The 144,179-nt window shown below is 42.0% G+C and overlaps 1 protein-coding gene across 4 annotated transcripts; it reads right to left on the bottom strand.

Annotated features, from left to right (window-relative positions):
• Positions 1-29,862: 29,862 nt before the first annotated feature.
• katnal2 (katanin p60 subunit A-like 2) lies at positions 29,863-121,041 on the bottom strand. 4 transcript variants are annotated; one of them, XM_069923828.1, is made up of 16 exons: positions 120,916-121,041; positions 102,009-102,079; positions 93,591-93,757; positions 86,876-86,918; positions 81,472-81,574; positions 56,776-56,862; positions 56,567-56,665; positions 56,124-56,201; positions 55,572-55,670; positions 55,178-55,241; positions 50,248-50,366; positions 49,501-49,592; positions 39,524-39,634; positions 36,757-36,919; positions 31,180-31,282; positions 29,863-30,694 (listed from the first exon to the last, which is right to left on the bottom strand). In XM_069923828.1, the coding sequence occupies exons 1-16, from the start codon at positions 120,970-120,972 to the stop codon at positions 30,555-30,557; spliced, it is 1,596 nt and encodes a 531-aa protein (XP_069779929.1). In that variant the 5' UTR covers positions 120,973-121,041; the 3' UTR covers positions 29,863-30,554. The 4 variants fall into 4 exon arrangements, with proteins under 4 accessions (XP_069779929.1, XP_069779930.1, XP_069779931.1 ...); XM_069923829.1 differs by having other exon boundaries at positions 36,874-36,919; XM_069923830.1 differs by lacking the exon at positions 120,916-121,041 and adding an exon at positions 95,240-95,344.
• Between the last annotated feature and the right edge of the window lie 23,138 nt (positions 121,042-144,179).

The following is a 144,179-nucleotide window of genomic DNA, read 5'->3' as shown; positions in this document are numbered from 1 at the left end:
GGGGTAGGGAGAGGTGGCGGGTGGGGGAGGGAGAGAGACATTCTACAGTCAGTGCAGCTGGGACTGGAACAGGACAAGCTGGAAAGCTTGTGGAAAAACCCAATTTGGAACATGGGTTGTGAGTGCTTATTTCAGCCTCGTCAAAGCCCTTGTGGCTCATGCAAGAGGAGAGGACTGGCTGTCTAATGTCTCACTTGAAATAAGAGAAACAAGAAGGAACTCTGTGGTGACCTGAAGAAGTTATCTGGAGATCCCAGAGGGGAAAAGTTTCATCAGCAAGACACTGAAATGTCTGATAAAAGGAATCAGTTATGCATGTCCTGGAACAACAAATCTCTCTCTGAGAACCGACAAGAACCTTCCTGAGTGGTAACCATTTACCTTTCAAGCACCAAAGCCTGGTGAACTTTCTAAATGTTAAATTTTGTTGCCAGTATAAGAATTACCTTCAACCAGTGAACTTGGAGGAGTGAGAAGTGAGAATGGACTGTGAACCAAATAACTTTTCTGAACTTATACACACATTACTTACATGTTCATTTAGAATTAAAGGGGGTTAAGTTAGATTAGTTAAGTCAATAGTGATGTTAAAGTGTGATTCTGTTTACCTGCTTAAAGGTAATGAAAAGCAACTTTTGTTTAAGTAATCATTTGTCTATTGCTGCTGGGTTTTGGGGTCCTCTGGGCTCGTAACAGAACATATATGCACCAAATGTGGACAAAGGCAAATTTATACAAAGGAGGAATATAATTATGGGAGGAGATTTTAATTTTACCTTTTATTCGAAGTTGGATAGATCAGGTGGTGTATGGCTAAAAATAATGTAATAAAATACATTAAAAAGTTTATGAATGAAATTTAGCTGGTTGATAGTTGGAGGAGGATACATCTGGTGTTAGGGACATTCATTTTATTCTTACAGGCACATGACATATTCCTATATAGAAATGTTCTTAATCTTTGGTCAATTGCAGGCAAGAGTTTATAATATTGAATATTAAGCGAGGATATTGTCTGATCATTCACCTTTAGTCATGTCAGTTTTACTGGAGGATGAACAAATTATAGGTTATAGATGGAGATTTAATGCAGCATTGCTAAAAAGGAAGGATTTTTGTGAATTTTCAGGCAACAGATAAAACTTTTTATGGACCTGAAGGAACATTCTGTAGCTAATAGGTTTGTGGTTTGGGATTCTTTGAAGGCTTATTTAATAGGACTAATAATAAGTTACATGGCTAAGGTTTAAAAAAATGTTTGAAGTTAATTATTTTGAAAATGAAATAATAAAAATGGAAATATAATTGCTAAAATCAAGTAAATGATGAGAACAGGAAAATATTGGATTAAGAAAATGAAACAATACAATACAGAGTAGAGAAGGATACAAGATGAACTAGACAAAAATATTATGAGTTGGGAGACAGAGTGCATAAAGTTTTAGCATGGCAATTGAAAACTGAACAATTACAGAGAACAATAGAAGTTATAAAAGAAAATATGTGTCATCGTACTTATAAAACACAAGGTATTAATGATGTTTTTATGAAATTTTATAAGAAATTTTATAAGAATCCAGAATGGAGGACCATCGCCTTCCCAAGATCGTGTTATATGACGAGCTCTCCACTGGCCACCGTGACAGAGGTGCACCAAAGAAAAGGTACGAGGACTGCCTAAAGAAATCTCTTGGTGCCTGCCACATTGACCACCGCCAGTGGGCTGATAATGCCTCAAACCGTGCATCTTGGCGCCTCACAGTTTGGCGGGCAGCAACCTCCTTTGAAGAAGACCGCAGAGCCCACCTCACTGACAAAAGGCAAAGGAGGAAAAACCCAACACCCAACCCCAACCAACCAATTTTCCCCTGCAGCCGCTGCAACCGTGTCTGCCTGTCCCGCATCGGACTTGTCAGCCACAAACGAGCCTGCAGCTGACGTGGACTTTTACCCCCTCCATAAATCTTTGTCCACGAAGCCAAGCCAAAGAAGAATAAGAAATTATAACAATCTTTGAAAGATGGGGATAAAATAGATGAACGTTTGTCAAAAATTACTTTATCACAGTTAAATATAGGAGAGAGGATAGAATTAACAAATCAATTTTCAGTTACAGAATTATTTGATATATTGATGTCTCTACCAAACAATAAGGCTCTAGGGGAGGATAGTTTCTGTCCAGAATTTTATAAAGAATTGAAAGAGTTATTAATCCTGATATTTATGGGATTGTTAGATCAAATGGAAGATCTTTGGGACTAACCAGAGTCATTTAAAACTGCATTAATAACAGTTATTCCAAAATAAAATGAAGGATCCTTTGCTTCCATCTTCATATAGGCCAATTTCATTATTGAATACAAATTATAAAGTGTCAAATTAATAACTAACAGATTAGATAAATGTTTACCTAAACTGATTAATATGGATCAACAGGCTTTATTAAAAATAGAAGATAAGCAGAAAATATTGTTAGATTTTTAAGTTTATTAAAAATGGCACAGAGAATAAAAATATCAGTCGCTTTAGCTTTAAATGCAGAAAAGGTGTTTGATGGGTGAGAGTGGGATTGTTGATGGGTGAGAGTGGGATTGTTGATGGGTGAGAGTGGGATTGTTGATGGGTGAGAGTGGGATTGTTGATGGGTGAGAGTGGGATTGTTGATGGGTGAGAGTGGGATTGTTGATGGGTGAGAGTGGGATTGTTGATGGGTGAGAGTGGGATTGTTGATGGGTGAGAGTGGGATTGTTGATGGGTGAGAGTGGGATTGTTGATGGGTGAGAGTGGGATTGTTGATGGGTGAGAGTGGGATTGTTGATGGGTGAGAGTGGGATTGTTGATGGGTGAGAGTGGGATTGTTGATGGGTGAGAGTGGGATTGTTGATGGGTGAGAGTGGGATTGTTGATGGGTGAGAGTGGGATTGTTGATGGGTGAGAGTGGGATTGTTGATGGGTGAGAGTGGGATTGTTGATGGGTGAGAGTGGGATTGTTGATGGGTGAGAGTGGGATTGTTGATGGGTGAGAGTGGGATTGTTGATGGGTGAGAGTGGGATTGTTGATGGGTGAGAGTGGGATTGTTGATGGGTGAGAGTGGGATTGTTGATGGGTGAGAGTGGGATTGTTGATTGTTGATGGGTGAGAGTGGGATTGTTGATTTAAAGTATTTAAGGTTTTGGGGATTCCAACAAATTTTATAAATTGGATAATTTATTACAGATAGAGAAATATCTTGATGGAAAGATCATCTAGACAAGGCTGTCCATTATCTCCTTTTTTTATTTGCATTGGCTGTAGAATCTTTAGCAGAGGTGATTAGAAGAGATAATGAGACTGAGGGCTTTAAGATAAATGATAGCACAAAATTAGTCTTTTTGCAGATGATGTAATGTTATATTTTACAAACCCAGAAAGTTCATTAAAAAAAAAAGTAAATGATCAATTGACAGAGTATGAGCTGGTATCAGGTTTATAAAGTAGATGTTGACAAAAGTGAAGTGATGCCCATGACTGAGATAGATTATGTTCATGTTAAGAAAAGGACAACATTTAAATGGAAAATGGGGCAATAAATATTTAGGAGTTAATGTTGATAGGAATTTAAATAATTCCTTTAAATTAAATTACATACCTTTATTGAAGAAAATTAAAGATTTAATAAAATGGAAGGATTTGCCAATTTCATTAATAGGAAGAATAAATTGTGTGAAGATTAATATTTTTCTTAGAATACAATATCTTTTTCAATCTTTACCAACAATGTTTTATCAAAATTTAAATAAAAGTGTAAGATTTATTTGGCGAGATAAAGTGCCTCAGATGACATTGGAAAAATTAACATGGAAATTTGATCAGGGAGGACTTAGACTGCCTAATTTTAAAAATTACTATAAAGTAGCACAACTTAGATTGTTATCTTATTACCAGACTGATGGAAAGACTGCATAGGTACAAATTGAAATGAACAAAATAGGAGAAAGTAATGCTGAGCATATTTTATATAAGTGGCATGAAGGATTATTAAAAGGATAATTAGATACACCAAATCTGAGACATAAGCTTAAGAGATGGAATGGAGTACATGTAGAAAGAGGCTAAAATTATATTAAACCAACATCCTTTAATTCCTTTTACCAAACCTTACCTCACAGGAGAGCTCTTCCTCAGCTCATCAAAGCCTTTCAAGCTGAAGTCCCACTCCTTGAGTGAGCTCTCCTTTTTATTGGTTCCTGCTCATTTTCTTAATTACCCAATTAATCCCTCACACAATAATCAATTACCAGAAGTCACCAGATTCATCTGGCTGAAGGCTCCACAGCAAGTGTACAGCAAGGTAAGCTGTCCTCTTTTTAAATTCTCCCACCCAACCAATGTCATGCACTTGGCCCCCACCCGACTTTCAAAATCGATCTATAAAAACAAAAATAGACAGACAGCAATAAATAAATTAATTGGCCCTTAATGCAGTAGTTATTGGGGACTCCATTGTCAGGGGTATGGACAGGAAGTTCTGTGAGCCAGATAAGTATACCCGCATGGTGTGCTGCCTCCCTGGTGCAAGGGTACGAGATATCACAAATCAGGTCCAAAATATTCTGAGAGGAGAGGGAGAGCAGCCTGATGTCTTGGTACATGTGGGTACAAATGACATTGACAAGTAAAGGGAGGAGATAATGAAAAGGGATTACAGTGAGTTGGGACAAAAGCTGAAAGACAGGAACGCTAGGGTTGTGATCTTGGGATTACTACCTGTTCCAAAAGCAAGTGATGAAAAGAATGTAAGGATAAGGAAAATGAACGTGTGGCTGAGGTGCTGGTGTACAAGGCAAGGATTTGGCTTCTTGGATCATTGGGATCTCTTTTGGGGAAGGCATGATCTTTACAAGAGGGATGGGTTGCACCTAAATCCAAAAGGTGTCAACATTTTGGCAAGTATGTTTGCTACAGGGGTTTGGCAAGTATGTTTGGCAGGGATATGGGAACCAGAGTGATAGGAAAAAGAGTAGGAAAGATAAAGTAATGGCCAGGAAAAGTAAAATAGGAAAAGTAATGTTGGGAGGAGAAAGTAAAAAATCAGATGGTGCAGTGAGTTTTCGGGTCAATGATAGTCTTAAGAAAATTACAAAGAAAAATAGTGGGCAGAAAAATCAAAAGAAAAGGTTACAGAAGTCACTAGATATTAAAAGGACAAAGAACATAATGGCACTTTATCTGAATGCTTGCAGTATTAGAAATAAGGTTAGTGAACTTGAGGCGCAAATCAGTACCCATGCCTATGATTTGGTAGCCATCACGGAAACATGGCTACAAGGTGACCCTAAATGGGAATTAAACTTTCAAGGGTATCAGGTGGTGGAAAGAGATAGACAGGATGGTAAGGGAGGTAGAATTGCACTCTTAATCAAAGATGAGCTCCAAGCAGTAGTGAGGAATTATATAAGATCGAAAGAGCATAATGTTGAGTCCATTTGGGTAGAGATAAAGAATAACAAAGGGAAAAAATTATTGGTGGGAGTTATCTATCGCCCACCATATAACAATAGTTTAGTGGCACAGGAAATAAATAGAGAGATAAGTGAGGCATGTAATAATGATATGGTAGTCGTCATGGGGACTTTAACTTCAACATAGATTGGGAAAATCAAGTTGGTTGTGGGAGTCTGGAAGAGGACTTCATAGAAGCATCCGTGATAGCTTTCTTGAGCAGCATGTTAAGGAACCCACAAGAGAAAATGCTCTCCTGGATCTAGTGTTGTGGAATGAGATCAGTAGAGTAAATGATGTAATAGACAGAGACCATCTGGGAAATAGCGATCATAGTATGATTGAATTTCTCATTCAGATGGAAGGGGAAATAGTTAGATCTAAAACTAATATATTATGCTTAAACAGGGGTGACTACCATACGATGAGGGAGGAATTGGGCAGAGTGGACTGGGAGCACAGGCTAATTGATTAAACAATTGAGGAACAGTGGAAGATTTTCAAATAAATATTTTGTAAAGCTCAACAAAAATATATTGCAGTCAGGAAAAAGGGCAGCAAGGGAGGAAAAAATCAACCATGGTTAACAAAGGAAATAAAGGAGAGTATAAAATTGAAGGCGCAGGTGTACAAAGCTGCAAAGAACAGTAAGAAACTGGAAGACTGTGAAAACTTTAAGGGACCACAAGGGGTTACAAAGCGGGTATAAGAAATGGGAAAAAGGATTATGAAAGTAAATTGGAACAAAATATAAAAATAGAAAGCAAAAAATTTTATAAATATATAAAATGGAAGAGGGTGGCCAGAGTTAACATAGGACCCTTGGAGGACGAGAAAGGAAAACTGGTAGCAAAAAATGAGGGAATGGCCGAGGCATTAAACAAATATTTTGTGTCAGTCTTCACGGTGGAAGACATGTCCACCATGCCCAAGTGCGGAGTTAAGGATGCGAATGTTGGGGAGGGCCTTGATAAAATAGTTGTTACAAAGGAAATAGTGATGGAGAAACTAATGGGACTTCTTTCTTTCTTCTTTGGCTTGGCTTCGCGGACGAAGATTTATGGAGGGGGTAAAAAGTCCACGTCAGCTGCAGGCTCGTTTGTGGCTGACCAGTCCGATGCGGGACAGGCAGACACGATTGCAGCGGTTGCAAGGGAAAATTGGTTGGTTGGGGTTGGGTGTTGGGTTTTTCCTCCTTTGCCTTTTGTCAGTGAGGTGGGCTCTGCGGTCTTCTTCAAAGGAGGCTGCTGCCCGCCAAACTGTGAGGCGCCAAGATGCACGGTTTGAGGCGTTATCAGCCCACTGGCGGTGGTCAATGTGGCAGGCACCAAGAGATTTCTTTAGGCAGTCCTTGTACCTTTTCTTTGGTGCACCTCTGTCACGGTGGCCAGTGGAGAGCTCGCCATATAATACGATCTTGGGAAGGCGATGGTCCTCCATTCTGGAGACGTGACCCATCCAGCGCAGCTGGATCTTCAGCAGCGTGGACTCGATGCTGTCGACCTCTGCCATCTCGAGTACCTCGACGTTAGGGGTGTGAGCGCTCCAATGGATGTTGAGGATGGAGCGGAGACAACGCTGGTGGAAGCGTTCTAGGAGCCGTAGGTGGTGCCGGCAGAGGACCCATGATTCGGAGCCGAACAGGAGTGTGGGTATGACAACAGCTAAAGCCAGACTAATCACCTGGTCCTGATGATGTGCATCCAAGGGTTCTGAAGGAAATGGCAGAAGTTATAGTTGATGCATTGGTGGTCATATACCAAAATTCCTTGGATTCTGGGCAGGTCACGGCAGACTGGAAGACAGCAAATGTCACGCCACTTTTTAAGAAGGGATGTAGGCAGAAGACTGGAAATTATCGGCCAATTAGCTTGACGTTTGTAGTTGGAAAAATGCTTGAAGCCGTCATTAAAGATGAAATAGTGAAACTTTTGGAACGTAAGGGTTCAATCAGGCAGACACAGCATGGTTTTAGAAAGGGAAGATCTTGTTTGACAAGCTTGTTAGGATTCTTTGAGGATATAATGGGTGTGGTGGATAGAGGAGAACAGGTTGATGTTGTATATTTGGATTTCCAGAAAGCGTTTGATAAAGTGCCGCACAAGAGACTTATCAGTAAGTTACAGGAAAGTGGAGTCTTATTGGCCTGGAGTGAAAATTGGTTGTCTGGCAGGAGGCAGAGAGTCGGGATAAATGGGAGTTTTTCAGGTTGGCAGAGAGTGGTAAGTGGGGTGCTGTAGGGGTCAGTGTTAGGCCCACAACTCTTCATCATTTACATTGATGACTTGGAGGAGGGGACAAAATGTGGTGTAGCCAAGTTTGCAGATGACACCAAATTGAGTGGAAGAGCAAATTGTAAATGAGGATGTGGAGAGTCTGCAGAGGGATATAGTTAAGCTGGGTGAGTGGGCAAAGGTCTAGCAGATGGAGTACAATGTTAGTAAGTGTGAGGTTATCCACTTTGGCAAGAAAAATAAAAGAACTGAATATTATTTAAAGCGTGAAAAACTACAGCATGCTGTTGTGCAGAGGGACTTGGGAGTGCTTGTGCATGAATCGCAAAAAGTTAGGTTGCAGGTGCAGCAGGTTATTAAGAAGGCAAATGGAATGTTGGCCTTCATCTCTAGAGGAATTGAATTCAGGAGTAGGGAGGTAATGTTGCAACTGTATAAGGTACTGGTGAGACCGCACCAGGAGTACTGTGTCCAGTTCTGGTCTCCATATTTGAGGAAGGATATACTGGCTTTGGAGATGGTCCAGAGGAGGTTTACTAGGTTGATCCCTGGGATGAAGGGGTTGACTTATGATGAAAGATTAAATCATCTAGGATTGTATTCGCTCGAGTTCAGAAGAATGAGAGGAGATCTTATAGAAACATATAGGATTATGATGGGTATGGATAGGATAGATGTAGAAAGGTTTTTTGAGCTGGCCGGGGAAACTAAAACAAGAGGACACAGTCTCAAGATTCGGGGGAGTAGATTTAGGACAGAGATGAGGAAAAATAGTTTTTCCCAGAGAGTAGTAAATGTTTGGAATTCTCTAACCAGGGAAGTGGTTGAGGCTGCCTCATTGAACATATTTAAAATTCGGTTAGATAATTTTTTACATGATAGAGGAATTAGGGGATATGGGGAGAAGGCAGGTAGGTGGAGTTAGGTCATAAATTAGATCAGCCATGATCTTATTGAATGACGGAGCAGGCTTGATGGGCCATTTTTGGCCTACTCCTGTTCCTACTTCCTATGTTCCTATGTTCCTTAGAATACACAATGGTACGAAAAAGCTTCTTCACTCTCTGCCATCAGATTTCTGAATGGACAATGAACCACAGACACTACCTCACTTTTTTCTCTTCTTTTGCACTAATTTTTTTTTAAGTACTCTATTTTAAAAGTGTGGAAAAAGTAAAAGCAAAAGTTAAAAAAGAGAAAAGTAAGAGTAGAGGAGATGAAAGTCAAGTGCAAAAAAGCAAAATTTACCAGATTTTAAAAGCACAGTTGGTATAAGGGCATTTATCTGAAAGCCCATAGTATTCAAAACAAGGTCAGTGAACTTATGACACAAATCAGTACAACGGGGCATAATTTAGTGGTCATTACAGAAACATGGTTGCAGAGTGGAGAGATTGGGAATTGAATATCCAAGGATATCAGGTAATAAGGAAGGTCAGGCAGGAAGGTAATGGTCTCAGTTAAGGACGAGATCAGAGATGATGTGAGATCCAAGGAGCAAAATATTGAGTCCATTTGGGTAGAGATTAGAACAGTTAAGGGAAAGAAATCACTAATGGGATTTGCCTATAGTGACACACCACCGTAGCAATTGGGCTGGCAACCAGGAGCCATCAGACTGCGCAGCAGCACTGGCCCCAGCAAGTGAACCGGCAGTTGTACAGCTAAGGTAACATAGGGGCCAGCATCCCCACTGCACAGCCAACAGCTTGGAGATAGCATGTGGGGAAGAAGGTATTGTAATGCAAGAAGGGGGCCATTACGCAGGACACCTGCTATTGTAATGTGGACGGTGACGTCAGTTGATGGGGCAAATGGCGGGAATGCCAACAGTATAAATGCCAGACTTCTGCCCCGATAAAACACAGAGCTGTACCTCACTACACCCGTGTGTGTCTTTCTTCAAGTAGCATGTGGCTACAATTGGTGACCCCGATAGTTTAGATGGCATCTCAACCCAATGATGAGTGAGCTGGCAACAGTCCACACAGTCACCATGAAGCTGCCGACCTTCTGGATGAATCAGCCCCGCGTCTGGTTCAACCAGATTGAGGCACAGTTTCAGATCTGGCAAATCAGAGCAGTACTACCACGTGGTGAGTGTCCTGGACCAGGAACAGCAAGCCAGGTGCTAACTTCATCCAGGAGACCCCATTGGAAGGTGCCTACACTGCCTTCAAAGAGCTGCTTATTGAGACTTTTGGGTTCTCACGGCAAGAGAGAGGGGCTCGTTTTCTCCACTTAGATGGGCTGTGGGACAGGCTGAAGAATGCTGCACAAATCTAGTGGTTGATGGATGCAGTAGGTGGAGACCTAGATGACACTTTTGTCTACCTTGACGACATCCTGGTGGCAACCAAAGACTGGCAAGAACACGGTGCACCTCCGCAACCTCTACAGCCGGCTGAGTGAGTTTGGATTGAAGATCAGCCCAGCCAAATGCCAGTTCAGGTTGGAGACCATTGATTTCCTGGGCCATAGGATATGGGGCCACACCACTACCCAGAAAGGTGGAAGTCATCCAGGTGTTTCCTAGGCCCAGCATAACCAAGGGACTGCAGGAGTTTGTAGGGATGATCAACTTTTATCACAGATTCATCTCCTCAGTGGCCAGAATCATGCAGCTCTTATTCATCCACTTGGAAGACAAAGCCAAGCACATAACCTTGGACACAGAGTCAGTGGAGGATTTCATAAAGGCCAAGGAGGCACTAGTGGGAATTCCTCTTTTGGCACACCCCAGGGCAGATGCTCCAGCAGCCCTGATGGTGGATTCCTCAGGAACGGCAATCGACAGAGGTCTGGAGCAGCAGATCAGAGGGAACTGGTGGCCGCTGAATTTCTTCAGTTGGCATCGGTGACCTCCAGAAATGAAGTACAATGCTTTTGACAGGGAGTTATTGGCACTATACCTAGCCATCCACCACTTCTGATACTTCCTTGAGGGCAGAACATTTACAGCCTTCACTGAGCACAAACCCCTGATCTTTGCCCTGGCCAAAATCTTGGACCCTTGGTCAGCTCACGCACAGTGCCATCGTCATATATCTCCAAGTACACCACGGATGCACAACACATCTTGGGCAAAGATAACATGGTGGGAAACGCACTGTCCAAGCAGAACATCCACACACTATCGAAGGAAATGGATTTCGTGGCACTGGCAAAGGCACAATATGATGACGAGAAGATGTCCCAGTACAGGAGAGCCATTTCAGAACTGCAACTCCAGGACATCCCACCCAGAGCAGGTAACACCACCCTCCTCTGCAACATGGCCACCGGATAGGTCAGAACTATCATCCCAACTATGTGGAGATAACAGGATTTTGATTCCATCCACAGGCTGCCTCACCCATCCATCAGGACCACAGTCCGGCTGGTGGCTAGCGTGTATGTGTGGCATGATCTCTGAAAGAAGTCAGCAGGTGGGTGAAGGCACACATGCAGTGCTAGGCAGCCAAGGTGCAGTGGCATACCAAGACCCAACCACAGCACTTCAAGCCCATAGAGCAAAGGTTTGACCACGTCCATGTGGACATTTTGGGATCCCTACCAGTATCCTAGGGGTTCTGCTACTTGTTCACGATGGTTGACCATTTCACCAGGTGGCCAGAAGAAGTCCCAATGGCAGACAACTCCACAACCTCTTTCACCAGAGTCCTCATCTCCTCCTGGATGGTACAGTTCAGCATACCATCCCACATCACATCAGACAGAGGGACCCAATTCACCTCCAGCCTCTGGTCTGACCTCATGAGTCTGTGGGGCACTCAGCTATACCACACTACAGCTTTTCACCCACATTCGAACGGCTTCCACAGAAACCTCATGTCCGCACTCATGGCCAGACTACAAGGACTCAACTGGGTGGATGAGCTACCATGGGCACTGTAGGGGATCTGCACTGCACCCAAGGAAGACCTCAACACCTCTTCTGCAGAACTTGTGCACGGAGCTCCACTGGTGGTCCCCAAGGAATTTGCAATGTCCCCAGACAAGCAACAGAAGGACACAGCAGTACTCTTCTGTAGGCTACGGGAATGAGTCGGCAACCTGGCCCCAATTCCACTGACCAGGCATGGGCAGGTGAGGACCAATGTATGCAAAGGCCTACAGGACTGTGAATATGTTTTCATCTGCAGGGGTCCAAACCATCTGCCACAACAGAGGCTGTACAGGGGTCCATTCCAGGTCATACGAAACAGCGGCAACACATTGGAATTGGAGGATGGAGGCAAGTCAGAGGTCTTCACGATGGACAGGTTGAAGCCAGCACACTTGGACCCGACATGCCCCGTCAAGACACCAGTACCACATAAATTAGGTAGACCAAAGACAACAGAGACACTGCCTTCAGGCATCAAAGACAAAACCACTGGTTCTGTGGGGGGGGGTCATGTAGTGACCTGTCGTTTTGGCAATCAGGCTGGCACACAGGCCGCGAGCATAACCAGGAGCTATCAGACCACACAGTGGCGCTGACCCCAGCAAATGAACTAACAGTCGTACGGCTAAGGCAATTTAAGGGCCAGCATCTCCAACATGGCACTGGCCCCCGCTGCACAGCCATCACCTTGGGGATAGCACATAAGGAAGAAAGCATTGTAATGCAAGAAGGGGACCTGCGTGCGGGAAACCCACTATTGTTATATGGGCGGTGACGTCAGTTGATGGGGCAATCAGCGGGAATGCCAATAGTATAAAAGCCAGGCTTCTGCCCCAATAAAACACAGAGCTATACCTCACTACACCCATGTGTGTCTTTCTTGGAGTAGCGCGCGGCTACAACCCAATAATATTACAATGATACAGTCAATAAACCAAGAAATATCAGAAGCATGTAAGGATGGAACAGCTGATATTATGGGGTACTTTAACATGCATATAGGTGCTACTAAACTTACAATGGCATTATGTTCCAGAAAAACCATCATAAGTCAAAAAAAGAATACCCACCTACCATTTTTTCATAATTAAATTTTGAATACCTTTATTCTACACCAAAAAAAAACATTTAACGTATATAGCTGAAAGTACCCTGAGCATGAAAAATGTTTGAAGTATGCTGTACTTGATTCTGCCATCGCCCAGCATCGCAAGAGATTAGGCATATCACAAGCACAGGAACAGAACGGAATTTGAAATTGAAAGTACGGATGTGAACCATTGTAACTTTCAAAAAATGGTAAAATGGATAGTAAAAGTTTTTATAATTATTATAATGTTATGAGCCCAGGGGACCCCAAATCCCAGTAGCAATAGACAAATGGTTACTTAAACAAAAGTTGCTTTTCATTATCTTTAAGCAGGTAAACAGAATCACACTTTAACATCACTATTGACTTAACTAATCTAACTTAACCCCCTTCTAATTCTAAGTGAACATGTATGTAATGTGTGTGTAAGTTCAGAAAAGTTATTTGGTTCACAGTCCATTCTCACTTCTCACTCCTCCAAGTTCACTGGTTGCAGGTAATTCTTATACTGGCAACAAAATTTAACATTTAGAAAGTTCACCAGGCTTTGGTGCTTGAAAGGTAAATGGTTACCACTCAGGAAGGTTCTTGTCGGTTCTCAGAGAGAGATTTGTTGTTCCAGGACATGCATAACTGATTCCTTTTATCAGACACTTCAGTGTCTTGCTGATGAAACTTTTCCCCTCTGGGATCTCCAGATAACTTCTTCAGGTCACCACAGAGTTCCTTCTTGTTTCTCTTATTTCAAGTGAACCATTAGGCAGCCAGTCCTCTCCTCTTGCATGAACCACAAGGACTTTGACCAGGCTGAACCAAGCACTCACAACCCATCTTCCAAATGGGGATTTCCACAAGCTTTCCAGCTTGTCCTGTTCCAGTCCCAGTTTCTGCTGCTGACTGTAACACTGTAGAACTGATCTCACTCTTTCTCTATCAGAGAAAATTCTATTTGACTCTCTCAGTTTGCAAAACCACATGACCCTCTGAGAACAGCAAGTTCCCCTCCAGACAATCTGCAGCACCGACAAGCTCTTTCATCTGTTGTAAATAACAATCCATTAGTGAAGTCTCTCGGGCACCCTCCAAAGCTTTTGCAAAGACTGTTGGTCCCAACATGTCTAGCATGAACAGAGCTCCAGTATTTTAATTGTATGTGAATTACATCAAAAGCCCCATCCCAATTTATCTCCCAGAAACATAGCTATATTCTGTCACAATAAAGCACAAAGTAGCTAAAGTGAAGGTTGGATCCTTGGAAGAGGAGAATGGAGAATTAAGATTGGATAATGAGGAAATGGCTGAGGCTTTGAATGACTACTTTGATTTGGGAGATAAATTGGGGCAGGGCTTTTGATGTACAAACACTTTAAAACAGATCTTATTTACGGTGGAGGATACTCCAAACATGCCAAGGACAGGTGTTATGGATGGGATGGGAGGTGAGGACCTGGATGTAATAGCTCTCACTAAAAAGGTTGAACTCAGAAAACCTGAGGGAAATTCTCTGGTCCTGATGGAAAGTATTGAAAGAAATGGCAGAAGTTAAAGTCTGAGCTTTGGTGATAATTTACCAAAATTCTCTACTCTTGGAAGGTCCCAGTGGATTGGAAGATGGTAAATCTTACACCACTATTCAAAAAATGAGCCAGGAAACTATAGGGCAGTTCGTTTAACATCAGTAGTTGTGAAAATGCTTGAAGCTATCATTAACGAAGAAATAGCGAGGCACCTGGAACAAAATGGTTTCATCTGGAAGATGCAGTATGGATTTAGCAAAGGCAGGTCCTGTTTGTCATTAACTGGAGTTGTTTCCTGGGCAGCATAGTTTACGTACAACGCTGTTACAATTCACAAGATCGGGGCCAGATTTCAAATCCCACGCTGTCTCTAAGGCGTTTGTATATTCTGTGTGGGTATCCTCCGGGGGCTCTGGTTTCCTCCCACAGTTCAAAACATACTGGGGGTTGTAGGTCAATTGGGTGTAATTGGGCAGCATGGGCTCATGTGCCGAAACGGCCTGTTACCGTGCTATATGTCTAACTTTAAATTTTAAAAAATTCTTTAAGGATTTAATGAGAATGGTAGATAGAGGGGTGACGGTGGATGTTGTTTACCTTGATTTTCAGACGGCCTTTGATAAGGTGCCATGTAAAAGACTTATAAAGAAGATAAAGATGCATGGAATTGGGGATGATGTTGCAGCGTGGATAGAGGATTGATTAATTAATAGAAAGCAAATAGTTGCGATACAGGGGTTTCTCTGGTTGACAATCAATGGTGAGCAGGGTATCACAGGGGTTGATTCATCCCCACAACTGTTCACAGTGTACCTAAATGATCTGGAAGAGGGGATAGAGTGGAATGATTTGAAGTTTGCTGATTATACTTGTAGAGCTCGTCGAAAGAATCAAAGACTTGTTGATCCAAACCAAGGCTTTTATTAGCAAAAGACAGGAGCTCTTCACAGGTGGCCGGAATGATCCGACCTGGCTAGGGACACAACCCTTTAAGGCCCAGACAGTAGGCGTGGCTAAGCTCTCAGCCAATCGCTCTAAGTACAGTCTAGATACTGTAACTATATACACTATATACATTGGTGATAGATCTGTACTATCACAATACTAAATTGAGTGGAAAAGCAAAATGTGCAGAGGAAATGGAGATGTTGCAGAGAGAATCTAGGTACGTTAGGGTTGGCATTAGGGTCAAGGTTATGGCAGATGGAGTACTTTGTTGGCAAATGTGAGATTATCCATTTTGCAAGGATGAATGGTATTTAGATAGCAAGAGACTGCAGCATGCTGATGTGCAGAAGGATTTGGGAGGGCTTGTGCATGAATCACAAAAGGCTGGTTTGCAGGTCCAGCAGGGGATCAAGAAGACAAATTGAATGTTGGCCTTCATTACTGGAGGGATTGAATTTAGGAGCAGGGAGGTTGTGCTGCAACTGGACAAGGTACTGGTGAGACCACTTCTGGCGTACTGCGTGCTGCTTACTTGAGGATGGATGTACTGGCTTTGAAAACGGTGTAGAGGAGATTCACCAGGTTCATTCCAGATATTAAGGGGTTGGCCTGTGAGGAGAGATTGAGTCGTCTGGGACTGTACTCACTGAATTTAGAAGAATGAGAGGGGATCTTATAGAGGTATGGAAAATTAGGATAGACATGGATAAGATGGAGTTGTTTCCATTGGTAAAGGTTCCATTATTGTCACATAATACTACATTTAGATGTAGCGTACATGACAGAAGCAACCCTCACAGAAATGAGGCCCCAGCGAAGAACAAACTCAAGACCCCAGGTTTACAAGTCCAATTCTGTAAAGGGGACACCAGAACTAAGGCCATAGCCTCAAGATTCAGTGTAGTGAATTTAGGACAGAAATGAGGAAGAAATGTTTTTCCCAGAGGGTGGTGAATGTGTGGAATTCGCTGACCATCGAAGCAATGTAAATATATTTAAACAAGGTCTGATAGATGTCTACATAATAGGGGAATTAAAAGATATCAGGAAAAGGCAGGTAGGGTATTTATAATAAACAGTAGGGCCATGGGAGGGTTGTTGAACAGAGATACAAAGATACAAATACATAGTTCCCTCAAAATTACAACACAGATAGACAGGGTGGTGAAGAAGACTGAGGGTATGCTTGGCTTCATATTGGCTGAGGCACTGAGTACGTATTGGGAAATCGTGTTACTGTTGTATAAAACGTTGATTAGTCTGCCCTTGGAATATTATGTGTCATTCTTGTCACAACACTACCGAAAAGATGTAATTAAGCTAAAGATGGCATAGGAAAGGTTCACAAGAAAGTTGCCTAATTAGAGGTGGATAAAGACCAGAACTACAGATGCTAGAATCTTGAGCAAACATTGAGAGGCTGGAGGTGGATTCTGTATCCATAGAGAGAAATAGTTTTCTCTGGATAAAGAAAGGCTGAGAGGTAATATGATAAATGTTTTAAAGTTACAAGAGGCATAGATAGAGTCAATCATTTTTGTCTGTTTCCCATGGTAAGGATGTCTAAAACTTGAGGGCATAGGTTTAAGATGAGAGGGATCAAAGGGGACCTGAGGTTTTTTTTAAAAAGTACTGTGGTTTGTACCTGGAATGGAACAATAAAAAGATTAACTGCCCTACTGAAATGCTCTCCCATTGAAATTCCAATCACATGACCAGGCTCTTTTCCCAGTTCAAGGACTTATATGGCCCCTTCATTGGACTATTTACATGCTGCTTCAAGGCACCCTGGATGTGCTTAACTAATGGTGCCTTATCTAAGTGTCTGGCACAAAGAATGTCCCTGCCAATATTGGGGAAATTAAAGTCTCCCATTAAGATAATCCTGTTGCTTTAACTCTTTTTTTTATTATCTGTCCACATATCTGCTTCTCTATCTCTTGGTGGCTGATGCAAACCTATAGTATACTCCTATCAGAATGATTTCTCTCAGTGGATAATCCCTCCATTCTATCCTATCTGAGTCCAGCTATGACACTCACTAATTAGTAATGCAACCTCTTTTGCCTCCTTCACTATCCCATCTAAATAATCAAAACCCAGGAACATTGAGCTGCCAGTCCTGTTCTTCTTGCAGCCAAGTCACTGTAATTGCCACAATATCATAATTCCAAGCATTAATCCAGACTCAAAATTCATCTGCTGTAACTATAAAGCTCTCCACAATAAAATAATCACACTTCGGTGCATCAGTTTCATTATGTTTATCCACCCCTTCCCTTCTTGTCCTTCCTTTCAGAAGTACTTGTCATAACCTCTGCCATACCCTCAACTCCTTCACTTGCTTCCCTGCTAGTCCTCTGCAACTCCCGCTTAAACCTGTGCAACAGGATGACACTGCCGCAAATCTTATGATGCCTCTCAGACATTCTCAGCTTTATTCCAGAAGGATTCCCTACCAAATCCCAGTTATCTTACCAAATTATGAAAATGCCCAAGGCAAGAACATTAATTAAGGTCTTGATATTCATTTTACTGTAAAGGTGAGCTGTGGATGTGCACTGGGTGCCCCGTGCAGTGCTTTGCAGAAGTGATGGTAACACTTCCAAGGAAATTTATCTAAGCTTGTTTTTTGATATAAAGATTGGGAAATAATTTGAGGTTATAAAAGGAAGTAGGTTAAGTGAGTGGGCTGAAAGATGGCATTTGTGCAATGAGAGTTTACCCACATTTATAGTAAAAATTGAAAAGCAGAATATCAGTGCGGGTCTTTTTATTCAGAATGATGGGAGTTCGCCAGTAGGTACAGCACATAACAAAGAAGTGAATGAAAACTGCAAAAGGTATGGAGTAAAAGAAAAGTGGTGCCAACAATTTATGTATGCAAAAACATGGCTACATTTAGTGTTAATGCCTGATCAACAGCCCCCAACCCCACACAGCAAAAAATAATCACACAATTAAATGACATTAATGTGCTTTATTGTGCACCAATGACAGAATAATGTCAGTCCTTAAAAGGAACACTGCATCTGGTGCTCTAGTTGTGGCCTCCTGTACATCAGAGAGACTGGTCGCAGACTGGCAGATCATTTCTTTGCGCACCTTTGCTCTGCTGCAACAGGGACCAGTGGCCAACCATTTTAATTCCACACATCATTCCCACAAGGCCTTTTCAAACAAAGGCTACCTGCAACTTGGAGGAACAGCACCTAATATTGCGCCTGAGCACTCTCCAACCAGATGGCATTAACATTAATTTCTCTAGTTTCTGTCAAACCCCTTCCCAAGCCTCTCTTTCCCTATCCCTCTGTCTTCTTTCCTCCAGTTCCTCACCCTCTTCCCTTCCCTCTCCATCCTCTATCACTTCTCAGTTTCTTAATCCTACCCTCCCACCTATATCCATCTTAACTGTTAGCCTGTGCTCCTCCCCTTGCCTCTTTGTCCCTCCTTTCCTCTCCCCCCACCCCACCTTTTTTACTGAGGCACCTGCATGTTTTTTGCTCATACCTTAACAAAGGCCTCAGGCCCGAAATGATGGTTACCCTTTGTAGAGCTCGTCGAAAGAATCAAAGACTTGTTGATCCAAACCAAGGCTTTTATTAGCAAAAGACAGGAGCTTTTCACAGGTGGCCGACCAGTCCAGAATGATCCGACCTGGCTAGGGACACAACCCTTTAAGGCCCAGACAATAGGCGTGGCTTAGCTCTCAGCCAATCGCTGTAAGCACAGTCTAGATACAGTAACTATATACACTATGTACATTGGTGATAGATCTGTACTATCACACCCTTTACTTCCTATACATCCTAGGTGACCTGCTGAGTTTCTCCAGCACTTTTGTGTACTGAGCCTTAAAAAGCACACTTGCTTTTGCAATACCCAATGTGGTTTTCACAGGCGAAAAATCATACCAAGATCAACTCTCCTTCGGGATGAAAATGTCTTTCGTTTTCAGTTAGACTCAGTCAGTAGTAATGTGTAGGTGGGACATTACCAGCATGAATTGTAAGTGCAGTGATCATCGTCAATTGAAAGAATATCTTGTGTACAATAGATAAATAGACCAAGTTCCAAATCATCTACCCATATCATATACTTTATCTGGAAGTGCATGACAAGGGAGGCCAGTCAGCATGGTTTCCTTCAGGGAAAATCTTGCCTGACAAACCTGCATTTTGTGAGGAAACCATAAGCAGGCTATACAAAATACAGGTACTCATCAACTTGCAACCTATGTGTCTTGCGTCCATCTGTACATACGACTGAATTTATTTTTAAATATAAGAAAAAATAACATTTACACAGTTAATGTTGTATTTGATAAAAATATAACAGGGGTACAGGGCATTTAAGAGCCAAAATATGCATACTTACCTTGTTAGTCAGCGTCCTGGGGTCCTTAAGCTGGGCACAAACATCGATTCCTGTGCGCATGCGCGATGGGTTCGCGTGTGAGAGTTAAGGGCGCGAATTCAATATCGTCAGGGCACTTAACTCTCACACATGTGCCAATCGAACTCCAATATGTGAACCCACCACACAGGCGCCAGCTGAAGACTTGCACATGCACACAGGAATCAAAATGGTCGTACCAAGCCTACAGATGCCAGGACGCTGACTAACAATGTAAGTTTGGTCCAAAATGTGGAAAGATTCACCAAGGTTGATCGTCAAATTCGGAAAGCTTTAAGTTTCTATCATCAAATCTGTGATAAATAAAAGATTTGATTAAAAAGTTTGCTTTAGGACTTTGGTACTCCACCCACTCAGGCAAAATTCTAACTTGCGTCCATTTTGAGATATGACTGATCCTTCGGTCCCAGTTATAGTTGTAAATCGGGGAGTACCTGTATATTGCTGTAGATGTTGTCTATTTGGACTTTCAAAAGACTTTTGATGGGGTACCGCATATGAGGCTGTTAAACAAGATGAGAGCCCATAGAATTACAGGAAAGATACTTGCATGAGTAGAACATTGGCTGATCGGCAGGAAACAGAGAGTGGGACTAAAGGGATCCTATTCTGGTTGGCTACTGGTTACCACTGGTGTTCCATAGGGTCAGTGTTGAGGCCACTTCTTTTTATGTTGTACATTAATTATTTGGATTGCAGAATAAATGGCTTTATGGCTAAATTTGCAGATGGGTAGAGGGGCAGGTAGTGATAAGGAAACAGAGTCTGCAGAGAGACTTGATAGATTAGGAAAATGGGCAAAGAAATGGCAAATGAAATACAATCTTGGAAAGTGCATACTGTGGTAGAAGGAATAAAAGGGCAGACTATTATTTGTATGGGAAGATAATTCCAAATTTGGAGGAGCCAAGGGACTTGGGCGTCCTCATGAAGGATACCCTAAAGGTTCATCTCCAGGTTGTGTCGGTGGTGAAGAAGGTGAATGCAATGTTGGCATTCATTTCTAGAGAAGCAGGATGCAAGAGCAGGAATGTGATGTTGAGGTTTTATTAGGCACCAGTAAGGCCTCAGTTGGAATACAGTGTAGAGTTTTGGGCCCCTTATTTAAGGAAAGACATGCTAGTTCAGAGAAGATTTACAAGAATGATTCCTGAAATGAAGGAATTAGCATATGAGGAACATTTGACTGCTCTTGGGCTGTACTCCTTGGAGTTCAGTAGAATGAGTAGGACCTCAGAGAAGCATTTCAAATGTTGAAAGCCCTTAACAGATTAGATACGGCAAAGTTATTTCTCAAGGTAGAGAAGGACAAGAAGGCACATCATCAGGATTGAAGGGCGCCCATTTAAAACAGGGAAGCAGAGGAATTTCTTTAGCCAGAGAGTGGTGAGCCTCTGGAATTTGCTGCCATGGGCAGGTGTGGAGGCCAGGTCAATGGGTGCGTTTGACTGGTATCTGAATAGCCAGGGTATCAAAGGTTATGGGGAGAAGGCAGGGGAGTGGGGCCGAGTGAGAGAATGGATCAGCTTAAGATGGAATGGCGGAGCAGAATCGATGGGCCGAAATCTTCTTGTCTTATCTCAGCCATACATGAAATATGCCATCTGCTTGGCAACCTCACTTGACATCTGATTACTACATCTTTAATTTGATTGACAGTAGACTCCAGCATTATCCTTCATGCATCCCCATAAACATTGGTCACAGCTGATGAGTATGACCATCCTCTGCGTTTGCTGGTTTATCTCCTCACACAGTAGAAAGAGGAGGGAATGCTAGAGGAAGAGGCATGAATGTGTTGAAGAGGTGGAGCAATAGACTGGAGTCTGCATCTTCTCCTGTCCTGTCGGCAGATTTCAAATGAAGGCCTTTATTGAGATGATTCTATAACAAAGCTGGTGCAGATACACATTCTGTTTTGTTTGGATTAAATACAAAACATGACAAGGAGCAAGGAAAGTTCAATCTGCATCACCCGGAGGCAATGTCCTCTACTCTGGATGTCATGAAGACATTTACTGGTTCAAAAACACTTGCAAGGCACAGGTGGGGTAATGTGAAACCATGTTACTTCTATCCATTCTGATTCATCTTGTGGTCATATCTCTTACCATGCAGTATGACACCAAATTCAATGATGTAGCACAAGGAAATGGCTTGATGTTTTAATTGGCTACAAGAAGGCACAAGTGAGCAGATCATTGTTTTCATGATGCATCAAGAACAGGTGAATTTCTGATTTCTCAGGAGCACAAGGAAGCTGCATGTGAACTGCTCACTGATTTCTACACAGGTATTCTGCATTAGCAGAGGGATGCCACATGAAGACAGACTGACATCCATAGAAAAGATAATGCATGTAGGAACACAGACAAGTCCTTTCTATTCGCCACTCTCACCCATCTTCATCTTGCATAATAGTTGCTCAATTCCGCTTCCTTGTAAGGGAAGAGTGAAGACAACCAGAGACCTATAATTTGAGGTCTATCATCTTAGCTGAACTCCTGCTTTGAGTGCCTGCAAACAGCTGCACCATTGTCAGCTCAGTCCTCATGTTTTCTCATGTGGAGGGTCAGGACATTAATGTTCACCTGACTGAGGTTAGCATTTCAAATCCATTTATAGTCTTGCAGGCACTACTCGGTCTTCAGACATCAAATCCATCCTCTTGGTTGGGTCTGGGTGCTTGTCTGAAGTCTCTGTTTTTAGGACAAGAGCTTCATCAAAGCCAATTTTCATATTTTCCTTTCCCCCCATGTAAAAACTACCCCATCAATCCCATTTCCCAACTTATTTCCACCCAAATATTCTCTCATACACATCCATAACCTATTGATTCTCTCACAAGGCTACCATGTCTCAGGATGCGAGAAAAATGAAGCACCTTGGGACATTCACATGATCATGGGAGATGATGTGAAGTTCACACAGAAAGCACCAGAGGTCAGAACTGAACCCAGATTGGTGGAGCTGTGAAGACCATATCTCTGCCATCTTCAAAGGATAAAGGAGCAGCCAGACTAATTTGAGGCAGTATATGTAATGTTAAATGAAAATATTATGATTTTTGTAGTCTATGATTATGTTACAAATTGATGACCAGTAATGAAATATGCCCAAATTTAGAGTGAATTATATCCTTTATTGTGTGAAATAAATGACACTTATTTCTGCCAAAATGTTTGGCCTGGAAGTCAACCTGAAGAAAACTGAGGTCCTCCATCAGCCAGCTCCCCACCATGACTACCAGCCCCCGCCCCCCCCACATCTCCATCGGGCACACAAAACTCAAAACGGTCAACCAGTTTACCTATCTCGGCTGCACCATTTCATCGGATGCAAGGATCGACGACGAGATAGACAACAGACTCGCCAAGGCAAATAGTGCCTTTGGAAGACTACACAAAAGAGTCTGGAAAAACAACCAACTGAAAAACCTCACAAAGATTAATGTATACAGAGCCGTTGTCATACCCACGCTCCTGTTCGGCTCTGAATCATGGGTCCTCTACCGGCATCACCTACGGTTCCTAGAACGCTTCCACCAGCGTGGTCTGCGCTCCATCCTCAACATTCATTGGAGCGACTTCATCTCCAACATCGAAGTACTCAAGATGGCAGAAGCCGACAGCATTGAATCCACGCTGCTGAAGATCCAACTGCGCTGGGTAGGTAACGTCTCCAGAATGGAGGACCATCGCCTTCCCAAGAACGTGTTGTATGGCGAGCTCTACACTGGCCACCGAGACAGAGGTACACCAAAGAAGAGGTACAAGGACTGCCTAAAGAAATATCTTGGTGCTTGCCACATTGACCACCCTCAGTGGGCTGATCTTGCCTCCAACCGTGCATCTTGGCGCCTCACAGTTCGGCGGGCAGCAACCTCCTTTGAAGGAGACCGCAGAGCCCACCTCACTGACAAAAGACAAAGGAGGAAAAACCCAACACCCAACCCCAACCAACCAATTTTCCCCTGCAACCGCTGCAACCGTGTCTGCCTGTCCCGCATCGGACTTGTCAGCCACAAACGAGCCTGCAGCTGACGTGGACTTTACCCCTCCATAAATCTTCATCCGCGAAGCCAAGCCAAAGAAGAAAAGAACATCAAGACCATTTGAATCAAGTTTTTTTCTTTTTTTTCTGGATGTAGACAGTGTTAACACAGCCCCCATCTTTAACCAGTGGTGAACTCTGCAGTCCTTGCAGTAACGGTATGTCTGAACAGCTGTTAAATAGTGAGTTCCAGGATTCTGATGAAAATGGAGGACAATTAAATCTCCAGGTCAGGTTGGTAAATGACTTGGTGATATTGACATTTCCTTAGAGCCAAGCAGCTCACAACCTCACCTAGCTCATTAAACTTTAAAAGGGTAATGGGCATGCTAACCTTTTGGTCTAGCAAATTATTATCAGAAAACAATTGGAAGCAGGTGGCGTGGCAAGATGGTATAGAAGAAAGATGCGTGTTCCACCTTACCCCAGCTGATTATTAAATATCCGATTTTAAAAAGTATAAAAGTGGTTAAAAATGTTTAGTTTTTTTGAATAACAGTGATTCATCATGGCTACCAATGTGAAGAAATCTAAAACTCAACTTCAGAAGAAATTACCATATAAAAGTATAGACAATCTGAGGCCTACAGAGTCATTGTTGGGAGTCTCCAAACCTCAGAGGACTCCTGCCCGTCCAAGCTTGACCTCAGCGCCGATCCTGCAGCTGCAAAATAGTGCCGGCACTTTGGTGAGTTTGGTTGTAGCCGACCCGCGAGCACATGAAGCCGTGCGCACGGGCAGCCTGACCAACAAAGGACCCCGTGAACCCACGACATTGCTGGGTGGCCCGAGGTCACACAGTGTAGCATTGGAGGACGCTCCTGCGCGTCCGGCGGTTCTGTCGGGCATGCGCAGAGCATCCCGGGTCCGTGATCTTTTGGAAAAAGTGTGGGCTGTGGGGGAGCCCGAGCACCGGCGCCCCGATGAAGTCGGGGCTGTGGCGTCGGGTGTCCAGACCTGTAGCTGCACAGTCAAAGGACCCATGGTGACTGAAGGAGAAGAGGAACTTACCTTATTGGAATTTGCCCCGGAGGAGGAGCCTGCAGTTCAAGAAGTTAGACCTCAAAAAGTGGCTATGGAATCTGAATTGGACTCAGTATTCACTGTTTTGGAAGGGATTGCTTTCCAAATGGATAATATGTCAAAACAAATGTCAACTTAAATGACCCAAGGACTTATGGAGGTGAAAACAAAAATAAATACTTTGTGTGAAGAAATGTCAACTATGAAACAAGAAATGAATGTAGTTATGAGTGATATTTAGGAAGAAGGGATTTATTGATGAAGATTGATCATTGGAAAATCAAAGCCAGAGATATAATGTGAAAATAGTTGGTCTTCCATAGGACTTTGAAGGTTCTGATCCAATAAAAAAATTTAAGCATTGGATCCCAGAGGTACTGAGTAAAGAGCTTTTTCCTAAAGGTTTGGAACTGGATCAGGCCCATAGAGCACTGAGGAAAAAACCACTTCCAGAACAAACACCGAGAGCAGTATTGATTCATTGTTTGAAATATCAAGATAGAGAAATGATTCTATGAATGGCGATACAGAAAGCACAGCAGAGTTAATCCCCGTTGATGAATCAAAATAATAGTGGTTTTTTTAATGCCAATTTGAGTCAAGAGGTTATTAGAAGACACGGGGAATTTAATTCGGCTGAAGATGTCTTATGGCGTGTAATGGAAGATTCTAACCGTGCTTTTTACTTTTGCAGCCTTTGCTTCTGCAGGGCTGAGAAACTGCTTCTTGTTTTTTTACTTTTGCAGTCTTTGCTTCTGCAAGGCTGAGAATTTGCTTGTTTTTTAAGAATCAGCAGACATAAGCTAAATTCCACCGAGGGGCCAGAGATGCTGGTATCTGATGAAAGGACATCTGTGTACTAAGAACATTTAATCTTCCTACTTGTTTTGGTCACAGTCTGTCAGAGGCCTAGCCTTGATGCAAAATAAACCATTGTATTCAAAGTGATAAGCTGAAAATTATGTTATTCGATAGAAGCCTAGCATGCTAGCTTGCTTGCTTATCTTTCTTGCTGTGCTGGGAATAGGTGCTTGGGTAAGCAGTTTTTGGGTAATATAAGCCATGGTCCCGCTGCTGAAGTTTGAGACTCTCCGAGAGGTGGCAACATCTCTCAGCAAGAAGAAGAACTTCTAGAGTCCAGCCAACATCCCGGTCAAGGGAGGTGGAGAAGCTGCCACCGGCGCCCTGACAACCTACTACAAGTGTGCAGTCGTTGCCTCACTTCGGCAGTTGGGACAAGTCCAGGTGTTGATAAGTATAGTTGGGAAGGGCTTGCATATTGTAGTTTGAAATCAGCTTTTGAATTTGTAATAAACATTTGTATAAATTGAACTGCCCTCGGTGTGTGTGTCTATGTTTTTAGGTAGCTCAAACACTGTGACCAATCTAAAACGAACGAAGTGAGAGGTACAAGTTTACCCAAGACATGGTGAAAGGGCTATAAGTTTGCTTTTCGTTATCCTGCAATTTTGAAGGTTTTTTACGGAAACTTTCAATCTCAATTTTTTGAGAACGATCATGATGCCTTGAATTTTGCTAATTCGTTGCCAGAATTGCGAAGAAATGGGCAGTCTTCACCATCGTCTCCTAAGAGGAGGGTAAACGGAAATGGAAATGGGAATGGGTATGGAAAGAAAGAAGAGATGACACAAAGTCTTCTTGACATTGAAGATCCGGAACAATCATTGGGCGTGGAGTCATTGGGTTGAATATATTTACTATATTTGATTGTTTTAGATTACATAATGAATGTGTATCTGGGTGGGTGGGGGGGTGGATGAACTGAAAGCTTTACTGTCATCTGCCACTAGTGGGGTTACCACACCCAGATTTTTAGGGTGTTACTACCTTTGGGTGGTTTTTTTGGGGGGGTGGTTTTAAATATTTTTTTTATTGAGGGGTGGGTTTTGTTTTTTGTGTGTTTTTGAAGGATTATAAAGAGGAGCGTTATTTTATAGAGTGTAAATATATTAGTAGTTAGTAAAAATGTCTACTTTGAATTTTGCAACTTTTAATGTTCAGGGATTAAATAATCCAATTAAGCAAAAGAGGGTATTGGCTTATATTAAAAAAATGAAAATTGATATTGCCTTTTTACAAGAAACACATTTGACCGACAATGAACATTTGAAGTTGAAAAGAGATTGGGTTGGACATGTGTTTTCTTATTCTTTTAATTCTAAGGCAAGAGGTGTGGTGATTTTGATTCATAAAAATTTATCATTTGAATTGGAATCTTCAGAGGGAAATCTAGGTAGAGTTTTACGGGTGAATTGTAAAAGTTTTGCTGAATCTTGGACTTTGCTTAATCTTTATAAGCCTAATTTAGAAGATGAGCAGTTTATTTCTGGAGCTTTTTTATTGTTAACTCAAGCTAATGAACATATTTTAGTTGGTGGAGATTTTAATTGTGTTTTGGAACCTTTATTGGATAGAAACCCAAAGAGTATAAGGAAATCAAAGATGGCAATACAGATCAAAGCATTGATGAAAGATTTAAATCTGGTAGATGTTTGGAGGAAGGTTAATCATTTGCAGATGATGTATTGATATATTTGACGCAACTGGAATCGTCGTTGAAGCAGTTACAAGAGTGTTGGTCGAAATTTGGAGAACTGTCAGCATATAAAGCTAATTGGGATAAAAGTGAAATTTTACCAGTTGGAATAGGAGATTATTCAGAATTTAAAATTATTACAAAATTAAGGTGGACAAATAAAATTAAATATTTAGATGTGCTTGGAGATGTAGATGTTAATTATCAGTCATTGTATCAGTTAAATTATTTGCCTATATTAAAATGGATTAAAGCAGATTTGATTAAATGCAAAGATCTTCCATTGACTTTGATTGGTAGGGTCAATTGTATTAAAATGAATATCTTACCCCGAATTCAATATTTATTTCAGTCAATACCTTGTTTACTTTCAAAAGGTTTTTTTCAGGATTTAAATAAGGTAGTACGGGAGTTTTTATGGAAAGGTAAATTAGCTCGAGTGGTATTGTATAAACTTACATGGAAATATGCGTTAGGTGGACTTCAGTTACCACATTTTCAAAATTATTATGAAGCGGCCCAGTTGAAGTTTATTAGTAGGTTGATGGATCTAGATCAATCTCTTAGCTGGGCTAAGGTAGAAATTTCTGAGGTAGAGGTACAAGAATTTATATTTCGTTGGAACTTGAATTGTTACAGGAATATAATATGCCAGTATTGAAACATTTGTTAAAGATCTGGATTTTTAAAAAATAGTGTTTTGGCATCAAAAGATAAATTATCAATTTTAACCCCATTGTATAATAACCAACTTATTTATTTTTCAGTGTTTAATAATTATTTAAAGAGTTGGGATTTTAAAGGTATAAAGACAATACAGGATTGTTTTGAAGAGGGACAATTTATTTCTTTTAATCAATTGAGAGAGAGATTTGATATATCTGTAAATTCTTTGTTTGTGTATTACCAACTTATAGCCTTAATAAAGGATAATTATGGTAGAGAGATAAATTTACCTACTTTGTCGAGATTTGAGTCTTTGATTTCCTGTGTACCAAAGAAGGGTTATATTTCGGTTATGAACAATTTGTTACAAGATAATATGGATAAACCAGATTGGGATAAATCTAAATTTAAATGGGAAAGTGATTTAGTGTTTATTTTTCCTGAAGATGATTGGGTGAATATGTGTCAGGAAAATGTAATTAAGTTGACTAATGTAAGATATGGAATTTTTTACATCAATTATATTTGACTTCGGAGAAACTAAAAAAATATGGATTTAGTAATTTAGACATATGTTTTAGATGTGATTGATACATGTATTGGAACTTTTTACATGCTGTTTGGACTTGTGTTAAAGTTCAATCATTCTGGCAAGGAAGTAAAGTGGTTTTGGAAAAATTGTGTAACTTTACATTATCATTAGACCCAACGATTTTCTCGTTGGGTAATTTGATTTCATTGAGGGGGTTAAGTTTGGATAAAATTCAAATTGCTTTTGTATGTTTGGTGTTATCAGTAGGACGTAAATGTGTTGCGAGTACTTGGAAAGACAATACAGAGATTAATATACTACATTGGCATAATGAATTGAAAACTTGTATTGTTAAGGAAAAAAACACCTATATTTTACATGATAATTATTCTTTTTTTTGTTAGTAAATGGTCTCCGTATTTGGAATATATGCATCTAGATATACTTTGAATTGTTCTTAACATTTATATATATTTTTTTTGTATATAATTTATATTTTTGGCTCCCCTTAAGGCTGAAGGGGTGGGAGGGCAGGTCTGGGCTTTTTTTTAATTGTTTTTTTGAGTTTTTAATTTATTTTATATATATATATATATATATATATATATATTCTTTTTCTTTGGCTTGGCTTCGCGGACGAAGATTTATGGAGGGGGTAAATGTCCACGTCAGCTGCAGGCTCATTTGTGGCTGACAAGTCCGATGCGGGACAGGCAGACACGGTTGCAGCGGTTGCAGGGGAAAATTGGTTGGTTGGGGTTGGGTGTTGGGTTTTTCCTCCTTTGCCTTTTGTCAGTGAGGTGGGCTCTGCGGTCTTCTTCAAAGGAGGTTGCTGCCCGCCAAACTGTGAGGCGCCAAGATGCACGGTTTGAGGCGATATCAGCCCACTGGCGGTGGTCAATGTGGCAGGCACCAAGAGATTTCTTTAGGCAGTCCTTGTACCTTTTCTTTAGTGCACCTCTTTCACGGTGGCCAGTGGAGAGCTCGCCATATAACACGATCTTGGGAAGGCGATGGTCCTCCATTCTGGAGACGTGACCCACCCAGCGCAGCTGGATCTTCAGCAGCGTGGACTCGATGCTGTCGACCTCTGCCATCTCGAGTACTTCGACGTTAGGGATGAAAGCGCTCCAATGAATGTTGAGGATGGAGCGGAGACAACGCTGGTGGAAGCGTTCTAGGAGCCGTAGGTGATGCCGGTAGAGGACCCATGATTCGGAGCCGAACTGGAGTGTGGGTATGACAACAGCTCTGTATACGCTTATCTTTGTGAGGTTTTTCAGTTGGTTGTTTTTCCAGACTCTTTTGTGTAGTCTTCCAAAGGCGCTATTTGCCTTGGCAAATTATTTGTAAAATTTGTAAAATTAATTTTTGACGATTATTGGATTGTATGTTATGTTTTTTCTATCTTTAAATAAAGTTTGAAAATAAAATAAAACAACTGGAAGCCATAAATGTTTTAAGTTTTCAAAATTTACATTGGACTTGAACTTTCAAGGCAGCAAAATATTTCCCTGTGTCAGTGATCTGACACTATGTTTATTCAATAGTATTTAAAAATCCACACATTTAAATAAAAATTCTAGTCAGGTTTTGGGACTGTTACAGCCAATAAAGTAAATAACATCTTCATCCTTGTCATTCACAACTTAATTTGCTATGTCACATTGCAGCAAATAAACAGATCAAAAATATTCAACAAATCTCAATTCCCTGATGAATCCAAATTCATTAAGCTTCTGGAGATGTATCATAGTTGTGACACAAGTGTTGTCTGTTTGACTACTCCTTGGTAGAAACTTTTTTTTAAATGTTTCTCTTTCTTTGTTCAATGTAATCTAGTATTTTGTAAAATTCTACATAGTGAAGATGGGATCGGCGCACCATTAACACATTGAGCTGCACATGTGGATATTGTTCTTGGCGACTGCTGTCTGAAATGCAATTTTAGTACCCTCAGTGTTAGTCCTTGCAAACTTAAAGGAACATTTAAAAAAGTTTCTCCCTTTGGTTTTACAGCATGGCAAAACCTTGCAAAGATTGCCAATATACTCTTGAAAGAGAAAAGTTTCACTTTGAAATGCAGCAGAAAATGATTTCAGTCTGAAAGGGGCAAGTGTTGATTACTATTCTTTGCATACTTCAGTTCATACAGACTCATATTCATGTTGCCAGTCAATGTACTTCTGACCAAGACCCTTCGCAGACGGCTTGGTGTGAATTATCACATCGAGAACATCATTTGTAGATATAGTTTCTAGATGAAAAATGGGCAGACTGCTTTTTCCTTGATATAAAAAGAAACAACGTTTTATATATATTTTTTTAGAACAGCAGGTATAAATCACAAGTACTTTCCACTTGCCTAAATACATTTATTTACAGCATCAAATAAAAATGGGTCATCCCATGCCTTTTGACCTTTTAGTTTACTACATATCTTATTGCAATGGCCATCAGATGAATTCCTGGGTTAAAATTGTATCAGATTGGTTTGTCCCAAACACAATCAGGAATTCCAGATCCATCACCAATTCCTAATCTCCATCTTCAATTTAGCACAAAGTCTAAGGACCAAATTTCTTTGTACAGTTAGTCAGATAAATATCAGGCTCAAGTGTATTGCAGGAAGACACAAATTAAATAACAAGCTACTAGTCTTTTTTCTTTTGAAGAATTTATCAATACAATTCGGCACATAATTAGATTACACTTTGAATCACTTTGTTGTATGCATCTGAAATTCTCCCCATGAAATTTACTTCAACATACCTGATTGATGATTTTCTAATGCATCAAAGATTTTTCTCACAGGTCGCATGGCTGCCTCTTTGCAAACCAACTTGAGGTCAGAACCAGAATAGCCATCAGTTTCCTGTTGGAGGTAGTGAATTATGGAAGTATGATTCCAAGAATGTAACTGATCTTTTTTTTGTTAAATCCAAACTCACTGGGCTGCCACTTTTTGAGCATCATTCAAATGATCTATTGGTCCAATTTAACTAACACAATATAGATTGGGGAGCATTTTGACAAAAACCCATGCCTGACAGTTTAGATTAAAAAATAGATAAATGGAAAATGAAATCATAAAAATTGTAATGGGGAAACACAGTAATAATGAAAGCATCATGCCATGATTTGATCAATGTTCAGAAATGTTTTGAGTTTAAGTTCAGATTCAAATTTATTGTCATATGTACCAAGATGCAGTGATAAAGTTTGTTTTGTGAGCATTCCATCCAGATATCTCAGACAATAGTTCAGCAACTAAGACACTGTACAAAAGTACAGTTTGCAGAAATAGAGATCAGATGGTCCAGAGCAAGGGCAGATAATTTTGCTAATGTGTGGTTCATTCAGGAGTAAGATAGCAGCAGGAAAGAAACTGTCTTTGAATCTGGTGGTGGGTGATCTCACACTTTTTAACCTCCATGAATGTGGGCACTCATATCGCTGCTGTTCCTCCCACTGTAAATATCAGGATGCCAATAGGTTTTAGTGATATTTGCTACTAATGGGGGAAGGTTGTGGGTTCAAGTATCACTACAGAAAATGAAGCACAAAAATGTAAAGGGAAAATGTTACAGTGAGAGGTGCCACCTTCCAGGTGAGGCATCTCCTCTCTCACTTGGAACTGCCACTGGTGCGGAGCTGCAGGGAGTGAGGGAGCAGAGATGCAGGATCCCGTAGGGTCCACCCACCCAGTTGACTGCTGTCAGCTCTACATTGGTTTTGAACGGTTCATTGAGGAAGCCAACGGTGGTTTTAATTGAAATCCCGTGACCCCAGGTCTGAATCCAAGATGGCAGCACCTATTACTCATTAGCAGACTCGAGGGAAGTGGAGGTCTGGAGCTGGGCACCAGAGGAGGGGAAGATCACGAACCTTCTGAAAGAAAGAAACAGAGGAAACGGTAGCGGACCAGTGAGGGGTTCCGCAGATGAAAGACCTTGCATGCGGTAAGCTGTTGGTGACTTGAGGGAAAGAATCCATGGAAGCTGTGGGCTGCTTTCAGGAGACTCACGCCGGGCTGCAGACTGCCTTGAACTGGCTGGAGGGGTGCCAGGTATTGGAACTGGGATGCAAAGAGGTGCCTGTAGCAGGCTGCACTAAAGGAAAACACAGGCACAATACTGTTTGGGGCAACACAGCTTTATTCCACGAGAGGGAGAGAGAGAGAGAGAGAGAGAGAGAGAGAGAGAGAGAGAGAGAGAGAGAGAGAGCACACGGTTGGGACCTCAGTTTTATACCATGGGCCCTCTGGGTCCACTTGGTGGTCAGATGTCATTAGGCCGGGTGCCGTGTCTCTAGGCCACCTGTTGGCTGAGTAATGTACCGCAGCGTATCATCACAGCACCAATGGCGTTGAAGGGTTCCAGACCTTGATGGAGGTTCAAATCTGTAGTTCGGGTTGCCACTGGTTTGGACTGAACTCTGTGGGGCTGCAGAAGTGCTGGGGGCAAATCTGCGGACACTGGGTGAATCTGGGAGGACTCTCTTTTGCTCCTCTCTCTCTCTGACTGGAAGTCAGATTGTAAGAGGTGCTTAGACATTCCTACTGGTGGTGAATCTGTTTGCCTTGCAGCTGGCAAAAAGAAATTTCATGTAACATGACAAGGTTTTAGTACTATGACAATAAATTGAATCTTGAAAAGATCCCATGGCACCATGTTGAAGAAAATCCTGAAAACCTGTTTTTTTTTTTGGCTTATGCTCATTGCTAATCAACAGTGTATAAATAGATTGGAGCCATAAGAGACTTTGGATGTTGAAATCTAGAGGAAAAAAAACAAACAGCTGGAGGAATTCAGTGGGTCAGATAGCATCAACTAATTGCCTGGCTGAGGTCCTTATGCACTACATAAATAAATGATCTGGTCATCATTTTGCTCCCTGAATATTTTTTATGCATAAATTTTATGCCATGATTCCAAATTACAACAGTGAACATACTTCAGAAGTATTTTGGGATAACATCGGTCCATGAACTATTTTCATTACAGATTTCTAGTATCTACAGTGTCTTTAGTTAATCTACCTTCCTCCTCCTTGTCCTCAGCCTTTCTGATTCACCTTTTTAAGATTTCATCTCATTTGTCAATATTTTCTAGTGCTTTTGAACTTTTGGTTATTTTATTGCCTTGTTTTAGTCTTTTGTTTAGTACCACTTAATTATAACATTTTTCTCTCTCAGTTTAATGTTAAAGGATAAAAAGTAGATACCCTTACAAAGTGTACCCTTTTTCTTCATTCTATTCTTTTTCTTTTGTGTCTCAATTTTTCAGTTCAGTTAGTTTCTTCAATTTCTAGATTTTCTTGGGAGGGTGTTATAAATTAAATATTTTTCAAGATTACCATCGTCATCAAGCAACCATAGCCTCAAAACAAGCAGCAAAGACCAGTCTGCAGGTTTAATTTTCCAAACTTGTGTTCCAAAAGCTAAACAACTTCAGTATAAACTTTGGGTTAAATTTATCCTGTCTGTGCAAAAGGAGACAGGAAAGGGAGACACTGAGCTGGGGGGCAATTGGTGGGAGGGAGGAGTGGACAAGGGAGTCATAGATGGAGAGGTCCCTGGGGAAGGCGGAGAGGGGAATATGTGTCTAGTGGTGGGATCACATAGTAGTGGAGAATGTGTTGGATGCAGAGGCTGGTGGGGTGGTAGGTGAAGTCAAGAGGAATGCTGTCCTTGCTGAGGCGGGGTGGAGGGAGCCAGGGCAGATGTGCAGGTAATGGAGGATATGCGGGTGAATGCTGAGTTAATGGTAGTAGAGGGAAAGCCACATTGTTTGAAGAAGGAAGACATCACTGATGATCTGGCATGGAAGTCCTCATCCTGGATGCAGATGCAACAGAGATGGAGGAATTGAGAGGATGGAATGGAATCCTTACAGGGGACAGGGTGGGAAGAGGTGTAGTCAACATAGCTGTGGGAGTTGGTGGGTTTGTAGAAGAAATAACCTCTTCACATCTTTGTCCTGCCCTTTTCTCATCCTGCACAGTGTATATCAATAGGAATACAAATAATCAATATGAACAAAATCACATCGTATCAATAACCCATATAATAATAAAACACAGTTAATTACCATATTTGATGGCATATAAGATCCACTAGCATAAAGGACACCCCCCCCCCCCAATTTCTAGCATGAAACTTTAGGAAAAATTAGTTTTAATGTATTAACAGATAAAACTTGGACAGAACATAAAACTAGGTCATCATTTAATAATAATACTGCAGTAATTAACAAAAGAAAAACTTTAATAAGAGAACATTAAAACAAGTAACGATCATAAACAAAAACACAATAAAACATCAATGTTCTATAACAAAGACTTTAATCGTCTTCAGACAACGCTGGTGAAAGCGTTCTAGGAGCCGCAGGTGATGCCGGTAGAGGACCCATGATTCGGAGCCGAACAGGAGTGTGGGTATGACTCCGCTCCATCCTCAACATTCATTGGAGCGCTTTCATCCCTAACGTCGAAGTACTCGAGATGGCAGAGGTCGACAGCATCGAGTCCACGCTGCTGAAGATCCAGATGCGCTGGGTGGGTCACGTCTCCAGAATGGAGGACCATCGCCTTCCCAAGATCGTGTTATATGGCGAGCTCTCCACTGGCCACCGTGACAGAGGTGCACCAAAGAAAAGGTACAAGGACTGCCTAAAGAAATCTCTTGGTGCCTGCCACATTGACCACCGCCAGTGGGCTGATATCGCCTCAAACCGTTCATCTTGGCACCTCACAGTTTGGCGGGCAGCAACCTCCTTTGAAGAAGACCGCAGAGCCCACCTCACTGACAAAAGGCAAAGGAGGAAAAACCCAACACCCAACCCCAACCAACCAATTTTCCCCTGCAACCGCTGCAACTGTGTCTGCCTGTCCCGCATCGGACTTGTCAGCCACAAACGAGCCTGCAGCTGACGTGGACATTTACCCCCTCCATAAATCTTCGTCCGCGAAGCCAAGTCAAGAAAAAGAAAATCGTCTTCACTGCCTGAACATTCATCACTGTCAAAGCCCAAAAACTCAGCATCACGGTCTCCAAATAATGTATCGTCCTCAGTGCCATCAAGGGCATCATTAATTCCGCACTTCTTAAAAGCCTTAACAACAATCCGTGTCCCAAGAAGTCTTCACCCAGTCACACACCTGTGTAATGGTGGGACATTTCACTCTTCCTGCTCATGTTAGTGCATGGTCCTTTTCTCCCATCTATTTATTCCAGTATTCCCTCGTGCTAGTTTTAAACAGCTTATTTATACACAAATCTAAAGGTTGCAATTGACCACCAGGAATTACAGCCATCTGGGTTTTCAATTTGCAAACTTTTTTTTAAAAGACTTCAGTAAATATGTCCTGAACTGATCCCAGACCAGAAGTGCAGGTAAGAGTCCACCGGGACACCTTTGCCATATTTTCTGCAACCATGATTTGATTCCAGCTTCATCCATTCAGCCTTTTGGATAAACAGGAACAAATACACCACGTGGGTCCTTTTCTTTGGGGTGAATATTTCTTCTAAATATTACAAACGGTGGCAGTTTTGTACCATCGGCACAACAGGGCAGAACTACGGTATAGTGTGTCTTTTCATGACCAGTGGTTTTTACTATGGCAGTTTAGGTTCTTTAACACTCACAGTTTTGTTGGATGGTTCATTGAATGTTACTGGAATTTCATCATGTTCCCTATTTGCCTCAGTTGAAAACAAGTTACAAACTTATGAAATTCTAATATTTTGTCTTCATAATCTGCTGGCATTTTCTGTGCAATCGAGGTTTTTGTGTGTATTGATAAACAGTGCCATTTCATGAACCGGTAACACCAACCTTCTGTTCCAGTCAAATCTTTATGCTTTTGCTCTTCTCCTAAGCTCCTGGGCTGGTGCAATATCATCTTGGTAGAAATGGATTTCCCTGCTCCTCTTTCAATTAGCACCTAGTTTTTTTTAAACTCCTCCTCAAGTTGTGGCCAACGTGGGTCTGGACAATGAAGGTTACATTTACTCTTTTTAGCACCCTCTAACCATTTTTCTGGCTTTTTCCATTCACGTACCATTTTGCTGTAGGCGGTGCTCCAAAGACTTTAGCTGCCACTCTATAACCGTGCTCCTTAGAATATGTTACAACTTTTAGTTTGTATGCAATAATGTAGCTTGAGCACTTTCCTCCAGTTGCCATCTTGCGGATGAAAGCCTCCACTACCGTGCTCAAAATGGTGGCTCCAAAATATCACCTTTGTGTATAAGGGGTGGTTTTTGAGGTGATTATTTTTAGAGGAAAAAGTGGGGTGTTATATACTGTCAAATACGGTATGTTTATACAATGCAATACTCACACGTCCTAATAAGCAATAATCCAGTTCAGTCCGAAGCTCTACACCACCACTATTACTCAAAGGAGGCAGCCAGTGCAAGATCATTGCCTGCCGTGCTTCTTTTGAAGGAAGACCTACCAATATTCGTTTTTCAAGTCGCCGCAACATTGCATGGTCCAATTCCCTGAAAAAAGTTGATAAACATCAGTGTATAAAAGGCATTCAGGTGTTTCCGATAGTCTGCTGCAATGGCTTTAAAATTAGGAGCATGTGAAGAATCCCCTTCAACCTCCTGGCACAACTTCACCAGAAACCTTGCAGAAACTGTGTGTGGCTATTCACATCTTACAGAATGTAAAGTTTACATACTTAAAAGCTTCCCTTTGACACCATTGTCCTGTCCTTTTTTCTTGACGCAAGCAATTCTATGTTCATTAACAAAAATTTGAGATATGGAATAAATTTCATTTACGGACCATATAGGGAAAAATATTAAATAAATAAACACAATTTATTCTTCTTATTTGCACTTCTTGATGCGACTTTCTGCTACAATAAATTACAATATGGACCATTTTCTATGAATGAATATCCTCCCACCCCCCCCTCCTCCACCCCCACACCACTTATAATAGAGGTTGCCTGTAGGATGGAATTTCATCACAGAATGGAATCTGCTTAATTCCTAAAGGATAGATTTAAAATTAGTTTCCTGTTCAGCATTTATTGCTCTTTCAGGACAGGCAATGTTAGCATTCATTTCAAGAGGACGAGAATATAAAACAAAGATATAATGATGAGCAGTTTTTGGACCCATATCTGAGGAAGGATATTTTGGCATTGGAGAGGGTCCAGAAGAGGTATATGAGAATGATTTTGGGGATTACAGGGTTAATGTATGAGGAGTATTTGATAGCTCTGGGCCTGCACTCACTGGAGTTTAGAAGGATGAGGGAGGATCCCATTGAAACACACCGAATATTGAAATGACTGGATAGGGAGGATGTGGAGAAGATGTCACAGATTCAGAATAAAAGAATCTTATTAGAACAGAAATGAGCAGAAATATCTTTAGCCAGAGGGTGATGAATCTGTTTCCCCAGTCATTTGTGGAACCAAGTCACTGGGTATATTTAAAACAGATGTTGATCTTCATTAATAAGGAAGTCCTAGGCTTGGTGAGAAGGTAGGAAAATGGAGTTAAAAGAAATACATCAGCCACAGTTAGAATGATGGAACAGACTCGTTGGGCCAAATTGCCTCATTCTACTCTTATCCCTTATTGTCTTATGGACATTTAAATCAGGGACAACTTCACAGTTTAATCCAAATAAATGTGTCCTAATACTGCAATTAACTGTTTGTGAAAGTTTATAAAATCTTCCTTTAGACAGCAGATAATAAGACCAAAGTATGAGGATTTATAAAAATAATAAATTGGAAAAAGACATGTAGAAACTGCCCTCAATGAACTTCTATACTTTAAATTCTTCCTCCTTTATGTCAACATCCGAATCATCACCTTTACATAAGGCCGCATTTCAGTGTCAAATAGAATTTACTCTTTCCTTTGTTCTCTTCTTTCTTCCTGGAGTTTTCTTTAATCTTACTTGCCATGTATTTCCATGTAAATGACTTTTCCTTCCTAATTTCCTGTAAGTGGTCACCCCTATAGCTGTTCTTCTGTAAGCTTTCTGCAGTTTTATGCTCTTGGAATTGGTTCTTGGACTGAGCTGCTTTGTATCTTCCTCAATATCCAAGAGTGGGTTGGGTGGGGGAGGAGGAAGGCACCTAGATTTGAAATGTTCTTCTCAAGGAAATATTTAACCTGAGCCTCCACTGTCTTTATCAGCAAAGCCTGCTGCAACAATGCCTTCACTAAATCATAATTTAATAAAACTAACCTTACCCTCACTTTTAGCTTTTATTCTTGATTAACCTTTGTCCTTTTCTATTACTGAGCTGAATCTAATGGAATTAGTTTGCTGGCTCAAAAAATAACCTAGCCCATTTCAACCATCCCCATTAGCCTAGCTTCCTTCCATTAATCCAAATAACCATAACTATATAACCACTTACAGCACAGAACAGGCCAGTTCGGCCCTACTAATCCATGCTGTAGCAAATCCCCACCCTCCTAGTCCCACTGACCAGCACCCGGTCCATACCCCTCTAGTCCCCTCCTATTCATGTAACGATCCAGTCTTTCCTTAAATGTAACCAATGATCCCGCCTCAACCACGTCTGCCGGAAGCTCATTCCCCATCCCCACCACCCTCTGCGTAAAGAAATTTCCCCTCATGTTCCCCTTATAATTTTCCCCCTTCAATCTTAAACCATGTCCTCTAGTTTGAATCTCCCCCTTTCTTAATTGAAAAAGCCTATCCACATTTACTCTATCTGTCCCTTTTAAAATCTTAAACACCTCGATCAAGTCCCCCCTCAATCTTCTACGCTCCAGAGAAAAAAGCCCCAGTCTGCACAACCTTTCCTTGTAACTCAGACCCTGAAATCCTGTCAACATTCTCATGAAATCTAGACTCTTTCTCTCTTGTTAGCTTTCCTGAGTAAGTATTAAAAAAATTACTGCAGCAGTGGGAAGACAATGGCACTTGTTAAGTTTTCAGTTATGTTCTGGCAACAAAAAGGAACAGTCAGCTAATATTCCAGTTTTTGAACTCTTCATTATATTTTTGAAGTATCATGTACAATCAGAACGAACTAAGGAAGGAATTTAAAGCAAAAGGTCATATCAGTTTTGGGATAAAAATATAAATTAAATTCTCACCAAGGCAAGTTAGAAGCTGCCAAAACAAAGACAAGATCATCAGAACGAGCCAAACCATCCATTTGAACCAAGAGTTCAGTTTTCATCCGTCGGCTTCCTTCATGTTCTCCTCTACAATGATAGACTGAAATAAGTTCATTGGAGACATTTTGTATTATTTATTATTTTCTGGTTAAATTATTTTTATTAATTTTCCTCTTCAAATTTTCATCCAATTATACCAGTTGCAAAGGGGCGGCACAGTTAGGTTAGCAGTTAGTGCAACACCGTTGCAGCGCCAGTGATCAGGGTTTGAATCCCCTGCTGTCTGTAACGAGTTTGTATGTTCTCTCCGTGACTGCATAGGTTTTCTCCGGGGGGATTTCGGTTTCTTCAAACCATTCAAAATGTACCGCGGGTGGTCGGTTAATTGGGTGTAATAGGGCGGGTCAGGATCATGAGCCAAAAGGGCCTGTTACCCTGCTGTATATCTAAATTCAAATAAATTTAAAATGTAAAACTTACTTCTGCTAACACTATGTAACTCTGATTTTTCTGTTTCTAAGCCATTACTGTTCAGTTATTTTCTTTCAGAGTGGCGTTTATAAAAATAGAAGTGATTGAAGTCAAAATAAAGACTGGTCGTTCATACAAGAAAAAAAATTCTTCTTAGTTCAAAGGAATGGCACAATGTAAATTGACAGACTGATTAGATATTCCAGCAGGAGAAGACAATTTCAGGGTCCCCCGTGTACTTGTCCACATCTGTTTCAGGCCAGTGTTAGTGAACACAGACAAATGTAAATTTAAGAGTCGTGTTTTATTTCCAAAGAAATAATAATCAACAGGGATAAAAATAGACTGCTGGAAGAATTCAGCAGGTCAGGCCGCATCTGTGGAGGCAAGTGCTTCAGGTTGAGACCATGCATCAAGACAGAGTGTAGAGGGTAGATAACCAATAATATAGAGGTTAGAGAGGTGAACAGAGGCAGTTCGGTAATAGGTAGAATCAGATGAATAGGGAAGAATATGATGGGCAGATAGCCAAGTGGTGGAATGGGTTGTTTAGACATAGGCTGGCAGGTGAAGGTAGAAATAGACAAGAAAAAGAAGCCTTCAATTTATACGCTTCTATGTAATGTTTACCAGTCTCCACAGATGTTGTTTGGTCCACTGAGTTCTTCAAGCAGTTTGTTTTTGGTCCAGATGACTATATCTACAGTCTATTGTATCTCAGTTCAAAAGGATAGATGGGATAGCTTGGTTAAAGTCAGAACACCAAACTTATTAAAGAAGCTAGATGCTAGAATAAAAGCAAGAGGATTGGTCCTTTGCAAATATAATTCAAGAGATATTTTTGCCAGGCTTATCTTGAAATGTTGGACTGTTTCTGAAGGTAACATTCCACATCTAAATATATGATGAAGTGTCATTGATTCTTTATCATTCTGAAAGTCAGATGTAATTGTCCCTCGTCCTTCTCACTTCCTGAAAATACATATTCAGATATGGACTCACCCAGTTAGCCCTACACTCAACTAGACTACCAATTCTATATCAAACTCAAGCCTGCTAGGAGCAGATGAGAGCAGGGTACCCAATGTGTAGTGCCATCTTCCAAGACAGGTGTGTACACAAATTCATTCTTCCCTCGTACAATTAAAGCATGGAATAATCCTCACCCTTCCATACTCACACATCCAGACCCAATTAAACTAATACAGTTCTCCTTCAAAATTCTCCTCCTTATCAAAAGAATAGAAAATTGTTTTTCGGGAAATAAATTATTATCTTTTGAACAAATGAAGTACAAATATGGTATAACTCACGGTACAATGTTGGCATACCACCAACTGAAAACCTACTTGAAGGACAAATTGGGAAGCAGGCTGAGGTTACCAGAAGGAAGCACAATAATAATTTAAAAATTTATAACAAAGATGTACATCAAACTGCAAGAGAAAGAGAATGAGGAAACAAGCTGTAAACCCAAACAAAAGTGGGAACAAGATCTAAACATAAAGATAAAGAATGAAACATGGGAAAAGCTATGCTATGGAACTATGAGAAATAAAAAAAACACGAGGTTACAATATAATTGGTTACATAGGCTATATTTCATGCCCCAACAGTTAAATAAATGGGACCCAACAGTATCAGACAGATGTTTTCGCTATAAGAAGGAAACAGGAACAATTTTGGCATGTGAGAAAGTGGAAAAGTTTTGGGAAGATCTAAATCAGGTATTAAATAAAATCAAAAAAAAATAACATAGCAAAAAATCCAGAGATCTTTCTTCTAAATAATATAAGAAGTAAAGAACTTGGCCTCGATTTGGATGAAGCACAAAAAAAATTTATTATGATAGCCTTAGCTGTAGCAAAAAAATGTATAATGTCAACCTGGAAATCGGAAGAGAGCCTGAGAGTACAGCAATGGTACATAGAAATGAATAAATGTATTCCATTGGAAAAAATAACATATAATTTAAGAAATAACATTACAGTATTCAAACAAATTTGGGAACCGTACATGGAACACAACGGAGAAGTCCTACCGCGGACCTCCACCACCTAAAATGACAGAATGAGAAGACGAAATGAACTGACCCAGTGTGTAAAAGTAGATGACACAATTTTCTTGTTTATTTTCATTGTGTGATGACATTGTTTAATGGGTTTAATGTATCGTACATGTTGAACATTTAGTGGGTGGGGAGGGGGGTGGGAAGGAGGGAGGGAAGGGAGGGGGGAAAGGGGAGAAAATGACACTATGTATATTCAAGAGGGAAACATTTATGTGTAATTTGGTCAATATGGTTCACAGTGTGAAAAATTTAAAAAAATTTAAAAAATCTCCTCCTTAAGCACATCCTTCCCCAGCCTCAGTTTAAATTCTGTAAGAAATATTTTGGAGGATCAAGAACCAAGAATCCTGGAATATCTGGACAACAAGGACACCCACATCAGATATTGATTATGGTTCTGCCTTCATCACAATAGTACCAAACAACTGATCCTCAAAGTATGTGAGATTTGGTCTCACCACCTCTCTCTGCAATTGGATCCATGATGTTCTATCCTGTAGGATACAATCAGTGAGGAATGGTGTCAGCCTTGCCTCCACAATCATCCTCAGCTCTGAATGTGCACTTGGTGCTCTACTATATTTCTTGTGCACAGCACCACAATTCCATCTTTATATTTGTGGATGATACCACTGCCATAAACAAAATCTCTAACAAGGATGAGCCAGAGTATAGAAGAGAGAAAGAGGGACTTGAATAGCGTCACCTTAATGACAGCAACACAAAGGAGCTACTTACAGACTTTCAGAAAATGGGTGGAGCTCACTTCTTGGTCCGCATCAATAATGCTGAGGTGGAGATAGTAGACAATTTCAAGTTCCTAGGGGTAAACATTTCTAGTAACAGTCCAAGTCTACCCATGTTAATGCATTGGCGAAGAAAGCACACCATTCCTCTACTTCCTCAGAACCAGAGATGGATAGGCTCTTGATGAACCAGGGCATCAAAAGTGATGGGGAGAAGGCTGGACAATGGGAGCTGAGTAGGAATGGATCAACTCATGATTGAATGGTGGGGTGGACTCAATGGGCTAAATAGCCTATTACTGTTTCTATGTCTTGTGGTCTTATGAATTTTTTTTGTGACACCAGAATCCCTTTACAACTCCGACAGATGCACCATTGAAAGCAATCTATCAGGATATATCAATGCATAGTGAGGGAATTGCTTTTTTTTGGAATATTTTATTTAAAATCACCACATATATCATGGTTATAACAATTAATACATTATAAACCACAATATTACAGAGTTTACAAATATATGTTGATTAATATATAATAAAGAAAAAACCCTTTGAAAAACCTCCAACTAATCCCTTACTAACCTAAAACCTAAATCTTGAATACATAATAGCATAGCTATATAATATTGATTTGGCTTGCTTTGGAGGATGCTCAAGGATCTCAAAGAAAACATTTTTCAAACAAAGCCCTTACTCATTTTCAGGGAAAACTTCACTGGTCTGGAGGATTCAAAGAAACTATTTATAATTTTAATCCCATTATTTGAGCATATGGGCTCCAAACTTGTAAAAATATAGAATATTTACCCCTCAAAATATATGTAATTTTTTTCTAAAGGGATACAATTTGAATCTCTGTATCCCATCTTCCTAATGTTAATGAAACATCTGATTTCCAGGTAACAGCAATACATTTCCTTGCTATTACCAAAACTAATTTAACAAATTTCAATTGAAAATCTGGTAAAGATAGATTAGGAGTTATATTCTCAAAATTTCCCATAAACAATCATTCAGGAGTTCATGGAAAAACAACACCCGTAATTCATTGTAAAAACTTACTAATGGAAATCCAAAAAGGTTTAACCTTTAAACAAGACCATGTAGAATGAACACTTCTAAAACATTGATCCAATGTATCCGATCTCCATCTATTCAACTTCTAAGGTGTAATATACAATTGATGTAAAAAGTTATAATGAAGTAATCTATAGCTTACATTAATTGTATTAGACATAACTTCTTTACATAAATCTTGCCAAACCTATTGATCTATTGAGATATTTAAATCTTGTTCCCATCTTTCTTTTGATTTTTCTTGTAACATCATACATGCTATTGACAATTTTTTTTAAAAATAGCCATTCCATCAACAATTAACTGTTCTAAATCTGTAGGATCTTTAATCATATCAGATCCTAATTTCTCTCTTAAACAAGCTCTTAATTGAAAATAACAAAAAAGGAATATCATACTAAATTTTTAATTGATCAAATAACATTAGCCTATCATTATCATAACGATCTCCTAATTTAAAAATTCTTTTATCATTTCAAATATTAAAAAAAGGATTATCTTTTAAAAAAATTAAAAGAGGGTTAATCAATGGTGTTTTTAATGATAAAAGATTTCCATCAATTTCTAATTTAATTTTATTCCAAATATTAAGCAAATATTTCAATATTGGAGTGCCTCTATCAATTGTCATCAACCTCAGTTTATTTATAAATAAATTCTTCAGGTATAGTTTCTCTAATCTTATTTAATTCAATTTCCACCCATGATGGTTTAATTTTCCCAAATATAGAAACAAGAAATGTTAATTGCGCTGCTTTATAATAATTCTTAAAATTAGGAAGTTGTAATCCTCCTAATTTGTATTTCCATGTTAATTTTTCTCATGATTTTCTTGCCATTTTCCCTTTCAAAAGTAATTTCCTAACTTATTTAATTAGATCCTAAAAAAAATTGAGTTATCAAAATAGGTAAAGTCTGAAATAAATATTGAATTCTTGGAAAAATATTCATTTTAATACAATTGACTCTTCCAATTCAAGTAAATAGGTAAATTACCCACTTTTTAAAATCTTCATCTATTTTCTTAAATAATGGAATATAATTTAATTTGTATACATTTTTCAAATTATTATCAGTATGTATACCTAAATATTTAATCTTACCCATCCATTTAAATTGAGCGAATTTTTGACATTGTGAATAAACCCCCAAACCAATTCTATTACTTCACTTTTATCCCAATTTATTTTATATTCTAAAAATTTTCCATATTCTAACAACTGCTTATAAAGTCTATGTAATGATAATGGTGGTTGAGACATCATCTGCGAATAAACTGATTTATTACAAATCTTTTCAATTGTTGATCAATACGAATCCTTTGTGCAAGGGGTTCCATACTCAAAGCAAACAAAGCTGGAGATAAAGGACATCCCCTCGATCTGGTTAAGTTAAATGACTGGGATATCTATCCATTAGTTATTACTTTAGCTTTAGGATTTTTATACAGAGCTTTAATGGAATTTATAAACTTCAGTCCAAAACCAAACTTACTCAAAACATTCAATAAAAAATCCATTTCTAACCTATCAAAAGCTTTTTCTGCATTCAAAGCCACTGCTATATTTAAGTCCTTTTTCTTTTGTGCTAAATGAATTATACTTAATAACCTGACTATATTTACCAAAGTTTGTCTATTTTTAACAAAACCTGTTTGATTCATATTTATTAATTCAGGAAGATAATCATTAATTCTGTTTGCTAATACTTCTATAGTTTTATAATCAACATTTAAAACAATGATATAGATCTATATAAAGCTGGTTTTAATGGATCTCTAACTTTTTTAGGAATAACCGTAATTATTTCTGTTTAAAAAACATTCTGGAAGATTGTGCGATTTAAAGGCTTGTTCTATTACCTTCATAAGTAAAGGAATAATTAAATCTTTAAATTCTTTACAAAATTCAACTGGAACCCCATCTTCTCGTGAAGATTTATTATTTTGTAAACAATTAAGTGCATTATAGACCTCTTGTTCAATGAAGACTATCTAAGTCATTTTTACCTATCTCAGTTAACCTTGGTAATATCATTTGTGACAGATAGTCATCTATAACTGCTTCATCATGCAATGATTCAGATGTATATAATTTTTCATAAAATTCCAAGGTTTATTTTTTTCTTGTGGGTTAAATGTCACTTCATTATTGTTCTGTTGTATTTCATTAATGTTCTAGAAGTTTGTTCTGCTTTTTATGGCCAGGCTAACACTTTATGAGATCATTCTCCTAATTCATAATATTTCTGTTTAGACTGTAATATCATTTTATCTGTTTTATATGTAAGCATTATATTATATTGTAATTTCTTATTAGTTAAACTTATATATTTATTCTCTGAAGGCAATTTTTGAATTACTTTTTCAAACACATTTCTTTTTTTAATTTATCTATACCTATATCTTTATCTATATATTTCTTTTTAATTTTTGAAGTATAGATTATAATTTTCCTCGTAAATAAGCTTTTAATTCATCCCAGATAATAACTTATTTTCTATCGAATGTAGATTTGTATCACAAAAGAATTTTCCCTTTGCAACAATAAAGATTTTAATCTCCGTCTATACACTGAGTCTGTTTTTCAGAATATTCCAATTCAATCAGCAGTGGAGAATGATCAGATAATATTCTTGTTTTATATGCAATATTCAAAACTGTTGATTGATTTTGAGCCGAAAGCAATAAAAAAAATCAATTCTAGAATATGTATCAAATCTATTAGAATAAAAAGAATAATCTCTCTCTTTAGGCTGTATCCGCCATCTATCAATTAAGTTTAAAGCCTTCATTCAATATAACAATGTTTTAGCTGCTTTAGAGTTACCTGTTGTTCTTGATTATTTATCTAATAAAGGATCTAAAGAAAAATTAAAATCTCCTCCTACCTAAAATATTTTCATGAACATCTGCTAAATTCAAAAAAGTATCTTGTATAAATTTCTCATTATCTTTATTTGGTGCATATATATTTAACAGAGTCCATTCCTCTGAAAATATTTGACAATTTATTATTATATATTTACCAGCCAGATCTGTAATCACATTTTGAATTTTAACTGTCAATTTTTCTTAAATAAAATCACCACTCTTCTAGCTTTAGAATTAAATGAAGAAAAAAACTTCCTAATCTATCCAATCTCTTTTTAATTTTATATGTTCTTTTTCAGTTAAATGAGTCTCTTGTAAAAAAAGTGATATCTACGCCCAATTTCTTAACATAAGACAAGATTTTCTTTCTTTTCATTTTCCCATTAATCCCATTAATATTAAAACATAATCTTAACTACTTTATTCATTTTCCTTATTTAAAAATGTTACAAAGTTCCTTTCCGTCACTCCATTCCAGGAAGAATTCCACAAATTAATTTGGTCCTGAACTTCGTATGCAATCCAAAAACATCAAAGTTATTCAAAACAAGTACATCATAATTAATTACTAAAAAGAAAGGTAAAACAAAAATCTCTTCCCAAGTGGTAGAAAAACTGGCGCTACCACCCTCCATTTTAAAAACTGGCGCTACCACCCTCCATTTTAAAAACTGGCGCTACCACCCTCCATTTTAAAAACTGGCGCTACTGCCCTCCATTTTAAAAACTGGCGCTACCACCCTCCATTTTACGAGTCATGGACAAACCACGAAAACACATGTGGCCACCAGAAATCAAACACATCCCCTGACCCCCCCCCGCCCCCCACCCACGGGAAAAAAATCTTTTTATCTAACCAACAATTCCATCCAATATAAGAATTCTTCATCCATCAAGGAGAAGAAAAAAGAGAAAAGAAAAGGAGGATAACACCCCCTCTCTTAATACATCAAATTCATTGCAACAAATCTGTGCCATCTGTTACTTGAATTTTAGACAGATTCTTAGCATAATCTGTTGATCTGGTACAAACATTTTTAAAGTAGCTGGATAATGCAAGACAAATCCATAACCTTTATCATATAAAACTTTCTTAGCCAGATTAAATTCACTGTTCTTCTTCAATAGATTTTGACTCAAATCTGAATATTTAAAAAAACATCCCTTTCATAACTCAAAGCTATGTATTGTCTAGCTCTTCTCATCACTAGACCAAGAAGCCTCTCTCTATCCTGGTACAGGTACACGATTCATTATCCGGACATCTAAAATCTGGAAAGCTCCAAAATCCGGTAAGTGGGGAGAGAGGCAGCTGGGCAGCCACGCTTGGTGGAGGCGGCCAGCGCTTGGGGGAGGCAGCCAAGGGACCGGCGCTTGGGTAGGCGGCTGAGGGACAGCACTTGGGGGAGGTGGTCGGTGCTTGGGAGAGGCAGCCGAAGAACCGGCACTTGGGGAGTCGGCCGAGGGACTGGCGCTTGGGGGAGGCGGCCGGCACTTGAAGGAGGCAGCCGGGTGGCCGAGGGACCGGCGTTTGGGGGAGACGGCCAGGCAACTAGAAGGGGGTGGGGGTGGATATGGCAGCACAATTCGGCTGGGCTTTCCGAAATCTGGAAAAATCAGAAATTCAGAACACCCTGTCGTCCAAGGGTTCCGGATAAAGGATCGTGTACCTGTAGTTAAAAAATCAACCAGGATAGATTAGGGTCTCTGGCTTGGACCCGGTTTTGGACTCAAAGCTCTATGAGCTCTCCCAATTAAAATCTTATCCGCAAAATGTTCCTCTCCAAATATCTTCTGTCTCAATTCTTAAAAAAAAATTAATCACATCTTGTCCTTCCTTGCCTTCAGACATTCCCACAATTTTAACATTATTTCTTCTGCCTTTAGCTGAAATGTTGAGAAGTGATAATGAGATTGAGGGCTTTAAGATACATGATGAAGAACATAAAATGTCTTTTTGCAGATGACGTAATATCTTACAAACCCTGAAAGCTCATTACAAAAAGTACATGATCAATTGGCAGAGTATCGGTTAGTATCAGGTTATAAAGTAAATATTGATAAAAGTGAAGTGATGCCAATGATCGAGACAGATTATGTTCAAGTTAAGAAAGGGATAAAATTTAAATGGCAGATTGGTGCGATTAAATATGTTGATAATTTATTTACATTAAACTACATACCTTTATTGAGGAAAATTAATGAAGATTTATTAAGATGGAAAGTTTTTCCAATTTCTTTAATAGGAAGAATTAATTGTGTGAAGATGAATATCTTTCCTAAAATACAATACCTTTTTCAATCTTTACCAATTTTTGTACCAATAATGTTTTTTGAGGATTTAAACAAAAGCAGAAGAAGATTTATTTGGAGGGCTAAAACGCCTCGGATGGCATTGGAAAAATTAACATAGAAATTTGATCTCTGTACTTTTTGTATACTGAGTCTTACTGTTGTACTATGCATGAGGTGTTTAACTGGTCTGCTTGAAAAATAACTTATATCACTACAGTTTTGCTACATGTGACAGCTAACTTGAACTCAAACTTGGAAGAGAATGCAAAGAAAAGCAGGTAGCCACAATCTTTATATATCAATCAACCGTTCTTAAAAAAGATGCGGCTCTTTGCAGAGAAACTATGAAGAAGAGTAAAAAAAAATGAGATAAATGTAAGCAAAAATTTTTTTTTAAATGTTAAATGATTGAGAACACTTACCCAGGGATACTGCCTCGCTGGCTCATCACTGACTCCAATTCATCCAGGAAGATAGTAGAGGGAGCATGAAATCGAGCAAGTTCAAACAGCATCTGGGCAATACAAGAAGGAATTCATTTCACAGACAAATCATGTCAGAATAAGGAAAATATTGCCCCAATTTCCAAACTCAAACAGGGAAGGGAGGTTTTGGGGTTTAATGGGACCAAAGAGGTAAAAATATATCATTTGAAGAGTTTCCAAATGGGTGGCAGCTATAATTTTGTAAAACATCTTGCTCTGATGATACCTACATTGGTCAGGAAAAGTCAGTTTCCAAGATACACAAACCAAAAAATTAATTAAAAGGTCAGTTTGGATGAAAAAGCCCTACCGATTAATTTAATTTACTTCCAGTAAAAATGCTGAAACTAAATACACTTTTACTGTTACCTCGTTATTTTCCTGGTGTGAGGCCTCCTTTGATTTCCTCACCAAAATCTTGTGCAGGTTTGACAGCAGATATGAAGAAATTATTAAACTATCAAAACCAAGGTCAGTTTTCACCATATTCCTGTCAGGTTCACCATATGATGGTTAAGAAGAACACCAATATTTTTCTTTGATGAGGATACAGAACTAAGCTAAATATGCAGTATTGGATATTGTCAGAAAATTACACATTCCATTAACTAAACACAGTTAAGAGGCTCCAAAGGAAAACAGTTGTTGGAAAACACATGACAGAATAGACTGAATACACCTTACCCGAACAAGTTTCTCCGAATCTCCCCTCCATTTGCTGACAATGGTAGATGCCGAAATGTTGAAGAAGGTTGTGTTACATTCGGTAGCCACAGCCTTGGCAAGCAATGTTTTTCCAGTACCTTAAAAAATTACATTTATTAATATTTCACGATTACATTAAAAGAAAAGCATTTTTCCACGTTCATTCAAAAACACTCTTTAGAAATTATAAACTTCATATTGTTTACGATACAGCAACAATACAAACATAAGTATTCACTAAATCAGCAGGCTGTTCTCGGGCTTAGAGCATCAAGCAAAATACTTTGGTTCACTCTTCCCATCTGATTCTTTACTGAACCAATGATGTGATTGGAGAAATGTAGTTCAAAGCCACATGAAACAGAAAATCTAGGTTGTCTTCGGTGCCGAGTTAGTTAAATGCAGTCTCGGAGCAGCTAAATGTAGTTCAATTACCCTTAGAGCAAGTGGGAGAAAAAAAAAAATCAACAGCATTTTCACTCTTGGATGACGGTAGTATATTCAGCTGACAGCTGAATGAGCATAACTGCATTACCCATGGTGGATAAATGGCCTGTCCCTAGGGACACAAAAGAGTATTGGAAGCTTGCCAAGTTCATGGTTCCATACTTCAAAAGTCAGGCCCATGAGAAAAGGATGATGAAGAAAAAAAAAACATAAATTCTATAGAGTAATATGGTTAACTGAGTATGTAGACAAAAATGGACCTAGGCTTGATCTATACTTACTAATACTGATTTAGATCAGTGGTTCCCAGACCTTTTCAAGTTGCTGCTGCCTTGGCTCCCAAGGCCACATCCCTAGCTCCCCACCACTACCCCTCCCCCCCCACCCCCCCCCCCACCCCCACACACACACACACACACACACACACACACACCTTTTTTCATATTAGGTCTACCACAAATTTTAAACAACAACTAATCTAACACTATATACAAGCATATGTATTTCACAAATAAAACTTTTAGTAAACCCATTTATTTAGCAATATGAAAGGGTAAATTTACTGTAACTACATTGTCTTCACTGTTTTAATGCGATGGATGTGCTTGGTGTAGGGATATCAGATTCTAAACATCAGGCTGGAAGGCACTAAAAAGAAGTCTTCGATCCCCACATTCAATAATTTTCAGTTTGTTTCTTTGCTTGGAAAGAAGCTGGGTGACTGCACTGATGCCTTGCTCTACTAAATATGATGTTGGCAAGGCAATAAAGTATATCTTGACTTCATTGCACAGTGGAGGGAAGCAGTCAGAAATTTTATTTTGCAACCAAAAATCTTGATATGATTTTTTGAACTTTGGCTTCAGCTCAATATTATTTTGGAGTGAAATCAATTCTTCCTCCACATTCCTGTTTCCCCATTGCTGATATATAGGAATGGATTGATCACCCAATCTGGTATTTTAAGCAAAAAAATCTTGAAATCTGTCAGACATGTCACTATGCAGCTTATTGGAGCTTATCCCGATGTGCACAATAGACTTGAAGTTCTCTCCTTCTCCAATTCAGAGAGGCTTGGAAATTGGAAGAGCTCATGACAGAGTATGTTATGTTGGAATAACTGTAACTTGGACAGAAATGTGGAGAGAGCTGACTTGGCTTTGATAAGGTTAACCTCATTTCCTTGCAGTTGCAAATTAACTTCGTTAAACTTTGTGAATACATCTGACAAGTAAGCAATGTCGTACTTAATGTTTCTTCGTTCATCACAGAAAAAAGAATTGGAGTCTTGGAAGAATTCAACAACTATTTTAAAAAGTGAATAGAAACATCTCAGGCAGTTTCCCTTTGACAGCCATCTAACTTCTGTGTGCACCAACAAAAGTTCAAAATCTTTATCATTCTCAGTGCAGAGTTGTCGAAACAGTTAGGAATTTAGAGCATGTGCCTTGATTTTATTTACCTCTGTGTTAACAGTGTTTAATGATTTGTGAAGTCGACCACTTAGGTTTTTTGCAACCAGATGTTGCCTGTGGATTGCACAGTGCCCTGTAAACATACCAGGTAAAGCTTTTTTTCAAGAAAGCGATGTAGTCATGATGACGGCCTGTCATAGATGGTGTCCCATCTGTTGCACAAGCATAAATGTTGATAAGCAAGATGCCTTTCTCTTTGAAAAAATTCTCAACCACTGAAAATTCTGACTCCTCTTTTGTATCTGTTTCTAGTTGTCTTGCAAATAACAGCTCTTGAATTAACTTTAATCCCTGATGAAACGAACATAAACATTGCCCGACAGAGTGAACTCATCTAATTGTAATGCTGTTGTCCTAAGCCTAAATGCCTTCAATGTCTTCAGCCTTTTCATCCACTCTTCTTGGAACAGAGTTATCACTGAGAGGAATAGCTTTTAATAATTAGTTCAGGTGACTGTGCAGAACCTCACTTACTGCTGGCAGAATAAGCTCTTCTCCAATTGTATGAGGCTTACCAGATCTAGCAGTCAGCAACGAGATGTTGTATGATGCATGCAAACTCTCACTGGATTGTTGTGAAGTGCTACCAAACACATTTCCAATGGTTTTCCGTTTCCGTAAATGTTCTCGAAGTGATTGAATGTGTGCTAATTTTTTGGTCTGCTTTATTAAAGTGCATTTTCTTCAAACATTCAGGAAAGCCTGGGGGGGGGGGGGGGGGGGTTCATGGCTTCATTTGAAAAGACTCTTTCACACAGTAGGCACATGGGTTGCCATTGGTTATTTGGTGCTGATTCAAATCCATATTTCAGATATTTCACACTATATTGCCGACACTCCTTTTTGTTTGCTGCGCTGCGGCCAGATTTCTGCAACAAAAAAAAATGTTCTCTGTAAAAATCATACCAATCCCGACAAAATGCAGCAGGAAGGAACATAAGGATCCTTAACAGCAACGCAATTACCTCTGCAGTCAGCCCTCCGTATCTGTGGGTTCTGCATCTGCGGATTCAACCAATCACGAAAAGAAATTCCAAACATGCAGACGCTAGAAATCCGAAATAAAGGTGAATAAATGCTGAAGGCACTCCACTGGTCTTGCTGAGTATTTTCCAGCAGATTGCGTGGTCGCGGTGAAATGATAGCAATTTCTGAATGTGTGTGAGACAAGTCTGTTTAACTGCGAGTGGATTTCCTGCTCATTCTCGGGGGTGAGGGAAGGGCATGCATTGCAAACTGCTTGCCAAGCCCCAAGATCGGCTCCTGGTATGCAGAATGAGGATGGGCTGGGGAGTTCTTTGTGCGCAGATTCAGAATAAGCATGCCATCCAGGGGAAACAACACATTTGTTTCCCAGCACCACCCAAGGAGTCTGCAAGCACACAGCTCAAAAAGACACCCAAGAGGGTCGATTTTTACATGGGATCGACTATTACTCAAATGTGTTTATACAGAAATTTAAATGTACATTACAAGACTGAAGATAACTTGCAATGCTTACAAATCTAGAGCCTTGGACCTTGCAGATGTGAAAACACAATGATCACCAGTCCCCACGGCATTTGCTGTCTGGTGTGTGGTGCATGTCGTGTCCAGACCACGTTATCAAGATACAAAATGATTGGGCTGGCCCCTTATTCCTCACTGCCCCCTTGGATCTTTCCACCGTCCCCGGGTTTGGTGGGGGGGTGGGGGGCAGCACCTGCTTTGGGAATCATGAATTTAGATGATTTTAAATGGAGCAATTGTAGCTACACCCTCATTTTAATATGTTATTGCCTTGTACCAACCCTTGTCTGTTGCATGGCATTGTCTCCAACAATGGAGAACCAAGATCCAAGTAAAAGTAATACCATTAAAAAATGTAAGATACACAAGATAAGGATCCATAGAGTTGGGTGTGATGTTTTCGAATGGATAGAAGATTGGTTAACCAATAGAGAGCAGATAGTTGGGATATAGGGATGTTTTTCTGGTTGGCAATCAGTGGTGACCAAGGTGCCACAGGGATCGGTGTTGGGCCCATAACTGTTCCTGATAAACATTAATGATCTGTAAGAGAGGACAGAGTGTAATGTATCCAAGCTTACCAATGACACCAAATTGAGTGGAAAAGCAAATTGTGCAGAGGATACGGAGAGTTTGCAGAGAGATATAGATAGATTAAGTGAGTGGGCAAGCATCCGACATGTAGAGTATAATGTTGGCAAATGCGAGGTTATCTATTTGGAAGGGAAAATGGAAGATCAGATTATTAATTTAAATTGAAAGCGATTGCAGCATGCTGCCATGCAGAAGGACTTGGGAGTGCTTGTGCATGAATTGCAAAAGGTTGGTTTGGATGTACAGCAGGCTCTCAATAGCCTTCATTGCTAGAGGGACTAAATTCAGGAGCAGGGAGGTTGTACTGCAACTGTACAAGGTACTCATGAGGCCGGATCTGGAGTACTGCATACAGTTCTGGTCTCCTTACTTGCGACTTTGCACAAAGCTCAGAGTTTGCTGGGCAGCAAATAACTCCAGCCACCACTACACTTTGGAGATATTATTTACAGAAGGTGCCCAAAAACACTGAAGAAGTGCCAAAAATTCTGTATCTGCAAACTCTAACACATCCATTGACAAAATAAAGTGGGTGAACAAATGTCTGCATTCTCCCCCAGGCCAATATCCTCAGCACTGAAGTTCTAATTACCCTCAACCAGCTCCAACAGGCAAGCCACATCATTCACATGCCCAATACCAAAAATCCAAAACATGCACTTTTGTCTGAACTCCATCAAGGCAGCAGTTGACAAGATGGATGGAGGAAAGTGATTGACCTAGAAATGCATCAAGCACCTCCCACCCCAATGTCTGCAGATGACACATTTGCTTCATCAACCACTTCAAAAGTTAGGTAAGTTCTGGGGTACTACCCAAAAAAATTGATTAAAAACTTATCTATAAACAAAATGTTTCTCAATAACAGACCATAAATCCCTTACCTGGTGGTCCATAAAGTAACAGTCCTTTCCATGGGGAAAGAATCCCAGTAAAAAGCTGAGGATACTAGAAGGAAAGAAGTTAATGAATGAACATAATTTGAATAAGACATAAGTATGCAGATGCTGTGATTGTAGTAAAAACACACCAAAATACCGGAGGGACTCAGCTGGTCTTTCAGCATCCTTAGGACACAAAGATACATTGCCGATATTTCTGGCCTGAGCCCAAATCAAGGATTCTGCTTATTCCTTGAAGAAGGGCTCAGGCCCGAAATGTCGGAACTATATCTTTGTCTCCTATGGATGCTAAAAGACCGGCTGAGTCCCTCCAACATTTCAGTGTTTTTGAATGAAACATAAACAGAGGACAAGATTTCGGTTTAAAACTACTTGCCTTAATAGGGTACACTACAGCTTCCTTAACTAGTCGTTTGGCTGGCTCCAACCCAATTATGTCATCCCATCTCACATTTGGATTATGGAGATAGATATCCTTTAAATAAATAAAATTAACCAATTTTTAAAAACATTTTAATATTTTAAATTTCTGTCTATTGAACCAGCTATAAAAGATCCTTTCACACAAAATGTTAAAGTAACAACAAAAGATCTTGGCAATATCTGATTTAGATTTGCAGTTTCAACCTTTCCATCACAATCAAGTTACATTTATAACCTATGTGTTTACTGCTTGAAGTTACCTATATTGAAAGAGGTCAAAGATATCTAAAACGTAATGTACAAAGTTTATTCTCCATTAATTTGGACTCTACACTAATTCTTGGATATCTAATCATCACTTAGCATGTTAAGAACTTGCATGCCTATCTATAACATAATGTGTAAAATGCTTTTTCGAAAGCAATCAGAGTTAAATTCCATTATGCATCCCAGTAGTTCAAACTTACATTAAATAGATTTTTAAATGTATATTTCCATGCCTTACCCTGCTCACGACAACAGCAAGATCTCTCATTTCACCAGTTGATCCGATGAAGGCACCCAGAGGTTTTATTAATTTTTCCTACCAACATAAGATAAAGTTTCAAGAAGAAATGCACATGTCCAATAAGTTGTATAAAATTCCAGCAGCAATCAATCAAAAATAAAATTTCAATTTTAGAAATACTTTTAACTCAAAAACATATTTAAAATAACATGTTCATTATTGTTGATCAATTCAAAATGCCACAATTTTAATTTTTTTGGATCACTTCGAAAGATATCTCAGAGCATTATGTTCATACAAAATCCACTAGGAGCATGGAGGGATATGGTCCAAGTGCAAGTCAGTGAAACTAGGCCGAATAATAGTTCAGCATAGACTAGAAGGGCCAAAGGGCCTGTTTTTCCGACTACAGCATTCTATTGTTCCATATCCTGACTCACTGATGGGTCTTGGTTGTAATTCAAACTGTTTACAGCTACTTCATTCGCTGTCTCTTTAACAGCCTCTTGAATCATGCCACGCAAGTCAATGATCTGGCCCTAAAAACAATTTAAAAAGGGACGAAAATAAATTCAAGAAAATATAATCAATTATCAGCAACATTACTCAGAACTTCCATAGGCTTAAAAATGACTAGTGCAGAACATACCTGTCTATGATGAGGCCCATCTCCAACTTTAATAGTGGACACATTCAAACCAAATTCTGTGGATTCAGGAGTAGTAGGCCCATTCTCCTGTATTAATCACCATAAAAACACATTATTATTTGTTTAGAAGATCAAAATGATTACTTCATAAATGCTGCGGCCACAATATGTAGGAGTTTGCGGACACTTCTGGCCAAGGCCAACTGCATTTGCAGTAAATGGCACTTCTGTGATTTTTAAAACGAGCAAGTATCAAATACTGCAAGATTTCAGGGAGAGGAAAGTTATCTAGCTTCGAGATCATATTTTCTTCAGGAGGCAGTTAAACCTTTTAGATGGAATACTTTGGAATTGAAATATGCTCAAAGTCAAGAAAATGTAACTAAATGAAGGGAAAGGAGTGCAAAAGGCAATACCGCAGGATCTTGGATACAAATTGACATGGCATGGGAAACCATTTGAGTAAAGAAAGGTAAAAGAAATAGAGACAGCAGAGTTAGGGGTATAAACCCATAACTGGAAAAAGAGAATACTAATTTGCCCATGCAGTAGGAGTGCAAGGCATAGCTCCCACAGAATGAAGAAGAAAGGAGAGGCTCCAATTGTTTTGGTCCAGATAGGTGCCAACAATATAAGGCGATCTAGGAAGAGATTTTGCTGAGAGTTTAAGCAGCTACAGGCTAAATTGTTACCTCTGTGTTCCTGGCTTTTAATTTTTTTGGACGTACATAAAGCACAGAAACATGCCATTTGGCCTGACAGATTGCACTAACTATAGAAAAGTACAGAATAGGAACAGATACTTTAACCCATGACATATATTCTGACTAAGATTCCAATTTAAACTAATCTAAATTTTAAATTTTTTAGTTTAATTTTTTTAAAATTTATACATAACAGCACAGTAACAGACCATTTTGCCCCACAAGTTCATGCCATCGACTTCATACCCAATTGACCTACACCCCTGGTACATTTCGAACAGGGGGAGGAAACCAGAGCCTCCAGGGAAAATATACAGACAGCGCAGGGTTCGAATCCAAGTCCCAATCGTTGGCACTGTGAAGGCATTGCTTTAACTGCTACACCAACTGTGCCGTTCTAATCTGAATGAGAGAGCTTACAAGTACAATGTACTTATTAGCCAGTAACATAAAACAATTATGTAAGCATAATTAAGACACAAAGAGAAAAATTATAAAAAGAAAAGAAAAAAAAGTGATAATAAACATTCATAGTTTGCTGGTAGGGTAAAAATGTGTTGCATCAGTAGTACAAACAGATCTTTGGTGGTCTTATGGTTCAGGTTATACTGAGAGGTTCAATGTAGCTGTTAGAAAAATAACTTTTCTTGAACCTAGAAATGCCCAACTTCAGGCTTTTGTACCTTCTGCCTGAAGACAACAATGAGAAGAAGCAATGGCCAGAATGATAGAGGCAGTGCATAATCCAGGTGTCTTCAATCAGTGTTCAAGGTGGACTTGTCTGTATCTGCCACTTACGACAACCTTCTGTGTTCCTGGGCATTAGAGTTTCCAAACCAAGTCATGATGCAACAAGTTAGTAGACATTCCACAGTACACCGGTAGAAGTTCATTAAAGTATTTATCAACATGCTAATGTGGTGCACTGTGGTGCTAACACAAAACTTGAAAGACTGTACAACAGACTTTAATCAGTTTAAAGTAGAAAGCACCAGATATGTGTATATCCTCTGGTTCCACATGCCCAACTGGTTTAGGAAAGGGCCGGTTCAAGTCTTTATATGGGTTGGTGATTGACAGTCGACAAGTTGGGGCCAGCCTTCCAGGTTTCCTACCTGCAGGTAAATTGGTTGCTCCCTGAGTGCGGCTTTAGTGGTGGTTATATCACCACAGCTAAATCTCCTGAGAAAGGAGGCCTTCTTTCATGGTTGTCTTGATGTGCTAGCCCCAGGAGAGATCCTCCGATATATAAGCCCAACAACTTCAAAGTACAAACCTTCTCCACCACCATATTGCTGATGAAGGTGGTTGCATGTTCCTTCGACTTCCCCTTCCTAAGGTCCAAAATTACCTCCTTGGTCTTGCTGATGTTGGGAGCAAGAGTGTTCTGGCACCATAGAACCAGACTCTCTAATCTACATCCTATGATCTGACTTGTATTCAGCTAACAACAATGTTGTTAGTGAATTTATCAATTTTTCTGCAGCTAAATTTGGCTCCACATTTGTGGTAAAAGGAATCGATCAGGTGACTAAGTACACCTGTCTTTATACCTCTATCCTTTACTTGTTTATGTGCCTGCCTAAACACCTCTTAAATGTTGCTTTTGTATTCATATCCACCACCTCTCCTGGCAGTGCATTCCAGGTACCTACCACTGTGTGTGTGTAAAAAACGCTTGCCAAGTACATCTCACTTTGAGTGACTGGTAATGGACGCATCAAAGCAGTTACCATTGACAATGGATCCATTCTAGTTTTCCTATAAACCCAACAGATCCACAGGCAATGTAGTAGCCCTGACCCTCCATTCCATCCTAACCCAGCTAGAGAACGATGCTTCACTCACCAGGCTGTTATTCATGGACTTCAGCTTGGTGTTCAACACAATCATACCTCAAAGCCTGGTGGATAAACTGTTCTTGCTGGGACTCCGTGCCCCTCTCTGTCACTGGATCCTGTACTTCTAGATTGAAAAACCAAAGTCTGTTCAGGTTGGTAGCAAATGCTACTGATGCACGACTGAACTGCAAAGTTCAGCTCCAACAGAATCACCAAGTTTGCTGATGACAAAGGTAATTGGGCCTCATCAGGAACAATGAGTCAGCTTAAAGAGAGGCAGCTGAAAGGCTTGTACTATGGTGCAAGAGCAACAACCTGAGTCTTAACATGGACAAGACAAAGAAGATGATTGTGAACTTCAGGAGGATGAATAACCACTCCCCACTACACATGACAATGGTTCTGTCATAGAGAGAGTTGGCAGCACAAAGTTCTTTGGCGTCCATTTAAAGGACAACTTATCCTGGACCCACAATACCTCCTCATTAGTTAGAAAGGCGCAGCAGGTTGAAGAGGACAAGGTGACCAGCCACCATCTTAACAATCTTGATGAAGGGCTTGTGGTGATACACCTCAGTCCCTGCAGAAGAGCATGGGGACAAGACAACACCTGGTCGGGTGTCAATCACCCTCTGGGATATAAGCCTGAGTCTCTCAGAGCTCTGTGGAAGTTTACGTCGAATAAAGTCCATCTTACAGTCTTTTGGTTTTGTGTGTTTGCTTCTGACCGACAGCGCACCACAATTTACTCGACGTAAATTCTCAAAGCTGCTATGGAAAAGCTCCTGAGCGCCGGGAGCCTCAAAATCGACCCACGCCACCTGGAAGCCCAAACACACTTCAAGATCTGGAAGCACACGGTCAAAGCGATCATCGAGGCTCACGCCGACAACATCCTGGACTCCGATTGAAAGAGGCTCATCTTACTCTGATCAAAGTTGGGTCCCCGAGCCTTCCAGGCACTCAAAGACTGCATCAGGTACTCGGAAGCGATGAACACCCTCGAGACCATGTATAAACCTCCCACAAATGTGGCCTTGGCAAGGTACCTCCTGAGTATCCAAGCCCAACTACCGGGGAGGTGGCCGAGTTTTACCTGGGAGCCCTGCGTGAGTTGGCTCGAGCTTGTCTGGCTGAACCCAGGGTTAATGAAAGGGAGGTTGAGAGGCTGATCAGAGATGCCTACGTCCGAGGGCTACGCGCGAGGGCTGTCAGGCAAGCTGCTGGAAGAAAATATCTACTCACTGGCCAAAATAGCGGAGGTAGTCCGAACCTTGGAGGCAGCAGCCCTGCACACTGAAGCCTTCGATTCCAGGCTTCCTCAGGTCTCTGCATGGTCAGCACATTTGGCTGTGTAGCCCTAGATCGAGCTGGGAAAGAAAATATCATTGCTGTGGGTGCCCAGTGCCCATATAAGTACTGTGGGACCCAGTGTGGGTCTGATCGTCGATCGCGCCAAAACTGCCAGGCCAAAAACCAGTATTGATCGAGATGTGACAAGAAAGGCCACTACAACAAGGTAATGCCTCTCAAAACCAGCTGGCAGTTCAAAGGCCCTCTACGACTTCCCCCCACTAAAGTTCCCGCCACGTGAGATTGCTGGGCAACGCCATTGCCCCCGCAGCCACTTCCGGCCTCCCCAGCCCCAGCAGCCCAACTTCTGGCCTCGCTGGCAACGATCGCTGCATGCGTGCCACGCGCCCAGACTAGCCTTACAGCAAACAAAAAATGTAAAATGCATGATATACCTGTATTTCAATTTATGTATTATTATGTGATAATAAAATGAACCTTGAAGTTGGGCTTTAAACTTAATAAGGGCCATGAATACAAATGGAAGTAAATTTGAATTCTAGAGATGAATTACAAAGAAGCAGATAGAAAAATGATTGGAGTAAGGATTAGTTAATTATATTTGGAAAGGACGGAGCTTCCAAACAGAAGATAAATTCATGAAGAGGACTGCACTATAAAAGTTGGCAATAAGACAAATAGGAAATGCTGGAAGTACTCAGCAGATCATGCTGTATACGTGGACAGAGACATAGATTATGTTTACATCAGTGGTGAGCAAGCAGTTGGACAAGATCCTGAGAGACAGGATTTACAAGCATTTAGAGAGGCATAATCTGATTAGTGATAGTATGGCTTCTTCAGGGAAGATAGTGTCTCATTAGCCTCATTGTATTCTTTGAGGAAGTTGCAAAGATTTTGATGAAGGTAGAACAATGGGCTGTAGTGTATATGGATTCCAGTAAGGCATTTGATAAGGTTCCCCATGCAAACTTTATTCAGAAAGAAGCATGGAATCCAAGGAGGCTTTGCTTTGCGGACACAGAATTGGCTGCTTGAAGAGAAAGGTTTATTCTGCATGGAGGTCAGTGACCAATGGTGTGCTGCAGGGATCTGCTCTGGGACCCATCCCCTTTGTGATTTTTGTAAATTACTTTTGTAAGTTATTTAGATGAGGAAGTGGAAGGGTGGGTTAATAAGTTGCCTGATAACATAAAGATGGGTGGTGTTGTGGATGGTCAAGAGCAGCCATTCTCAATTAGGGTCAGATAGCATCATTGGGGGCCACACACATTTCAGGTGGAAACCACAGACTGATATAATAAAATATTTTTTTTGTAGTTAATAGGAGAGAGGTACAGAAGAAACCAACTAAACGACTGCTTTAAAGGGATGGGGAAGCTATAAACTTTGAGTAGACCCCAAGGGGCCCATAGGCAAAAAAGTAATGGCTAGTCTAGAGGGTAATAAGAGATTACAAAGGGATATTGATAAGATGTAGAGCTGAGCTGAGAAGTGGCAGATGGAGTTTATCCCAGAAAAGTGTGAGGCAGTCAACTTCAGTTGGTCAAATTTTAAGGCAGAATACAATGTTAATGGGAGGATTCTGAACAATGTGGATTAACTTAGCGATTTTAGCGTCTGTGTCCAAAAGACACTCCAAACTATTGTCCAGGTTGAAAGTGTTGTTAAGAAGGCATGTGGTATATTGGCCTTCATTAACTTGGGATCGAATCCAGAAACCAGAAGACCTTGGTTAGAGTCCACTTGGAATATTGTGTTCAGTTTTGGTCACATAATTACAAGAAAGATGTGTATGATGTAGAGAGGGTACAGAGGAGATTTACAAGAATGTTGCCTTATGAGGATAGGTTAAGTGAACTTGGAGTGAAGGAGGATGAGGGATGACATGAGAGAGATTTACAAAATGATGAAAGGCATTAATTATGTGGGATGGCCAGAGGCTTTTTTCCCAGGTTTGAAATGACTAACACATGGGGGCATAGTTTTAAGGCACTTAGAAGTTCAGGGGAGCTGTAAGAAGAATATTCTTCACAGTGAGAGTGGTGAGCACATAGAATGCGCTGCCAGCAACAGTGGTGGAGGTAGGTATAACAGAATCTTTTAAGAGTGGACTAGATAGGTAGAGATGGTTATAATGTTGGCACAACAGATCAAGTTCATGGCATTCTCAGGAGGGAGGGTCAGCAGCAGCAGATGTCATGGTCCATAAAGGGACCAATGACATGGGTAGGAAAGGTGAAGAGATCTTGCAAGGAGAGTTCAGGGTGTTAGGCACTAGGTTGAAGTATAGGACCTCCGGGGTTGTGATCTCATGAATGCTTCCCATGCCACGTGCTATGAAGTTAGGAAAAAAGGATAATGCAGCCTAACACATTTCGGGGCCTCATAGTGGGCCTTCAGCTTCTCAACAGCCACTGCGTAAGTTATACAGTCCCTGATGATCAGGAATCCTTTAGGTCTGACGCGAGAGAGGAGAGCCGACCTCTTGAGATCATCCATTGAGTAGACCTCTTGCATGGCCGACAGTTACATTTGGAAGCACTCCAGTATGCGAACTCTTCCGGGGCCTCCGGGGACAGAAGGTCGATGAGGAGCATCATGGGCTTCAACAGCACTTCCATTCCATTCTTTATTGAAAAAAATTGTAGCGCGACTGAAAGCACTCAAGACCAGAGAGAATACAACATGCTTTTATTCAATAAGGATGGCACACATGGTCTGTGGACTGAACTGGGGTTTTGGCAGGAGTCCAGGGTTTATATCGGGATATGCAGGGGGTGGAGTCAGGGGAGGAGCCAGTCCTTAAAGCATCACACCAGAACTGAATTCCCAGTTCATTACATTAGTGCTGATCTGGTGGGTTTAAACTAGATTTGCAGGGGAATGGGAACCAGAGCAGATAGAGGAGTGGAGGAAGGAAAACATAGTGTGAAAATTGTATGCACCTTTAGAAGTCAACAGGTTGCATGTGGTGGAACTTTTCTAAAGTGCATCTATTTCACTGCAAGGAGTAATGTAGGAAAGGCGGGCAAGCTTAGAACGTGGATTCGCACGTGGAATTATGACATTGTGTCCATTATTGAAACTTGGTTGCAGAAGGGGCAGGATAGGCAGCTTAATGTTCCGGGCTTCCATTGCTTTAGATTCAATAGAATGAAAAGGATGAAAGGGGGAGGAGAGGCATTGCTCGTTACAGAAAATATCTTAGCTGTGCTCGTCTACTGACGCTATATAGGTAGAATGGAGGAACAGGAAAGGCAAGACCACACTCATGGGGTTGCATATGGACCACCCAAGAGTCAACATGAATTGGAGGAGCAAATCTGTAGAGAGATAGCAGAGAGCTGCAGGAAACACAAGGTTGTGATAGTAGAGGATTTTAATATTCTACATATTGACTGGGACTCCCATAATGTAAAAGGGTTTGATGGCTTGGAGTTTGGCAAATGTGTGCAGGAAAGTTTTCTAAATCAATATATAAAGGAACCAACTAGGGAGGATGTGATACCTGATCTTTTAGGGAATGAGACAGAACAGGTGACAGAAGTATTTGCAGGGGAAAATTTTGGGTCCAGCGATCATAATGGCATTAGTTTCAAGTTAATTACGAGAAGGATAGGTCTGGGCCTCGGGTTGAGATTCTAAATTGGAGAAAGGCTAATTTTGAGGAAATCAGAAAGGATCTAAAATGCGTGGATTAGATCAAGTTGTTTTCTGGCAAGGATGTGTAAGGTAAGCAGAGGTCCTTCAAAAGTGAAATTTTGAGAGAACAGAGTTTGTATGTTCCTGTCAGGATTAAAGGGATACTTGGTTTATGAGAGATATTGGGGATCTTAGTATAGGGAATATGGAGCAAAGGAGGTACTTGAGGCATATACAAAATGCAAGAAAAACCTTGAAAGAAATCAGAAAGGCTAAAAGAAGACATGAGGTTGCTTTGGCAGACAATGTGAAAGAAAATCTTGAGGGTTTCTACTGGTATATTAAGAGTAAAAGGATAGTAAGAGACAAAATTAGTCCCCTTGAAGATCAGAGTGGTTGGCTTTGTATGGAACTGTGGTGAACTATTGAACATTAATTTATCTGGCTCCACCCCGTTTTGTGACTGTAAAATCTGGAAAGCTCCAAAATCTGGCAAGTGGGGAGAGAGATGGCAGCGCGAGTCGGGCAGGTGAGGGGAAGTGGGGGAGATGGCAGCGTGACTGGAAGAGGGTGGGTGTGGATATGCCAGCACCATTCAGTTGGGCTTAAATATGGCTTTCTGAAATCTGGAAAAATCTGAAATTCAGAACACCCTGTCCCCCAAGGGTTCCAGATAAAGGACTGTGTACCTGTAGTTCTGTAACTCTAGTTTTTTTTGAGTTATTGATAGTGGATCAATTTTATTTACAATAATTTTTTTTCAAATGACTTAACAACTCGTGAAGCCTGATAATCTGGAGATTGACCCACAATCTCAGACTGTTTTGAACTCTGGCTATGCTGCTTTGAGGTTTTCCTACAAAACTCCACCAGAGTCGTGGCTATGGATGCGAATAAGCTGCACCTACTCTTCTCCCGGGTCAGACATCAAGTGTTCCCGATGATCAGGGATGCCTCAACATACGGGAAGGCAATAGACATACTCAATAACCAGTTCAGGGAGAAAGTCAATGAGGTATACTCCAGGCACATACTGGCTCCCACAGACGTTGATCAGGTGAATCAAGCGATGAGCTTTCATCCGGGACCTGTGTGGACTCATACGCGTGTGCAACAACCAGTCAACGTTGGCTGCCCAAAACACCTATGTCACAGGCATCAGGTTGGACTATGTGTGCCAGAGGCTACTCGAACTGTGTAAGTTAGACTTAAGAGGGGTGATCAAGCTCGTGAAATCATTGGAGATCACCCTCCATAACATGGAGAAGGCAGCTCAGGCAATAGTTGAGGCAGTGCAGCACTGGAGGCATTACCTGGCTGGCAAAGTTTTACCCTGCTCACGGACCACTTGTCTCTCCGTCTGCTGTCACCTTGTTGCCGGCTAGGGCTTGGAGATCTTTTCCACCAAGGCTGCAACATTCCTCAGGTTACTGACATCCTCATCGGCGAGGAAGAGTCAAATATCCTCAGGCAGCTGCTCCATGAAAATCTGCTCAAAGAGCAGGCAAGACTTGTGCCCTTTGGTGAGTGTAAGCATCCTGCTCATGAGGGCAGATAGAGCCCTGTCCCCAAACCATCCAAGTACAGCAGTCAGTGGCACACTCACGCCAATAGACCGAAAGTGCAGGTTAGCAGCTCTTTGATAGCACCATATTTGCCTTACTTGGGAAGGTTCCATAGGAAATCAATGCCACTCGCTGCCATGCGGGTGTCATCAATGGCAATCTGTCGAAGGTAGAACTGGCTGTGACACCTAGAACATTAGCAACTTTTGGTCCGACTGCCGGTTGGACCTGTCAGGGTCACCAATGTAGAGTGCGTGCTACGCAAAGTGTGGAGCAAGAATGACACACACAGTCTAGTCCAGGTCGAAGACAGATTTATTGTTCTGCCAGTTTGGTTTATATTTATTCCCTGATGGTTATATTTGATGATGGGAGTGACTTTATCACAACGCCAGCCTCCAACTGGCCAGCATTCCCGCCCTTGCCTGCTGTTTCCTGCCGTTTGGGAAGTCACGCAGGACGACGGCTGTTGGTCCCTGCTGTGCCCTTGTGATCACTGCATTTGCCAGCTATTTCGTGGCATTCATGTTTAACAACAAACAGCAGGGTAAGATAAAGAATGATAAAATTTTGAGGTGGAGGATTGAACTCTCCACCTATAACCACGATATCCTGTATTGGCTGAGGAAGCTCAATGAGCCCCCTGATGCCCTGTCCTGAGGGAAGTGTGCCAATACTCAGATAAACTGGTGGGTTCTCTTTCATGAGCGATGTGCTGCACCAATACCTGCTGGCCAGAGGTATTGCCACCAGTAGGACCACTAGTTATAACACCCAAGGGAACGACAAGGTGAAGAGGGAGAATGCCACTGTGTGGAAGGCCATCCTCCTTGCCTTCAAGTCCAGGGAGATGCCAATCTCTCACTGGCAAGAGGTCATTTCCGAGACACTCTACTACACAATCAAATTGCTGTTATGTACTGTCATCAACGCTACACTCACAGATGAATTTTCTCCTTCCCCAGGAAGTCCGCATCAGGGACCTCCCTGCCATCCTGGTTGACGTCCCCAAGACCAGTCCTGCTATGGAAGCACGTGAGGGGCCATAAAAATGACTCACTGGTTGAAAGGGTCTAGTTCCACCATGCATACCCCCAATACATGAATGTGGCCTACCCATGTGAGGAAGCTGTCTCCACCCAGGACCTCGGGTAACCACCAAACAGCACTCTCCCCTCCCATGGGCATACACTACGTTCCATAGCATCCTAGTCCCACCCCAACCCCAGTTACTCTGGTCGAGCCGCCATGCCCCCAACTGGAGGTCTAGGATTAAAAAATAAACTGGCCCCAGCTCTAGCAGAGAATCTAATTCTCCACAATTCACAATGGAAGACCAGACAGCCAGACAGACTTAACCTGTGAGACCATATAACCACATACAGCACAGACCAGGTCATTTTGGCCATGCCAGAACAAATCCCCACTCTCCTAGTCCCACTGAGCAGCATCTGGTCCATACCCCTCCAATCCTCTCCCCTCCATATAATTATCCAGTCTTTCCTTAAATGTAAATAACGTCCTTGCTTCAACCACCTCTGCCGGAAGCTTATTCCACATCCCAAACACCCTTTGTGTGAAGAAATTTCCCCTCATGTTCCCTTTATAATTTTCCCCCTGCAATCTCAAACCATGGCCTCTGGTTTGAATATCCCCCACTCTTAATTGAAAAAGCCTATCCACGTTGACTCTCTCTGGCCCTTTTAAAATCTTGAACACCTCCATCAAATCCCCCCTCAATCTTCTACGCTCCAGAGAAAAAAGCCTCAAACCCTGACATCCTGTCAACATTCTTGTGAACCTTCTCTGCACTCTCTCTATTTTGTTTATATCCTTCCTATAATTTTTTTTTTGTCAGACTTTGAGTCCCACTTCACCCCATTGGATAAAATGACACAAGGAGTGAATGTGGTGAATTGCTGTACACTCATTAATATGGCTCCGCCCATTCTGTTACTCTACCCTTGACTCCTCCCTCGACCCTGAATAAAGGCTCCAAGACCATAACCCGTCCCCAGAAAGCCTGGGTGATGGCCTTCGTTTATTGTAAATAAAAGCCTGTAATTGTTCTGTAACTCTAGTCTTTGAGTTCTTGATGGTACATCAGGACCCAAAAGACCCAAAAGAGATGGGAAAGATTTTAATTTTTTTTCCCCCATCAGCGTTCACTCAGGAAATGGGCAGAGTTGTGGCAAGTAAGGAAAACAAGTGGAGAGATCATGGAAACTATGCAGATTAAAGAGGAGGAAGTACTTCCTGTCTTAAAGCAAATAAATTAGTCCCTTGGACCTTGAGGAAGGTAAGTGTAAAAATTGTGGCTGTTGCCTACATGGCAGAAACATTTAAATATTTAAAATGTCCTTAGCCACAAGAAATTTGGTGGGTAGATCATGTTGTTCCATTGTTTAAAAAAGGCTCCAAAAGTAACCCTGGAAATTATAGGCTGGTGAGCCTGACGTCAGTAGTAGGTAAATTATTGGAAAGTGTGCTAAGAGATCGGATATATAATTATTTGAATAGCCATGGACTGATTAGGGATAGTCAACATGGCTTTGTGCAGGTAGGTCATGTTTAACCAATCTTATAGTGTTTTTTTTTAAAAGGAAGTTACCAGGAAAGTTGACGAAGGAAAGGCTGTGGATTTTTGCCTCATGGACTTTAGTAAGGCTTTTGACATAGTCCCATCATAGGATGCTAGTCAGGAAGGTTCAGATGCTAGGTCTTCATGGTGAAGCAGTGAATTGGATTCGAGAGTGGCTGGATGGGAGAAGTCAGAGAGAAGTGGTGGATGATTGCTTCTCAGACTGGAGGCTCGTGACTAGTGGTGTGCCTCAAGGATTAGTGCTAAGACCATTGTTGTATGCCATATTATTTATAAGCTAGATGATAATGTGGTAAGTTGGATCAGCGAGTTTGGAGATGACACTCAAGATTGGAAGCATTGTGGACAGCGAAGAAGGTTTTCAAAGATTGGAGAGGGATCTGGACCAGCTGGGAAAAATGGGCTGAGAAATGCCAGATGGAATTACATGCAGACAAGTGTGAGGTGTTGCATTTTGGAAGGACAACCCCAGTGAATGATGGGGCACTGAGAAGTGCAGCAGAACAGAGAGACCTGGGAATACAGATACACAATTCCCTGAAAGTGGCATCACAGGTAGATGATAGGGTTGTAAAGAAAGCTTTTGGCATATTGGCCTTCAGAAATCAAAGTATTGAGTATAGAGGTTGTGTTATGGTAAAGTTATACAAGACATTGGTGCAGCCAAATTTTGAGTATTGTGTGCACCTGATTACAGGAAAGATAGCATTAAGATAGAAAGAGTGCAGAGAAGATTTACTAGAATATTGCTCAGACTTCAGCAATAGGGAAAGGTTAAACAGGTTAGGACTTAATTCCCTGGAGCGTGGAAAAATGAGGGGAGATTTGAAAGAGGTATTTAAAATTATGAAGGGGCTAGACAAAGAAAAAGTAGGTAGGCTTTCCCCCCCCCCCCCCCCCCTGAGGGTAGGTAAGGTACAAACCAGAGGCAATGGGGATAAGAGTGAAAGGGTAAAATTTAGGGGTAACATAAAGAGGAACTTCTTCAGAGTGGTGGGAGTGTGGAACAAGCTACCAACTGAGGTGGTGAATGGAGGGCTATGGAATGAGTGCAGGTCAGTGAGACTAAGTCAGTGGTTCTCAACTTTTCTTTTCACTCACAGACCACTTTAAGTAATCCATATGCCATCGGTGCTCTATGATTACTAAGGAATTGATAAAGGTGGTATGTTGGTGTGAAGGAAAGGTTGAGAATCACTGCTCTAGACCCAATTGTTAATGAAATATTTGCTTGAGAAAAATTGTCATTGCCCATTTCCTTTGGAGTTATGAAACCATGCACATAACAAGTCAATTAGGCATGTTTAATCAGGAGCACTCAACATGGATTTGTGGGAGGAAGGTCATGTTTGACCAATCTGATTGAATTTTTTGAAGAGGTGACTAGGAATGTGGATGAGGGTAGCGCAGTGGATGTTGTCTATATGGACTTCAGTAAGGCCTTTGATAAGGTACCACATGGAAGGTTAGTTAAGAAGGTGCAGTCTTTAGGTATAAATTTTGAGATAGTCAAATGGATTGAACATTGGCTGAAAGGGAGAGGCCAGAGAGTGTTAGTGGATAATTGTCTGTCATGTTGGAGGCCGGTGACCAGTGGTGTGCCTCAAGGATCTGTATTGGGCCCATTGTTGTTCGTTATATACATTAATGATCTAGATGATGGGGTGGTAAATTGGATTAGTAAATATGCAGACGATACTAAGATAGGTGGAATAGTGGATAATGAAGAAGGTTTTCAAGGATTGCAGAGGGATTTGGGCTGCTTAGAAAAGTGGGCTGAAAAATGGCAGATGGAATTTAATGCTGATAAGTGTGAGGTGCTTCATTTTGGTAAGAAGAATCAGAACAGGACATACGTGGTAAATGGGAGAGCATTGATGAATACAGAAGAGCAGAAAGATTTAGGAGTAACGGTATATCGTTCCCTGAAGGTAGAAACTCACGTGAATAGGGTGGTGACGAAGGCTTTTAGTATGCTGGCCTTTATCAATCATTGCATGGAACATAGGAGTTGGGAGGTGATGTTGAAACTGTATAAGATGTTGGTGCGGCCTAATTTGGAGTTCTGTGTGCAGTTCTGGTCGCCTAATTATAGGAAGGATATAAACAGAGTGGAGAGAGTGCAGAGAAGGTTTACCAGAATGTTACCTGGGTTTAAGCATCTAGAGTATAGGGAGAGATTGGACAGATTAGGTCTTTATTCTTTGGAGCGTAGAAGGTTGAGAGGGGATTTGATAGAAGTATTTAAGATTATGAAAGGGATAGACAGAGTGGATGTGGATAGACTATTTCCGTTAAGAGGAGGAAAGATTAAAACAAGAGGACATGAGTTAAGAATTAAAGGGCAGAGGTTTAGAGGTAACATGAGGGGGAACTTCTTTACTCAGAGAGTGGTAGACGTGTGGAATGAGCTTCCGGGAGAAATAGTGGCGGCGGAGTCAATTGTATTATTTAAGAAAAGGTTGGACAGGTATATGGATGAGAAGAAGATGGAGGGTTATGGAGGTGGGACTAGAGAGGGGTGTTTGGTTCGGTGCGGACTAGAAGGGCCTAATGGCCTGTTTCCGTGCTGTAAATTGTTATGTTATGTTATGTTTGCAAACTTTTTTTTCCACCTACATACCATCTTAAGCAACATAGAATTCCTATGGCATAGGGAATACCTCGGAAAGAAAAAGGTTGAGAACCAATGGACTAAGCAAATTTTGTTTTATATAAATGGTTCAGCACAGACTAGCAGGGCCAAAGGGGCCTTATGCTGCAGTGTTCTATAGTTCTAACACTGTGGGCTGAAGGGCTTATACTGTGCTGTAGATTTCTATGCTCCATGTTCTAAATTTCAGATTAGGAAATGTTTGCATTTTCACTCAATAACATGGATAGATATAGAAAAATGTTTAACATAAGAAATAGGAGAAATAAGAAGGCCATCTGGCCCATCAAGCTTGCTCTGCCATTCAATGAGATCATGGCAGATCCACCTTCCTGTCTTTCCCCCCAGTTTTGTAAAAATCTATCTAACCTTGTCTTAAATATATTTGCTGTGGTAGCCTCCACTAATTCAATGGACATTGAATTCCATAGATTCACCACCTTCTGAAAAAGGCAGTTCTTCCTCATATCTGTCCTAAATCTATTACCCTGGATTTTGAGGCTATGTCCTCTGGTTCTAGTCTCCCCCACCAATAGGAACAACTTACCTACATCTATCTTTCATAATTTTACATGTTTTTGTAAGATCTCCTGTCATTGTTCTAAATGCAAGCAACTACAGCTCTAGACAACTCAATCTCTCCTCATAGGCCAAACCCCTCATCTCTGGAATCAATCTGGTGAACCTCCTCTGCACCACCTCCAAAGCCAATATTTTTTTTTAAGTGGAAGAGAAATGCAGGCAGTACTCCAGATGCGGCCTCACCAGTACCTTGTACAGCAGCAGGATAAGTTCCCTGCACCTAAATTCAATCCCTCTAGCAATTAAGGCCAACATTCCATTTACTTTCTTGATAGCCTGCTGCACCTCCCAATGTCTAAAAATGTTAAAATGATCTAAACATGCCATTACACAATCTGCAATGCAATTATAACAAAGCAGATGAATTAGCAGTACAAATTAGTTGAATTGGATGTTGGCTAAATAACAGGTAATTCTGAGTCAGAACATGGAATGGATGTCAGGAATCATCCTCTCAATGCCAGCAAGACCAAGGAGCTTATTGTGGACTTTGGAAAGGGGAAGACAAGGGACCATGCACTTGTCTTCATTGTCAAGTCAGAGGGAGAGAGGGTTAAAACTTCAAGTTTCTGAGAGTCCACAATCTTGAGAGGTGGACCTCTCCTGAAGCCAGCTCATTAAGGCAACTTGAAGAAGGCACACCAATGTCTCTATTTAGTTTCAGGAGATTTGGCTTGTCATCAAATACTGAATTAAATTTCTACTGGTGTACTGTGCTAATGCTTGCATCACAGCCTGGTTTGGAAATTCAAGTACCTAGGAATGTAGAAGTAAAGTGAAAAACCTAACCAAATCCACCACAAATACTGATATCCAATCCATTGAAGACATCCATAAGAGATGCTGCCTCAAGAAGGTAAACAATACTATTAAGGATTCAAATAGAAGATTGAGAAGCATGAAGTCCAGCACCTAAGTCCAAGTAAAAACATAAATGTGATGCATTGTTTTTGTCTCAACCAGAGTGTCTGGAGAGTTTTGTGCTTTACCTTTTACCTCTAGGTCCAAGAACAGTCATTTCCCCAGAAGCTTTCAGGCTTTTGAACCTCCTCATACTATCCTAACCTTAACCATAAATTATTCCAGGATCACCAAAGATCTGTCTGCATTATTGAAATGCATTTTTTCTCTTCCACTAACTGAAATTGTGAATATTTATTTATCTCCTCTTTTATCTTCTCTTGGTAGATTGTGGTTATTTAATTTATACAATTGTAGTTGATGAATCTTAAATACCTGTGTGCCTGCAGCAAGTAAGAATTTGAGTGTATCTCCACATTGTACTTATGTATATGACAATAAATACTCATCATCAAGCATCAAAGGGCATAGGAACATAGGAAGTAGGAACAGGAGTAGGCCAAAAATGGCCCATCGAGCCTGCTCCGCCATTCAATACGATCATAGCTGATCTAATTTATAACCCAACTCCACCTAGCTGCCTTCTCCCCATATCCCCTAATTCCTCTATCATGTAAAAATTTATCTAACCAAATTTTAAATATGTTTAATGAAGCAGCCTCAACCACTTCCCTGGTTAGAGAATTCCAAACATTCACTGCTCTCTGGGAAAAACTATTTTTCCTCATCTCTGTCCTAAATCTACTCCCCCGAATCTTGAGACTGTGTCCTCTCATTTTAGTTTCCCCAGCCAGCTCAAAAAACCTTCCTACATCTATCCTATCCATACCCTTCAAAATCCTATATGTTTCTATAAGATCTCCTCTCATTCTTCTGAACTCGAGCGATCCTAGTCGAGAAGACATTGGAGAAAGTTACAGAGAGTATATGAGCATATGTAGATAATGCAAGCAGCAGCATCAAACTAAAAATTAAAGGCAGCGAAACCCCATCATAACATGATCGTTTGGGTCCAAAAAAATGGCATCGTGAAGAATGTGGGGTTGCATTAAATCAGGGTTCATGAAAATCATCATTTTCAAAAACATTCAAGAATACATGTATTAGCAACCATCATTTTATTTCTTAAAAAAGTGGCCGAGCGTCACGCAGCAGTGAGCGAAATCCAGAATGCTTCTGAGCTGGAGGATTCTTAAGTGGTCCAACTCCTGGGTCTCCTGCCAATGGAGGCCAGCCTCAAGGTGTTCAATGGCTTCAGACACTTTTGGGGTTTGGGATGGAGGCTCTTTTATCATCCTCTTGTGGTTTGAGAACTGGTATACTTGCCTCCGCAGGAGCTATAGTTACATTACAGATGATCTCAAAGTCCATCAGGTGCTCATATGTTGGACATTCGTCAACAGCGGAGTAGCACAGGTGTAAATCCTCTTTACTAATTTCAAATAGCCCTTCTGCCTCGTGCATCTCTTCATCTGTGAAGCCGTAGAAATCTTGCTCGTCAACATCTTCCTTGTTGGATTGGCACAATGAAAAGGCTGGACCCAGACTCTTCTCCCAGCATTTTTTTTTTTTTAAAAACACATGATGAGCTGACTGCTGTCCAGACCTTCCCTCCTAAGTGGCAAACTTACTTCAGGATCATGCTTGTCAGATAGTCTTTCAGTGTTATTAATTCATCTACAATTCTACAAATTAATTCACGCCTGTAATTCTGCTTGAACATGGAGATGATCCCCTAATCTTGGGGCTGGATCTTAGATGTAATGTTCTTTGGGAGATAAGAAACTCAGATCCTTCCGTCACAGCTTACTAGGTTGGCAGCTGGCCAACATGCATGTGATAGTTGTCAAGCAAAAGAAGAGTTTTGAGTTCTAGCTTTTGCTTCTGCAAATGAGCACGGACAGCAGGGACAAAGGTTTTGTAAAACCATCCTCAAAGATGGCACCTGTCATACAAGCATTGCTGCGAAGTGTGTATTCAAATATTAACAACTTCATGTTGCCATGGTGGAAACAGCAAGGCGAGCAAAATTTGCCAATCTTGAGCAGTTTTAACCTGTGTTCCAGTCTTGTTTACACAAAACAACAATGTTACGCGATCTTGTTTGTTGAACCCATCAAGTCGATGGGCGTCATCTTTGTTAGACACTGTATGGTCTGGGACCATTTTGTAGCAGAGGCCTGTTTCGTCACAGTTGTACACTTGTTCTTCGATGCAGGCACCTTCTTCAAAGAGAGTTTTTAGTTCAGCCAGGTTTTCGATGGTGGCTGCACTGTCAACTGAGTGAATTTCTCCAGACACTGAAACTTGAGAAATCCCACAATAGCATTTAAACCAGTCTAGCCATCCATTGCTAACTTTGAACTGTGAGGTTTCTCCATTGATCAGCTTGTCAAACTTCTCAGCTTGAGCTTTGAGAATAGGCCCTGAAATTGGAAGGCCTTCTGAGTGCACATAAACAAACTACTCATACAGGGAGTCATTGAAGCTGACATCTTTGGCTATCTTCAGGCATTTGGCATTTAGACCGGCTTCTTTTTCAACTTTGCAAAGTGACATGCATAACTTATCTTTGAGATTTCCAGCCATAAAAGCTTTGATTCAGGTATGCAGAGATCTCATGCAGCTTGGGTTTGACTTTTATTCTTGATCATGTCAAGTGCGTGAATCTCATCTTTCACAGGATTTTTATTTCCCCCAAAGCTTTGATCCATTTTGATATTAAAAAAACTTCAATTCCTGAAAAAGTTTAAAAAAAGGTCCAATGGCTAATCGCATTATATCTGATACATGTGTAAAATCAGGGAGCATTATAACAAGTTATAACTGTAGTACTACAGTGATCTTCGGTGACTTGAATATACAATCTTGTCAAGCAAGGTCCATCCGGAAAATGAGATACAATTCTTCATTAAAAGAAAAGTAAAGCAGTTCAATTCAAAAGAAGTGATAAATATAAAACAAAGATATTTAAAGGACATTAGACAGGTACATGTTAAGGTTTAGAGGGATATGTGGTGAACAAAAACAAGTGGGATGAGCTTGGTCAGTATCGAGAAGTTGGATGAAAGGGTCTATTTCCATTCTGTAGATTTCACATCATTGGCTGCCATTTCTGCCACCTACTACATGATCCCACCACCAGACACATCTTCCCCTCTCCACCTTCTGCAGGGAATTCCTTGTCTCCTCCTCCCTTCCCACCATTTGCCTACTATACTCATGCCCACACCTCCTCCCTCAGCACCATTTGGGGCCCTTAACAGTCCTTCCAAGTGAAGAATACTTCATTTGTGAATCTGCAGAGGTCACCTACTGCATCCAGTGCTCCTGTTGTAGAGGAGACCACATCAGAGAGACTGGGCGCAGTCTAGGAGATTGCTTCACTGAGCCCCTTCAGTCTGTCCACTGAACTGTGGTGATCTCCCAGTGGCCCCATTCCCATGTCGACATCTCTGTTTCATGCACTGCCAGACTAAGACCACATGCAAATTGGAGGAACAGCCCCTCGCATTCCATCTGGGCACCATTCAACCAGTTAGCATTAACATCGACTTCTAGTTTCTGTTAGCCCACCATCCCTCTCCTTTCCCTGTCCCTACGTCTCCTTTTCTCCAGTTCTGTCCTTCTCTCTTCTTCCTTTTCCCTCTGTCTCCTTTCCTTGAGCTTTGCTTTCACAGAGCCACATCCTTACCTGATCAATTCTCACCTTTCCTCTACTGTAATCCATGACCAATTATTGCATTTTGCCTTTTGGCCTGTGCTCTTCCTCCCCCAGCCTTTTTATTCAGGCCCTTGCCTACTTTTTGCTCATACCTTGACAAAGGGTTTGGGCCTGAAATGTTGGTTATTTATCTTTACCTCCAATGGACATTCCGTGACTTGCTGAGCTTCCCTAGCAGTTTTATGCTTTTAAGTACAATCACAGCATCTGGGGACTTTTGTGCTTCCTACCATTTGAGGAACAGATGCAGAATTTACAAAAATTATACATTTCTGTCTGACATAAAAATGCCATGGAAAAGGCATCCCAAACATGGCTTAAAAAAAAGAAAGATGGCTTAAGATTCTCAGATGAATCATATAAACTTCCCAGAAACAAATCGAAGAATGGCAGTAGAATTTCAACAAAAACAAAACTAATTGATAGAGTCAAAAATAAAATATGAAAATAAACTTTCAGGGAAAAGAAATGTGGACTGTAAAACCTTCTATAATGACTTAAAAAGAACTATGGATTCCCTACAGAAACAGGAGGATTCATAATGGGAACAGAGAAATAGCACAGCAATTAAACAATTCTGCTTCCATCTGTAGGGAAGAGAACACAAATAACTTCCCAGAAGTGGTAGAGAACCAAAAATCAAATAAACTACATAAAATTAGAATTTGGAACAAATTAGTACTGAAGTAATTAATTGCATTGAAAGTTGGTAAATGCTCAGGAGCTAATAATTTATATCCCAGTGGGCAGTAGCAACGAAATAATGGTTTCATTGGTTATCATTTTCCAGAATTCTGTACATTATGGAATAGTTCCTGCAGATTGCAGTATGGCAAAGTTAACTCCATAATTTAAAAATGAAGAAAAAAAACAGGAAACGATAAACCTGGGGGGCCTACATCAGTTTTCGAGGAACTGCTGGAGGATGTTATCAAGAATGAGATAACAGAACATTTGGAAAATATCAAAGGGGTTGAACAAGACATTATGGATTTCATGTTTGATGGATTTTTTGAGGATGTAAATGGTTGGACAGATAATGGAGAGAAGAAAACAAAAATCAGTGAGTGTGGTGTATTTGAATTTTTGGAAGACTTTTGATTAAAAAAAAAGTCCAGAAAGTTGGCTGGACAAATTCAGCACACATTGGGGAAAAAAATGAATGGTTAATATTTTGGGTTGAAACTCTAGAACCTGAAGCATAAAACAATCTGCTGTAGTAACACCTGGATCAAGCAGCAGCAGTGGGAGAAAAAGAACAGTCAATGTTTTGGATTGGACTCACTCACTGATACTGCTTGATCTCCTGAGTTCCTTCAGAGATTGTACTTTGCTCTAGATTCCAACATCTGCATCATCTTGTATGTCTCCAGAATACATGGGATTGGAGTAATATATATTGACAAAGAAAAAATGTTCATCTGACTGAAAGCAAAGAGTAAGAATGAACACATCTTTCTCCAGTTTGGCAGGCTATGACCTGAGAGGACCCACAGGGATTTGAAATTGAGCGCCTATTCACAACCTATATCAACAATTTGGCAGAGGGGTGCCAAGGGGGATCAGTGCTAGAGACTCAGCTGTCCATAATACTAAAAATGATTTGGATGAGGAACCAAATGTAATACTTCAAAGTTTGCTGACTATACTAAACTGGGATTGTAAATTTAAGGAGACTTGGATACATTAAGCAAGTAGAGAAAAAAAATTTGGCATGTGCAGTATGACATGATTAAACATGAAGTGATGCAACTACAGTAAGAAAAACAGAAGATGGCATATTATTTAAATTGTGTTAGATTGAGAGGTGATTTGAGTCTCCTTGCACACCAGGTACAGAAAAGAAACATGCAGATGTGGCAAGCAGTTAAAAAGCCAATGGTATCTTCGCAATTTTATGTAGCTTATTTGAGTTTTGGTTCCCTACCAGATCTGAGTAGATAATTGTATTCTCTTCCCTACAGACAGAACCACATTATTTGTTTTATGTCTTTGTCATTTCCCTGTTACATTATGAACCCTCCTGTTTCTGACTAGGAGATCCACAGTTCTTCTTTAAATATTTATGCAAGCTATTACAGTCCATTTTTATATTCCCTGAAGGTTTATTTCTCATATTCTATTTCTGTCTCTTGATCAATTTATTTGTCTTTGTATGTCAAAATTACAACTGCTCCCATTTCTCAGGCTTTTTCTGGTAAGTTGAGGGGCAGCACAGTTAGTGTAGCAGTTAGCACAATGCTGTTACGGCACCAGCGATTGGGTCCAGGATTCGAATCTGTCTGTGAAGAGTTTGTATATTCTCCCCATGTCTACATGGGTTTTCACCAGGGGCTCGGTTTCCTCCCACCATTCAAAATGCATCAGGAGTTATAGGTCAATTGGGTGTAATTGCACGGCAAGGGCCATGTTGTACGTCCAAATAAAATTTTTAAAAATTTAAATGACTCCTCTAAGAATCTATGTCACATTTCTTTTGTTAGCTATGGTTTGATTGCTTTTCCTGTAGTATTTTTATGTCAGGCAGGAATGCATAACTCAAAGTAAGATTGGAGTACAGGAGCAAGGATGGCTTATTAAACATGTACACATCCTGGGTGAGACCACCGCCCTGACACATTATGTATACCTCTGGAATCTCTCTCGAAGGAAGAATATACTAAGTTATTGAGAAAGTGGGGATTGAGGGAGGTGGAGCACTGCCGCAGAGAAAAATAAGGCCAAGTACATTTGTAGTCACTAAGGTTGAGAAGAACATGGAATATCGCACTGAAACTTACAAAATGTTGACAAAGTTGGCAGACTAAATTAGGGGAGGATATTTCCTGAGGATGGGTGTCTAGACTATCATTACAAGACAATAAGTTTAGAACTAAGATAAGGAGAATTATTTTCACAGAGGGTGGTAAACCTACAGAATTTGCTACTTCAGAGAATTGTAGAGGCTGTCGCTAAATGTGTTTAAATAGGAGATAAATACATTTTAGATCCACAAGGCATCTAAAGCTATGAGGAGAGAGCAGGAGCGCACTGTTTACATAGATGGCCATCTATGCCCAATACTCTACTTCTCCACAAAGCTTCCAAATTCACATATTCTTTTCAAATTATATTTTATGAAGAGAAAACAGATCAGACTATCAATTTCTTCCATTGTATTGATTTGAACTTTTATATTCTTATCAATGAAATGGAAAAAATACTTTCACTCTGTCACATATCTTCCATTTTGTCCTGTTAGCTCCATCTTCTCCCTTCTCCAAGCTAACTCAAACACTTCACTTTGAAGAAATAAGATTTTGTTTAAAAACAGTGAAAAAAAATTTGATATTTATAAATGAAGACCACAAGACATAGGAGCAAAAATAGACAATTCAGCCCACTGAGTCCACCCCACCATTTAATCAAGAGCTGATCCATTCTCCCACTCAGCTCACTGTTCAGCCTTCTTTGCATAACCTTTGATAGCCTGGATAATCAAGAAATTATCAATCTCTCCCTTAAATACACCCAACGACTTGGCCTCCTGAACCACCCGTGGCAGCAAATGCCAGATTCGTCATCCTCTGGCAAAATAAATTCCTCCACATCCCTGTTCTTAGTGGACATCTTCAATTCTGAATTTGTGTCCTCTTCTCCTAGACTCTCCCACCATGGGAGACAACCATTCTACATCTACTCTGTCCATGCCTGGAAGGTTTATTTGTTTCAATTAATGCCCATCAATTGCCCAGTTCCTGAATGCATACCCAGAGAATATGCTGGATGACATAACTTAAATCCAAACCATAATACTACTACAAACCACTGAAGATCTGCATATACTACCATCAGAACCCAATTTTGATTTTAAATATTGGGAAGCTGCAGCAAAACCTTCATTGCATCTCGACCTTATCTTATAAATACTCACAAATCTATGTAAGCTTGATATTCCATTCTCTACTTGATTAGCTAATTCATTTACATACACAGTGAAAAACTGTGGCCTTGTACAAATCCCTCAAGAGCACAATATCACATTCCACCAAGCAAGAAAAATATGCTCCATCTCCCGCAACTCCCATCCCCCATCTAGATCCTACACGCATTAGCATATTTCTACATCTACCCGAATGAGGCTATTACATAATGAATTGATATTGCAAAGTGATCGTTTTGCTTGAGTAATGGACAGTTGGTAGGATCAACCTTCATGTCCCCAGAGACACAAAATGATACTAATATCCCTATGACTTGAAATGTAAACTTTAGAAACCAGTTATGAAAAGGCAATAATCTGTCAGATGCAGAGTATCATAATTACCATTTGCTTCAGATGGGGGCTCAGCATTTATACTCTTCATGTGGGGGGAAGAAAAAAAAATCACAGAAGACAGAAAATGTTCAGACTAACAGTTGCACTATGAATCACAACAAAATCCATGGCTTATCTATTTTTTGCGAGATGAGAAATGCTGCAGTAATAGTTCATACTATAATTAGAAAAGAGTTTTAACAGAGAGAAAAAAAAATCAGGAAATTTCATCTAATTTACTCCAAAGCACTATTGCAATTCAACATCATTCATCCATTCTGCATTGCCACCCAGTGGCTTTATAATGGAATAACATGATGCCAAATAAGCTGGGTGAAATTTGGAACATTTTGCGCAAGTTAATGCAAGCTGAATCGTGAGCATTATATGATCGGACCAGAACAAAGAAATCGATTCTAATTTCTGTATTAGCAATAAGATGCTTACCAGGTCATTGCACTAGCTAAAGGGGACTAAATTTCTACTGTGGAAACATTTCGACTGACTTCAGTGTGCAGCACAGTCATGTAACTATATCGAAATTCTGACAGGCAGCCTTAGCGACCTGCCCAAGAAATGAATATTCTGTGTAAAATGGTGTGTACATTCGTGTCCTTCTTTGACAAAAAAAACTAATTAAAAATCCAGGGAAATTTGAGGAAGGGATAGATAGAAAGTTATTCTATGACTAATCTAACCAATTGAAATAAATGCATGAGATTATTCAGCTGCTTCAATGCCTGAACTATGCAACAGGTGATATCTGCTCCACAAATTCAAATATTTAACACAACCATTTATACCCAAATATGGATTTCTAATTAAAAGATACAAATATTTGATCTTGAAACATTGCCTTCAATATTATTGATCACATTTCTGTTAATAAAGTTAGCTAAATAACTGACCTGTTTTTGAGGCTTCAACTCAGCTCTTTTCATTCCAAATTTGGAACCTGGGCGCTGTGCTGTGGAAATTTTAGGGAGCGCCTTAGAATTACAGCTTATTGTCCTTGAATTTAAGAATAATGTATCAGAATGAATTATGTAACAAAGACATATGAACTGACAAGCAGACATAAATAAATGAAACATGGACATCTGCCTTCATTGTCTACACTAATTACCCTCTGTTACAATGATGACGGACTCTTCCATTATAAATTCTTACAATTAAAATGCACACTGTCTTTCACATAACATGTGCATTGTGCTGATACAGCCACTGCATCCCCCAAGTTCTCCTGAAGCAGTAAAAAGGGGATCAAAGGAGAAAACCTAATCAATGAAAACTCAATTTCCTTAGTATGTTTTGTGCTCTCCGTGTCAAAAGTTTTACTCTTATTTTGGATGATCTCTTCATCTTTCCTAACAACTATGTATCTCCTTTATCCTGGAGGATCCATGACCAAGATGGCAACACCTATACTTGGCGGCAAGACCCGAGAGATGCAGGCTCAGGAGAAGCAGCAGTCCAGTGCAGGGCAAAATAGTGGGAGAACACCATCCAAGAAAAAGAAGCCTGGGGAAATTACCTACAGGGGATAAGACCACAGCAACAGACCTGCAAAGGCCTTGGAAGCTGAAGAACTCACACTGCGTCCCCAGCAATGCTGCCAAGCTCCTTAGCATCTTACGTTCTAATAGGGTTTCCCCTCATTTTCCAAGGAATAGACTGTCCAACCCTTTCATCCTGGGAATAAGCTTGGCAAATTTCCTTTGGACTCTCTCCAGTATAATTCTTGGTTAAGAGAGCCAAAACTGTGGACAGTTTCATGTAGTCCATGTAAAACTGCAACAAAACCTCCATAATTCTTTGCAATAAAGGCCAACTTGCAGTTTATTTTCTTAACTACATTTTTGTGATGGCCCAGCACACCTAGATCCATCTGAACTTCACTCATTCATCATTTCTCACCATTTAGATAATTTGCCTTTAGATTCCTATTACTGAAGTGCCCAACCTCACATATCCCCACATCAAACTCCATTTGCCAGGTTTTAACCCAATCACTCAATCTACCTGTATCCTGCTGCACAATCACAATATCTTCAACAAAACATGCCCTTCCACCTATTTATTTTAAATTGGTGACTACATTTTTGAAACATTTCACAAGATATGAAAAATTAGGATTTCTGGAATTGCAAAAGAGACTTTATAATTGTCTTTCTTTTATTTAGGGTCTGTTTGTGGCCAAGGGATGTAAGGTATACTCTTTGTACTTATATCTAGCAGCTGCACAAAAGCATTTGATGTAGAGTGCAAAGAAATCAATACCAATTAGTGTCACTTTAAAATATTATGAGGATTCCTACAGGAACAAAAAATACTGCAAAGTGTGGGTATCACTGGCAAGATCAACATTTATTTATTCAAGTTTGCAAATGACACAAAGATTTAAAGTGAAGTGGACAGCAAAGAAATCTTTGAAAGCTTGCAAAGGGATCTGGCCCAGCTGGAAAAATGGGCTGCAAAATAGCAGATAGAATTTAAAGCAGACAAATCTGAGGTAGAACCATCGAACACTATAGCACAGAAACTGGCCCCTTCAGCTCTTCTAGTCTGTGTTGAACCATTTTTTTTTTGGCCTAATCCCACTGACCTGCACCCAGTCTATAACCCTCCATACCTCACCCATCCATGTACCTGTCCAAATTCTTCTTAAATGTTAACATTGAGCCCTCATTCGCCACTTAAGCTGGCACCTCATTCTGCACTCCCACCACTCTCTGTGAGAAGTTCCCCCTCATATTTCCATTAAACTTTTCCCCTTTCACTTTTAACCCATGTCCTCTGGTTTTTATCTCATCTAACCTCATTGGAAAAAGCCTACCTACATTTCCACTTCCTAGCCCCCATAATTTTAAACACCTCTATCAAACCTCCCTTCATTCTTCTATGCTCCAGGATATCCAGAGCATTCTTCTATGCTCCAGGTCCTAACATGTTTAACCTTTCCCTGTAACTCAGTTCCTTAAGTCCAAGCAACATCCTAGTAAATCTTCTCTGCACTCTTTCTATCTTTATTGATGTTTTTCCTACAGTCAGGTGACCATAACTGCATACAAAACTCCAAATTTGGACTCACTAATATCTTTAACAACTTTACCATAACATCTTAACTCAATACTGATTAATGAAGGCCAATATGACAAAAGCTCTCTTTACAACCCTATCCACAGGTGATGCCACTTTCAGGGAATTATATACCTATATTCCCAGATCCCTCTGTTGTACTGCACTCTTCAGTGCCCTACCATTCACCATGCATGTCCTTTCTTGGTTTGTCCTTCCAAAATGCAACACCTCACACTTGTCTGTATGAAATTCCATCTGCCATTTTTCCAGATGGTTGAGATCCCTCTGCAAGCTTTGAAAAGCTTCACAATCCACAATATCTATCCACATCTCCAATCTTAGAGTCAACTGCAAACTTGCTGATCCAATTTACCACATCATCATCCAGATCATTAATATACTGTATATAACAAATAACAATGGCCCCACACCGATCCCTGAGGCACCCCACTAGTCACAGGCCTTCAGTCTGAGAAGCATTCATCTACTACTACTACTCTCTGGCTTTTCCAGACCAGTCATTCTTGAATATAGTTCAATGCTTAACTTTGAATACCTAGCATCTGAGCCTTCCTGACTAACCTCCCATGGGGGAGCTTTTCAAAGGCCCTAATAAAGTCCATGTAGACAAATCCACAGCATTTTTTCATCAATTTTCCTTATAACTTTCTTCAAAAACTCTACTAGATTGGTTAAACATGACCTACCATGCACAGAGCCATGTTAACTATCCCCAATCAGTTTCTTGCTATTCCAAATAATTGAATATATGATCTTCTAGAACACCTTCCAATAAATTTACCTACTACTGACATCATGCTCACTGGCTTATAATTTCCTGGGTTACTTTTGGAGCATTTTTTTTTTTTAAACATCGGAACAACGAGAGCTTGCCTCTAATCCCCCAGCACCATACCTGTGGTTAAGGGTATTTTAAATATTTCTGCCAGAGCTCCTGCAATACCTACACTAGCCTCCCTCAAAGTCTGAGGGAATGTCTTGTCAGGCCCTGGGGATTTATCCACACTTATTTGCTTAAGGATAGCAAGCACTTCCTCCTCTTTAATCTGATAAGGTTTCATGACATCTCTTCTCATTTTCCTTACTTCCCACAACTCTGTACCCATTTCCTGAGTGAATACTGATGAGAAAAAAAAATTAAGATCTCCCCCATTTCTTTTGACTCCATACAAAGCTAACCACTCTGATCTTCAAGGAAATCCAATTTTGTCCCTTACTATCCTTTTGCTCTTAATATATCTATTGAAACCCTTAGGATTTTCCTTCACATTATCTGCTGAAGTAACCTTGTGTCTTCTTTTTAGCCTTCTTGATTTATTTCTTGAAGATTTTCTTGCATTTTTATACACTTTAAATACCTAATTTGCTTCATGTTGCCTATACTTGCTATACACCTCTCTCTTCTTCCGAACCAGATCCACAGTATCTCTCATAAACCAAGGTTCCCTATCCCTGCAAACCTTGCCTTTAATACTGACAGGAGCACACAAACTCTGTACTCTCAACATTTCACCTTTGAAGGTCCTCCACTTACCTCACACATCCTTGCCAGAAAACAACTTATCCCAATCCTCACATTCTAGATCCTTTCTTATTTCTTCAAAATTGTCCTTTCTCCAATATATAATCTCAACCTGAGGCTCAGACCTATCCTTCTCCATAATTAACTTGAAATCATTCGTTTTATGATCACTGGACCCAAAATGTTCCCCTACACTTACTTCTGTCTCCTGTCCTGTCTCATTCCCCAATAGGAGATCTTGTATTGACCCTTCTCTTGTTGGTACCTCGATATATTGATTTAGAAAACTTTGCTGAACAGATTTGACATACTCCAAGCCATCTAATCCAGCCTTTTCACAATATTGGAGTCCCAGTCAATAGGTAGAAAATTAAAATCTCCTACTATCACAACCTTATCTTTACTGCAGCTCTCTGCTATCTCTCTACAGATTTGCTCCTCCAATTCTCATCGACTATTGGGCGGTCTATAATACAACCCCGTGAGAGTGGTCATACCTTTCCAGTTTCTCAGCTCCACCCACATTGCCTCAGTAGACGAGCCCTCTGGTCAGTCCTGCCTGAGCATAGCTGTGATATTTTCCCTGATGGGCAATGCCACTTCTCCCACTTTGCTTTCATTCTCCCCTCCATATTCCCCTCCCCCAAAACATTTTATCACGTCTAAAGCAACAGAAGCCTGAAACATTGAGCTGCCAGTCCTGCCCCTCCTGCACCAAGTTTCAGTAATGGCCACAATGTCATAATTTCAAATGTCAATACACACTCTAAACTTGTCTGCCTTTCCTACAATACTCCTTACATTGAAATAGATGTACCTAAGAATATTTCCACCACTTTGGAAAGATAAACCAAGGTAGGACATACACAATATATAGTAGGGCACTGAGTATGGTAGAACAGAGGCATCTGGAAATACAGGTATGGTACATAATGCCCTGAAAGCAAAGTCACCAGTATATAGGGTTGTAAAGAGAGTTTTTGGCAATATGTGAGTTGAGATGTTATGGTGAAGTTGTACAAGAGATTGGTGAGGCCAAATGTATGTATTATGTGCAGATTTGGTCACCTAACTGCAGGAAAGATATCACTAAGATTGAAAGAGTGCTGAGGAGATTTACAGGGATGTTACTAGGACTTGAAGAATTTAGTTACAGGGAAAGATTTTAAAAGTTAGGACCCTATTCCCTGGAGCATAGAAAAATGAGGGGAAATTTGATAGAGGAATACAAAATTACGATGGGTATTGACAGAGTAATTGAGGGTAGGTTTATTCCACTGAGGTTAGTTAAGATAAAAACTAGAAGACATGGTTTAAGAATGAAAGGGGGAAAGTTTAAAAGGAACATTGGGGAACGTCTTCACACAGAATGGTGAGAGCATGGAGCTACTTGCCAACTGAATGGTTAAGTGTACGCTCAATTTTAACATTTAAGAAAAATTTGGACAGGTACATGGACAGAGGGGTATTCAGGGATATGGTCCAGGAACAGGTTAGTGTGTCTAGGCAGAATAATATTTCAGCAGAGACTGGATAGTTTGATGGGCCTGTTTCTGTGCTGTAGCATTCTATGGTACTTTGGTTCAATGATTATCGCCCATTCCTAGTTGGTGTTTGTGTGCCACTTTCTTTATCATTGCAAGTCCTTCTATTGAGAACAAGACTGATAAAATTATTTTTTTTTTTACCTTTTTATTTTTCCTCCATTACGTGGCTGAAATTTTGTATTTTCTGTAAAATGAAAATAAACAGTGAGATAATGCAATTTTTTAAAACCCAATCCTGTTATTCATTGACTACAGCTTGGCTTTTAACACCATTATATCAGCAAACTAATTAATAATGAAACTCTGTTTATCCATTTGCAACTGGATCTTTGATTTCTTCCAAATCCATGCAGATCAACTCCTCCTTGCTGACTGTCAACACGGAGGCAGCTCAGGGTTGCATGTTTAGTCCCTGCATAATTTGAGATACACATATAGCCAAGTTCAGCTCTAACGCAACCTATTCATTTCATTCCAACTCCACCGTTGTTGGCCGAATAACAGGAAATGATGAGCCACAATACAGGCTGGCAAGCAAGAATCTTGTGTGGTGTCAGAACAGCATTCCGGTTCTCAACATCAGCAAGACCAGGGAGCTTATTTTGAACTTAAGGAAGAGGAGGCTGAGGGACCATGTAACTAACAGGCCAGCAATGGAGAAGATTAGTTTCAAGTTTATGGGAGTCTACATATTGGTTGGCCTTTCTTGGAACACCTCTACTTTCTAAAAAATCTGAGGAAATTTGGCTTGTTGAATTGTCTATCAAAGATATATAGGTGTACAGTGGAAAGTACTTCTTCTTCTTCTTCGGCTTGGCTTCGCGGACGAAGAAAGTACACCGACTGCCTATATAACGTTCGAGTTCAGTAACTTGAGTTACCAGGAATACAGAGGCTACATAAATATGAGAGGTGCTGTTTCAAGAAGGCAGCCAACATCATAAAGGACTCCCATCATAAAACTTTCGGTCCGCTTGGATATTACAACTTATGATGTCATAGTAACTATCTTCTTTGGCTTGGCTTCGCGGACGAAGATTTATGGAGGGGTAAATGTCCACGTCAGCTGCAGGCTCGTTTGTGGCTGACAAGTCCGATGCGGGACAGGCAGACACAGTTGCAGCAGCTGCAAGGGAAAATTTGTTGGTTGGGGTTGGGTGTTGGGTTTTTCCTCCTTTGTCTTTTGTCAGTGAGGTGGGCTCTGCGGTCTTCTTCAAAGGAGGTTGCTGCCCGCCGAACTGTGAGGCGTCAAGATGCACGGTTTGAGGCGATATCAGCCCACTGGCGGTGGTCAATGTGGCAGGCACCAAGAGATTTCTTTAGGCAGTCCTTGTACCTCTTCTTTGGTGCACCTCTGACACGATGGCCAGTGGAGAGCGCGCCATATAACACGATCTTGGGAAGGCGATGGTCCTCCATTCTGGAGACGTGACCTACCCAGCGCAGTTAGATCTTCAACAGCGTGGATTCGATGTTGTTGGCCTCTGCCATCTCGAGTACTTCGATGTTAGGGATGAAGTCGCTCCAATGAATGTTGAGGATGGAGCGGAGACAACGCTGGTGGAAGCGTTCTAGGAGCCGTAGGTGATGCCGGTAGAGGACCCATGATTTGGAGCTGAACAGGAGTGTGGGTATGACAACGGCTCTGTATACGCTCATCTTTGTGAGGTTTTTCAGTTGGTTGTTTTTCCAGACTCTTTTGTGTAGTCTTCCAAAGGCGCTATTTGCCTTGGCGAGTCTGTTGTCTATCTCGTTGTAACTATGGTAACACTACAAATAATAACCTTTCTTTGATACTACCTTCAAACAGAAGGTGCAGACGCCTAAAGTCTACCACATTTAGGTTCAATCACAGTTTTTATTTAAGTTATCAGCTCTTGAACTCCCTAATTGTAACAATAAACTAGTCCAGGACCACCAAAAGCTTTGTTTGCACTGCTGAAACATCACTTCTTTCTTGTTCTAACTGTAACTGAAAATATTAATCTATACTTTGATATTTATCATCTCTTTTTCCTGTCTTGACATATTATGGTAATGTATACTATTGTAGTTGGTGCATCTTATCCACTTGTTTGGCTGCAGCAAGAAAGAATTTTGGTGCGGTGCACTTGGGCATTGTACTTGTGTATAATCACAAGAAACTTTCACTATTCATCATCACCTTAGCTTTGTATGTTACCCACCTTACACCATTGCACTTGTCATAAGAAAGTGACAGAACAATCCTTCCTCCTCCTCCTCCTCACAGTTGTATGCTAAAATGGGCAAGGTCATGTTCCCAAAAATATATCATAAAACAAGGGACATACAAAAGTACACCATAAGAACTGACCCTTGAGCCACGATGTCTGCATCAACTACATTGCTGAATTAAACATATTCCTTCATCCCACACTTCATTTAAAATTGCTTTATTAGCTGCTTCTTCATGTGTCTGTCTAAATGCCTGTGTTTCATATCTGCTTCTACTATCTCCCATGGCAGCACATTCCAGACACCTACCACCATGTGTAAAAACAAAACTTGCCTTGCACACCTAAAATTTTCCACTCTCACCTCAAACCTCTGTTATTCAGTATTTGACACTTCTTTCTTCTTTGGCTTGGCTTCGCGGACGAAGATTTATGGAGGGGGTAAAAGTCCACGTCAGCTGCAGGCTCGTTTGTGGCTGACAAGTCCGATGCGGGACAGGCAGACACGGTTGCAGCGGTTGCAGGGGAAAATTGGTTGGTTGGGGTTGGGTGTTGGGTTTTTCCTCCTTTGCCTTTTGTCAGTGAGGTGGGCTCTGCGGTCTTCTTCAAAGGAGGTTGCTGCCCGCCAAACTGTGAGGCGCCAAGATGCACGGTTTGAGGCGTTATCAGCCCACTGGCGGTGGTCAAAGGGGCAGGCACCAAGAGATTTCTTTAGGCAGTCCTTGTACCTTTTCTTTGGTGCACCACTGTCACGGTGGCCAGTGGAGAGCTCGCCATATAACACGATCTTGGGAAGGCGATGGTCCTCCATTCTGGAGACGTGACCCATCCAGCGCAGCTGGATCTTCAGCAGCGTGGACTCGATGCTGTCGACCTCTGCCATCTCGAGTACTTCGACGTTAGGGATGAAAGCGCTCCAATGGATGTTGAGGATGGAGCGGAGACAACGCTGGTGGAAGCGTTCTAGGAGCCGTAGGTGATGCCGGTAGAGGACCCATGATTCGGAGCCGAACAGGAGTGTGGGTATGACAACGGCTCTGTATACGCTTATCTTTGTGAGGTTTTTCAGTTGGTTGTTTTTCCAGACTCTTTTGTGTAGTCTTCCAAAGGCACTATTTGCCTTGGCGAGTCTGTTGTCTATCTCATTGTCTATCCTTGCATCTGATGAAATGGTGCAGCCGAGATAGGTAAACTGGTTGACCGTTTTGAGTTTTGTGTGCCCGATGGAGATGTGGGGGGGCTGGTAGTCATGGTGGGGAGCTGGCTGATGGAGGACCTCAGTTTTCTTCAGGCTGACTTCCAGGCCAAACATTTTGGCAGTTTCCGCAAAGCAGGACGTCAAGCGCTGAAGAGCTGGCTCTGAATGGGCAACTAAAGCGGCATCGTCTGCAAAGAGTAGTTTGGAAAAGGACTCTATCTACCTTCTCATTTTAAGGGTATATACTTCTATCAGGTTGCAACAGCCTCCGAAGCACCAAAGATAACAATCCAAGTTTGTCCAAACTCTCCTTACAGTAAATACACTCAAATCAAGCAAAATCCTGGCAAACCTCTTCTGCACTTTTCCAAGCCTCATATGGCAACCAGCACTGCACACAATACTCCAAAAGTAGTCAAATCAAAGCTGCAACATGACTTGCCAAATTTTAAATTCAATGCCATGACCAATGAAGCCAAGCATGTGGTTTTCCTTCTTTACCACCCTATCTTCTGGTGCTACCTCTTTCAGGAACTTACACCCCCAAATCCTTATGAACATCAATGCTCCTAAAGGGCTGACATTACTTTCTTGTAACATTTGACCTCCCAAAGTGCACACCTTGCACTTGTCTGGATTTACTTCACCTACCGCTTCTCCATTCAAATTTCAAACTAATATCCTGCCTTATCATTTGACAACTGCCATCCACAATTCCAGTTATTTTTATTTCATCTGCAAACTTCCTAATCAGCTCATCTACATTTTCATCCGAATCATTAATATTCATTAAAACAACAGAGGTCTGAGCACTGATCCTTGCAGAACATCCCTAGTTAGAGAAACATTGGTCTACCGTTATTCTCAATCTTTTGACCAAGCCAATTTTGTATCCCATTTACCATCTCACCATGGAACCCCCACAGCTTAATCTTCTGGTCCTACTGTGAGAGACCTTGTCAATGCTTTAGTAAGGTGCATATGGAGCTGTCCACTGGCCCAGCCTCAAAAACTTCAAATCAAATTTACAGGACAGGACCTCATATGTGCAAAACAACTGATTATTGTAAAGCAATCTGTGAATTATCAATTTCTGATAAGAATATTGCTTGATACATGTCAGGCTCACCCAATTAATATTCCACCACGTGAAATTAATAGAAAAAAGAAAATCAGGAAAAGTTTAACCTAGAAGGTTAAAATGGTAATCACTAATTTTACATTTTTGTCTTTACTTAAGATGAACCACTTAATATTTGGAGCAAGAGAATGCAAATAATGGAACCTGATGCAAAATAAAACTGTCGGAGGAACTTAGAGAGCTAACCAGCACCCATGGCAGAAAATGAATTGTGGATGATTATTGTAGGATTCAATTATGATATTTTATTCTTTTTGACATATATGCATGTAAGTGAAATGCCTAACATCTAAATAAGAATCTGATGATGATTTAAAAATCACTTTATTTTTGTCAATAAATCAAGGGTCCTTTTTCTGGTCAAACCTTGGGCTCAAGGTGCACAATTCTGCCTGATGCTGTTACTCAACTGAGTCACCTATAACAATGCAATATTTTGCTCTAATGCCGAAACTGTATGTTTTGGAAAAACCGAAGTGAGCGAAAACGCAGAGAGGGAGGACAACAGTAGTTTTCAATCATTTTCTTTCCACTCACATGCCACCTTAAGTAATCCCTATGCCATCAGTGCTCTGTGACTAGTAAGGGATTGTGCAAGGTGGGAGGTGGGTGGAAAGAAAATGTTTGAAAACCACTGTTTTAATTGTACCCAATTGACTTGTTATGTGCACAGTTTCCTAACTCCAAAGGAAATGGGCCAAGGACAATTTTCCTCAAGCAAAATATTTCAGTAACAATTGGGTCGAGAGCAGTGATTTGCAACCTGTTTTCCCCCAACTCACATACAACTAAGTTTTAAAACCAAGGTGTAAAGAGTAGACCAATTTCATGTTACTATTAACTCAGTTTTCAATAACATGAACCTGGAAGCCAAGAAATGCTTTATCTAGTACAGGTAGTTGGAAAAGCTAACTGCTAATTCCTTGAACCTAACATCCATACAAATAGTCAAATAGAAAACAGAGATAAAAGTAACATATAACATATAACAGTTTATGACATGGAAACATGCCATCTCGGCCCTTCAAGTCCACGCCGATTCACTCCACTAGATCCCCCCACCTATTCTCCGCCCATAACCCTCCAACCCCCTCCTATCCTTGTACATAATCCAGCCTCTTCTTAAATGAAAGAATTGACTCTGCCTCAACTATTTCCTCCGGAAGATTATTCCATTCAGCCACCACTCTGAGTGAAGAAGCATCCTCTCATGTTTCTCCTAAAATTTTGCCCCCTTACCCTCAACTTGTGTCCTCTTGTTTCAACCTCCCTTGTTCTCATAGGAACATAGGAAGTAGGAACAGGAATAGGCCAAAAGTGGCCCATCGAGCCTGCTCCGCCATTCAATACGATCATGGTTGATCTAATTTATGCCTTCTCCCCATATCCCCTAATTCCTCTATCATGTAAAAATTTATCTAACCGAATTTTAAATATGTTTAATGAGGCAGCCTCAACCACTTCTCTGGTTAAAGAATTCCAAACATTCACTACTCTCTGGGAAAAACTATTTTTCCTCATCTCTGTCCTAAATCTATTCCCCCAAATCTTGAGACTGTGTCCTTTCGTTTTAGTTTCCCCGGCCACCTCAAAAAACCTTCCTACATCTATCCTATCCATACCCTTCATAATCCTATATGTTTCTATAAGATCTCCTCTCATTCTTCTGAACTCGAGCGAATACAATCCTAGACGATTTAATCTTTCATCATAAGTCAACCCCTTCATCCCAGAGATCAATCTCGTAAACCTCCTCTGGACCATCTCCGGGGGAAGAGTCTACTTGCATCTATTCCCTCCATAATTTTTAAACACCTCTATCAAATCCCCTCTCAACAGTCTACATTCCAATGAATAAAGTCCTAACCTCTCCAATCTTTCTCTGTACTCTAGATATTTTAAGCCAGGCAACATCCTGGTAAATCTTCTCTGCACCCTCTCCACCTTATCTATATTCCTCCTATAATTTGGAGACAATACTCCAAACCTGGCCTCACCAATGCCTTAAACAATCGCAGCATCACTTTCCAGCTCCTATACTCTATGCTATGATTTATGAAGGCTAACATACCAAATGCCTTCTTAACCACCCTGTCAACATGGGAATCCACCTTCAAGGAACGCTGCACTATAACTCCAAGATCTCTTTGTTCTTGTGCATTCCCCAATGTCCTCCCCTTTACTACATACGTCCTATTTTGAGAATTCCAAAATACAAAATTTTCTAATGAATTTTTACTTCCCACAGCAAAAGACATTAATGATCTTTTTTGTGCTGTTGTGTACAGTTAACATTTTAACAAGGTCAAGCTTTTTACTTACCATCATCAGCTGATTTCTTAGTTAACTTTGGATAGCGTTGAAACTTGACATAATAATAGCTTTCATACTCCATTAATATAGTTTCAAGATCAATATTATCACAAACTTCAAATCGCCGCAATCCAAGATTACTTTCTTGTTCCAAAGTATTTGCTGTATCTATATAACTAATAATTTACAGAAAGGAAAAAATAAAGTGTCTTGGCTGTATGATTTACACTTGCATTAAACACAGTTCAAGCATTATTTTACTTGCAAATAAATGTAAAAACCAATGGCAAAAAGTCTTTACACATATCAAAGGAATACATTTTTAATACTGACATAAAGTGCAAATGTTCACAAATCAGAGTTTCACCGCTGAGAATTTGAGCTTTTGTCTGCTTTGGAAAACAGATTCATTTTAATGTTTTCATCAGTAAAAGTTAAACTTTTCTAAGAAAGAAAAAGAGATGAGAGGTGGATAAATGATATTTTCCCCAAGCTAGTAAACCACAGGAATTTCTTGCCAATCAGTTAAGTGGTTAGAATGCAGGAAAGTACCTAAAATTTCCAGGTGGATTGAATTAACTGTATTTCCTGTTAAGAAAACAAACAATTCAGACTTAGCCCCAAGAAAGGTACAGGTGCCTAACCTTTTAACCGGTATCGTCAAGGCTGGTCACCTGATGTTGCTTGGAATCTTCCAGATTTCAGAATCATTTTGATTTCAGTCCCTTTAAGCAAATACCTCACTCGTAGCCCCCGCCATCTGTCCGCCAAGGCTGTTCGTCATCCCCCCCCCACCACCAACCCCAGCCTTCCATTCCCCCTGCCACCCCCACCCACCGGACATCTGTCAACACCTCCCCCACCCAGCCCTCCAGCCCAGTGCCAGACTATTTTGCACCCAAGACCGCACTGAGGGAGGAGAGCTGACCAGGCTGAACGGTGGTCAACGTGCGCTACACAGGAGGCTCTCGACCAGTACGTCGGTTAGGTGGAGGTCAGAGATGACGAGGGGGCCGGGAGCTCGGCTGCTCAGAGCTGGGAGCCAAGCAGGACAGAAGGCCGGACACAAGGTGCAGAGCTGCAGGAGGAATGGGCTGTTGTGGCAGTAGAGCCGAGTGCCAGCAGCTTTCAGGCGCTCCACCAGCAGTGCAACATCATCCGTCTCATATCGCCCCCCCCCCCCAATCTAACTCTTGATGTGACAGCAGGGGTGCAGTGCCGCCGAACCTGCAGTTTACAGTATAGACGACACTTTCCATGTTCTAATATTTCCCAATTTCAAAACGCGTAATCTTCACAGAAACACAAGCGATGATATTCCATATTACCATCTTATTAATTCAATAAATCAAACTTAGTAGTTGCAGCTGTAAGTAGCTTTAATTTGTTGATATCAACAAAGCATACTGGATAATGATCACAATTTTCAACTTTAAATAAATATAAAAGAATAAACAAGATGAAATTAAGATAAATTCAAAGAAAAGTAGAACTTACATCTTTATCATAATTCTTCGAAGAATGAGATACAAGCTCCCAGTCCGCTCAGATATTACAACTCATAATGTCATAGTAACTATGGTAACACTACAAACAACAATTTTCCTTAAAAGGATAGTCATAGAATTAACTACAAATCAAAAACACAAGGTTTTAACCTTTACATACGGAGCACTGTACCAGATCACGGAGACGGCTCAGTGTGGGAGTAATAACCGTCTTCATCACCCATAATCCCTCACGCAGTGCCAGAGTGGTTCCTGCTGCATGGGGGATTATGGGTAAAGAAGACAGCTATTACTCTTTCAATAAGCCAGCCGCTACCTGCTTCTCTCCCACCAGGTGCTGGGGTCGAGAGTCACCCTTCCACTGAAGGTAAAAGAGGGCGCCCATGGGGGCAGGGACAACAGAGACTTGGGGTGGGGATCCTCCCTCTAAAAATTAAGAATTTATTACAGGAAATTAACATTACTTGTGTGTGATATCATCTACCTAAAAAGGTACCAGTTTTTAGAGGTTGCCGGTGTTTGGAATCCCGGATAAAAGGTTAGGCACCTGTATCTTTCTTTGCCATTTCTCCCATCAATTCTCAGCTTCTTTCACTTTCACCTGTATCCACCTGTTACTAGTTTCCCTGCATTCCTCCTCCTTCTTCTACTCCTCTCTCTCTTACCTTTCTTATTAAGGTGTCCGTCTGATTTACCGCACTCCTGAAGAAGGGCTCGAGGCCAAAACATTCACTGCCTTTTGCTTTCTAAGGATACTGAGTGATCTGCTGTGTTTCTCCAGCACTTTTTTTTTTAAATAAATGGAACTTGCCCCTTATATTCTTTAAATCTTTTTCCCCTCACCTTAAACCCAGGTCTTTAGTGTTGAAGAGTGTGATGTTTTACCTTACCGAAAATCCTCCATGATTTTCTTTACCTCTAGGCCTAATCCTCAAGATACAACTCGATAGCAAGAATATTGTTCTGTCTGTAAGGAGTTTGTAGGTTTTCCTAGTGTCTGCATGGGTTTCCTCTGGGTGCTTGAGCCTTTTCCCACTTTCCAAATATATACACTTTTGGTAGGTTAATTGGTCAAGTTGGTCAATCCTGTGCCAGAATAGCCTGTTACCATGCTACATTCTAATCATTTTTTTAAAAATTCTCCTTATAACTAAAGGCCTCCAGTCCCACAAAATCCTTGTGAAACTTTTCTGTACCCTTTCTAGTTTGATCACTTCACTTCTCTTCTTCCTTCACTTTCACTTGTATCTGACTATTACTTGTTACCTTGTGTTCCTCCTCCTTCTCCACTCCCTAGAATGGCAACCAGAAATGCATATAGTACACCAAGTCCAGTCTCACCAACTTCTTACACATGGCCTGTTCTCCATAACCCTTAATTCCCCTTTTCTTTAGAAGATCCATCCATGTCGTAAATACTTTTGTTTACAAGGATATTTCATATGTTTCTAAAAGATCTCACCTTCTCTTTCTAAACTGAAATCAGTTTAGTTCCTGGCTATTCAACCTCTCTTCATAAACAGACTCCCTCATTTCAGGAATCAACCTGGTGAACCTCCTCTGTACAGCCTCCAAAGTCATCCTTTGTCAAGTAAAGAGACCAGAACTGGACACAGTACCCCAAGTGTGTGTTGCATTATCGATTAACTACATTAGAAGTTGTGATTAATAGGCTTTAATCACCATAAATCATCAGCACATCTCCCATGTTGCTGGCCCGATTCCAAGGCAGGTTCTGAGGGATGGGCTTCAGTGTAACAGTCTTGATGGGGATTCTGAGGGGAGGAGTCACAGGTACAGGGGCAGGCCAGGCTAATACAGTACATTCATACAGACAGTGCAAACAGTTGTACAGGGGTTCCACCACATTCACCCCTTCTTTTAAAGCAGAGTCCAGTGGGGTGAAGTGGATCATTGTCCATTATAGGTTCAGCCTGTTTGGTAGTTTCCTCGGTCATTGTGGAGGTCGCAGTGCTGGCTGTGGCTCAGCTGGTGGTTCTTGGGTGGTGTTTTGCATGACAGGCTGGGTCTCCAGTAGTTAATAGGACCGTGGGGTGGTTCAGGCTGTGGTTGGGGCGGGGCACCAGTGGTCATGGGGGTGGTGGGGGGGGGAAAAGCAATAAATGATTGGTCGATCGAGGGGTTCCCTGCATGTACCAGGTCCGGGATGGAAACAGTGTCTTGTTGCCAACCCTGGACTTTCTTGACCAGGGGGTCAGTCATATGGGTCCTGGTATGCCTTCGGAGCAGAACAAGCCCAGGGGTTGTCAGCCATGATAGTGGTGTGGTTCCTGATGTTGACTTCCAAGGGAAAGAAAACAGCCTTTCATGCAGGATAACGTCAGTAGCAATACAGAGGAGGACCTCTTGCTACTGGGAAATGAGCAGTCCTTTCCACCTGAGGGCTAGGAGGGTTGCCTTGCAAAAGTTGGCATTGTCACTTTCTACCTGGCCATTCCCTTAAGAGTTGTAGCTCATGGCCCTGCTCGTGGCTATGCCCTTGGCCAGCAGGTACTGGCGCAACTCCTCACTCATAAAATAGAATCCCCGGTCAGTATGGATATAGCAAGGGTAACCAAACAGAGTGAACAGGTTGCGTAATGATTATGACTGTGGCTGTGGTCATGTTTAGGCAAGAGATGGCGAATGGAAAGCACTGAGAATATTGAGAAAGTACATGTTCCAGTTGGTGGAGGGGGAAGGAATCCTTGAAGTCCTACTCAGGTGTTTGAAAGGGCGGGTGGCTTTAATCAGGTGAGTTTTCTCTAGCCAGTAGAATTGGGGTTTGCATTCTGCGCAGACCAGGCAACTCCAGGTCAGTTCCCTGATGTAAGGGAGGTTGCAAGCTCTAACGAAATGGTAGAACCTGGTGACCCCAGGGTGGCAGAGACTGCTGAGGAGGTCTTGGAGGTGGTCCAACTGCACATTGGCACATGTGCCTCGGGACAGGATGTTTGGGGGGGGGGGGGGTGGAGAGGGTCTCATTCATCTTCCTGGGCCATTACAAAATCTTCTAGTTGTAGGTGGATAGCTCAATTCTCCCAGAGGATCTTTTCATTCTTAATTTTTACCCCACTGTTTGTAATTGAACATAAAAGTGACTGCACGTTGGTCAGTCAGCAGGGTGAACGGTTTTGCCTCCAGTGGTGCACAACTTCCACTATGGTCTGGGCCTCCTTCTCAATGGCTGAGTGCCGGAGTTTGGGGCCCTAGAGGGTAGGGAGAAAAAAATGCCCATTAAATTCCATTTGGACTCTCAAATTGACACTGAAAGTCTTGTACCAGTATGACTGGTGTGCAGAGCTGTGGCATGATAAGGAGTTTAAAGTTCCTCTACTTAGTGCCACGCACAATCAATGTCTCTGTGTAGCTGCCATGGGTCTCGTCCGAGTGGGATTTGGAAGCCAGTGCGACTTTGCACTTAACTGGAATCACTGGGAGGGAGTAGCGCTGTAGTGTGCCTGGGTGCATGAAGCACTCTGAGCTCCCAGTATCAAATAGACAGTTTGTTACGTGACCGTTTACCTCGATGTCCATCATGGCCCTGTCTAGCTGATGTGGGCTGTCCTGATCCAGGGTGATCAAGGCCAATGTCTGGTCTGCTGAAGTACTGGTTTGGAGGCACTCCCCCAAGATGGCTGCCCCTATGCCACATACACAATGCTGCTCCTCACCGCCGGAAGTGGTGCCATCCCGGTTTTCCGACCCCATGGTCCCGCTGAGCTATTTCCCACAACCGCAAGTCACGTAGTTCAATATGGCAGCGGCTGTCAGCCGCATGAGGTGCTGCTGGAGGAAGGTTGGGACCTATATACCTTCTCATAGCGTCCCTTCTTCTTGCAGGCGGAACATGTCACATTTTGGTCCAGGTAGCTCTTACGAGGATGTTTAGTACGGCTGCAAAAGAAGCACCTCGAGTGCTCAAAGGTGGCAGTGGTCCCAAAGTGGTGGCGCCCATACTCCCCACGTGGCAGCTGTGTTTACAGAAGAGAAGACCTCCGCATTTAGCTACACCACTTCGAGTGATTTGGCCAGGTCTACTATTTCCTGCAGGCTTTGATCGCCCTTCTCCAGAAGTATCTATAGGATGTGATCGGACTTGAATCCAGCTACATACGCATCTTGTATCAGTTCTTCTAAGTGGATGACAGCAGAGACATCTCTTCAGCCGCAGGGTCACCCCAGCTCTCACAGGACCCACATGTATTAGTCCACTGACTCACCAGGCGCTTACCTACGACTGCCCAGAAGGTACCTGGCATAGTTGACATTTGTCAGGATCCGATACGGTCTCTTCGGAAGATTCATAGTGACCGAGTAAGTACTGCAGTCTGATCACTTGAATAACGTGTTGGACAACCTGTGGGAAGAACAGGTTCCGTTTATCTTCCTCACTCTGCATGTCGTTGCGTCTCATGAATGCACTGAGGCAGTGCAGCCATTGATCAAATTTGATGGAGGCCTCTGGATCTTTAGGGTCGGAGTCAAGTTTATCCACCCGTATTGCCTTGCCCATGGCATGAAATTTATTGCGATTAAATTGTTGCACTATTGATTAACCACATTAGACTGGAAATAGAGATTAATAGGCTTTAATCACCATAAATCATCAGCACGTCTCACATGTTGTTGGCCCGGTTCCAAGGCAGGTACTGAGGGAGGGATTTGGGCATAACAGCCTTCAAGGCGAGCCAGCCCGTACAGTACATTCACTCAGACAGTGCTAACAGCTATACAGTGGTTCCACCAGTGTGGTCTCATCAGTGCACTATACAGTTGTAGCAGAACCTATCTACACTTAAATTCAATCCCTTAAGCAATGAAGCTCAGCATCCTATTTGCCTTCTTAACTACCAGCTATACCTGCAAACGAAACTTTTGTGATTTATGCACAAGAACTGCCAGGTATTGCTGCACAACAGTCTGCTCCATTTTTTCACCATTAAAATCATAATCCAATTTTATAGACAAATAAAATTATAAAAATAGGCAAGGTAGGAGCAAAGTGGTTGTTTCTCCTGGCAGGTTAGACAAGCACGAGGAGGCAATAATCTCAAGGTCCAGGGAAGTAAATTTAAGATTGAATTAAAGAGGAGCTGCTTCTGCCAGAAAGGAGTGAATCTGTGAAAATCTATGCCCAAGGAAGCAGTAGAGAATTCCTCATTGAATATATTTAAGACATAAGGCACTTTCAGATGGCCAATTGCCCCACATGTAAAGTCGCATGTTTTGGCAATATGCAGCTGTTTTGAGGCCACCTGAATGTGCAGGAAGCACTCTTGAGATGAGCTATGTAACCACGTGAGAGGGATAATCAGTTCAGCTCAGTGGCTCCCCCAGCCACCTGAATGCAGCTGGCTGAAAGCGGGTGTTAAAGGGTCAGGCTGCTGATCACAGCTGATACTGGGCAGGAGCCGGAGTGTGCTCAGAGCTGCATCTTGTGCAGCTTTGTCCTTCAGGTGGCCAGGGTTGCACTTTAAACACTGCCACCTGAACGGCAATTTAAAGGGCCACTTCTGATTCTTCAGGCGCATTCTTAGTGTAGAATGCACCTGAAAAAGCCTACAGATAGATTTTTGAAGATTTGGGGAATTAAGGGTTATGGAGAACAGTTGGGTAAATGGAACGAAATTCATGGGCAGATCAGCCAACTTCATGTTGAACAGGGGAACAAGCATGATGGGCTAGATGGACTACACTTGCATCTATTTTTTTGCATTCTTGTATATAGCAAGGAATCTCATTTCTATAACACTCCCCAAGGCCTTGTCATTCACTGAGCTTGCCCTCCCCTGATTTATCTTCCAAAATTGCACCACTTTAAACTTATCAAAGTTAAATTCTATCTACTATTCTTTTGCCCACTTTCCCAGTCAATTTACATCTTCAACTTAAACCACCTTCTTCACTGCCAATCACACCACCAATTTTGGCCACATCCATTAAATTACTAATCATGCACCTGCATTGTCACCCAAATCATTTACATGACAAACAACAAAGACACAGTATCAATCCATGGTCATAGGTGTACAATCAGAAAAAAACCCTCCACAACTATCCCATGACTCATTTCACCAATTTTGTATCCAATTGACCAGCTCACCCTGGATCCCAGGTGATCTCACTTTCCAGACCAGTCTATCAGGCATGACCTTGTCAAAACCCTTAATAAAGTCCATGTTGACAATAGTTAACTAATGCCTTGCCCTTGTCAATTCTCTTGACCACCCATTCAAAACACAATCAAATTCTACAGAACCCTAATGAATATCCCCTAATCAGTCCTTGCCTTTCCAAATGCATTTAAATCTTGCCACTCAAAATCCCCTCCAGTAACTTTCCTACTAGTGATGTTAGGCTCACCATCCTGTAGTTCTTTGCAGACCTTCCTAAAGGCACAAAATTCTCAACCTTGCAGTCTTCTGGCACCTCACCTGTGCCAGGCGTTCAGGTACCTGCACACATTTTCTCCATACCTTAATGAAGGGCTCAAGCCCAAAATGTTGGTTATGTATTTTAATCTTTATTATATAAAGTACACTGTTTGACCTGATGAATTACTCCAGCGTTGTGCCTTTGCATCATACATCAGGGAGTGCAAGAATAAAAATATAGTGTTGGAACAATAAAAAAGGGCAGACTATAATGTTGCACAAGACAAAAGTGCAGGATATAAAGAGAAAAGTACAGTTAAACAATGCAATGCATCCTCTTGTACAAATGGGAGGTCCATTGAAGAGTCTGATAACAGAAAGAAAAAACGGTCTGGAGGGACGACTTTTTTTTTTAAATTACATTTAAATCTTTACAGTAAATTTTGATTAAAATTATTATAAGAAAAAAGAGTTAATTGTTTTGATCAATCAATTGATAGAATTACTTCTGATAAAGTGGATACAGCAATTACTGCACTCACCCCTCTTCAGTTAGATGGTGCAAAATTAAAATCAGGAGATTCTTACGGCGAGCTTCTGTTCGAATCTCTTCCTGTAAGTAAGAGATAGACCTATTAATAACATCTGGAGAAAATATCAATACATTCATAATCACACATAGAAAATTAGGATTATAAAAATAAGTTTGAAAAATAAGTATAGCATATTACAGTTTAACAGAGACCACAAGATTTTTTTGCATTAGCAGAAAAGACACTTAACCTTCAAAATACAGGCAAAGGTTTTCATTGTGGACCCAGTACTGACACCCTGTTTGGTCTAGAAGTTAGAAAATCTTACATCTGCCTCTCATAGTCTTTTTCTGGACCATAAACCTCTATAATTCATTTCAAATAGCAAAACATTTGTTTCAACTTATTCTGTCAAGCTTTGAAAAGCAATTCTTCAGTACCTATATTTTTTTTTAAAACCTTAGACATCTCTTCTGTATCTTTCCAAAACCTCCATACCCGACCTGTACTGGGATGAGCAGAATAGCAGACAGTATTCCAAGTGCAGTCCAGCCAACGTTTTATATACCTGCAATGCTCTGCCCCATGAAGCCAAGCATATGTGCTTTTTTTAAATATATAAACAACCCTATCTATATGTGTGGCCACTTTCAATCAGCTTTTGTGGTGCTACCTCTATGTATATACATGTATGCATGTATTGCATGGGCTGGCCCGCTCCCTGAACCTGTGACTCCTCCCTCCCAGATATCCCCATAAAGGTTGGAATGCCCAAACCTCTCCCTCAATACCTGCCTTGGGCCACTAACAGGCAAGCTGTGCTGAAACTTTAAGGACTATTAATCTTGAATCTCAGTCTGATTGTGGTTGATTAGTAGTACAATTTAATCACTTTAATTTTAGACCATGGACAAGGTAATACAGACGGATAAATTACACACCAACCCCAAGGATTCGGAAGCCTCGACTAAATTCAACCAGTGGGTGCACTGCCTCAATGCATTCATGAGACGCAACGACGTGCGGAGCGAAGAAGACAAGAGGGAAATGCCCTTCGCTCAGGTTGGCCACTGGGTTTTCCAAGCAATAAGAGACTATGGTACTTACTCTGAAGTGATGGAGTTCCTGCAGAAGCAGTATCAGGCCCCGACGAACGTCATATACGCACAATTCCTCCTAGGCAGCTGAAAACAAGCGCCGGGTGTGTCGATTGACGAGTATATATGGGCACTGTGGCAGCTGGAGCGAGCCTGCGACTGCTGAGAAGTCTCTGCACCTGCCTAATACAGGATGCGCACATGGCTGGGTTCAGCTCTGACTCCTGGAAAATGACGATCGAAGCCCGCAGGAAGTAGTGGACTTGACTAAATTAATGGAGACAGCGCAACTAAGCATCAAAGAATTCTCTTCAGGCAATGCAGCCGCTGCATTGGGGGACGCGGGCACCACCATCTTGGGATGCGGGGTACCAAGTCACTGCCGCTGCCATTGAGCGCCAGAAGTGCTAATTCTGCAGGCACAGGAAGCACCCCCTGGAAGAGCTGCCCAGCCCAAAGTGCCACAATGCTCCATTTGTGGGAAGAAAGGGCACTAAATGAAAATGTATAGGTCCTAATCTGCCCCCAGCAGCACTGTCTGTGGCTGACACCCGCTGCCATCTTGGACCATCCCATTTCCGGCTTCAGCTCAGACGTCACTTCCGGTGGCCACGGACGGATCAAAGGGGCCCTGGGGATGACAAGTTAGGTCAGCACCACTTCTGGTGGCAAGGGACAGCACCACGTGGATGACAATAGGGACAGCCATCTTTGAGAACACCCCTGAACCAACACAGTAGCAACTCAGATACCGACCAGATGCTCACCTCAGTTGTCCTCAACCAAGGCAGCCCACACTAACTAGCGAAAGCCATGATGAGCATCGAGGTAAACAGCCACCGTATGAACTGTTTATTTGACACAAAAAGTACTGAGGTACTGTACAGCAATATTCCTTCGTTGTAACCCCAACACAATGAAAGGTCTCCTTAGCCTACAAATCCCACTCAGCCAAGATCAATGGCTGCTGCACTATGACACTGACTGTGCAGCACACTGAGTACACCTCTGCATGCCAGTCATACTGGGACTGGACTTCCAGTGCCAGCTACAGAGCATCCGCATTCAGTTCAACAGCCCTCCATACATCCCTCATGGTCTGTAACACCAAACTCCCCCCCACCAAACACAACCTGTGGCCGCTCTACTCTCAGAGTCCAAATATTGCCCCTGTTTGAGAACCTCACCCTTGACTGCAAGCCGGTAGCCACTAAGAGCGGACGGTACAACCCCGGGAACAGAGCATTCATTAAAACAGAGGTCAAACGGCTCCTAGCAGAAGGGGTCATAGAACCCAGCACCAGCCCATGGAGAGCCCAAGTAGTGGTGGTAAAGAGCAGAGAGAAACAAGGCATGGTCATTAACTACAGTCAGACCATAAACCGCTTCACTCAGCTGGACGCCTACCCACTTCCCCGCATTGCTGATGGTCAGCGAGATTGCCCAGTTCCAGGTTTTCTCAACCATTGTCCTCAAGTCGACTTACTACCAGCTACCAATCCAGCCAGAGGTCTGCCTATACACTGTCTTCAAGGCAGACAGCTGCCTCTACCACTTCCTCCGCGTCCCTTCCAAAGGGAGATAGACCGCATAGTTGACAACTATGGACTCAAGGCCACATTTCCTGGACAATGTAATCATCTGCAGCCATGACCATGATACCAACCTCAAGTTTCTCTATGCAGCCAAATTCTGACCTATAATCAAAACAAGTGCATTTTTAGCACTTCATGGCTATCCACCCTGGGCTGCGTGGTGGAGAATGGCATCATTGGGCCAGACCACATGTGTCCCCTCTGGGAACTCCCATTACCCCACAACCTCAAGGCCCTGTAAAGGTGCTTTGGCTTCTTTTCCTATTATGCCCAGTGGGTCCCCAATTATGCTGGCAAAGCACACCCCCTGGTGAAATTGGCCACTTTCCCTCATCATAGGAAGCCTACATGGTGTTCACAAGCAAGGCGGCGAAGCATACTGTAGATAAATCCATCCCTTTCCAGGTGAAGAATTATGTGTCTGACTTCACCCTGGACGCTATGGTCAATCAGGTGGGCAGGCCCGTGGCATTTTTTTCCAGAATCCTCCAGAGCGCTGAGCCACCATCGAGAAGGAAGCCCAAGCCATAGTGGAAGCTGGGTGCCATTGGAACCAATACTGGCCAGAAAACCATTCCACCCTGGTGACTGACCAACATACAGTCACTTTTATGTTCAACAGCAAACAGCGGGGAAAAATTAAGAATGACAAGTTCCTGAGGTGGAGACAGAATGGATGTGGATAGACTATTTCCGTTAAGAGGAGGAAAGATTAAAAAAAGAGGACACGAGTTAAGAATTAAGGGGCAGAGGTTTAGAGGTAACATGAGGGGGAACTTCTTTACTCAGAGAGTGGTAGCTGTGTGGAATGATCTTCCGGGAGAAATAGTGGCGGCGGAGTCAATTGTATTATTTAAGAAAAGGTTGGACAGGTATATGGATGAGAAGAAGATGGAGGGTTATGGGCATTGTGCAGGGAGGTGGGACTAGAAAGGGGTGTTTGGTTCGGTGCGGACTAGAAGGGCCTAATGGCCTGTTTCCGTGCTGTAATTGTTATATATATTATATATTATTATATATATATTATATATTAATTGAACTGTCCACCTACAATTACAAGATCTTGTACTGGCCTGGAAAGCTCAACGAGCCTCCTGATGCCCTGTTCCAGGACACATGCATCAACACACAGATGAATCATCTCCAAGTCATCCACTACAACTTCTGCACCACTGGAGTCACAGGTCTATATCACTTTGTTAGAATCCGCAATCTCCCCTACTCAGTCGAAGACATCAGGAGTTGAATGCAACCCCAATTCCACCAGCCTGATAAAGCCCACCTTATCAAAGCAACCAACTCCTGAGAGCAGCTGAGCATGGACTTTAAAGGACCTCTCCTATCCACCTAAAGGAATGTATACTTCCTTAACATTGTGGATGAATACTCCCGTTTACCCTTTGCCATCCCCTGACCAGATAGGGCCATGGCCTCAGTCATAAAAGCTCTATGCGGCATCTTTGCTCTGTACGGATACCACTCATATATCCATAGCAACCGGGGATCCTCCCTTATGAGTGAGGAGCTGCGCCAGTACCTGTTGGCCAAGGGCATAGCCACGAGCAGGACCACATGCTATAATCCCCAGGGAAAGGGCAGGTAAAGAGGGAAAATGCAACCATTTGGAGGGCGATCCTCTTAGCTCTTAAATCAAATGGACTGCCCACCTCCTGATGGCAAGACACCCTCCAAGATGCTTTCCATGCTACTAGGTCCATTCTCTACATGGCCACGAATGCAGAAACACATGAAAGGCTCTTTTCCTTCCCATGAAAATCACCATCCAGAACCACACTACCGTCCTGGTTGACGAACCCTGGGCCCATGCTGCTTCAAAGTCACATCAGACACCACAAAACTGACCCTCTAGACAAGAAGGTCCACCTCCTCCATGCCAACCCCCAATACACTTGTGTGGGAAGTATCAGGATGGTCGACAGAACGCTGTCTCCATCTGGGACCTGCCGCATGCAGGAGAACTCTCGACCAAACAGCCAATCCCCTCCCCTGGTAACCCTGACCGACCAGCTCCACTATCAGTCCCCGAATTCACACCCCAAACCCCACCCCCCAGCCACTGGAGGCACCACCTGTTGCATAAGACACCACCCAGGAACCGACAGCTGTGCCACAGTAGACCCGGTGATGGTCGCAGCGAACAGATGTGACCACCGGACAAGTTTTATCTGTAACAGACTGACTATTGTGAGCCTGCAATGAACACTAAACCACACCACCCCGCTGGACTTTGTTTAAAAAAGGAGGGTGAACATGGTGCTACCACTACGTATATAGGTGTATTGAGACAGATTATATTTGTATTGTTTTTGGGAGATAAATTGGGGCAGGTTTTTTTTTTAAGTGTAGGTCACATACAAAATTTTAAAACAGATCTTATTTAAAATTCTGGAGCTCTGCTCATGCTGACAGTCAGGCGCCAAGAGCCTTTGCAAAAGTTTTAGAGAGTGCCCAAGAGGCGTTACTAATGGAATGTTGTTTACCAAAAGGCAACAAATGAAAGAACTCGGAGCTGCAGGCTGTCTGGAGTGGAACATGCAAGCAGAGAGAGTAAAACAGGCTTTCTCAGAGAGAGGGAAAATTCAGTTCTGCAGTTTAACAGTCAAGACCAGCAGCTGGGACTGAAGAGGACAAGCTGGCAAGCTTGTGGAAAACCCCATTTGGAAGATGGGTTGTGAGTGCTTAGTTCAGCCTGGTCAAAGCCCTTGTGGTTCATGTAAGAGGGACAAGTCACAGGTTCAGTAGGTGGGCCAGCCCATACAGTACATGCATATTGTTACGAGCCCAGAGGACCCCAAAACCCAGCAGCAATAGATATTCACCAAGACAAATGGTTACTTCAACGAAAGTTGCTTTTGATTATCTTTAAACATGAAAACAGAATCACCCTTTAACTTATCACTATTGACTCAACTAACGCTCAGGAAGGTTCTTGTCTGGCATTAGACTGGCTGTCTAATGGTTCACTTGAAATAAGAGAAACAAGGTACTCTGTGGTGACCTGAAAGAAAGAGGTAATCATCTGGAGAACCTTGATGGGGCAAGTTTCTTCGGAAGACACTGAAGTGGTTGATAGAAGTAAATCAGTTGTGGGTGTCAGCAAACAACAAATCTCTCTCTGAAAACAGACAAGAACCTTCCTGAGCGTTAGTTGAGTCAATAGTGATAAGTTAAAGGGTGATTCTGTTTTCATGTTTAAAGATAATCAAAAGCAACTTTCGTTGAAGTAACCATTTGTCTTGGTGAATATCTATTGCTGCTGGGTTTTGGGGTCCTCTGGGCTCGTAACAATATGCATGTACTGTATGGGCTGGCCCACCTACTGAACCTGTGACTTGTCCCTCCCAAATATCCCCATGAAAGCTGTTACACCCAAAACCCTCCCTCAGTACCTGCCTTGGAACCAGGCCAGCAACATGCAAGCTGTGCTGACACTTTGAAGGTGATTAAAGCCTATTAATCACAATTCTCTATCGGATTGTGGTTGATTGGTAGTACAGTTTTGCACCTGAACGCCTAGTTCCCTCTGCATAGGAATGCTTTTAAGAGCCTTACCATTAAAGGTGTAGCTTATATTTGACTTCCCAAAATGCAACATCTCACACAGAACATTGTACATTTCAGCACAGTCCAGGCTGTTCGGCCCACCTATAAAAATCTTCTCCATAACCATATAATCCTTCCCTACACACCAATACCCTCCATTTTTCTTACAGTAAAAGAAAGTAAACATTGGGATGAGAGATAAGAAAGATTGAAGTTTGTCATAAGCATAAATACAATGTATAAGTCCAATGAAATTCTTGCTTACTACAGCTATAAAATAACACAAAGTACACTAATAAACAAAATATATATATTAACTTGCCATCAAGAGAAAAATATATATTAAAGTATTGATAATATACACACTTATGGTTAATGCAAAAAAAAATGTGAAGTTACAATAGTGCAAATAAATATTTGGTCCTGGAGAAGTGTTCTGGTTAGGTTAGTTCAAGAAAGATCAGGAGTTTGATTAAAAATTGTTATTGAATCTAGAGATGTCAGACTTCAACCTGAAGGTAGAAATGAGAAGAAATTATAATGAATATGATGGGGATCCTCCTTAAGGCAACATCTTGGATAAGTGTCTTCAATGCCTATGATGGACTTGACTAGGTTTGGCACTTTCTGTAGCATTCAGCCTTCCTGGGTACTTGAGTGTCCAGACCATGTTGTGATGCAAACAATTAGTACATTTTCCTCGGTACACCTGTTGAAGTCCAATAGAGTATTTGATGCCATGCCTGAATTTCTTCAGACTCCTTAGAAAGAACATAAGAAATTGGAGCAGGAGTACACAATCTGGCCCATCAAGCCTGCTCTGCCATTCATTGAGATCATGGCTGATCTGATGATAGGCTTATCTTCACTGCCTGCCTTTTCCCCATCTCCCTTAATTCCCTTACTGTGTAAAAATCTATCCAACCTAATCTTCAGTATATTTATTGAGGTAGCCTCCACTACTTCAATGGGCAGCAAATTCCACAGATTCACCACCCTGTGGAAAAAGCAGTTCCTTCTCATCTCTGTTCTAAATCTACTACCATGCATCTTGAGGCTATCTCCCCTACCAATGGAAACAACTTACCTACCTCAAATCTTATCTATGCCAGAAAAGGCCTACTTCAGTTTAGTCAATGTGCTGGCTCCAGGAAAGGCTCTCCAACACTTAGATGCCCAGGAACATGAAGCCTCTAACTCTCTCCACTGCTTGTCCTGCCAATGAAGACAGGTGCATGATCCCTGCCACTCCTTCCTGAAGTCCATAATAAGCCCCTTTGTCTTCTTTATACTGAGAAGACAGTGGACCCCTTTTTTTTGGTTCTTTCCAGAATTGAAATTGTTTTCAGATCTAAATGGAATGCACCGTTAGAAGAAGAAAATCTTTTTTATTGAAAGACAAGCTTCACACACTTGACGCAATCAGAATAAAAGTCAAACCCAAGATGCTTGTGATCTCAGCATACCTGAATCAACACTTCATGGCTTGAAATCAAGAAGTTATGCACGTCCCTTTGGAAAGTTGAGGAAGAGGTGAGACTAAAGGACAAAACCATGAAGACAGCCAAAGATGTCTTCCTGTACAAGTTGTTCATTCACATGCACTCAGAAGGCCCACCAATTTCAGGGCCTCTTCTCAAAGGCAAGAAGTTTGACCACCTGATCAACGGAGAAACCTCCGCAGTTCAAAGCTAGCAATAGATGGCTGGACTGGTTTAAATGCCATCACGGAATTTCTCCAATGTTAGTGACTGGAGAAATTCGTTCAGCCAACAGTGCCGCAACCAGCAAATACCCAGCAGAATGAAAAACTTTCTTTAAAGAGGTTGGCTATGCCAAAGAACAAGGGTAAAACTGTAACGAAACAGGCCTCTACTACAAGATCCCAGACCATGCACCGTCTTGCAAAGATGACACCCATCAGCTTGAGGGGTTCAAACAATGCAAAGATCACGTGACATTGATTTGTGTTGATTAAAATCGCTCAAGATTGGCAAATTTCGTTTACCCCACTATTTCCACCATGTCAACATGAAGTCAATAATGGTTGAGTACATGCATTACAGCAATGCTTGGATGATTAGTGTCATCTATGAGCATTAATTTTACATAACTTTTGTCCTTGTTGTCCGTACTCATTTGCGTAAGCAAAAGCTAGAACCCAAAGCTCTTCTTTTGCTTGACAACCATCTTGCCCACCCGCAAGTTCCCAACCTATTAACCCACAAAGGAAAGATCCAAGTTTCTTACCACCCAAAGAACACCATATCTAAGATCCAGCACCTAGATCAGGGGATCATCTTCATGTTCAAGCAGAATTACAGGCTTAAATTAATTCATAGAATTGTAGATGAGTCAACAATGCTGGAAGACTATCTGAAAAGCATGAATGTTAAAGAAGTTTGCCACTTAGGTGGGAAAGGCTGGGCAGTAGTCACCTCCTTAGCATATGTGGAAAAATGCTGGGAGGAGCTGGGTCCAACCTTTTCATCATGAAAATCCACCATGGAAGATGAAGATAATGACGTTGGGCAAGATTTCTAGGGTTTCACAGATGAAGAGGTGAGTGAGGCACAGAGGCTTTTTCAAATTAGTGAAGAAGATTTTCACCAGTGTTACTCTGCCGATGACAAATGCCCGACATATAAGCATCTGATGGACTCCGAGATCATCCGAACCACAGGAGGATAACAATGAGGAACCTCCACCCCACCCCCAAAAGTGTCTAAACCCGTTGAGTACCTCGAGGCTAGCCTACGTTAGCTGGAGACCCAGGAGTTGGACCACATAAAAGTCCTCCAGCTCAGAAGCATTTTGGATTTCGCTCGCTGCCGGCGACCTGCTGCGTTCAAGAAACTCTATTGCTTTTTTAACAAATGAAATGGTGATTATGAGAAATAAAAAAAAGATTGTAAATAGAGGTTTTGTACATGTGTTCTTTATTTTTTTTTTAAACATTGTTTTCATGACCCTGATTTAGCATGACCCTGGTTTTTTCACAATCCCAAAAAAATAAAATAAAAAGTAAAATTATATTTTATTGAGCCAATAGCCATTCATAAGTGAATCAATGGTAAGCCAAGAATTTCATATTTAAACAGAATACCATTAGGCAGAATGGAGCTGATGAATGTACAGGTTCTGAGAGAAATGAAAAGTATTATTTTTGCTCAACCTCAGCAGCAGATAAAGAAAACAGAACATCCAGCCCTGACCCAAGAGGTTCAGTTTCAACTATTCTCTTTGTTTACTATTTCTCCAAGTATTGTCTGTAAGTTTTACAATGCAAACAATATCAATACATACCATGTAAAAGAAGTCAAATATAATGAGAGAGTTGATGATGAGATTGTGCAGCCTGCAACTAAACTCATTGGAGCTTTGAAGGAGGAGGAGGGATCTTACCAAGACACACAAAATTATGAAAGGATAATGAAAGGATCATGAGAGTCTGGTGTTGAAGCATATCAGCTCCTGTCTGAGTGGCGACATGGATCCATTCCAATTTGCCTATCATGTCAATATCTACAGCAAATGCCATCTCACTGGCTCTAAACAAACCCTTGGAACAACTAGGCAGTAAAGATGCATACATCAGGATACTCTTTATCGACTACAGTTCGATAAACACCATTATCCCCTCAAAACTGATCATTAAACTCAACATCCTACTGTGTATTTGGATTCAGGATTTCCTCTCCACAATCAGTGAGGATTGGTAAGAATATCTCCTCCACAATTTCCATTAGTACCAGAGCACCTCTACTCTACTCACTTTATACCCATGACTGGGTGGCTCAATACGACAACAACACCATCCACAAATTTGCTGATAATACCATGGTAGTGGGTTGTATAAAATGATCAGAATACAGGAAGGAAATTGAAAACTTGGCTAAATGTTGCCGCAACAATAATCTTTCACTAAATGTCGCCAAAACCAAAGAGTTGATTGTTGACTTCAGGAAGGGAAAACCAGATGTGTACAATCCAGTGATCTTTGGGGAATCAGAGGTGGAGAGGGTGAGAAAATTTAAGTTCTTGGGAGTAACTATCTCAGAGGATCTTTTCTAGACCAAGCACACTAATGGCATATAGAAGAAAGCACACCAGCACCTCTACTTCTTCAGGAGTTTACGGAGGTCTGGGATGACATTGTTAAAATTGGCAAATTTCTATAGATATAAGTTGGAAAGTGTGCTGACAAACACCATCACAGTCTGGGGACATCAATACCCCTGAACGGTCATACCCCAGGATATCACAGAAAAACATCTATGGGGAACGCAGCAATCAGCAAAGATCCACACCTCCCAGCACACGCTCTGTTCTCACTGTTAACTTCAGGAAAATGATATAGATGCCACAAGACTCACATTACCAGGTTCAGGTACAGCTGCTACCCCTCCACCATTAAATAATGAAAATCTGAAGACACCGTGGTTGAAGTAAAAAACACAAAATGCTAGAGAAGCTCAGTAGGTCAAACAGTGTCCTTTATGATTGCGGTTGGAGAGGAGGTGCTCAGCAAAATGATCTCCCAATCTGTGTCTGGTGTCTCCAATGTAGAGAATGCCACAAAGGGAGCACTAGATGCAGTAAATAAGTCCTGCTGATATACAAGTGAGGTGTTTCCTCACTTGAAAGGCCTGTTCGGAGAAGGGCAAAGTGTGGGCAAAAGTGTTTCACCTCCTGCAACCACAGGGTAAGGTGCATGAGGGAATCACAGAGAGAGGGGTTCCTGTGGAAAGTCAAGAGAGGAGAAGGAAAAATGTATCTGGTGGTGGCATCAAATGAAGCACTTTTCACTTTTATATCCACAGGACTTGTTTACTGCATCCAGTGCTCCCTTTATGGCATTCGCTACATCATAGAAATTGGTCCTAGATTGGGAGATCGCTTCATTGTGCACCTCCTCTCTATCTGCAACCACAGCGACTTCCCAGTGGCCAACCAGGGAAAAATCAACCGTGGTTAACAAAGGAAATAAACGAGAGTATAAAATTGAAGGTGCAGGTGTACAAAGCTGCAAAGAGCAGTGGGAAACTGGAAGATTGGGATAACTTTAAGAGACAATAAAGGGTTACAAAGTGGGTAATAAGAAATGGGAAAAAGGATTATGAAAGTAAATTGGCACAAAATATAAAAACAGAAAGCAAAAAATTTTATAAATATATAAAACAGAAGAGGGTGGCCAGAGTTAACATAGGACCCTTGGAGGATGAGAAAGGAAAACTCGTAGCAAAAAATGAGGAAATGGCCGAGGCATTGAACAAATATTTTGTGTCAGTCTTCACGGTGGAAGACACGTCCAGTATGCCCAAGTGCGGAGTTAAGGATGCGAATGTTGGGGAGGGCCTTGATAAAATAGTTGTTACAAAGGAAGTAATGATGGAGAAACTAATGGGACTAAAGCCAGACAAATCACCTGGTCCTGATGATATGCATCCAAGGGTTCTGAAGGAAATGGCAAAAGTTATAGTTGATGCATTGGTGGTCATACACCAAAATTCCTTGGATTCTGGGCAGGTCCCAGCAGACTGGAAGACAGCAAATGTCACGCCACTTCTTAAGAAGGGATGTAGGCAGAAGACTGGAAACTATCGGCCAATTAGCTTGACATCTGTAGTTGGAAAAATGCTTGAAGTCGTCATTAAAGATGAAATAGTGAAACTTTTGGAACATAAGGGTTCAATCAGGCAGAAGCAGCATGGTTTTAGAAAGGGAAGATCTTGTTTGACAAACTTGTTAGGATTCTTGAGGATATAATGGGTGCGGTGGATAGAGGGGAACAGGTTGATGTTGTGTATTTGAATTTCCAGAAAGCGTTTGATAAGGTGCTGCACAAGAGACTTATCAGTAAGTTACAGGAAAGTGGAGTCCAAGGAAGTCTATTGGCATGGATCGAAAATTGGTTGTCTGACAGGAGGCAGAGAGTCGGAATAAATGGGAGTTTTTCAGGCTGGCAGAGAGTGGTAAGTGGGGTGTCGCAGGGGTCGGTGCTAGGCCCACAACTGTTCATCATTTACATTGATGACTTGGAGGAGGGGTCAAAATCTGGTGTAGCCAAGTTTGCGGATGACATCAAATTGAGTGGAAGAGCAAATTGTAATGAGGATGTGGAGAGTCTGCAGAAGGATATAGTTAAGCTGGATGAGTGGGCAAAGGTCTGGCAGATGGAGTACAATGTTAGTAAGTGTAAGGTTATCTACTTTGGCAAGAAAAATAAAAGAGCTGAATATTATTTAAAGTGTGAAAATCTACAGCATGCTGTTGTTCAGAGGGACTTGGAAGTGCTTGTGCATGAATTGCAAAAAGTGCAGCAGGTTATTAAGAAGGCAAATGGAATGTTGGCCTTCATCGCTAGAGGAATTGAATTCAGGAGTAGGGAGGTAATGTTGCAACTGTATAAGGTACTGGTGAGACCGCACCTGTGTCCAGTTCTGGTCTCCATATTTGAGGAAGGATATACTGGCTTTGGAGATGGTCCAGAGGAGGTTTACTAGGTTGATCCCTGGGATGAAGGAGTTGACTTATGATGAAAGATTAAATCGTCTAGGATTGTATTCGCTCGAGTTCAGAAGAATGAGAGGAGATCTTTGTAGAGCTCGTCGAAAGAATCAAAGACTTGTTGATCAAAACCAAGGCTTTTATTAGCAAAAGACAGGAGCTCTTCACAGGTGGCCGACCAGTCCGGAATGATCCGACCTGGCTAGGGACACAACCCTTTAAGGCCCAGACAATAGGTGTGGCTTAGCTCTCAGCCAATCGCTGTAAGCACAGTCTAGATACAGTAACTATATACACTATGTACATTGGTGATAGATCTGTACTATCACAATCTTATAGAAACATATAGGATTATGAAGGGTATGGATAGGATAGATGTAGGAAGGTTTTTTGAGCTGGCCGGGGAAACTAAAACGAGAGGACACAGTCTCAAGATTCGGGGGAGTAGATTTAGGACAGAGATGAGGAAAAAATAGTTTTTCCCAGAGAGAAGTGAATGTTTGGAATTCTCTATCCAGGGAAGTGGTTGAGGCTGCTTCATTAGACATATTTAAAATTCGGTTAGATAAACTTTTACATGATAGAGGAATTAGGGGATATGGGGAGATGGCAGGTAGGTGGAGTTAAGTCATAAATTAGATCAGCCATGATCTTATTGAATGGCGGAGCAGACTCGATGGGCCATTTTTGGCCTACTCCTGTTCCTACTTCCTAAGTTCCGATGTTCCAGTCCCAGACTCACACGTCTCCTCACAGTATTGCAGTTGTTTACATGTGACATTATGTACACATTTTTTTCCACTACCAATAAGTGGCAACTCTGCCTGAAAATCTCAGGGTTGTATGTGATGTCATGTACATTCTCTGACAATAAATCTGAATCTGCCACTGTAAGGTGCCTAAAGAACACAGCCTCAATATTCGGCCGAGTAGATTTGGGAGGTAAGGAGGAACTGCTTCTCCCAGAGAGGAGTGAATCTGTGGAATTTTCAGCTCAAGAACCAGTAGAGGCTGCCACATTGGAGATGCATATAGATGGATTTTTGAAGAACAGGGGAATTAGGGTTATGGGGAACAGAGGGTGGAGAGAAGTGAGGGCACAGCTGACTGATATCAGCCATATCTTATTGAATGGTGTTGTAGGCTCAATATGCCAGATGCCCTACACCTATTTCTTACATTCTTAATGTTGTCTCTCCCAGAGCAAATTACTTTTAATCCATGCTAACATTGACCCTCTTATTATTTTGAGTGGTAATTTGTCATGTTATTTGAAAACTTCAGCAACTCCACTATAATCAACAATAAAAATCAATCAAATTGGTCAAGCAGAATTTGCCTTTAATAAATCGATGCTTCATTATCTCAACTTAAAAGGGTGAAAAACTACCCATTCCCACTGTGAGGAACGTCTGGCATGGGGCCTATGTAATCAATTTTCCAAACCGCAGCTGGGCGAGCCCCCCCATTTTATTCGGCCATGAGGACCAGGAGGAACGACACGGGACTTCACAAGTTGACATTCTGGGCATGTACGCACGACCATGCGGACATCATCCTGATGGACGGGTAAAGCATGTGTTTGGGCCCACATAGCTGATCCCTTCTCCCCCAAATGACCACTCTGTTCACGTGTCCATTGAGCCAGGGGGACGGTATCAGCACGGCTGATGGTAGCAAGCTGATCTGCAACTGCATTATGTTGTGCCATGTTAGTCGCCACATTAATATGGGTAAACGTTACGTCCTAGTAATGGTTGACACCTTTTCGGGCCTGGTTTTTGCCTTTCCCACCAAGACGGCTGACCAAGCTAGTACTATCCAAGGACTAAATCATTTAATTTCTCGTTATGATGTTCCAGAGGAGATTCAGTCTGATAATGGCTCGCACTTCTCTGGGAAGGCAATCTGTGATTGGGCAAATGCCAACGGTATTTTATGGGTTCACCATATTCCTTATTACCCACAGGCTGCTGGGTTAGTTGAACGAATGAACAAATTCGTTTGTTAACACCACTAGGAACCCTGAAGGGGTGGTGTCATGTGCTGCAGCAGGCAGTTGACAATTTGAATCATCGCCCTTTAAAAGGAGGTACACCTTTCCACCGACTTCTTCACGCTTCTGAACTACAGCCTATTCCAGAGGAAAAACAATCATTGCCCCCCACTCCTGAACTAGAGAATGCCGGACAAAAGGTATGGGTGGCACCACCAGGTAGTGGCCCTCCTGTAAAAGGAGAAATAGTGACACCTGCCCAGGGTAACACTCGATGGGTAGCTATTGAGGGACAGGATGATTTAGTCTGTTTAAACACTGAATGCTTACGGTATCATGAGTGACATGTGTCAGGCTTCTTTGTTCCAGGTTCTCCGTTTTACGCTCCTGGTGATCTGTCTTAACAGCTGCTTTGGTGCCAACAATTGGATTTGTAATAACGAGGACGTTCCAAGTGAGTTGCCCGTGGGAGACACAGTCTGGTGCATTACATCAAGGAAGTCCTCGGTCACCCGCCTCAAGTGCAGCTTATATAGATATGTTATTGCCAGTGTCGGTTCTTATATTTTGTTTGTAGATGGACCAACTGAAGAGGTTTCCCCCTACTTCTGTGATGGTCGTTTTTGTGCTCGCTTTGTATCTTGTAAAACTCTGCTCCACCTGTTGCTAAGTGGCGGAAGGATTCCAGTTCTGTGGAGGATTGGTGGTCTACCTCGCCATCAAACATTCCTTCAGATTTGTCTGACAATTCCTTTCTCCATGTTTCCTATGCATACGCTCACCGATTAAATGTTTCTGATTGTTGGGTTTGTACTATAGGCCCTTTGCATGCTGGTACAGGCATTCCCATGATCCCCATTCCTTTCACCCAAAAGGAAGTTGCTGCCTGGAAATATTTTGACTCCTCCAAAGGCAGAGTTTACATTGATGTTGATCAGCCTGTGCCTGAGGAGGCTCGTTTCTTTAATCTGAGTGATATTTTGGGTATTTTCCGAGGATGGCATATTTCTACCTTCTCTCATAATATCACACCCCCCTATTTTATTGTTTCCCAATATGTGAAGGGCTCTGTCTGTTTTTGTAAATTCCCTGCCAAACCTGCCGATTCACTGGGATTCAGTGATTGTCTGACATATTCCCTTTTCATTTCCAAGCCCCCTGTGAACGGGACTTAATGGGTTTGTGGGTCTCACGCCTATGCCTGGCTGCCCCTTACCTGGGGTGGTTGCTGCTATTTAGCATATGCCGTCCCCTACCTGCACCATATTTCCTGTTTACAGGACCATCCCTCGCTTATGCATAGGTCCATTGTCCTTCGGCATAGACGTCACCTTTCAGGTGCTGAGATTGTCCTTGGCGCCTTGATGCCAGGTTATGGCGATATTCGTATTTCCCTAGAGATTCACAAATTATATGATCTGATGAACTTTATTGCCAATGAGACATCCTTTGCTCTTTTGTCTGTAAATCAGGGCCTTAGTGACCTTAATGATGAACTCTCTGCCGATAGGACAGTGGCTTTGCAGAATCGTATTGCCTTGGATTTTCTGTTAGCAAAACAGGGTGGCACGTGTGCCGTTGTTGGTTCTGAATGTTGCTCGTATATTCCTAATGGAACCAATATTTCTGTTATTATTCAGCATGTCTCGAAGTCTGTTCGTGAGCTCCAGCGTCTGGGTATTGTGGCCAACAAGGATAATGTGAGCCTTGGTTGGAATCCTTTTTCATGGTTAACTGGTACGTTCGGGGGGTTGGGCCACCATATTCTCCGTTGGTTGCTCGCATTATTGCTTGTTTTTGTGATTATTGTAGTTTTAATTTCCCTTTTACGCTCTTTTTGTACTCAAATGCTTGTCAAGTCTCGTATCTGACAGCCTGTGACCAAGGGGTGGAAATGTAATGGAAGATTCTAACCTATTTTTTTTAACCTGTTTTTTCTTAATTTCCAGCTCTTGGTTCTGCAGAGCTGAGAACCTTTTTTTAAAACTTGCAGCTTTGGGTTCTGCAAGGCTGAGAACCAAATTGTTTTTAGACTCAGCAGACATAAGCAAAATTGCACCGAGGGGCCAGAGATGCTGTTATCTGAAGAAAGGACATCTGTGTACCGAGAACATTTAATCTTCCTGCTTGTTTTGGTCACAGACTGTCAGAGCCTAGCCTTGATGTAGAATAAACCATTGTATTAAAAATGATAAGCTGAAAATTATGTTATTCGTTAATTAACCTAGCATGCTAGCTTGCTTGCTTATCTTTCTTGCTGTGCTGGGAATAGGTGCTTGGGTAAGCAGTTTTTGGGTAATAAAAGGCAAGGTCCCGCTGCTGAAGAGAGAGACTCTCCGAGAGGTGGCAACATCTCTCAGCAAGAAAAAGAACTTCTGAAGTCCAGCCAACGTCCCGGTCAGGGGAGGTGGAGAAGCTGCCACCGGCACCCTGACAACCTACTACAAGTGTGTAGTCGTGGCCTCGCTTCAGCAGTTGGGACCAGTCCAAGCATTGATAAGTATAGTTGGGAAGGGCTTGCATATTGTAGTGTGAAATCAGCTTTTGAATTTGTAATAAACATTTGTATAATCTGAACTGCTCTCGGTGTGTGTGTCTATTTTCTTTCGGTAGCTCAAACACTGTGACCAATCTAAAACGAACAAAGTGAGAGGTATAAGTTTACACAAGACAGGGGGTGACTGAAAGCAATATTTCATTCAGGAAAGCAATATTTGTCAGCCACATTTTCATGAATCCTAACATTATTGATCCTTGGGGATTAGGAGGTACTTCATCTTTGCCTTGGCTTCGCGGACGAAGATTTATGGAGGGGTAAAAGTCCACGTCAGCTGCAGGCTCGTTTGTGGCTGACAAGTCAGATGCGGGACAGGCAGACACAGTTGCAGCGGCTGCAGGGGAAAATTGGTGGGTTGGGGTTGGGTGTTGGGTTTTTCCTCCTTTGCCTTTTGTCAGTGAGGTGGGCTCTGCGGTCTTCTTCAAAGGAGGTTGCTGCCCGCCAAACTGTGAGGCGCCAAGATGCACAGTTTGAGGCGATATCAGCCCACTGGCGGTGGTCAATGTGGCAGGCACCAAGAGATTTCTTTAGGCAGTCCTTGTACCTTTTCTTTGGTGCACCTCTGTCACGGTGGCCAGTGGAGAGCTCGCCATATAACACGATCTTGGGAAGGCGATGGTCCTCCATTCTGGAGACGTGACCCACCCAGCGCAGCTGGATCTTCAGCAGCGTGGACTCGATGCTGTCGACCTCTGCCATCTCGAGTACTTCGACGTTAGGGATGAAAGCGCTCCAATGGATGTTGAGGATGGAGCGGAGACAACGCTGGTGGAAGCGTTCTAGGAGCCGTAGGTGATGCCGGTAGAGGACCCATGATTCGGAGCCGAACAGGAGTGTGGGTATGACAACGGCTCTGTATACGCTTATCTTTGTGAGGTTTTTCAGTTGGTTGTTTTTCCAGACTCTTTTGTGTAGTCTTCCAAAGGCGCTATTTGCCTTGGCGAGTCTGTTGTCTATCACGTTGTCGATCCTTGCATCTGATGAAATGGTGCAGCCGAGATAGGTAAACTGGTTGACCGTTTTGAGTTTTGTGTGCCCGATGGAGATGTGGGGGGGCTGGTAGTCATGGTGGGGAGCTGGCTGATGGAGGACCTCAGTTTTCTTCAGGCTGACTTCCAGGCCAAACACTTTGGTATAAAAGGTATAGTTCTCAATCTTGTGGCAGATACGGTGTTCCTACGTTCTCTAAGTTGCCTAATAGTTTTGTGTTGCTCCGACTGTGGAAACGATACATCGGGCAAGGAAACTGAGAGCAAAATGCCTTTCTATGACGTCGACCGCCTGAGATCCAGTCGACCAGTAACTCCTCCCCTGCTCACGGGGGCGCTTTTGAGTCAGGCTTGGGGCCGTTTCCATAGCAACCGCCCGATCCCAGGCCTACCACAGCAGCCAAGTCTTCATCAAAGTTATCCAGTACTAAATGATTTTACTGATCGATACCTTCTGTGCTGTTTCTCATCCAAAGGCTTTGCCAATTCACGGCGAAGAAATGCTCCAACCGCGCTATAATTAATCATCTCAAACAATAACCAAATAAACCCATTCATCACCAATGGTCTCAAACATTAATGAATGACATCCCGTGGTCGGAACTTACCGCTTCTCTCGCTTGATTCGCAGTTTTTAACGTTTGATAAGAAAGTTCAAAAGACATGTTTCGCTCTCGATATTTATTTCGCGTCCTTAGTACTTGTGTGAACGATCTGGGGAGGTGACATCAAAGTCGCCCACAGCGGAGTGACGTGCTGATCAACCAATCACTACCTCAGCGATCCCCCACCCGCAGCGCTTGGTGGGCTGGGCGAACCAATCAGTGACGAGGGAGGGAGGGAGGAGGAGGAGATTGGAGTTGAGATGGTACCGTTGAAATCGTGAGTTCACTCACTGCCTGTCTCCAGAATTTACAGGGTCATTCAATACCAGATCATTTTCTTATGCTTCTCACCAACCTTCTGCAATGTGGTTTCTGATACCATCATCCACTGGTTAAGTTTACCTATTGTAATATTGCAAAGTTATCCTTAATTGTTCCAAATAATTCTAAATTTTCACTATAACCGTAATAGAGGACCCCAAAACCCAGCAACAATAGATATCCACCAAGACAAATTGTTTTTAATCATCTTTAAATATGAAAACAGAATCAAACTTTAACTTAACTAACCCAAATTAACCCGTGTATGATGTGTGTAAATTTAAGAAAAGTTCTTTGGTTCACAGTTCAATCTCACTTCTCATTCTTCCAAGTTCACTCCTTGCAGGCAATTCATACTGAGCGCAGAATTTAACATGTATAAAGTTCACCAGGCTTTGGTGCTCGAAAGGTGAATGATTACCGCTCAGGAAGGTTCTTTGGAGGTTTGCAGAGAGAGATTTGTTGTTCCTGGATTTCCACAACTGAGGTCTTGCTGATTAAACTTGCCCCATCAGGGTTCTCCAAATGACAACCTCTTTCTTTCAGGTCAACACAGAGTTCCTTTCTGTTCCACTTATTCAAAGAGAAACATCAGACAGATACCACTTCCAGCCATCCACCACTCTGGAGCTTTCTGTTTCAGTTCCAACAAGCTTTTTCTGCTTGCTTCAGCTGTGACTGTTCTCTCTCTCTCTCTCTCTCTTCATCTTCCAACTGCTAGCAAGCCCATGTGATTCTCTGACTTGCAAACCCCCGCCCTCCCACCTTCTCCAGCAAACAATAGGAGTTAGTCTTTGCTCCATCTGTTGTCTTAGGTAAACAAAACTTCTCATTGGCCTTTGAGTGAGCACTTTGCAGAGTTGTCCAACCAGCCAGCCTGACTCCTGCTTGTTGCTTTTATGACGTAATTTCAATTAGCACCTACTTGTGGAATGTGCATAGCATTCTCCATAGTTTCTGTAAAGTTCACGGAATATGAATTCTTCAGTATTTCAAATAAGATTTGTTATAAAATGTGTGTATGTATGTAACCTATTCTAATTTTACCAGTTTCTCTCAAATGTATATTCCATTACACATGAACCACAAGGGCTTTGACCAGGCTGAACTAAGCAGTCACAACCCATCTTCCAAATGGGGTTTTCCACAAGCTTGCCAGCTTCAACTGTTCAAGTCCCAGTTGCTGCTACTGACTGTAAAACTGTAGAACTGATATCTCTCTCTCTCACTCAATCACTCACTCACAGAGAGAAAACATTTTACTCTCTCTGCTTGCAAAATCACATGACCCTCCTAGAACAGCAAGTTCCACTCCAGAGAGAATGTGACTCCACAAGTTCTTTCATCTGTTGCCATTTTGTAAACAACAATCAATTAGTGAAGTCTCTTTGGCACTCTCTAAAGCTTCTGCATAGGTTCTGGGGCTGATAAGTCTAGCATTAGCAGAGCTCCAGTATTTTAAATAAGATATCTTTTAACGAGTTTGTATGTGACCTACACTAAAAAACCTATCCCAATTTATCTCCCCAAAACATATCTATATTCTGTTACAACAGGTTTTGTAAAAGAGATAGACATCATACATTTAGCGCAAAAAAAACAGAGATTTGAGTGTTGCAGTGGCTCTAGATGCAGAAAAGGCATTTGATAAACTGGAATGGGACTTTTTGTTTTAGGTGTTGGATAAATTTGGATTGACCTTTATAAATTAGATCAGGGCATTATATAATATTCCTAAAGCTAAAGTAATGACTAATTGACAATTATCTGTGTACTGATAATAACCACTCCACCAGTGCGAGTATAAGACAGCTTTAATAAACTAATATGTACACTAAGAGGTCCTGTCTCTCTGCAAGACAAACTTGGAATGCTAGACTGTAGCTCTGGACTGCTTTATATACAAGGTCACCGGGTTGACCCCCCCCTTAAAAAAATGTTATTCCCCCCGCTCCACCCCCATCCTCCTTCCCTTGTTTGTAAGTTCATAAGTCCAGGCTTCATGGCTACCTCCTCGGTAGTGGTATAAGGGTGGGGAGTGCAGTCTGCCTTTTGGCCTTTCTTGGTGGAGGTGTGTGAATGGGAAGTACTAGATGGCCATGTGGGCTGGGGATCCTCTTGTATGGGATTAGGTCCTGCCATCAAGTGTAGGATGGTGATATTTTGTGGGGAGGGCATACCCAGGGTCCTGATTTCCGGGGTGGGTGGTAGAGTCCTCTGGGGTGACTCGATGGACGACTGTTCTAGTGACTGCTGCTGCGCTCCTTGTTGATCCGTAGACATCTGTGTTTCCTCCGCGTTCACACATCCGGCCGGCGCGAGATCCCTGGTGGCCACCGAGTCTTCTCTTCCATCTGGGAATGTGACGAAGGCGTACTGAGGGTTCATGTGCCTCAAGTCCACTTGATCCACCAGCGGGTCTGCTTTGTGGGGTCTGCAGTGTGTCCGGAAAAGAACAGGTCCTGGTGTCATCATCCATTTAGGCAGTACTGAGCCCGTCGTGGCTTTCCTTGTGAAAGAAAAGATACGTTCATGTGGGGTCATGTTAGTGGCAGGACACAACAAAGAATGTATAGAGTGTAGGGTTTCTGGCAACACTTCTTGCCATCTAGTAACAGGCAGGTCTTTTGCTTTTAAGGTCAAGAGGACCGTTTTCCAGATAGTGGCATTTTCCCTTTCATCTTGTCCACTTCCCCTGGGATTGTAACTTGTAGTGCGGCTGGTAGCAATCCCTCTCTCGTGCAGAACTGCTGTACTTCTGCGCTCATGAATGCAGCACCCCTGTCTGTGTGTATGTAGTTCAGGTACCCAAATATGCTGAAGATGGGTTGGAGGCATTTTATAACCGTGGCTGCTGATCCATCAGAACACGGGATTGCGAAGGGGAAACGGGAATATTCATCTATTACGTTTAGGAAATAGACATTTTTATTATTTGACGAAAGCGGGCCTTTAAAATCGAGGCTGAGGTGCTCAAAAGGTTTGGTAGCTTTTATCAGGGTGGCTGTGTCTGGCCGGTAAAATTGCGGTTTCCATTCCGCACAGATGGGGCAGTGAGAGATTTTACTGACCTCACTTGCTCTACCAAAAATGGGAGGTTTTGGGTTTTAATGAAGTGAAACAGTCTAGCGACCCCCAGGAGGCCCAGCTCATCATGCAGGCTCTGCAACTGGGACGTGTGGTTAAGGATGGCACAAGTGCCTCTGGACAGGGCGTCCAGGGGCTCGTTGAGTATAGAATGTTGTAGTTAAATGTAGACAATTCCATCTACTAGCGCAGGATTTTGTCGTTCTTATTTCTCCCCCTGTTCTGGTTATTGAACATAAAAGCCACAGACCGTTGGTCCGTGACGAGGGTAAAGTGTTTGCATGCCAGATAATGTCGCCACTGCCTTACTGCTTCCACATTGGCTAGGACCTCCTTCTCTACTGCTGAGTGTCTTACTTCTGATCCCTGTAGGGTTTGTGAGAAATAGGCCACCGGTCGTCCGTCTTGGTTTAGGGTGGCTGCCAGAGCCACATCGGATGCATCCATTTCTACTTGAAACGGGATCAGCTCATCTATGGACCACATGGTAGCTTTAGCGATATGGTCCCTAATGTTCCTGAATACTCTGGTGGCCACTGGGCACAGTGGGAAAACGGAGGCTTTTATAAGTGGGCGGGTTCTGTTGGCGTAGTTGGGGACCCATTGGGTGTAGTAAGCGAACAGTCCCAAACACCTTTTTAGTGCTTTCAGCATATGTGGCACTGGGATGTCTAGGAGTCTGGGCTGATTTCCCCATTCTGCACTATGTAGCCCAGGATTGGCAACTTCCTGGCGCTAAAGATGCATTTGTCCCTGTTGTATGTTAGGTTCCTTTCCTCGGCTGCCTGCAAGAAGCGTTTTAAATTCATGTCATGATCCTCCTGAGTGTGGCCACAGATTGTCACGTTGTTTAAGTAGGGGAACATCGCTTTCAGTTGTAACTCATCTACTATTCCGTCCATTTCTCTCTGAAACAGGGACACTCCACTGGTGACACCGAAGGGAAGTTTCAGAAATTGATACAGCCTGCCATCTGCCTCAAATGCCGTGTAAATGCGATCGCTGTTTCTAATGGGCAGTTGGTTGCCTTCAGGTCTATGGTGGAGAACACCTTATACTGCGCAATGTTGTTGACCATGTCTGCTAAGCGTAGCAGGGGGTAGGCATCTAGTTGTGTAAATTAGTTGATTATCTGGCTGTAATCCACTACCATGTGCATATTTTCTCCTGATTTTACTACAGCCACCTGGGCTCTCCAGGGGCTGGTGCTCTCCTCTATGATGCCCTCCTGTAGTAGCCTGCGGACCTTTGTCCTAATGAAGGCTCTATCCCTCGGGCTGTACCTCCTGCTCTTTGTGACTGTTGGTGTGCATTCTGGTGTCAGGTGTGTGAACAGCGAAGGCGGTTCTCTGCTAAGGACACACAGGCTGCAGTGTTGTTTCTTAACAGCTGGGGGGGGGGCTAGTACGGCCAGGTGGGGTTGTTCTGATCCAGTACATAGATGATATCTTATTGGCAGCACCTGAGCCTCTCTCCTATTTGGAGGCCACAAAACTCGAAAGGTACAGGGATATCCCCTGTGCATCGTACTGCGATACTACATCATCCAAAACCTAAGATAGTTAAGGAAATGCTTTCATTTTTTGGTCTGACAGGTTATAGTAGGCAGTTTATCCCATCATATGGTGAGTTGATACATCCACTGCGAACTTTGGTGAATGAGGAGGGGATGAGGAATCTGGGAGCTACACTTGATTGGACTGCACAGGCTGAGATTAGTTTTATTCTACTTAAGCAAGCTCTTACAACCGCTATAGATTTGGCGATTCCAAATTATAGACACCCTTTCTTTTTGGATGTTTCTGAATAAGCACGATTGTTGGTGTCCTTTTTCAGAAAAAAGGGGGTGGAAGATGTGTGCTCATGTATGTGAGTATAACACTAGATCCGACTGAAGACAGACACTCACCATGCACGAGACATGCAGTGGGGGTAGCAAAGATTTTACAAAAGGTGGCACACATAGTGATGGGACAAGCCCTGACGGTATTAACAACACACAGTATTATAGCATTTGTGAGCTCGACAGCGTTTACAATGACGTCACTGAGGCAGACGAGACTGGAAAAGATCCTGAATGCTCCAAATATTACATTTACCCATGAAGGCATTAATATGGCAGACAATATGGGAGAGGGAGAACCACACTGTTGTGAAAAGAGGGTTCTAAGGGATATTAAAATAAGATCTGATTTACAGGCTTCACCCTTGAGAGAACCAGATGAAACCTTATTTACAGATGGTTGTTGTTACAGACATCCCACGGACGGATTAAAAGCCGCCTATGCAGTAGTACGGAGAACCACAGAAGAATTTGAAGAAATTATTACAGGGAAAGTGAGAGGAAAGGAGTCAGCACAACTGGCCAAACTACAGGGAATGATAGCAGCATTAGAATGGGCAGAAGGAAAGGAGGTAAATATATATACAGATTCGGCATATGTGGTAGGGACAATACAGGTTGAGCTGAGTCAATGGATTAGAAGTGGGTTTTTAACAGCAGCAAGGACCCAAATTAAACACGAGAAGGATGTTAGGAAATTGGCTGAGACCCTCTTGAAACCAAGGGCATTAGCAGTTATTAAATGTAAGTGCCATGATAAAACAGATACGATGGTAGCTCGGGGAAATCAGGAAGCAGACACGGCCACAAAAAGGGCAGCAGGGTACGGCCCTCAGTTTATTATGATGCAGGCAGATAGAACGGCACATGACTTATTGCCACCTTGTGAGGTAGGAGTAATAACTCAGGAACAAGTGCAGGCATCACCCCAGGAAATGATGGTATGGAAAGAAAGGGGGGCAACCGAAGATCAAGGACAGTGGAGATCAATGGACGGTAGGCCAGTATTACCATCTGGACTCATGAAACCCCTCCTGGAGGAGGCACATGGGTTAACCCACTGTAGGAAGAAACAGATGATAAGGCATTTGGTACAGAATCATATCAGAGAGTGTAAGGTATGTATGACATATAATGTCAAGGCGACTGTGAAACCTCATGAAGGACAGTTTCCGTTGCCTAAGTTACCAGGGCAGGAAATTGTAATTGATTACACGGACATGATAGAGAGGGCAAGGGGATATCGATACCTCTTAGTAGCAGTTGATGTGTTCACAGGTTGGCCTGAGGCAATCCCTGCCAAAAGAGAAGATGCAAAGACGGGAATTAAGTTCCTAATCAACCAGTACATTCCTATACACGGGTTTCCTAGGAAGATCAGGTCAGATAATGGAAGTAATTTTAAGAATGAAGATTTACAGGAGGTAGAAGCGATGTTGGGGTTGAAACATGCCTTTGGAACGGTGTATCATCCACAATCCCAAGGAAAAGTGGAGAGAATGAACCAAACAATAAAAGGTAAGATCGGGAAAGTGTAGGCACGGACCAAATTAAATTGGGTGGACGCGCTGCCCCTGGCATTGATGTCAATAAAGAGTTCGGTAAGTTCTGTGACAGGATTTACTCCGTATGAACTGCAAACAGGGCACCAGTTTCCGGGACCTGGAGCCGGGATTCATACCACAAAGGAAGAGGTTAGTCCAATGAGATATAAGCTTTATTATGATAAACTAACGGCTCTGGTAACAGCTTTTTCACAACAGGTTACAAGTACCGAACGGAGTGGGTTCTGCTAAAGGTGATCAAGAGAAAGTGGTCGGAGCCCAGGTGGACAGGGCCCTACAGAGTGGTTGAGAGGACGTCCCACGCGGTTCGACTACTGGGAAAAGGCGAGACGTGGTATCATTGGAGTCAGTGAACAACAACGGACCCACCTACACGGACACTGGAACAGATTCGAACGGAGGTGACTGAGAACCTGTGAAGCAACTACGGACTAAGAACTTTTTGAACGGGTCCCTTTAAAGAGACTATTTGATTACAGCTACTGTATATCAGTATTTGAAGTGATATTTCTATATTGAAGTCAACAGAATTTAGGGGGCTGTGATGGACACTATGTGGGGACTATGGGTGATGTTACTCCTAGCTCTTGAAAGGTCTGGAGTACTGTAAGAGATGACTCTCGTGGGAAAGGTTTATGGAATTGTACGGGGAATAATCCATATCAGGGGGGGTTCCCTCTCTCAGACAATTGTGGGCCCATTCCTCTCCACATGGATATGCTCCAGAGGGATTATATTGGATTTGTGGGAACATGGCATATACATTTTTAGAACCAGACTGGAGGGGAACATGTTGTATGGGTATCATTCAACCACAATTTGTTCTTTTGCCCCATAAAGACTCCCATCATTTAACGGAGCCCGTATTTCAGGGGCTCCGTCAGAAGAGGGATTTAAAAATTGGTGAGTGGGGAGAGGACTGGCCACCAGAGTGCATTATTTCCTATTATGGACCTGCCACATGGGCACAGGATGGGTCCTGGAGGTATCAAACCCTGATTTATATGTTGAACCATCTTATTCGCTTATGTTGGAACCAAGGGGTTAAGTAATCATAGAAAATATGCCTATGTACTATTCGTTATGTATTCATTAATCCAGTACTATGTAACAATTTACTATTTACTTCAATTAGACTGTTTAAGGGAAATAGGAATGCAATTAAGTAACAGCCACAGTACGTAGCAAAGTTGGCTGAGTATAGTACATGCAGAATTTGCTGTCTCCAAACACAAAAGAGAGAAAATGTATGAACCAATCTAGGAGGAATGCTAAGACATGAGGAGGGGTTGAGTAGAACAGAAGACTATGGCCAGACGAGAACAAAGAGTATCATGACTGAGAATGTCGGAGACAAAGAAAATGTATAAACCAATTCAGTAGGAAGGATAAGGCATAAGGAGGTGTTGAGTAGAACAGAAGGCTATGGCCAGATGAGTACAAAGAAATAATTAGAAATATATGGGGTATGAATTGATTTCTGATCAAGACAACAGGATGTTCTGCCCTTGAGGATTAAGATGGGAGGTCTACATCCTAGATAACTGCAGAGCAGGAAATTGCTTGAGATAAATCTTATGCAAGGAATCTAGCAAAGAAAGCCAACTTGTGTTCAGTGTAATAATGTTGATCTATATAAACAGAAGAGACTGGACAGTAGGAGTCAGTCTTGGGGAATAGCTCACTGAGCAGGTGACCTATGAACTAACGAATGAACCTGAGCTCTGTTAAGCTTTACTCTTGTGCTGTGTAATAAACTGATTGTTGAACCGAATACCTTCTCCTATAACTTCATTCAACAGCACGCTGGACTCAGATGACACATAGACTAAATTGAGGGTAGGGTAAAGCCAGAGTCCGACACCTTCAAGCTATAATGGAAATTATTACGAATGATACAGCCACGGGCCTTGATCTGTTGGCAGAAGAGCAGCAACAGATTAGGGCCACGGTGTTTCAGAATCACTTAGTTTTAGATTATTTGTTAGCCACAGAGGGTGGAGTGTGTGGAAAATTGAATCTCACTAATTGTTTTTTGAAAATTGATGAAAATGGGCAAGCAGTAAAGGATATTTCTTCCAGCATTCGCAAATTAGCTCATGCCCTTGTTCAGACCTGGCGACCCTTGGGGAGTGCGTGGTTGGGAAATTTGTTCTCAGGAAGCTGGGGATGGGTCCACACTGCAGTGATTATTGCTGGAGTGGGTGTGTTGGCTTTGTTCCTGATCCCGTTCATCCTTCCCTGCCTCCAATGCCTAATCTGACGACCATTCTCACAGATGGCCATCACCGGGTCCCAAGGCATGTATTTATCCTTACTGCCCTTCCAGGAATATGATGATAACAAGGGGTCGGAGATGCCGGTCCTTGCAAAAACTGAGGTCTTGGTCCCATAAGTTAACTGGTGGTTGGTCTCATTTTCATGAGACCAAAAGGGGGACTGTTGGAATATAGGGGTTAATTAATCATAGAAAATATGTAGAATATATGCAGACGATGCCACTTTAGTTGCCCATTCAGAGCCAGCTCTTCAGCGCTTGACATCCTGTTTTGCAGAAACTGCCAAAATGTTTGGCCTGGAAGTCAGCCTGAAGAAAACTGAAGTCCTCCATCAGCCAGCTCCCCACCATGACTACCAGCCCCCCCACATCTCCATCGGGCACACAAAACTCAAAACGGTCAACCAGTTTACCTATCTCGGCTGCACCATTTCATCAGATGCAAGGATCGACAATGAGATAGACAACAGACTCGCCAAGGCAAATAGCGCCTTTGGAAGACTACACAAAAGAGTCTGGAAAAACAACCAACTGAAAAACCTCACAAAGATAAGCGTATACAGAGCCGTTGTCATACCCACACTCCTGTTCGGCTCCGAATCATGGGTCCTCTACCGGCATCACCTACGGCTCCTAGAACGCTTCCACCAGCGTTGTCTCCGCTCCATCCTCAACATTCATTGGAGCGCTTTCATCCCTAACGTCGAAGTACTCGAGATGGCAGAGGTCGACAGCATCGAGTCCACGCTGCTGAAGATCCAGCTGCGCTGGGTGGGTCACGTCTCCAGAATGGAGGACCATCGCCTTCCCAAGATCGTGTTATATGGCGAGCTCTCCACTGGCCACCGTGACAGAGGTGCACCAAAGAAAAGGTACAAGGACTGCCTAAAGAAATCTCTTGGTGCCTGCCACATTGACCACTGCCAGTGGGCTGATATCGCCTCAAACCGTGCATCTTGGCTCCTCACAGTTTGGCGGGCAGCAACCTCCTTTGAAGAAGACCGCAGAGCCCACCTCACTGACAAAAGGCAAAGGAGGAAAAACCCAACACCCAACCCCAACCAACCAATTTTCCCCTGCAACCGCTGCAACCGTGTCTGCCTGTCCCGCATCGGACTTGTCAGCCACAAACGAGCCTGCAGCTGACGTGGACATTTACCCCCTCCATAAATCTTCGTCCGCGAAGCCAAGCCAAAGAAGAACTATTCCGTTTGTATACATGAATCGAGTACTATGTAACAATTTAATATTTACCTCATGGTGAAGGGAAAGAGTAATGTAAGTAAGGGGCAGCCACAGTATGTAGCAAAGTTGGCTGATTACAGTAGGTTTAGAATTGCCTGCTCCCAAAATACAAAGGAGAGGATATGTATGAAACAATTTAGTAGGAAGGTTAAGGCACAAGGAGGTGTTGATTAGCACAGGGGACGATGGCCAGACAAGAACAAAGAGAATCCTGACAGAGACTGTCAGAAACAAAGAGAATGGAAACAAACTCAGTAAGAAGGCTAAGACAGAAGGAGGTGTTGAGTAGAACAGAAGAATATGGCCAGATGAGAACAAAGAAATAATTAGAAGTATCTGGGGTATGAATTGATTTCTGATCAAAACAACAGGATATTCTGACCTTGAGGAATAATCTAGCAAAGGAAGCCAACTTTCGTTCTGTATGATAAGGTTGAGCTATATAAACTGTAGAGACTGGACAGTAGAGGTCAGTCTTGGGGAATAGCTCACTGTGCAGGTGACCTATGAACTAACGACTGAACCAGAGCTCTGTTAAGCTTTATTCTTTTGCTGTATAATAAACTGATTGTTGAACCGAATACCTTCTCCTATCACTTCATTTAACGAACACGCTGGACTCAGACGACACATAGACTAAATTAAGGGTAGGGTAAAGCCAGAGTCCGACAAGGTTGAGGCCCGTTGTGCACTATTATAATGCTTTCTAATTGGCACTGAAAATCTAACTCCAATAGTACCGGGGCACAGAGGTGAGGGAGTACTAGTAATTTGAATCCTTCGTATTTTGTGCCCTGGATTTCTAGAGTAACCCTGCAAAACTCTTTTATCTCAGCCGCAAGGCTGCTGGCTGCTAACAGGATCTGGTGCTCACTCGGGCATGTGGGGAGGGCAAGGCGGTTGACTAACCCCTGGTCAATAAAACTTTCAGTGCTTCCACTATCTATTAAGCAATTTACCCTCACAACATTAATTTTGATGCACACAATGGTGTCAGATAAATTGTGTGGACTCGCCTGATTCATGCGTAGGGAAGCAAGTTTGGCGTGTCCTTCATGTCCTTCCATCTGATAGTACTCGGCGTCATTCATCTCCTGAAGACTGTGTCCAAGATGGCCAGCTGCACATGGCATTCTTCTTCTGTTTGTCTGTGGAGAAAGAAGAGCTTTCCCGCCTCTCATTAGCACGAGAATGGGCCTTGGCTGTGGCCTTGGGGCTTCTGCAGACTTTTGCATGATGCCCACGTTTTCGACAGTTGGAACAGACATTTTCTATGGCAGGGCAGAGGGCTCTGGGGTGCTTTCTTTGTCCACAGAAAAAGCACTTGGGACCCTGCTGTGAATTCGTGTAAGACAACATACTTTTCTTTTCGTGGGGCGAGGGAGTCCAGCAGTGTGACGTTTGTCCCTGCCCCAGGGTCCTGTGAGTACTCCTCTAATTCCTTCCTGGTGCTTTCTAAAGGTTCTTCAATAGTCTCTGCCTCATCTAGCCCCACCATTCCTCTCTCCAGCAATCAATGACTCTGTACTGACAATAACCACAACAGCAGTATGAGTATAAGACAGCTTTAATAAACTAATATGTACACTAAGAAATCTTGTCTCTCTGCAAGACAAACCTGGAAGGCTAGACTGTAGCTCTATATACAAGGTCACCGAGATGACCCCTGGTGACCTAGTGGTGTAATTACATATCATCAACAGTCTCGTCTCAGTGGACCGTATGTATGCCCGCAACAATTCTGTCCCTAATAAGGTCCTCCACATGCTCTTGAGCTGATACTGCTTTAAAGTTGCAGCCTCTCGCCAGGTCTTTCAGAGAGAGTATAAAGTCTCTGTCAGACTCCCCTACTTCTTGTGACCTGGTCATGAACCTATACCGGGAGTGGAGTTCGCTATGCCCCTTACTGTAATGCCTCTGTAAAGTGCTCATTGCCTCTTGGTAGGACCTGGCATCCTGTATAAGGGAGTAAGGGTGGTCTCCCAGCTGTGCTAACAGCACATTAATAGCTCTTTATCCAATGCCTCAGCACCCTCCACGTAATTCAGAAAGCATCTCTGCCAGCAGCCGAAGTGCGTGCCGGATCCGGGATTTCTGGGGTCAAGCTCCAGCCTGTCTGGTCACAGCACATGGCTAAGCCAGTCTCTGGTCCCTTAGGTAATGAGGGGGAACCCCGGGGGTCGTTCCTGGCCTCCACGTGGTCTCTGGGTCTAGGTGTAGCAAGGGCAGACCCTCGGGTACTGGGAGCTGCTGGTAGAACCTCTGTGGGACGTGTCTTCTGGAGGAGTAATCTGAGTGCTTGGGGCTGTTGGCTGAGTCTCTGGCTTTGGGACGCTTGCAGCGGGCTTAGGGATAAGTCCCAGTGGTAGTGTCAGGTCTCCGTGGTATTGGGGAAACTGCTGCTGTGGGAGTCACCATTCTGCACCATTTTAGTTGACAACATCAAAGATGTCCTTTATCTCCATCTTGGTTTATTTTAGTTAGAGAACCACTTACTGAATCAATTCTGAGTGATTGGAAAAGGGATTTAGAGTACATCAAGAAGAGCATAAAATTTGTTTTGATATATATGACTGAACCTGAAACTTCTTTACAAAACTGTATGTTAAATTGGAAGAATATGGGAAAATTTTGGATTACAAAATAAATTAGGATAAAGTGAAATTATGCCATTAATGGAAGGAGACTATAGTCAATTTCAAAGGGATACTCAGTTTAAATGGCCAAAAGATGGTATTAAATATTTAGGGATTTCTACAGATAATAATTTGAAGAATTTATATAAATTGAATTATTTATCACTACCAAAAAAGGTTTTTTTTTAAAGGATCAATGTTATCTATAACTTTAATGTGAAGGGTTAATTGTATTAAGATTTGTCAGCCACAAACAAGCCTGCAGCTGACGTGGACTTTTACCCCCTCCATAAATCTTCGTCCGCGAAGCCAAGCCAAAGAAAGAATATATTTTCAAAAATACAATATAGTTTTCAAAGATTATCTATTTTAATACCTCAAAAAAAAATTTCAAGAATTGAACAAATATGTAAAACAATTCCTCTGGAAAGATAAAATGTCATGAGTTTCTATAGAAAAATTAACCATCACACCCTCTGGATTGTTTGAGTTCCTGAGGATGCATTTCAGGCTTAAAAATGCGACTTAGGCATTCCAGAGGATGATGGATGCAGTGGGCTGGGATCTCAAGTTTGCGTTCATTTACTTGGACAACATTTTGAGTCAGCTGCAACCACCAAGAACACTTGGCCAACATAAGATAGTTATGCACCTGCCTCAGTGAATTTGGCCTGACCATCAACCTGGCCAAATGCCAGTTCGGGCAATAGACAATCGACTTTCTGGGCCACAGAATCAATAGACATGGGGCAACATCTCTGCCTGAAAAGGTGGAAGCCATCAGGCATTTCACCAAGCCACATATGACGAAAGGACTCCAGGAGTTCACTTCTTCATACCAGCGGCAGCCCACATCATGTGCCCATTATTCTCGCTCATGGCAGGAAAGCAAAAAGAGGTCAACTGGAACAAGGAAGCTTCAGAAGCCTTCCATAAGGCCAAAGATGCCCTGGCCAATGCAATGCTCCTGGTTCATCCAAGGACAGATGCCTTAACCACACTCAAAGTGGATGCATCCAACACAGTGATTGGGGATGTACTTGAGCAATGGGTTGGGGGGGGGGGGCAATAGCAACCCCTGGCCTTCTTCAGCAAGTACCTCCAACTCCCCAAACTCAAGTAAAGAGCTTTCAACCACGAGGTCCTGGCTTTGTACTCAGCGGTCCAACATTTTAGATTTTTGTGGAGGGGAGGCAATTCAAGTCTTCATGGGGATCACAAGCCAATGACTTTCACCTTCAATAAAGTGTTGGACCCTTGGTCAGCCAAAGAGCATAGGCACTTGTCCTACATATCCAAGTTTACCACAGATCTAGAGCACATCGCCAGCAAGTCCAATGTGGTGGCCAACGCAATGTCCTGACCAAATGTCCAGGCAATACAGACTCTATTCCAAGGAATTGATTATATGGCCCTGGCCCAGGCACAACAGACAGACCCCAACATCCCCGCATACAGGACTGCAGTTACAGGACTCAAGCTGGAGGATGTCCGCATTGGCCCCATCAAACAGACCCTCCTTTGCAACATTTCAACTGGCAAGCCTTGCCCCATTGTCTGGCAGTATGGAGATGACCAGTGTTCGATACAGTGCATAATCTGGCACATCTGGCCATCAGGACCACTGTCAGGTGTGTCTGGCATGACCTCTCCAAGCAGGTCAGCCAATGGGCCCGAACTCACAAGGTGGCCGGAAGCAGTCCCATTGGTGGAAACCTCAATAGAGGCCTATTCCAGAGCCCTAATTAACACATGGGTGGCCTGATTCGGAGTCTCGGAGCAACCGACATCAGACATAAGTGCACAGTTCACCTCAGGGGTCTGGTCGGCCTTAGCCAGCCTCCCAGGAACCTAACTCCACCCCCCACCATGGCATACCACTTCCAGGCAAATGGGTTGTTGGAGAGGTTCCACAGGCACCTATGCTATAGGTGCTCTATGATTAGTAAGAGATTGCTTAAGGTGGTATGTGAGTGGAAAGAAGTGGCGTAACTCAAAGGTCTGAACTTGATCGACGAATTGCCCTGGGTCCTTCTGAATCCGCACCTCACCCAAGGAAGGCTTCAATGCCTCGGCAGCTGAAATGGTGTTTGAAACACTCCTGGTCATTCCCGGGGAATTCATGGCCACCACCAGAAAAACTGACGAAACACCAGAGGTAGCCCTCGAGAGGCTGAGAGAACAATTGGGCATACTGGCTCCAACACAGACCTCAGTGCACAGCCAGCCCAAGATATTCATCCCTGAAGACCTGAGAAGCTCTGCACATGTTTTCGTGCAGTGAGGGGCACACCGAGGGTTGCTACAACAGCCACATAATAGACCATAACAAGTGGTCTGGCAAAATGGGACCGTATGTGTGCTGGAGATTGGCAGCAAGGAGGAAACATTTACTATTGACCGCCTCAAACTAGCACATCTGGACACCAGCCAACCAATCAACCCACCAGCCCCACGCCACAGAGGCAGCCTTCTGTCCTGGGTAAACTTGTACTTCTCACTTTGTTAGTTTTAGATTGGTCACAGTGTTTGAGCTACCGAAAGAAAATAGACACCCACACTGAGAGCAGTTCAGTTTATACAAATGTTTATTACAAATTCAAAAGCTGATTTCAAACTACAATATGCAAACCCTTCCCAATTATACTTATCAACGCCTGGACTGGTCCCAACTGCCGAACCGAGGCAATGACCGCACACTTGTAGTAGGTTGTTGGGGCGCCGGTAGCAGCTTCTCCACCTCCCCCGACCGGGATGTTAGCTGGACTTGCGAAGTTCTTCTTCTTGCTGAGAGACGTTTCCACCCCTCAGAGAGTCTGCAACTTCAGCAGTGGGTCCATGGCTTATATTATCCAAAAATTGTTTACTCATAGCCCATCACCCTGAATAAATGGTTACTTATCTTCAAGGTCTCCTGACAGTCTGCGACCAACAAAAGACAACTGCATCTCTGGGCCTCATGGTGTAAATTAGATTATATCTTTTGATGCAACTGCATCCCTGTAATGGAAGATTTAAACCGTGTTTTTCACTTTTGCAGCCTTTGCTTCTGCAGGGCTGAGAACCTGCTTGTTTTTTAGAATCAGCAGACACAAGCTAAATTCCACCGAGGGGTCAGAGATGCAGTTATCTGACGAAAGGACATCTGTGTACCAAGAACATTTAATCTTCCTGCTTATTTTGGTCACAGACTGTCAGAGGCCTAGCCTTGATGCAAAATAAACCATTGTATTCAAAGTGATAAGTTATTCGATAGAAGCCTAGCATGCTAGCTTGCTCGCTTATCTTTCTTGCTGTGCTGGGAATAGGTGCTTGGGTAAGCAGTTTTTGGGTAATATAAGCCATGGTCCCACTGCTGAAGTTTGAGACTCTCCGAGAGGTGGCAACATCTCTCAACAAGAAGAAGAACTTCTAGAGTCCAGCTAACATCCCGGACGAGGGAGGTGGAGAAGCTGCCACCGGCGCCCTGACAACCTACTACAAGTGCGTAGTCGTTGCCTCACTTTGGCAGTTTGGACCAGTCCAGGCATTGATAAGTATAGTTGTGAAGGGCTAGCATATTGTAGTTTGAAATCAGCTTTTGAATTTGTAATAAACGTTTGTATAAACTGAACTGCTCTCGGTGTGTGTGTCTATTTTCTTTCGGTAGCTCAAACACTGTGACCAATCTAAAACGAACAATGTGAGAGGTACAAGTTTACTCAGGACAATCCCTTCTTGCATAAGCTGGTATAAATCCTCCATTACATTCCACCCCTTGGTCGCAGCCTGTCACTTACGAGATCTTACAAGCATTTGAGTACAAAAGGAGCGAAAAAGAGAAACTAAAACTATAATAAACACAAAAATGAGCAATAATGTGAGCAACCAACGGAGAATATTGTGGCCCAATCCCCCAAATGTACCAGCTAACCATGAAAAAGGGTTCCAACCAAGGCTCAAACTATCCTTGTGGGCCACAATACACAGACACTGAAGCTCACGAACAGATTTTGAAACATGCTGAACAATATCAAATATATTAGTGGATACATCAGGCCGTGTCCCCCACGGGCAACTCACTCAGAACGTCCTCGACATTACAAATCCAATTGCTGGCACCAAAGCAGCGGTTAAGCCAGATCAGCAGGAGCGCAAGACAGAGTACCTGGAACAAAGAAGCCTGACATATGTCACTCATGATGCCGTAAGCGTTCAGTATTTAAACAAACTAAACTATCCTGTCCCTCAATAGCCAACCACTGAGAGTTACCGTGGGCAGGTGTCACTATTTCCCTTTTCACAGGAGGGCCACTACCTGATGGTGCCACCCATACCTATTGTCCGGCATTCTCTAGCTCGGGAATGGGGGGGCAATTACTGTTTTTCCTCTGGAATAGACTGTAGTTCAGAAGCGTGAAGAAGTTGGTTGAAAGGTGTACCTCCTTTTAAAGGGCGATGATTCAAATTGTCGACTGCCTGCTGCAGCACATGGCTCCACCTCTTCAGGGTCCCCAGTGGTGTTAACAAACGAATTTGTTCCTTCAGTAAGCCGTTCATTCGTTCAACTAACCTGGAAGCATGCGTGCGGGTAATAAGGAATATGGTGGACCCATAAAATATTGTTGTCAGCTGCCCAATCACAGATTGCCTTCCCGGAGAAGTGCAAGGCATTATTGGACTGAATTTCTTCTGGTACATCATAACAAGAAATTAAGGGGACGTGGCAAGATGGCGTAAGGATCAGATGTGCCTTCCAGTCCTCTCCTGACTCTATCTTATTGTTTTGTCTAGAAATGCCCGTTAAAATTCTTTAAAAGTTTAGATAATTTCAGTGATGTTAATTTAACTTATGATGGTACAATTGGTGGAAAAGAGCAAAAAAAAACAACAACAGATCATCAAAAAACTACATTTTCCAAAAGTTCAAGTTTTAGAGCCTACCTACAGGAAAGACACCGGGACTCAGCGTGAAATGGATCCCAGGAGAGAGGTACAGTGCTCAGATGTAGAGCTCTATATTACATCGGTAGAGCCCCCTAAAGAGGGCGCCAAACAGCCTTTAGAACAAAGAGTTACTCAAAGGCATTTGTCAGCTGTAGAGGTGGCGCTGCAAACTGCATCTTTTGAGATACAAGAACCTATACAACTTGATGTACTGGGAGAATTTAATACATTATGGACTGGGGAAAACCCCGGCCAGTGTCTTCCAGTCATTGCTGGAGAGGCTGTGGCTGGGGTTTCCACACGCAGTCATACTCCAAGGAAGGCAACCAGAATGAAGGAAGGAATAGAAGATCCTTTGGAGAAGAAACAAGAATCTGTTGAGCCAAAATCTCTTCCAATTGAAAAGATTTTTGTGAATCTTGAATTTAAATTATCTTATACAATGCAGGTATTATTCAAGATTATGACTGAACTTGGTACTAGGTTTAATACTTTGGTGAAAATACATTCTCAACAGATGGCTGAGTTTGGAGCTTTTAAGCTTGAAGTAAGAGATAAATTTAATTCGTTTAAAGAAGATATAGACGAAATATGGGATCAAGTTTTTGATGTGACCAAAATGGTCGAAGACTTACAAACTCAAAATAAAAATTTGGTGAAAAAGATTGATTATTTGGAAAACCAATCCAGACGGAACAATATAAAGATTATTGGTTTGCCGGAAGGTATGGAGGGACCAGACCCAAGAAAATTTTTTACTGAATGGATTCCGCAGGTGTTGGGTCAAGAACATTTCCCGGAAGGTATAATACTGGAACGTGCTCACAGAGCCTTGCGTAGAAGACCTATTTCAGGTCAAAGTCCAAGACATGTTTTGGTTCGTTGTTTGAATTATTACGACAGAGAAATAATTTTACGAGTGGCTATTAGAAATGCACAACAGAGAAAATCACCCTTGATGATTCAAAATAATCGAGTTTTCTTCTATGCGGATTTGAGTCAAGAAGTTATGTTCCAACGATGGGAATTCAATCCTGCTAAAGAGTTGTTGTGGAAGAAAGGTTATAAGGCAACCTTTAGATATCCAGCTGTTTTGAAGGTTTTTCAAGATGGTTGCCAACCAAAGTTCTTTGATTCTCCAAAGGAAGCTATAGCATTTGCTCAAGAGCTGCCAATTACTCAGTTTCAACAGAGACATAGTGCGCCGCGATCTCTAAGGAGACAAGAGATGGAAGAAAAGAGCCGTGCTCCAAGAAGGAATGGTTTTAATGGTGACTCGGCAGTTGGAGCTGATTAAAAGAAGAGTTGTCCTTTTTTTTCTAATGTTTTTTTTAAAAAAAAGGGATATTAAATAATGATGATGTTAGTTTAAGATGAAGTGAGAGTTGGGGGAGAGAACTGGATTGGCACTATTTCCTGAAAGTCATTTGCTACGTGTGAGTTATCTCACATCCATTTTGTTTTGGGGAGTTACGGCATTGCGCGGTTTAGACGGGAGGGGGTATTTTTAACCTCCTACCCGTTTTTTTTTTCTTTTTTTTTGTATTATTAGATTAAGGAGTGAAGGGGGTTTTTTTTGTTTAAATATAAAAAAAAGCATTAAAAAAAACAAGAAATTAAATGGTTTAGTCCTTGGATAGTGCTTGCTTGGTCAGCCGTCTTGGTGGGAAAAGCAAAAACCAGGCCTGAAAAGGTGTCAACCATTTCTAGGACATAACGTTTACCCATACAGTCTGGCAGAGGGCCTATGTAATCAATTTGCCAGACCGCAGCTGAGCGAGCTCCCCGTCTTATTCAGTCATGCTGACCAGGAGGAACGGTGCGGGACTTCACAAGCTGGCATGCTGACCATGTGGACATCGTCCTGATGGATGGGTAATGCATGTGAATGGTCCCACATAGCTGATCCCTTCTCCCCCAAATGGCCACTCTGTTCGTGTGCCCATCGAGCCAGGGGGATGGTACCGGCGCGTCTGATAGTGGCGGCTGATCTGCTCCTGCATTATGTTGTGCCATGTTCGTCGTCGCATTGGTATGGGCATCAACGTGATATACGGTTATCTCATGATGATGGGAAGCATCCCACAACAGCTGCCACAACTGTTTGCCCCATACTGGGCGGTCAGGTACCAGCCAGTCATTCTTTTGCCAATCTGGCATCCATACCACTAGTCCATTAGCCACAGCCCAGGAATCAGTAAACAGCCGAAGAGGGTGATCATGGGAGTCTAGTGGTAAAGTGACCGCCTTCAACTCAGCATACTGGCTGGAGCCACCATCCCCATCCTCCGATAAGTGAGTTCCTGACCTGGGATGGCAAGCCACCGCCTTCCACTTCTACTTTCCTTGCACCCACCGGCTGCTACCATCAGTAAACCAGGCATCCTCTTGTTCTACTTTCTGTACCATCTCTTCCGTGGCCCCTTGGATCATCACATCATCAATATAATGGTGAATCGAGTGAGAAGGCGATACTGGCACCGTCTCCAAATCACGGGCAATTAGGCTGTGACAAATAGTGGGAGAGTGTACATAGCGCTGAGGGAGGCGGGTGAAGGTATATTGACGCTCCTTCCAGGTAAAGGTGAACTATCCTGTGAGACCTCAGCTATAAGAATACTGAAGAAGGTGTTAGCAAGATCAATGACAGCACACCATGTTCCTGAGTTCCCAGTAGCAATGTTTTCAATAAGGGTAACAATATACGGAACTGCCGAAGCAAATGGTGGGGCATGTTTGTTCAAGAAATGATAATCAACTGTCATTCTCCAGGAGCCATCCGGCTTCTGGACTGGCCACACAGGGCTAATAAAGGTTGACGTTGCGGGCCTCACTACCCCTTCCTCTTGCAAAGCATCGATGGTGACAGTAATCTCTTCCTGCCTTCCAGGGAGACGATATTGTGGAATGCATACTGGTTTCAGGGGGGGTGGGGGGGGGGGGGGGAGGCACCATCACAGGATCCCACTTAGCCTGACCCACTACTAGTTTTTTTGTAATAGTCTGAATTCCAAATGCAAATCCCCCTTGGCTAGTATTAAGGACCATACCGGCCAACATATTAATACCCAGGATACACTCGTCAGTGGCAGCCACCAGGGCCTGTAACCAGATAGGGGAAGGGCCATCACCCACCGTGGCGCAGACTTTTATTTCCTTTGCCAGGGTGACCGCTCCTCCCAACCCCTCTATTCGAAAGGTCGGTCCAGTCTAGAGGTCGGGGTTACCCGGAATCACCCAGTGCTCTGCACCGGTATCGACCAAGGCCAAATATTGGCGGTCATTACCCCCACCCCAATGGATTGTAAACGGTATGTAGGACCGTGGGTCCCCGTGTATCCGCTGTATCTCAATGGTGTAGACATGGGAGCCCTGCCCACACCTTCATGCTTTAGTAAGGTTCGGGGGCTTCCAGGCCCACATGCCACTATTGTCCATAAGAGCCTTGTTAACCATTTGTTGTACCTCATCACGGGTAACTGGAGCAGGAGAAGCCGGCTCGATAGAAGCAGCAGTGGGAGCAGAGGGCACAGCTGGTCCAAGAGGACTCAGCAGCTGGGGATGATGTTCCCCTGCTTTTCTCTTATAAAGGGCATAAAGGACCGCAGTAGGTTCCCATCAATATCACTTTTAGGTACGCCTAACTCTAACAAGGTTAGAAAAAGGTCCTTTCTTGTCGGTCCGTTATTAGTAGCAGCCCCTCTCTTTTCATCCTGCTTGTCTGATTTAACCTGGGTTGTACGTGAGTGGATTTTACCTCCCAACTCTAATTCTCGAAGCCCAGATAAGGCGTGCACTGCCTCAGACACAGGGTGCCCAATTAATGGACTAGTTACGGACAGAACCAGCCCCCGTGTAGTGGGTTGGGTGGAAAAAAACAATCTGGTATGCATTCTGGCCATGAATATCTCTTCATCAGGACTTCCCCCCATGTACCCACAGCCTCAAAAGCCCTGCATACAAGGCAGAGGCCAGGGCCTGTTGACGAATTACTGCTATGCCCTCCTCTGGGGTTCTCCAATTGTTCTGCAAATGTAAATCCCAATCTACTGGTGATGGGTATACTCGTAGCAGGGCATCCCCTAGAGTAGTAAGTAAGTAATCCATCTCTCTCCCTCTATCCCGCAGCTCAGCAGTGAACCTGATATCAGTAGGCAATGTTCCTAATCCCAACAATTCCTCGGGGGTTAAAAATACATTACCCCCTCCTTGTTTCCAGACATGCAGGAGCCAGGCTGCCAGAGTTTCTCCTGCCTTTTGCCTAAATCGATCTCCAATGGCAGCCAGCTTTTACAGAGAAGTCACGTATCGTTGAATGCTTCTGACACCTGTTCCCACTTTGGCCCACAGGGACCTCGACCCAGTCTAGGGGAGGATTCCGAGGCCATCCCGTAGAGGGAATAGGCCATAGAGCATAAACAGGGGTTTGGGTATTTGTCCCTGGGTCCACATGGGAGACCGGGGTATCTATCCCTTCAATCTCTACCCTTACATCATCCCCCCTTCCATCTGTTTGGGAAGTCTGCTGCCTTACGGGGCGGGCGTGAACAGCGGGTGGAGAGGGTAGTATGTTAGACACATGCTGAGGAGTATCTGCATTATTACCATTGTCATTCCAGATATTCCCATCCCAATCCTCAATTACATCAGGATCGTCACCGTTCCTTATCATGGCATGAATACGATATGGATCGGGTTCTACTCCTTGCCTTTCCTTATCTGCACAGAGCTGCTGCCGGAGTTTCATATTACGGCAGATTGTTTGGACATGGTTATCTTCCCATTCTTTGGCTCTGTCCTGACTGGTGCAAACAATCTCACTCATCATGGAACAGCGTTGTCGCATGGCGTCTAGCTCCTCCTCTAATTGCTTTCTCTTGCGCTGAAATTCTACTTCTCTTTGAACTGATTCTGCTTCACGCTGAACGGAGTGGCATAAGGCTGTGGCCAGCAACCAAAAACCATCCCTCAGCGTCCCCTTTTTATCAGGAAATTTTCTTTCTCGAAGGAGAGTGGCAACCCGCTCTCCCAGAGGTGCACTTGATGAATCTAACTTCTCATCCCAACAAATGGGTGGTCCCAACAAAGACAGGGTATTGGCCAACATGCCAAACCCATCGTCTTTGGAAGTCCATCTTGGAATCAAGAACTGCTCAGGGCTCACCTCTTTCTTTCGGCGAAACATCTTGAGACCAACCCTGCTCACAGCGCCAATTGTCCTGGCTAAACTTATACCTCTCATTTTGTTTGTTTTAGATTGGTCACAGTTTTTGAGCTACCGAAAGAAAATAGACACACACACCGAGAGCAGTTCAGTTTATACAAATGTTTATTACAAATTCAAAAGCTGATTTCACACTACAATA

This window comes from Narcine bancroftii, chromosome 3, assembly GCF_036971445.1.
Source record: "Narcine bancroftii isolate sNarBan1 chromosome 3, sNarBan1.hap1, whole genome shotgun sequence".
NCBI lineage: Eukaryota > Metazoa > Chordata > Chondrichthyes > Torpediniformes > Narcinidae > Narcine > Narcine bancroftii.
Note: the sequence above shows the minus strand (reverse complement) of the source record. Positions and strands in the feature narration are given on the sequence as shown.

Coding starts and splice junctions, on each gene's coding strand:
- katnal2 (XM_069923828.1), bottom strand. CDS start 120,972: ATGTCTTTTGAACTTTCTTATCAAACGTTAAAAACTGCGAATCAAGCG. Junction 93,758..102,008: donor CACCATCTAACTGAAGAGGG/GTGAGTGCAGTA, acceptor GTAAATTATTAG/TTATATAGATACAGCAAATA. Junction 50,367..55,177: donor GTTACTTTATGGACCACCAG/GTAAGGGATTTA, acceptor TAATTTTTTAAG/GTACTGGAAAAACATTGCTT.